Genomic DNA, 142,551 nt, shown 5'->3' with positions numbered 1-142,551 from the left:
GCACCTGCAAAGCAGCAGCTCAGGACCTGTCTTTGGGCTCGCTCAGGTTGCTCCTCTGTCTTGGGGACAGCCGCTGTTTCTATGCATTCTCCTCCGGTGCCATGCCAGCATCTTCTCCGAGCACTAGACAGAAAGGTGAGCAGTTGTAGGAACAGGGAGCAGGCAGAGAACCGCTGCAGGCTGAACTGCAGCTGGATGGCATAGCCTCTTCTTCCCGAGAACTTCCAAGGCTGGGCTGGGCTGTGCTATGCTGTGCTAGAGGTCCCTTGTGCCCAAGCCCATGACAGGGTGCCATGTGCAGCTAGTCAGCATGTGGCTGATTGGGTGGAGCCAAGAGCTTGGCCTGAACAGGGATCCAGCCTGCACCGCAAAGTGTCTCGGTGGCAGTGCTCTGTCAAGGAAGGACAGACTGTGTGGGCTGGAAAAGGGAGAGCCAAAGAGCGGAGGGATTCTTTTTCACCAGCCAAGACTTTGACATCCTCCACTGAAGAGCTGCTCTGGCAGGCAACAACTCCCCCTTGGATGTCAGGAATATCCCATTCAAGGCCACACTTAGAAACACGCTTCTGTCTCATGAGGGCAGTGAGAGCGAGCGAGCCGCTTTCCCCCAATGCTGCCGTCAGTGGAAGTATGGCCACTGCAGCAGGGGAAAGCATCCTCCCTCTTGGGAGATATTTACCAGGGGAGCTGCTTCTGGTCCTCTTGCTTCTGTCTTTTCCTCTCGGCAGCGTACTTGAATGTTTCCCGACAGGCTTTAAATGCCTGCAGGCTGTTCAGCACCTGAGCTGCTCGAGGGGAAAGGGGGCTGCAACAAGAGGGACAAATCTCTCACCCACTGGCTGGCATGCTTCCTGCCTCTCCCCTGCTGCAGCCTCGGCACCCAGCCCGTTCCAGGTGTACCCGTTGACCCTTTCAACCCGCAATGAGTTTTAGCAGATAGCTGTGGGCTGCAGAAAGGCCTCTGGGAGGAGGGAGGCAGTACCCCAGCTCATACTAGGCCTCAGCGACTTGCCTCCATAATACCTTGGTGGAGTCATGGCCCCTCAACTGCCCTGGGCTGTGCCTGGAGCTGGCACACACTTACTCAGGCTGGCTTCTCTGCAGCTTGGCCGCTGCTCTCTTCTGCTCCGGTGAAGGAGGGCTCTCAGCCTTCTCCCCTCTCAGCTTGTTCTGTTTTCTTCTGGGCTGAGAGGGAGGATGAGGAGCCCAAGTCTGCTCACTGGCCAACTCCTGCCAAGGAGGAGAGAGAGCTTGCAAACCAGAGGGCAAGAAGAGGAGCCGCTTCCCAGGGGACCACCGGCAATGAGCCTGCCACAGCAGCTGCACCCTACATGCTAAGTGCTGAGGAGGGAAGGCACATCCAACTGTAGTTCACTACTAGCAGGGTGGGCAACATAGGACTAAGCGGTAATTGGTGTTCCTTATAGGTGCATGTGCCCTTCAGCTAATCCTGGAATTGTTTTAGTGATGACTTCAGAGCGTCATGCTAAATCCATAAAGACTGCAGACTCTCCAAGCAGTGATGCCTCCAGCCTGCTGCCTCAGGGGAAGACTCGGAAGCATGAAGTAACAAGTAGCCAGAGTTCAAGGAAGGGGCCATCAGTCTCTGCTCTCATCATGGCAGATGGTCCATTGGCTTTGTCCCTTGCTTTTTCTTGGTAGCTTCTGCCTCACAGGGATGAGCAGGCAAACCCCCTGCCCGTCAACTGCACATCGATACTGCCCCCACGGCCTGGAGACCTTCCGCCCTCCTCTCCCAGGCGGAGAGGATCGCTCTTGCCCTGAAGAGTGTCAAATGGTGCCATACCTGGGCCGGCTCTCGCTCCTCCTCTGCAAGGCAGGCTTTCCAGGCAGCCCATTCTGCCTGTGCTTGTTTGTGTCGCTCCCTGTACAAGGAGTCCAGGCTCTGCTTTTGCTCCCACTGCGCAGACAGCTTCCACGTTTCCTGGAGGGACACAGAAACGCCACAGCACACAGCATTAATCTCAGCTCCCGGCAGGGCTTTCTGCAGCTCTTACCACACTCCTGCACTCCCTCTGCAGCCAGCCTGTCAGCAGGCTTTCACTCCTAAAAGCTTAGGAGGCCCCAGGTTATGCCAGGCTCCTCAGCTGATTATGTAGAACTGAGTGGTCGGTTATGAGCCATGATCTCAACTCTCCATGGTCTAGGAAAGACTTGTATCTTTCCCGTGGCCTCACAAGGTAGCAGTTCCTGAGGCTAGAGCAAACAATACCCCAGGGGAGTGTCTGTGGGTGTCTCCACAACGTACTGGAGGGAATGATACGCTGCAAAGGTAGAGCCTAACCACTGTCCTCTAAGAGGATCTGAAGGCCGTAACGGAAATGTTGAAGGGAGCACCTCTTCAGGCCTCTTTTCAAAAATGCTATGTGCACAGTGCAGCTTCTGTATGGTTTCACACAGCACAGTAATTGCAGCAACTCGTGGCACGTACCTGCAAGAGTCTCCTGCAGCCCTCAGGAACAGCGAGCGCAGCTGTGGACCTGGCTGGAGGCATTGATTTCTGCTTGCTGGCCTCCTTCGTCATGTGCACTAGCCTCCTCGAGCCCTCGGGAGCAGCGAATGCAGCTGTGGACGTGCCTGGAGGCATTGGTTTCTTCTTGCTGGCCTCCTTTGTCCTGGGGGAGCTGCCTGGACATGGCGGGAGCAGACTGCGAAGAGACAGCAGGAGGAGTCTGCATGAGTGCAGGGGAACTTTGTTCTCCATGCTGTGCCCTCAAGCTGGGCCCCTGCCTCTGCAGCGGAAGGCAGTTCTGCAAAAGAATTGGCTCTACTTGAGTAGTGGTGTTCACATCAGCAGAGACAGAGATGAGCCCAAGCTACAGCACTCAGCTGTGGCACAACGTGGCCTCAGGAATGCTCAGGCGGCCCTGGTCTAGGCCCCTCTTCATGGGAGAAGGCAAGGGGCAGGGTCTTGTGCAAGGACAGGCTGGGAGAGCTACTCTTCCAGACTGCCGGGCCATTGCTCTGTGCTCCACTGTTGAGTGTGATAGTTCAGAAAAGCAGTCCTGCCATTTCTGAATGCCTGGCCCTCTCTTGTGTCTTCCATACAAGACGGATGGGATTTTGTGGGAAAGTGGAGGCTTAAAGCAACTTCCTCAGTTGGTGTCAAGACTTGCCAGGCTTGCAGAAGAAGCAGGGCAGAAGGGGTCGTCTCCCATGGCAAGGTGGAGGGTGGCCACCCTCAGGGCCTGGGACGTTTGAGGGCCTTTGCCATGCCACGTTGGCTAGATGGACTGGAGAAGCAGCAGAGGACTGCACCGCACCCCTGAACATGATGCTGATGCCCACTTGCTCTCCTCCCTGCTACTCTCTGAGGTCATCCGCAAATGCCCCTCCATTGGCTCCAGAGCTCAGCCCAGCCTTTACTGGGGTTTGTGTCAGGAAGCCTGACAAGTCCCTGCGGCTGGCCTGGCCAAAGGGACGTCTCTGCTGCAGGGAGACAAGTGTTACCCTTCGTCCTTTGCCCTAGGGTCTCACCTGGCAGCAGTCTTCTTCTCTGTCTCTTCCTGCTTCGGGGCTGCCCCTGAGCCTGACAGCATGGGGAGAGCAAGCTCCTTGCGGCTCTGCAGGAGCTTGCCCGGATGCTGCTCTGTAAGGAGGAAAGGAAGGAGGGTGCTCTTCAGAGCAGCCGCTTGGGGAGTACATTGGTACCTGGCTGAAGTTACTAGGTGCAAAGGACAGGCAGTGGTCACACAAGCTGATCAGCAAGGAGCTTGTCCCTTACCTTTACTGCTCTGCAGCTCTCCTTTGGCTGCCTTCTCCTGCAGGGAGCTGCTGGCGACAGCCTTGGCCGTTGGTTTGCCTTCCACTACCAGCTGAAAGCTGGGAAACAAAGGACAACAGCAGTTAGAGGAAAGGCCATCATGTGTGCGGAGCAGCTTGTTGGCACTAATCCCCCTCATGATCAATGGTCATCTGAGACCCCACAGTCTCCGTGCATGGTCTTTGTGTCCGTGCACAGGTGTTTTGGCCAGTCTCCCCCAAAAGACAGACAACGTAGGCCGGAGTGCTGGCTGTGTGCAGTCTGTCCTCTCTGATGGGCCTGAGGGCAGGCTGGACATGAGAAAAGCAGCCACAGGTCCCACTCACTCCATCTCACAGGTCGGCAGACGCACGTAGCCCTAACTGGGCATTAGTTCAACGGGAACCAGGTACTGCAGGAGTTGTTCCCAACGCAGCGCTGAGCGTCGTGCGCTCCGGAGCAGGAGCTGGGAAAGCACCTGCTGCGCTGGCCAAGGGCTGCAGAGGAAATGTGCTCACCTTGGGAACACCTGCACAAAGCTAGCCAGGATGCCTGCAGTGGTGGTGTCTGCAGCGGAGAGAGCTGACTCGGCCATCCGCAGTCTCTGCAACATGACACAGACCTGTTGGGAGGTTTCTCAGGCAGTTTTCTCATCGTGCCCCAAAGCAGCCGCCTTTTCCCCTGCTCAGGGAGGACCCTGCTTCTCCAGACCCCTCTTCTAAAGCCTCTTGCACAAAGACTAGCCCCTCCCCCACGGTTCTGCTGTGCAGAAGCTGCACCGCAAAGAATCATGACTGGGCAATAACACTGCCAGGCTTTCTGCAGGAGCAAGGCTCCAGAAAGTCCACAGGTGCTGTCCTTGCTAAGGACAGTGAGTAGGGACAAGCCGTGGGGAGGGCATTCCATTAGCCCGCCACATCCAGAGGAGCCAACAGAGATCAGCTTGCTTGACCTTTGATAGGATTGCCAAAGAAGTCCAAGGAGCCCAGGATACCTGAGCAACTTACAGAGGCAGCGGCTGCAGGCGCGCATGCCTTCTTCACCAGCCTCTGCATGCACTCGGCAGAAAACTGCATGCACACTTCACCTTCTTCACAGACCAGAACGCCAATGTTCTTGAAGGTGAAGGCCACGGGCTCCTTGTTCGCCACGTGGGAAGAGAACAAGAGGATGGTTTCTTGCACACACTTCTCCACCGTGCGCCGTGGCAAGGATGTGGCTAGCAAGACCCGCTGGTAGTTGAGCGGTTTGATCTTGACATGGTCTGCCAGAAAGAGGAACAATGTCATTGTTGCAACCGGCCAAAAGTCTGTTGCTGGGCCGGGGAGCGATGGGGGTGGGCTGGAGCCACTTGTTAAGGGAGCTACGAGCAGGCCCAACTTCACACACTCTTCAGGAAACAGTGCTACAGGAAAGGTCGTGGAGAGAAAGAGTTCTTGGGGCAGAGGTTTGCCTAGCGGGAGAGGGGAGCTGAAGCTGTCTGCCCACCTTTGGAAAGAAGTCCCTACTTGTGCCAGACCCCTCCCAAGAGCAGCACCCACCCCCATCCATGGCAAGGGGACGAGGCGGTGGTCACTGCCTTCTCACCAGGGAGTGTCACTGAGGGGTGCTTGAGCCCCCACAGCCAGTCCACATCCCGGGCCAGCTGGAAGATGGGTTTTTCAACGGTCAGCACTGTGCCTCTTTGCCGCCGCAATTGCTCTTGGACCACACAGAAGGTCCCGAGCCCCGCTACCAGGACACCCTGCGCGCAGAAAAGACAAAGCAGCCCACAAATAACTCCTGGTGAGATGGAAGAAGCGATGACCGTCAGAGTGTGAGGGACACTGCTCTGTGCCCTCCACACTCCTGAGGCACAAGGGGCAGAAGGGCCACATTCTGTGCTGCCACAGCACTGCAGAAAGCATTGTTCCCTGGTGCCCAGGCCTCTCAGGAGGACAAAGCCTGCCAGGCATGGGGCACCGGGATGCCAGCCCACCTTGTCCAGCATCAGTTGCTTCATGATGTAATCGGAAACAGCATTCCAGACAGCGACAATCTCTGGAGAGCAAGGGAAGCACGTGTCAGGCCCCAGAGCAGCCAGCTCACAACCTCTCTGCAAGCTGCTACCCAAGGGAGGGACAGGGAAAGGTGTGTGCAAACCCTCCAGAAAGCCACTACCATGGCTGCAGAGATGGTCTTTGCCCCAGTTGCAGACAGCTGGCCTTACTCGTAGGCCGGGGAGGTCCCGAGCGGAACAAGGGACATGGAAAGGGTTTGAGGCAAGGGCTGTGGTCATGTGAACATGGCATCCCTGAGCCCAAAACACTCTCCACCAAGCTGGGCACATAAGAGGATCCCTGGGGAAGGATCCGCAGCTCTGCCAAACAGGTAGATGACTTGGGTTATTACAAGGTGGGCGATGCATTTGCAAGGGGGGGTGTTTGCAGCAGACTCTGGAGAGCCCCACGGGAGCTGCAGGACAAGCCTGCCTTTGGGACACAGGAACCCTCTGCTCTCCAAGCCCGATCCCAATCCCAGGGAAACCTGGCCATGGCTTTCCGCTGCCACCCCCATGGGGTCATGGAGCTGGCCCCACAGGAACCTTGAGGCACAGGGCAGCCCCAGCACCCAGGAGTCTTGGCTGCCACAGTTGTGCCCTCAGCTGCTTGGGACCTTCTTGCAGGCAAAGCTCCTGTGGCAGCCCCCAGCCCTGTCCAGCCACCCGCACAGCAGTTCTTGCAGTTAACAGTCTCGTCTCAGGGTGACACCTCGAGAAAGAGCTCCCCAAGTCCTTACCCTCAGCAGAGAGCCGAAGGAGCGTTGTGAACAAGGAACTGCGGTCTGGGCTGATGGCATCGGTCCAGCAGCCCTCCATCTTGCTTGCCCCTTTGCCCTCGGCATGCCTCTCCAGCCAAGGAGGAAAGACGCTCTTCCCCAAAACACCTCTCCGACGCGCCCCTGCTCCTCTGCCTGTCGATGAGGGGCCCCGGCACAGCTCCCGTCGTCCCTCCTTGCCACCGAGTGGCTCCGAAGGGTAGCAGTGGGGAGCATGTGGGCAGTGCCCAACAGCACCCGGGCCTCGCAGGGAAGTGAGGGCGCTCCTGACGCACTGCAGAGACCTCCCTGTGATGCGGCATGTGCCACTGTGACTTCAGCTCGTGTCACCTGCATGCTGTGTAGGTCACCACAAGGGAGCCAGCACAGCAAGGGAGAGAGCAGAGAGATTTCCCCTTGTGCCTTGGGAAGCAGTCACCTCCCTTTACGCCAGTAATTTTCAAAACTTGCTTATAAATCTTTCCAGAATGTCTGCAGACAGTGCCAAGGGCTGTGAAGTTTCTAGAACGGGGCACCGGAGAAGTCCTCTCAGCAGCCCTGCACTGAGAGGTCTCTGCTCTGGGCAGGCCTGTGTGGGAAGCTGGGCCTTGGGGGTTGGCATTTTTCAAAGCCTTCCTCCTGGAGGATCCAAAGGAGGCTGGTGCTGTTTAAAAGGCCCTCGGCAAGGCATCTCAGTCTGCGGTGCTGAACATAGTGATGACATGCCATAAGAGAGCCAACATGCCCTTCGCACACATCATCCAGAGGGCTTTGTCTGGGACCCTGGACCCTGCCAGGCTCCAGAGCCATGCGCCAGGCCAGGAAGCAGATGTGGGGAAGTTGTCCCATTCCCACAAGGAATGTGGTCAGCTTTCCTTCTGGCTGAGCCCGGGGAAAGGTGGTACTTCTCTTGCACCTTAGTGGGTCCTGGTGCTTTTCTGGGTCACCTCAGGGCACTGCTTCTCCCCTGGGTACAGTCCCTGCTCCCCTGCTCCCCCTAGGCATCCTGGCTCTCCAGTGGGAGTGCCGTGGGGCTCTCCAGCCCCGACACCCCACACCCCACACATTTGGACTCTGGGCACCTTGGCACATGGCCACATTCCGCAGGGCTGCTGGCTGGGCTCCAGTGCAGAGCCTCTGAGGTGGTGCCGTGCCATAGCACCTGCCTTTTGACTTCTGCAAAGTTTGTGAGATGACCAGCTCCCAGCTCGGCAGCTGCTGAAGCTTGAGAGCTTCCTTACAACCAGCCTGCCTGCTCTTCCGAGTCTGCACAGTGCTGCAGCAAATTCTGCACAAGGCAGACTCCACCCGCCTTGACCACTGTCACACAGGTGGCTGTCCGAGAGGCTGCCAAAGGAGACACTCGTTTACTCCTTTGGGCTGCTTATGCAGCCTGTGGCACCCCGTCCGTGATGCTGGGAGTGCAGCTCTGCACCCGGCATCTCTGGCCTTTCCCTCCCCTGCCTCCTGTGTGCCTGCCCAAAGCCGCCTCTGCACCCTTGGGGGCATGGGATGTCTTGCTTGATTCAGAGTGCTCACTTGAGGTGGCAACACCTTGTGGAGCTGCAGGCCTCATGGAGGCTACTCTGGGAGACAGCCGTGCCCCCACGTGCCCTCCTGCACCCAGCCCCAGGCTCCAGGAGGGTCTCCGTGGACAGCACTGGCTTTGGTGTGGCTGGGGTGGGTTTCCCTTGACATCCCTGTGTCCTGCATGACTTGCTCGCAGTACTCAGGAAAATCACTCTTCTCTAGGTGCTTGCATCCAGGCTTTGTTCCGACGTTTTTACAGAAATGCAGCCCAGCAGCCAAGTCATAAATCCTCTTTGTATCTAGCATTTCCTAGCTATCAGAAAGATTTCTAGTTAGGCTACCCGTTGTGGCAAGTGGACCTCCTTGGAAGGAGCTTGGACTTTGCACTTGAGGAACGTAATTATATAGTATGAAAATATACCATGCTTTTTCTTTTTTTTTTCTTTTGTGTGTGTGTCTGTGTGTGTGTGTGTGTGTGTGTGTGTGTTTGCAGTTAAAAACCAAAGCAAAAAGCTTCTGTATCTCTTTGCAGCTAGTTCTCTAAGAGAAGGAGGTGGGAAGGGGGGCATATGGGCTCTAACATTCTGTTGCAGACTTCAGGGGGAGAAGGGCAGCTTGTAGCAGGAGCCATGTACATGCCAGCGGCTGCTGAGAGAAATGGCAGAGATGGGGAGGAAGACTGTCCATGCAGTGTCTCATCTCCAGGACAGTGCTTTTTGGCGTGTCCTGACTTCACGAGGAGACACCCTGGATCCATACCAATTGGAGAATGTTGCTCTCCCTTATTCTACAAGCTGCAAAAGAAGCAGAAGCAGAAGTAGAAGAAGCAGCAGAAGCAGCAGAAGGAGAAGAAGAAGAAGAAAGAGCACTAGAAGCAGAAAGACGGGCATGTTAGGGAAGACTGTCTTTCAGCTACACTCCCCAAACCTCTGCAATTAGCTGTACAAGCCTTGGAGAAAATTATAGGGAGGGCAGTGGTTCGTCAAGGCTTTCTGCATTTAAATGAGCCCTATGGGGTTCTGCTGCTGAGTGCATGGACTCAGCTTCTGAGAGCAGATTGAACCAAATGGTCAAGAAGTCAAAGTCAGAAGCCCAGCCCAAAGGTTTGCAGAGCGTGAATGGATCCCCCTGAAGGCCATTAGCAACAACGGGGGCTGATGAGAGCAGAACATTGTGATCCCCAATCACAGGCAGGCAGAGGAGATGTGCAGGTGGCTCTGACACCACGTAACCCCTTCCTGTGTTTCATCAAGCAAAATGGCCAGGCATGGACACCCAGCCCCTGGGAAGGGAGGTCCTTTCTGTTGCACATTGCTCAGGGCTCTTCCTGGGGGCAGTGTGAGGGTGGGGGCGTGCAATGGCGAGTGCAGGGCAAGGACACAACACCTTGCAGGCTGCCCAGTGGGGCGAGAGAACGGCAAGGCCCCGGTGTCTCCTGGTCGGCCCTGGTGACAGACACAACAGCCCTAGCCGAGGGGAACAAGGCCTCAGTTCTGATAGAGGCCTTCAGCCTTGCCAGAGCCCTCTGCTGTCTCCAGCACAGGCTGCCTGCCCTATGCTGTCCCGCGCCTCTTGTGCGTGTGTCCCTGCACACCGCCAGCCTGCTTCCCCACCTTGCTCTCACCCTTGCATCTCCCTGCCTTCACTGATGTCTCTCCCCTCTTACTGGCTGCTCCTTGAAACACAAAGCCACGGGATGATGACACACTCACTGCCTCAGGGGGACCTCTTACACCAAAGCACCACCCTTCAGGTGACATTTCTTCATCCTCACAAACTACCTAAGCTGCACTTTATGGTTCTCCTCTTCTCATGCTGTTTCCCACTGCCAAGGAAAGCTCCTGGGAGCCCCCAAATCAGACACATAGTGCTGAGTCAAGGGGCACAGCAACTACCCTTGTCTGCACAGCCACCCTCCTCCCAGCACAGACTCGTGCATATCTGGCCTTATGCACTTGGAGTGGGCACCACAGGCTCCCACAGCACCCTTGTAACACCCAGGACCTTCTTGCCACTCCTTGGCCTGCCCTGACGCACAGCAGTCCTCATCCCACGACTTGCCCCTTCTGCTTGTAAAACCGCATGAAGGTGCCGCTGGCCGAATCCCCGGGCTTCTCAGGATTCTGCCAGACGGAAGCTCCTTGATGTCATCTGTTCATGTGTGCGCGCAGACAACTCACCCACACTTTGTGGTACCTCTGACAAGATAATAGCGGGCGGAACTAACTGCAGCACTGCACCACTACTAGCAGGCAGTGCTAGTGTAATGGTATTGCTGGCCAAGGTAGGAATTACCATCTCAAAGGCATCTCAAAAACACCAGAGGAGGGTTCAAGACAAGCAAAACCTTTCCCTGTGGGGAAAGGGCAAACAGAGATGGGCTGTTTGGAGGCAAGGCTATGTGGATGGCAAGAGGGAAGAACTTAGACTGGGGAAAAGAGCGAGAAAGAGATTAAGAGGTGAAGGAAAGCAGGACCCAGGGCAGATCGTGCTTGTGTCTGATGTACTTCCATGGTCCCACGGAACCTCAGTGCTTTCCCTAACATCAGCAAGAGAAGAGCCGGAGCGAAAGGAATCACAGGCTCGCTGAGGCAAGGCAGGACCTCCAGCGGCCTCTAGCCCAACCTCTGGCTCCCAGCAAGGTCAGCTATGGTGGCAGAGTAGGTTTCCCAGGCCCTGAGGTACTCTTGAAAGCTCTTCTCCAGGCTGAGCAAGCCCCCTTGCCTCACCCAGCAAGCACTTCCGATCCCCAGCCATCTTGGGAGCAGTCCATCGAACTCACTCACCCATTCCAGGTGCATCTGCTGACCCTTTCAACCCGCGATGAGTTTTAGCAGTTAGCTGTGGTCTGCAGAAAGGTCCCAGGGAGGAGGGAGGCAGTACCCCAGCTCATACTAGGCCTCAGCGACTTGTAGACCAGTTGGACAGGCATCAGTCTGCATGCTGAAGGAACTGGCTGTTGTCATGGCGATGCTGGAGCGATGCTGAGAGGAAACCCCTGCAAATAGTTAACACGACTCAAGGCCAAGGCAGAGAGAAAAACAGCATTGCAAGGGATAACCAGCTGCAGCGGAATGACCTTGCTGAAACCATAGCACTTGGAAGAATGTGAGAGGTAGGCAATTCAAAAACAGGGGTATAACCCACAAGTGACTGTCGGTTCATGAAGGCTTATTAACATGTTATCCTAGACACCTCTAAATGAATAATGAGATGGAAATGCTGTGATAATGATGTCACCGCCTCTTCTCCACTTCGTATGCTAATTAACAGGAAGATGAAAGCGCAAGCGCAGAGCAAATAATGAAATTGTAACCGGTAGGAAAATTGGTATGAAGTACTCCCTGAAATGCAAGTATAAAACTTTGGGAGGTTCCTGAGCTCTGGAAGAAAGCAAACATCACTCCTACCCGCAAGCACGGCAAGAAGGAGGATGCAGGCCTGCCAGCCTGTCTGCCTGTCAGCCTCAGCTTGATCCCTGAGAAGGTGATGGAGAAAATCCTCCCCGGAGCCCTCTCCACACATATTTTCCCCAGAAGGGGACTGGGAATACTCAGCATGGCATAAGAAACGTAATTCAGTTGTGACCACACAGAGCAGTCACAACTGGGTAGCTGCTAGACACCCAGGTTGGACGGCCAGCCAGGAGTCACTCCGCGTCCCCTAAAGGCCCCTTTCACAGAATGGGTAAGGTTGGAAGGGACCTCTGGAGATCTTCTAGTCCAACCCCCCTGCTCAAGCAGGGTCACCTACAGCAGGTTAGACAGGGGTGCATCTGGGCGTGCTTTGAATAGCTCCAGAGAAGGAGATTCCACAACCTCTGTGGGCAACGTGTTCCAGTGCTCTGTCACTCTCACAGTAGAGAACTCCCTCCTCATATTCAGGCAGAATTGCCTGTGTTTCGGGTTGTGCCCGTTGCCTCACATCCTGCCGCATGGCACTACTGACAAGAGTCCGGCCCCATCCCCTTGACACTCTCCCTTCAGATCCTTACACACATTGAGGAGAGTTACACACTTGGTCAGACTAGAGCTATTTCTTCATCTCGACTGTACCCAACTCAAGTCGCAACTGTCTGCAAAGCAGCTAGACATCGTTGACAAAGGGCAATATGCATGTCCGGCCCTGACTGGATTGGTCAGTGAGTAGAGAGCACCCTTTGAGGCTGCTCTCACGTGCTCTGCAAGTTCCCTGAGTCCTCACCAGATCTTCCACAGGTGCTCTTACTACACATGGCCACATCTGAATGCATGCAAAAAGAGCCAGTGTGGGAAAAGGAACATCACAGACAACATTGCTGCTGCTGCCTAGACCCTCATGAGGTTCTAACCTCTTCCTAATGCACCCCAGGATACCTGTGGCTGCCTTTGCCACAAGGGCACGTTGCTGGCTCATAATCAACTTGTCCACCAGCACTCCCAGGTCCTTCTCTGCAGAGCTGCTTTCTAGCAGATCAGCCCCCAGCTAGTACTGGTGCTCCCCTTCTGCTCAGCACTGGTGAGGCCACACCTGGAGTGCTGTGTCCAGCTCTAGGCCCTCTTCATAGAATGGTAAGGTTGGAAGGGACCTCTGCAGATCATCTAGTCCAACCCTCAGCATAGCCCATATGAGAACTGAACCCACGAACTTGGCATTAGCAGCACCATGCTCTAACCAACTGAGCTAAACCTGCTCTTGCACAAGAAAGACATGGACCTGTTGGAAAGAGTCCAGTAAAGGGCTGTAAAGATGTCTGGAGCATCTCTCAACCAAAGAGAGGCTGAGAGAGATGGGACTGTTTAGCCTGGAGGCAGGAACTGATGGCAGTGCATGGATTGCTATGAGCAAAGGAGTTGGCCTACATGGCAGCAGATACAAGAAGGTGTTCCACTCTCAGATGCGTTTCCCAAAGGAGGAAAAGGAAGTACAGGAGGTCTTGTATCTGGATGCACATCAGCAGAAATGCCAGGACTAAGGAAAGTGCAGAACAGACTCATGGACACCCCTTCTGCCCACTCCTGGTCTAGCACTAGTCTTTACTTCTTCACATCAGGAAACTGTTTTCCCAAAAGAAACTAAACAATCCCCCAATACCTACAGTACTTGCACCAGACCAAGCGAGCACCCCCAGCATTTGGTGCTCAGACCTCTGCTGAGCAGCTGCTTTTCCCAGGCTCTCTGACTCAGGAGAGAGAGTGAAATCCTCCCACAAGGGCAGCCCGAGCAACAAGCACATGGACAAATTCAGTTGCACAAAGTAGATGAGGTGGTTGCTGCATCCAGGCCCCTCTGCTGTAGTCCTTCAACCTCCTGTCAGCGGCATCACAGATGCCTCCATCCTGATATCCTGACTAGCGATTTCTTCTTCTTAATGCACATGGCATGAAAAGAACAGATCTGGAATTTAAACCCCTCTTTCTTTCCCTTCCACATCCACAAACACTGAAAACAACCGAGACAATCTAGTTGTTGCTAGCAACCCTCTGGCTTCTTCATTGTTTTCTCTGAACGGTTGTTTTGAGTGTGAGTTTTGTTGTTTTCACAGAATGACAAAATAGATGATATTGGCAGGGACCTCTGGAGATGCCCTGGTCTAACCCCCCTGACCAAGCAGGGGGGCTTAGAGCAGGTTGCCCAGGACTGGGTCAGGCAGGTTTGGAGTATCTCATCAAGCCAAGACTCCACAACTTCTCGGGGAACCTCTTCCAGCGCTTACCTACCCTCAGAGTGAAGAAGTGTTTTTCTGCCCTCAGGTGGAAAGTCATGATTTGCCATTTTGTGCCCAATGCCTCTCTTCCTCTTGCTGGGTACTACAGAGAACCACTCAGAGTCATGATCCCCATCTTCCTTACACCCTCCCGTCAGATATTTAGATACCTGGAAAGGATCCCCACCAGCAGTCTGCTTTACAGCAGAAACAGTCCCAGCTTTCTCAGTGTCTCCTCCTACGGGAGATGCTCCAACCCTTCAGTCATCTTTGTGATCCCACAGCACCAACATCTCTGACACTCACAGCGACAATAGACATGACTCAGGGAAATGAGGAGGGCAAACAGGGACAGGTTTGGAGCTACAGATACAGAACAAACCTCTTCTCAAGGACTGTTAGAAAGAGACAATCCACACAACCACAAGATCTCACAACCACAAACAGCAGCCATGGGCCTGGCACTGGCCCAACAGACACTACTGCAAAAATGACCTCACTGGCAGGCACTGACCTGTCAGACACTGCAGCATGAGGGACCTCACAAGCACAAACACCAGCCGTGTTACTAGTAGTGGCCTATCTGGGCCTCAGGCAGAAGTAACCAAACAGCCTGATAGAGCAGACACAGCCATAGCACTGGCCTGTCAGGGCCTCAGGCAGAAGTGACCGCACTGCCACAAACCGTAGCCATGCGCCTATAAGAAACCCATGAGGCACTCAGGAAGAGGCGACTTCACAAGCAGCCGTGGACCTAGCACGAGCCTCTGCGGCACGGAGGTCCAAGTGACCTCACAATCACAAGCAGCAGCCAGGGCCTAGCAGCGACCCATCTGGCACTGAGGAAGAAGTGACCCCAGAAACACAAAGAGCAGCCATGTGAGCAACGCTGGCCTAACAGACACACTGAGGCAGAAGTGACCTCACAGCTACAAACAGCAACCAGGGGCCTGCCAGTGACCCCTAACAGGGTCACTGCTGCACAAGCCACCTCACAACCACAGACAGCAGCCATGCGCCTATCACTGGCCTATGAGGGCCTGAGGCAGAAGGGGCCTCACAAGCACAAAGAGCAGCAATGGGCCTGCCAGGGCCCTGTCAGGCAGAGAGGCTGAACTGACCTCACAACCACAAAGAGTAATAATGTGTCTCCTTGTTGTCTGTCATTTACAGATGCAGAACCGTTTCAAATATGTATCAAAGGAATTTAATTGAAGCTTGCCTATCCCATTCTCAGGAAGTGGTGACTTCACAGTCTTCATCAAAGCCACCTGCTGGCATATCAGACAGCATGGCAATAGCGACCTCACAAGCAAAAGCAGCAGCTAGGTGCCTACCACTGGCCTCTCACATACTTAAACAAAAGTGTCCTCACACTCTGCATTGAAGCCATGCTCGTGCTGTGGCCTCTCATGGACAGAGGCACAAAAATCTCAGAAGCACAAACAGCACTAATCTCTGTACTGTGGCTCTACCAGGTACTCATGCAGAACCAGAACTCAGAACCAGAAACAGCAGCAATGGGTCTGCTGATGGCCTGTCAGATTCTTCAGCAACAATGACAACAGAATCTGCATCGAAGGCATGTGCTTCGATGCTGCTGGACTACCAGGCCCTAAGCACAAGGACAAAAGGAACCATGTGCTTGATTTTGTCTAATCAGGTACTGAAGCAAAAGTCACCTCACAAGTACAAAAAGAAGCATTTTGTTCACTAGTGGCCTAGCAGACACTGAAGCCAAATTTCTTTACCAATGCAAACATCAGCAATATGCATCAAGCGGGACTGCCAGCTCCTTAGGCTGAAGTGACATCACAGGCATCCATGGAGCCATAGATCTGCCTGGCCTATGAATGTTGATGAGGCCTTCTATAGGCAGCTGGGGGTAGCCTCACAATCACAGGCCCTGGTTCCATCCTGACATCTGCTGGAGGGACTACACAGCAAGGCACACAGTCCAGGTGGCTTCTGCAATGCACTGATGATAACTTCTTGTCACAAATGGTGGAGGAACCTACGAGGAAGGGTGTTCTACTGGACCTTGTCCTTACCAACTGAGAGGGACTGGTTAGAGATGTGAAGGTTGGGGGCAGCCTTGGCTTCAGTGACCATGAGATGGTGGAGTTGAGGATCCTGCAGGAAAGAACTAAGGCAACAAGCAGGACTGCAACCCTGGACTTCAGAAAAGTAGACTCCAGGCTCTTCAGAGACCTAATTGGTGGAGTCTCATGGGTTAAGGCCCTAGAAGGAAGCGGGGTCCAAGAGAGCTGGCTAGTATTCAAGCATCACTTCCTCCAAGCTCAAGTGCGGCATCCCAAGGAGAAAGAAGTCCAGCAGATGGGGCAGGACACTGGCATGGATAAGCAAAGAGCTCTTGGCCAAATTCAGACAGAAGAAGAAAGTACACAGAATGTGGAAGCAGGGAGAGGCTACTTGGGAGAATTATAGGAATGCTGTCAGAGAATGTAGAGATGCTACGAGGAAGGTAAGGCCCAGTTGGAATTGAGTCTGGCAAGGGATGTCAAGGACAATAGGAAGGGCTTCTTCCAATACATCAGCAGCAAGAGGAGGACTAGGGAAAATGTGGGCTCGCTACTGAATAGTGCAGGGGCCCCGGTGTCAAGGGATACAGAGAAGGCAGAATTACTGAATGCCTTCTTTGCTTCAGTCTTCGCTGCTAAGGGCAGCCCCCAGGAATCCTGCAGCCTGGATGTGAGGGAGAAAGTCCGGAGAAGGGAAGACTTTGCTTTGGTTGAGGAGGAAAGGATTAGAGACCTTCTGGGCAGGCTAGACATCCACAAATGCATAGACCCAGATGGGATGCAGCCACAGGTACTGAGGGAGCTGGCGGATATTGTTGCTAAGCCACTCTCCATCATTGTTGAAGGGTCCTGGAGAACTGGAGAGGTGCCAGGGAACTGGAATAAAGCCAATGTCACTCCAGTCTTCAAGAATGGCAAGAAGGAGGACCCAGGCAACTACAGATCAGTCAGCCTCACTTCTATCCCTGGAAAGGTGATGGAACAGCTCATTCTAGGTGTCATCTCTAGATAGCTGGAGGAAAAGAAGGTGATCAGGAGTAGTCAGCATGGATTCCCCAAGGGGAAATCCTGCTTAATCAATCTCATAGCCTTCTCTGATGGAGTGCCTGGCTGGGTAGATCAGGGGAGAGCAGTGGACGTTGTGTACCTTGACTTCAGCAAGGCTTTTGACAGTCTCCCATAACATCCTCCTAGAGAAGCTCTGGAAATGTGGGTTAGACGAGTGGACAGTGAGGTGGATTAAGAACTGGCTGAAAGGCATTGCTCAGAGGGTTGTCATCATTGGGGTGGAGTCTAGTTGGAGGCCTGTGGCTAGTGGTGTCCCCCAGGGCTCAGGACTTGGTCCCATCCTGTTCAATTTATTCATCAATGACTTGGATAACTGGACGGAGTGCCTCCTCAGCAAGTTTGCTTGTGATACCAAGCTGGGAGGAGTGGCTGACACAGTTGAGGGCTGTGCTGACATCCAGAGAGACCTGGCCAGACTGGGGAGTTGGGCAGAGGAACCTCCTGAGGTTCAACAAGGGCAAGTGCAGAGTGCTGCACTGAGGGAGAAATATCCCTAGGCACCAGTACTAGCTGGGGGCTGACCTTCTGCAGAGCAACTCTGCAGAGAATGAACTGGGAGTGCTGGTGGACGACAGGTTTACCACGAGCCAGTCTTGTGCCCTTGTGGGCAAGAAGGCCAATGGTCTCCTGGGGTGCATTACGAAGAGTGTTGCCAGCAGGTTGAGGGCGGTGATCCTGCCCCTCTCCTCAGCCCTGGGAAGGCCTCATCTCGAGTACTGTGTCCAGTTCTGGGCTCCCCGGCACAAGAGAGACATGGAGCTACCGAAAAGAGTCCAGTGCAGGGCTACGAAGATGATCAGAGGGCTGGAGCATCTGCCCTGTGAGGAACGTCTGCGAGAGCTGGGCCTCTTCAGCCTGGGGAAGAGAAGACTGAGGGGGGGGATCTTATCAATGTGTATAAGTACCCGAAGGGAGGGTGTCAAAGGGACAGGGAAAAATTCTTTTCAGTTGTCTCGTGTGACAGGACAAGAGGCAATGGGCAGAAACTGAAGCCACCTCCTTCTCTGGAGATATTCAAGGCCCGCCTGGATGCAACCCTGTCTAACATGCTGTAGGTGACCCTACTGGAGCAGGGAGGTTGGACTAGATGATCTCCAGAGGTCCCTTCCAACCTTATTGATTCTATGATTCTATAATTCTATGACTCTGGCACAATTGCCCTAAACAAGTACAAACAGCAGCAAGGGGCCTGCTCCCCATTCATGAAGCACTGAGACACAAGGGACCTCACCATCTGCACCAAAGCTAGCGGCATACTGTTGGCCTACCAGGTTCAGAGGCACAACTCACCTCGCAAGCGCAAAGGGCATCAAAGTGCCTGCTGCTGGTCTTTCTGGGACTGAGTCACAAGTGACCTGAAAAGTGCAAACCTTCATGGAGGAGAAGCTCACCTGCGCCACTCTTGTGGCCCTTCATTATGCTGTTACCACTCCAAACATAACAGTCCCCTGCAAACGTCTTTCATCTCCTGGCAAGGCTCTCTCCAGGACACGGCACATCTCCACTCTGTCACCCTGGGCACAGTCCATAACAGGGAACAATTGGACGTGCCTTTCCCTTAGTACCATCAAGTCTGAGCTGTGAGCCTTTGCCCTGGAGCACTTTGCTCACTGCCTTCCCTTGCCTCCTCCACCCAAATACACAGAAAATCTATTGCACTAACACCAAAGGTGGCCAAGGAACTCTGGACTCACAAGGCGTGTGCAAATGATCAGCACAAGATCAGCCACAGTGCTGGCTCCTTACATGATGCGGCTGTTTTCACTGGGCAGCATCCTGCTGTCTTTAGGCAGAGGAGGTTGCTGCTTTCCACCTCCCTCCCCTCAAGAACCTCCACCTAGGGCGGGGGGGAACAGGGGTTTTGTTTACTAATACAAAGTTAGAGATACAATGTAGAAACATAAGAGAGCCCTCAAGGCCTCCTGAGCCCAAAGTAACCTTGGTTCCTTTCCTTATTTTCCAGGACCGGGAGCCCCTGTGAAGGGAAAAAGAGTGCAGAGGCTTTGAAATGAGGCCCAAGCAAGCAGGCAGCCCCAGCCTGGAGGGCTGCTGAAATGCCAGCTCTCCTGGCTGCGCAGGCTCTGTAGCACAAGTCTGAGCTCCACAGCTGGGTTCACACAGCACTGGAGGCTGGGTTCTATGGGAAACCTGGCCCTGGCCATATCTTCAGGCCTCGCAGAGCCAGGAGCACAAAGAGCTCTGAGACTTCCTCAGTTCAAGCTACCAAGGCTTTGGGGCACTGACACAAAGGCACTCAGCAGATGCTGGCATTTGTTTTAAGGGTCTTTCACTTGTCCTAGAGGGCACCACAGCCTTCTAGGAAAAGGAGGCGGCACAATAGCGTTTGCTGAGAGGACTGGCTGTAACAACATTTGTGGGATGCGGATTGTGCAGCACAGCAGAGATCACCAGACTCCCCAAGCACCACTCTGCTCACTGCCTTCCTTGCCTCTTCTACCCAGATACACAGAGACTCTATTGCGCTAACACCAAAGGTGGCCAAGGAATTCTATTCCATATGAATAATCCAAGGTGGATTGAGAACTGGCTGAAAGGTAGAGCTCAGAGAGTTGTCATCAGTGGCACAGAGTCTAGCTGGAGGCCTGTGGCTAGTGTTGTTCCCCAGGGTTCAGGACTGGGTCTTATCCTTTTCAACTTGCTCATCAATGACCTGGATGAAGGGACAAGAGCGCCTAATAAGGGCAAGTGCAGAGTCCTGCGCCTTGGGAGAAATAGCTCCCTAGTTCTTTGAACAATATAGGAACACTATATGAACAATGAATCGAGTCCTACCTCTCTGTCCGACCCATGTGTCTGACCTGTGCCTCCCGCAGCCTCCCATTGGTGACCATTCTGTGTGGGTCCTGGGGCTTCCCATGAAGCTCTTAGCGCACATCCTTTTTCAAAGCTATCCTGTTTAACGCCTTACGAGCATAGTTTGGCTTACAAAGCTGAAGTTGTTTTATGCAAATAACTCTGTGAGCCTCTTCGGTATTATGGTCCTCATCTTTTCAGATACTCGCCTCTTACCTAAGGGAGTCATTTCTGACCTGGCAGTTCAGATGTCCATCTCAGCTGAGCATATTTTGCAATGTGTCACTAGGTTTTTGGAGGCCTGCAGTTTCTGCAATTCTTGCCAGAATGCTTACTAACCTCCCACTTTCAGCTGATCAAATACAAGTAACCTTCCCATCAACAGCCAAGCCATGTGGCTACTGCTGGTCTGTCAGCTGCTAAGGCAGGAGCGACCTCAAACACACATGCCTCAGCCATGAGTCTGCTGCTAACCTGTCCGAGGCTGAGGCAGACACAACTTCCCAAGCAAGAACATAAACCCTGTCTGTCATAGAAACTGCAAGGCCAGGAGCAACCACATATGGGTTTGGTAGGTGATTGTTAGGACATCTCTAGCTGAGCAGCTGACAGCTGCTCTGATGAGCCTTTGGCTCATGCCTGAGGTAATTGTTTGCAAGATCACTTCTGCCTAAGGACCTGGTAGGCCACCATGAGGCACAGGGTCAGGATGCTGATAGTGAGGTATTTAGAACTGAGTATTGGGCATACCAGAAACAGTTGCATGGCTCGGATGGTGACTGAGAGATCACTTCCACCTCAGCCTCTAAGAGGCCATCTGCAAGCACGTGGCTGAGGGGATGGTTATGGTGTAATTTCTGCCTGAGCACCTGACTGGATGGAAGCCAAGACCATGCTAAGGTCGTTTCCATAAGGGAAGGGGAAAGATCATCAGCAGGCCCATTGGCTTGGTAGGCGATTAGGAGGTCAGTTGCATCTGGTCAGCTGATGCAGCTCCTGGTCACCAGGAGACTGGTGGCTGGAGACGTTTTTATGAGATTTATTATTTCTCAGAAGCCCATAGGGCAGTAAGAGGCACACAGCCATGAAGGTGCCGGTGAGGTCACTTCTGTGTCTGCAGGTGACGGACCATGAGCAGGCACATAGGTGGGAAAGTGACTGTGACGTCACTTCTGTGGGTGAAGCTGATAGGCCAGCACTTCCCTCCTGTCTGGGATGAGTGGTTGTGAGGTCACGTCTGCCTGAGTACCTGATAGGCTGCCGTCAGGCACAGGGCTGGGATGTTGGGTTCTGTGGTCATTCCTTTCCGCGGTGTGCACGACTTACTCCGTACAGAGAGTGAGGAGTGGCATGGACAGCCCTGGGCAGGGAGTGTTTGGGGGCCACTGAGCTCTGCGCAAGACACACAAATATCTTTTTAATGGTGCAGGCGTGATTGTAAAAGAAAGGCTACTGGATCTTTTGAGGGCGATTTTTTTTTCTTTAAAGGAAAGTGATTTCCAGAATTGGGGTGGACTGCAGTCACAGGAATACAGGCAGCTGGTGCCATTGTAGGTGCCCTGTTCTCCTCTGCCCAGCCTCCATCTGCAGCTCCGAGGGGCTCCCACAGGTCCTCCATGAGAGCTGCCAGGCCCAAGCAGTTACCTCCGATACACTGGGGCCTCTCCAAGTGCCCCTGGGTGCCTGTGCTCAGACACCTGAGCTCTGCCTGGAAAGGTGAAGAATTGTTTTCAACGTTTAAAGAAAAGATAGGCGCACCTTTTCCTCAGCTGAAATGGCTGAATAGTTTTAATAAAATGTCAGCATTTTCCCATGAAAGCACACTGGAAATTTTAAGGAAAGATATTAGTCTCAGGAGAAGAAGTACTGCTCTGGCCCTTGCCTTGCATTACCACCGCTCGGGCTATTATGCTGTCGATGTAATCTCACTGATCTTTCACATATTTGCACCTGTCCTCATCAAAGTGGTCATGTGTAAAGTTCCCTTTATATCAGACTATCTGGACTATCTGGAAAACTTTCTGTAACTTTCCAGTTTTCCTCCTCCCCTTGCTCATTATCCATCAGATACCGCTCAGCTCTCCAGTTGCTGCTCTGAGCGTCAGGGAGCCTCAAACTTGCCTTGTCTTTTGAGGAGTTTGATTGTCTCCTTAGTCTACTCCGTAGCAGTGCTTCTGTCTATCCATTTCTACCTACCAGTCAAAAACAGTCCAAGGAAGGTAATTTCTTGTGGAAAGTGGCCCTCACTGGAGGCAGCTTGGACTTAACATACAGTAGAGGAGTGCATTTGACTTTGTATTAAACCGTATCTTATTTTATTTTTGTTTGCCATTAAGAAAAACCCTCCTATGTCTGCAGCCAATTCTCTAAGGAGGGCAGGTGGGAATTGGTGCGTAGGAGCCGCAACATTCAGCTACAGGTTCGAATGGAAACAGGCTAGGTTTTAACAGGAGTGATGTAAGTCTCCAGTGGCTGATGAGAGAAATGGCAGGGTTGGGAGGTGAGGAGGAAGGTTGTCTGTAACAGGTCACATATCGAAAATACTGCTTTTTCCTCATGTTCAGGTTTTATTGTGGTAGAGACAGTCTGCCCATTGCCTCTTGTCCTGTCGCATGGCAGCACTGAACAGAGCTCGGCCCCATCCCCTTGACACTTCCCCCACAGCCCCCTTAAGGTATTTGTGGACATTAATAACATCCCCTCTCAGCCTTCTCTTCTCCTGGCTAAACCCCCCCAAAACTGCCTGCCCGCTGCCCACAGCCCCTACCAGCCCGATTTGCCCCATGGCTGCCGCTGCCTCAGCTGCCTCAGGAGCCCCAGCCCCTGGCTGCCCCTGGGCATGGAGACTCCCCACCAGCTTCCCTATTTCAGACCTACACGGGGAATCCTTGGCTCAGAGGTGGCCCTTCACAGGTCGCCCTTGTGTAATTAGCTAATGAACAGCCCCCCACACCTCCTAGCCAGCCCCATGGAGGCCTCACTGCAGTGAGCTGCAGCAGAGACCGACCAGGGTGATGTCAGGGCCCTTTGTGACCTCCACTGTCCCCCCCACTGCGACTCCAATGGTCCCTCGTGGTGTCACGTAATGCCCCACAGCATCGCCTCAGTGTGAGGGGAGGGGGACGGCTAGGATCTCCCAGGGAGCTCCCTCAGCCATCCCACGGTGTGGCCCCATGGTCCTGTGAAGGCCCCCCTTTCACCACTGCTCCTTCGTGTCCCGCCTGAGCCCCAGAGCCGGCATGGCAGGGAGACACCCCAGCCGCCCTGCGGCAGTGTGGGGTGAGGATGAGGACCATCCCCCCAGCCACCCCATGGAGGCCTGGGTGAAGGAGGAGGCCAGACCCCCCAGATGCCCAAAAGAGGCTTGGGTTGATGATATGGAGAGACGCCCTGGTGTCTCCATGAGAACTGGGGTCAAGGAGGAGGATGGACCCCCAAGCTGCCCCATGGAGGCCTGTGAGGAGGCTGAGCAGGCAGATGTGGTCCTTATGGCCATCGAGGGCATGAAGGACAGCAGCGCCTACAACATCTCAGCGGCAACACACATGCTCGAGGATATGATGGGACACTGCGCTGCCAAGCCAGAACATGTAAGCCTCCAGCCCACTGGTGATGACCCCCAAGCACGGGGCTCTAGAGCACAATTTGTCTGGCAAAGGGGTTTCCTGTGGCAGCAGGCTGGTGCCAAACCGTGTTTCTTCCAGTTGCAGCTGACTGTGGCACATATCTATGAGCACCTGCCAGGCATCAGTGAGGCCGCAGCCCGGGACATGCTCAAGACCTTCGTTCTCCGCCTGACATGCCACTACCCCAGCGAGGTGGTCACTGGCCTGCTGAGCTGCTCCCCGACCTGTGACAGGTACACTTCCCCTGTTGCCAGCCTGAGTGCAGCAGCCGCAGGGCTGCAGCTGTGCTCCCTCCAGGCCTCACGGATCCGCCGGGTGGGCCAGCGCTGGATGCCACAATGCTGACCTGACCCTTTCTGGCTGCAGTGCCCTGATCTGTGCGCGGCAGATGACGAGGTGGCACTGAGCCTCTGCCAGGAGCAGCTGGGCAACGAGCGTCGAGTCATGTGCTGGCTGGCGCTCCGCGGCCTCCTCTTCCTCTCTGAGAGACCCGCCACAGTGAGTGAGCGCTTGCTGCCTATGCCTCTGTACAGAGCATTTCCACCATCAGTGGTCTGAGGAAAATGCTGCATGTCTCGCTGCAGGCAAGGAAGATGCAGAAGCTGATCCCAGACGTGGTGAAGCAGCAGAAGGACGCTGATGGGGAGATAGATGCCAAAGCGCTGGTGGTGCTGAGTAACGTGCTGCACCACATCACCCCATCGCAAAGCAGCCACTTCGCTGTGCAGCTGGCTCATGACCTTCTGTCCCTCTTCTCCAGTGTGAGGATGGCGGCAGGGAGCTGGTAGGGAGCCTTTTCCGGTTACTTCCCATCGCCGCAGCTGACATTGCCGTGTTTGCCCCAACAGGAGGTCAGAGTGGTGCGGGAGCTGGCCGTGCGGCTCTTTGGGGAGCTGCTGAGCCGGGCAGCAGGCAGCGAGAGGCAGCAGATGAAGCAGGTGGCATGCCAGGGACTGCTGCCCCTCTTCCTGCATCTGAGTGACCCACACCCCGGGGTGACACAGGTACAGGGCACTGTGGCAGGCCGTACGGCCACCCAGGGGACACTCGGGGCGGTGGCTGTGGGGTGTCCCTGGCCTGGCCGTGGTGCCATCACCCGTCTCCCCACTCCTCCCAAGGTGGCCCAGGCAGCCCTCGTGGACGCTGCAAAGCTCCTACGCTGGAAGCAGCTCCGGAAGCTGGCTGAGAGAGCACAGATCTGGTGTATTGGCGAGTACCTGGTAAGGAAGCCCCAGCAGCGCCAGGCCTGTCCCGGAGGTGCTGGCCCCTGTCCCGCTGTTGCCAGCACCTCTCCTGGGAGCCAGCCCCTGTCCCAGCAGTGCCAGCAGCTGTCCTGCAGGTGCCAGCCCTTGTCCTGGAGGTTGCTTCTCCTGGGACAATTTGCAATCTGACTGGTTGCAAAGCCAGTGCCAATCCCTGTCCCAGCAGTGCCAGCATCTTCCCTGGAGGTGCCGGCCCCTACTGAAGCAGGGCTAGCTCCTTTCCCAGAGGTGCCAACCACTGCCCCAAAGGGGCCAGCATCTCTCCTGGCAGTCCCTAGCCCCTGTCCTGGCGGTGCCAGCCACTGGCCCTTCTCTGCCAACATCTTTTCCATCAGTGCCAACAGCTGTCCCGGCCGTGCCAGCCCCTGTCTTGGTTGTGCCCTCACCTGTCCTGGGAGGGGGGATGGACCCAGTGTTGCCAATGCCTCTCCTAGAGAGGGGATAGCTGTCCCACAGAGGGGAGCAGGCTCGGCGGTGCCAGCACCTTTACTGGGGGTCCCTGCAGGTGCGGAATGCCGGGCCGGTAGCCAGCGAGTATGTGAGCTGCAGCTGCCGGTACCTGGAGGATCCCCGGACCCCCCTGCGTGAGCAGGCGGCATACTTCCTTGGTGAGACCCCCCCTCCCCCCCAGGCACCCGCGACCCTCTCTCCAGCCCCAAGATCCTTCTCCTCAGCCCTTTTCCAAGAGCCTGTGTTCCCCTCCTCAATGCCCGTGACCCTCTCCCCAGCAGTGGGTTCCTCTCCACACGCCTCACCCCTGAATGCCGAGGTCCCTCTCTCCAGCACATGGGACCCACTTCCCAATCCCTAGGTCCTTCTCCATAACACCTGGGTGCTTCTCCCCAGCCCTCCTGGCCCTCTCCCAAGAGCCCATGTCCCTCTCCTCAGCGTCTGCGACCCTCTCCCCAGCACCAGGTCCCTCTCCCAAGCCCCTGGATCCCCCTCCCCAGCCCCACAACCCCCTCCTTAATGCCTGGGTCCCTCTCCCCAGCACCTGAGACCCTCTGACCAGTCCTTTGGTCTTTCTCCATAATGCCTGGGCCCATCTGCCCAGACCCCAAGTCCCTCTCCCCAGCCCCTAGGTCCCTCTCCCCAGCACTAGATCTCTGCCCTAAGTCCACGTCCCTCTACTCAGCCCCAGATCCTTCTCTCCTGGCCTGGCTCTCACCTTGTGATGGGTTGTGTGTGCTTAGGGCTTGCTGGGCAGCTCCTGGACTGGCACGGGGAGAACCTGGAGGAGATGTGCAGCTGTACATAGGGCACGCAGGGCTGGCAGGGGTTGGTGAGAGGAGCCTAGGCCTGGAGATGCAGGGAATTTCTGGGGCATTTGAGGGCCAATGCTTTTGGCCAGGCAGAGAGCACCCGTGCCCTGCACAAGGCTGGAGGGCTCTTGCCTACCTTCCTGAAGGGAATTTGGGGAACATTTGGAGTATCACTGAGCACAGGAAGGTTTCCTGGTGCCTGGCTCCCCCTTGGCCCTCCCTCAAGGAAGGGCCTGGGGGCTCTGCTGATACAGGGCATGATCACCACTCTTTCCTCCCATCACAGTACTTCAGCGCTTGGAGCATGACAGCAGTCCCACAGTCCGCTTCCTGGCAATGTACACAACCTTTGCCCTCCAAGAGCCCAGGAAAGCATCCCCGTCAGGCTTCACCATCCAAGCCCTGCTCACTCACCTGCGGAGAGCCTGGCAGTGGTGGCACCAAGGCTGAAGTACCAGTGTGGGATGAGCTTCCCATAATTCAGCATCCCTGAATTGCCAGTCCGCCTCCAGTGCAGAGCACATTCAGCTATGCAGGTAGCTCCAGGCCACGTCTCATTGGACTTCCACAAGCAAGAAGATGCCACAACTTGCCTGGGAAGCCCTGTTTCTGCATTTGCCCATGCCCATATTAAAACAAGGCTTTTTCTTGTGTACATTTGGAAAGCTGGGACTGGTGGGACTGGTGGGGGCTGCAGGTGAGTGTGGGAGGAGGAGTGCGGATGCCATGGAGAGGAGGTGGATGCAGCTGGAGAGCAGGAGGTGATGGAGGGCATGGGAGCGTGTGTGCCTTGTCGGGCCCTGTGGCTAATTCAAGGGTAAAGGAAGCAAGCTGGTGCACTCACAGCAACCTCTGGGGCATCTGAGGGTGTATGTGATCTGCCCTGCAGCCCAATTAGGACACATCCATGTACCTTTCAGTGCACCTCAGGGCCTTCTGTGGGCCCTTGAGTGCACCCCAGGGCTCTCTGTGCGCCTTTCTGCATGCCCTATGCCCCTCCATGCAGCTTTTGGAAAACCCCAGTAGCCTCCATGTGCCTTTCTGTACACCCCTGGCCCTTCTGTGCACACCTCTGTGCAGCTCAGGCCTCTCTGAGTAGCCCTTTGGTGCTCCTCAGTACCCTGAGGACAGATGTACGAACCCTCACAGAGCCTCCCCAAGCCCTGCTCCCCCTGTACAGCTGCCCCTGAGCCACAGGCTCTGCAATCCTGCACGAGTCCCACGTCACCTCCAGCATCTCCCCAGACACCCATGTGCTGCACGGGGCTCTGGATGTCTCCCGCAGCACGACATCAGCCTGATTTTTCCACTCCTCTGGGGTGTGGGTGTCCCCCACAGCTCTTCTGGGATGAGGGTCTTGACGAGGTCAGTGCTTCCACAATGCCTCTTCTGGTGTCCCCCACAAGTTGCTCCGTGCCTCCTCCTCTTCGGTTCGGCTCTTCCTTGCATGCCCAGAACCATGTGCAGCATCAGCATCCAGATGTATGCAGCACCCCTTGGGTACGGACCTCCTCCTCCTTCTCAGCAGGGCCTGCTGAGGGCCTGAACATGCCCTCTAGCCCCTAAATGCCTCCAAACTTTGCTCCAGCACCCTCACCAACTCCAGAGCCTCCCTGAAGCCTATCCCAGGGCCTTAAACACCCCCAAAGCTGCCCCCAACCCCTGCCCCAACAGCAGCAAGCTAGCCCTTCACTATGCTTTATTCTCAATAGACAGATATCACTGGAATGAAATAGGGCAAAGAGCAGGGACCAGCCCGGCAGCTCCACCTCCTGCTTGTCTCTGACAATGGCATGGCTGGATGCCAACACACCTCCGGTTGACCTCACACTGCTCTAGGATCCTCCTTGCTCCCCAAGCAGGGACGGGAGGTGAGAAGAGGGAAGAGAGGCCTGGGAGCGCTGCAGGATGAGCAAGCAGACTGGACTGATCAGGAAGGGTCTGTACAGGTGGAGGAGCTGGAGGAAAACCCTCCTTGTGCATGACCTGGGTCAGACGTAGCCTTAGGAGACTCTTCACAGACAGAGATGAAGGAGACAGAGATGTGCTACCAGAAGGCCCCGTTCGCCTGACATCAAGGCCAGAGATGTTGCGAGGGAGGCAGCCAGCGACACGGAGAGCATGCCTCTCGACCCAGCAAAGCCCAGAGGAGCCAAGCCAGTGACATCTTCTTTGGCCAATGGCTTTCAGGATGCAGGGGACAGCATGTCCCTTGCCTCATCAGCAAGCACAGGAACAAAGCCAGAGGCCTCCCCTGCAGCCAGAGGGCCTCAGGAAACAGGGGGAAATGTGACTCCCTCTCCAACAGTTCCTGCAGAAGCTCTGCCAGAGGCCTCTCCCTTGACCGGAGGCACTTGGGATAAGAGCTACAGCCTGCCTTGAAGCACCATTGCTCATGGAAGTAAAACCATCAGCTTGTCCCTTGGCTGGAGGCTGTCCTCATCAGGTCAGCAAGGAGCACATCACCAGCACCCACCATCAAAGGGAGCTGCTGTGCGAGTTGTGCCTGCGGTGTGCAGCGTGAGTGCGGAGAGCTGCCCCATTGCGTGGGACCCTCCTGCCCATGGTGCCAAGCGGTGACCCCCAGCCATTTACCCTCTCCTATATCTCCCGTGGGGGAGATGCCTGGTCCTTTCTGTTTCCAAGTGCCAAAGGCTCAGGGCTGACCTCTCCTCCGCCTGCTGTACCGCCTTCAGCCCTGGGGCATGGAGGCTGAGCAAGGAGGGAAGGGGTGGCCCCAGCAGCAGCCCCCTCCCACACCCAGTGGGCAACCCATGTACCCTTTCTGCCATGTACCCGGCTGCCTCCATTCCTCCCTGCCTGTTGTGGCCCCCAGCCCAGCCCTGCTGCTACAGCCCCACAGCAAGCCTTGTCCCATTGCTGTGCCAGCTGCAGGTCCCATCCCTTGGGGCTCGCAGCCATTGGCAGCATCCCCCCACCCCAAACCCTTTCCCCTCATACATCCCAGGGCACCAAGATCCTGAGCAGCACCAGCTGATGGCACACGGGTGTACATTCTTGCTCTCCCCAGGCAGGTTGCCTCTGAGCCCAAAGATGAGGAGAAGTCATCCTCTTCCTTCAGGCACACACCAGAGGCTGAACCAGGAACGTATGCAAATTGAGAGCTCTTCTGGGACTGACGGCCTTGACCCGGCACAGCAAGCAGCAGTGAAACGGGCAGCAGTAAGCGCTCTGGAGTTGGCTGTGCCGAGGCCACAACCCCTTGGGTAAGCCCTTGGTGGCAGGGGACAGGCAGCTGCTTGCCCTGTGCAGCCTCCTGCCCACTACTCTCCTTCCCCCACCGGCATCACCTCCCTCAGGGACACCTCAGCCCCCAGGCAATGGCCCTCGGTGCTCAGGACTCTGAGCTTTGGGCTCTGCACAGAGCTTTCTGCAGCTGTTGTGTCACAGGGCAGCGAGAGGAACAGCGTGGATGCAAGTGCCACACAGGTCCCCTGAGACTGGGGCTGGTGCAGAGCAAAGAGGCAGAGTGATGGAGGCTGTGTCCTGGGTGCGAAAGAAATGCATCGTGTCCCATAGTACCCATGTGCCCACACAAACTCTAGTCAGCAACAGCCATTTTCTGCTTCAGATAAAACCCTCGGAAGCTTTTTCTCCTCATGCTACTTGGTGTCAGGCAGATCTCCAGAGACAGGCTAGTGCAGGCAGTGCCAATGAAGCCAGTGGGGCCTGGCAAGAAAGCCACTCAACCAGCCACAGAGCAGTTGGGGTGGGAAGGGGCTTCTGGAGGTCTCTGCTCCAACCTCCTGCTGCAAGCGGAGGCCATCAGAGGGAGTTTCCCAGGGCCTGGCAGGGTCGAGCTCTGACTGTCTCTGTCAGACCACCCGTAGGCTTCAAAGGCTTTTCGCACTCTCTGTAGGGAATTTTCCCTGCTGCTACTTGTGTCATTGGCCTCACCTCACACATCCTGTGCTCCAGCTCTCAAACAGCTCAGGGGCTTCACTTGGGCTCACACCGGTGTGCCCCATCAGTCTGAAGCTTGGGACTCTAAACTGGACTCCATGTCCAGATGTGGTCTCTCCTGTGCCCTCTTACCTTATTCGAGTCTCCAAATCCCACAGGACACTCAAATGCCCAACTACCTGAAATATACCAGTAGTTCATATGCTGAGACTTCCGATCCTCCAAAAAATGAGGAAGAAATGTTCTTAACAGTGGAGTGCCCAAGTTCTGCTAACATTTTGAAACAACCAGACAAGAAAGGCATTTCTGCCCGTTGCCAAGTGGCTAGAGCCGGATGTACCTGGACTTGCTCCAGGGCGAGAGCTCCACGAAACATCTTTTTTATTCTATCTCAGATAGCGTGGCCAGGATTATGATTTTTTAGTGATAGAACATGTATTTGCAAGTTTAACTTGTTCATTAAAGCATTAGAACAAATGCTCAAGCACACCAAAGGAGGGAAAAAAAAAAACACCCTACGAAAATGACTCTTTCCATTGGCTTCAGTGGCTCTGGGGTGAAGCTTGAGTTTGGTTTGAAAGAGAAAAGAGTAAGGCCGGATGACCTGCGAGTGACTATAATCTGCTTGATGCCTTCTGTGCTTTTCAGGGATATTTTTTCTGATTGCTCCTCAGCCTACAATGCACTCTATTTTTTCCTTCGTGTAATAGACGTGTGGAGAAAGAAATGAATCAAGGGAAACAACATGCAAATAATCTGGGCAACCTGGGGAGCCCACTGAAAGAGAAAATGTGCGCAACAGCTCACAGCAAAAGCCTGGAAAAACCAATTGCCGTGGGACTGGATACAGCTCATGACACAGGCTCGTGACACACCTCACAGAGTCAAATAAACTTCTGGGGGAAATGGGAAGAAGAAAGTAGAAAGGGATCAAAAGGGAGAACGAGGGCCAGGAGTCCCATCACTCTCCAAATAGGGGTGGATTTTCCCTCCTCCCTGGCAAGGCTGTTTCTTCCATGAGCAGCAGCAGCTGGGGGCAGGGGGGTCTATTCCTGACACCCTTCATGGGATGGAGGGCAGCAGGATTGGTGAGACCCTTTCCAGACAAGGGGGAGTTGCTGGGCACTCCAAGCAAGACTTCAATCTCGGATCTTAAAAGTCCTGGTTGGCTGAAGACTACAAGATGCCGCTAATGTTTGGCTCTCCCTTTTTTAGCCAGAGAGTCTCGTTGCTCTCTCAGAGCACCCAAACTGAGATGCCTTTCCACTGGGAATTGGTACCTGCTCAGCCCAAGGTTTCAGCCCTATGGGACTCAGCCCCAGGCTGAAAAGCTGCACACGGGGCTGCACAACTGCCCTGAGCACAAGGACCGGAGTCACATCACAGCAACCATAGAAATGCCCCCAGAAGTTGATCCTGCGACATCTGACCTGAATGAGACCTCCTGTATTTCTCTGTCCATCTAAAATGTTCTTTCTAGCTCCTTAGCCCTGGGGAGAAGTCTCACTCCTGCTTCCAGTGGGGAAGGCACCAGTACCTGCCGGTCCTATTGCTACACTCAGATTTTCATTCGGTTGAACTAAACCAAGTCCCCAAGTGACCAGCCCTGTGGTATAACTGCCCAGGTGTCCACACTTTTCTCCAGTGCAGAAAAATGGACTGCAGGTAGGAGGCAGCAAGCTCAGGGCAGGCCTTGATATGTCTCTGCTCACCAGCACCTGCCCTGGGGTCAGGGAGGAAAAGAGATGCTGGGGCCAGGGATCGCTGGCTACGTGTCTTTCTCTGCAGTTGTCTCCTTTTCAGTTCCAGGCTCTGGACACATGGAGTGGCAGAGCTATGGGAACAGTGGCCACATACCCCCTGAAGCCAGCTGGATGGGCACAGATGGGACCCGGCCCTTCCTGGCACGTGGAAAGCCCAGAGGACAGCACCAACTATCATTTATGTTCCATACATCCAAGGATGGTGGAAGGAGGCTGTTGGAGACTCCCCGGAAGCTCCGTTTACAACTTTCTTACAGACAGCTCCTTTCCATCGTTTCAGAGGAGGCTTCTGGCCAGAACACAGAAAAAACATGAAAGACAGAACTACCCTGCAGTGCCATCTTGAGCGTGAGTGATTTCTTCATTTTCTTCATCAGTTCTTTAAGTTTCTGTCTTGTTCTTTCCTCCTGGGGAGTTCCTATGCAGCTCATGATAAGAAACATCAAGGAGCAGTCATAAAAACACCGAGAATCTGACACACACACGCTTGCTGCATACACAGTAACTTTATGAAGGCTCTCCATATGCACAGAAGATTAGCATACAGTTGTCGTATTAGGCAGAAAGCAAGTAAGGATCACTGGAATGCCGCTACATAGTTGTCCTTGTCTTCAAAAGAGATACATTCTGGTTTTGGCCTGGATGCACGGATATAATGTACACAAGCAGAAGGCCTGTCCTTTGAAACATAGTTCACAGCCTACCTTGTCTCTCTCTATTAACATGTTGATCCATGGCCCAGGACACGTCTATAAAAAGGACACAAGACATCCAGAGAGAACACTGACGTGTACGAATCTATCTTTGCTCTTTATCCTAAAGCTCACCACATCACATAATGGTTGAGCATGGAAGGGACCTCTGGAGATCATCTAGTCCCACCTCCCTGCTCAAGCAGCGTCACCTAGAGCACGTATTGCCCAGGAACCTGTCCGCATGGCTTTGAATATCTCCAAGGGGACTCCACAACCTCTCTGGGAAACCTGTTCCAGTGCTCAGTCACCCACATAGGAAAGAACTTTTTTCCTCATGTTCAGATGGAAGTTCTGTGCTGCTGTTTGTGCCTGTTGCCTCTTATCATACCTCCGGGCACCACCAAAGAGAGCCTGGCCCCATCCTCTCTACCACCTCCCTTCAGGTACTTGCACACATTGATAAGATCCCCCATCAGCCTTCTCTTCTCCAGGATGAAGAGTCCCAGCTTGCTCAGCCTTGCCTCACATCAGACATGCTCCAGTCCCTTCAGCATCTCAGAAGGACCTCTGCTGCACTTGCTCCAGTAGCTCCCTGTCTCTCTTGTACTGGGCAGCCCAGAACTGCCCATGCTACTCCAGATGTGGCCACAAACAACAGGGCTGTGGTACCTGCAGGCAGCACCCGGCAGGACAGAACAGCAACTCCATTCTGGCACGCAGGATTAACCACAAGGATTTCTGCTCTAAATCAGGCTTCGGGAAATGTGGACGTTGCTGCGAATTCTTATCCAGATACACAACTGAGTACACCAGCTAACTACACAGTAGTGAGCCACAGCTAGAATCGTGAAGAAAGGAACAGTTTCCCATTCCCAGCAGATAGGGAAGTATTCCTCCTGGCACTTGAGGCATATCACATGAAATACTGCGGGTAATTCTGAATTCTCATTTGAAAAAAAAAAAAAAAACAGAGAGAGAGAGAGAAAGAAAAGAAAGAAAGAAAGAAAGGAACTGAGATTCCAACAAAAAGCTACAAAGGCAGCCTATGAAGATGCTCCTGAAATGAAGTGGCAGTCATTCAAAAGCGCACTAGGAGAATTCAATGTGACATAGCCAAACGAAGACAGAGGATGTAGGATTGTTACATACAATCAAAGCTGCTCTAGGGACAGAAAGCCAGTTACGCTCAGAGGCAATGCTGCCACAAGGACAAACACCCATAAAGACACCATCAGGAAATGCCATTTGGATTTGAAAAGGAAATTCTGCATGTGGCTCTCAGTCAAGGAAATCTCTCAGAAGGGAGCTTCAGTCAGTTCTTGGACGCTTCTGCCTATTACAGGTGATTGGGCTACAGGACCCAGGAGACTCTATGCAAGGGCATGAGAGGTCAAGGAAATACAGGCAAATAGGAACCCACACCTGAGTCACACAGACAGGCACAGGAAGCTAAGAAGTGCCCTTCTAGCCTGTAGCCTAACCCCACTGCCTGAGCACACATCATTCTTTTGTGCAAAAGGAACAACAAGATTTAGTATCTGAGGAGCAAATCACAAGAGATTAAAAGCTGGTTGTACCCAGGCGATGGAAGGCACCAGGCAATCTTCTTGCCTATTTCAACCCTAGCCATCATTTCAATAAGATTCAGAGTGGAGAAACAAGTCCCAAAGCAGCTGATGCTTAACCATGTCTGAAACAGTAGGTGAAAGATGGAATTTCCAACAGTATATAAGTTTTTCTAAAAGGTTTTTTTTTTTCTATCGTTACTATTTTTCAGCTGTCAGAAGAAGTGAAGTCAATGTTCTCCAATTGACATTGATCCAGCGTGTCTCCTAATGAAATCTGTATATGCAGGAAAAACTGTGTCCCAGAGGTCAGACACTATGGACAATCTTCCTCCCCATCTCCTCAGCCCTGCCATTTCTCTCATCAGTCACCTGCAGCTTACATCACTCCTGTTCCAAGCTACCCCTATTCCTCTGACGTCTTTGACTGAATGTTATGGCTCATATGCCCCAGTTCCCACTTGCTTTCCTTAGAGAACTAAAAGTAGACACAGAAAGATCCTTCTTAACTGCAAGCAAAAAAAAAAAAAAAAAAAAAAAAAAAGGAAAAGAAAAAAAAGAAAAAAAAAAGATTAAATAAAGCACATGATATAGACTTGAGGATGACAAGGGAAATCCATCCCACCCATACCAAACCCACTGTTCTCCCTGCAGACCTTCCTGGAATCTTGGGCTCTAAGTTGGAGAGGGTGTGGGGGCATGGTCATGTCCCAGACCAGCCTCATTCAGCTCTCCAACTCACCAAAGCCTTCAACAAAGGGTTTTCAACAGCTTTCCCCGGGCTCAGTTAGAAGGAAAGCTGGGCAAATTTCATGGGAAAGCTTCCCCAGATTTGCTACCTGGCCTGGCCTATGGCTTTGGAGACTGGCAGGGACCAGCGTCCTGGATAGAGCCCTCCAGAAGATGTGTGTTAAGGGCACATTTGTTCTTTTGTGGTGTATCATCTCTGCCTGAAGCACTGCAGACCAAGAAACCTTGCTAAGGACTTTTAAAGGCAAGGAGCCTCCTTTGGTGCCTAAAGGAGGAAGGCTACATCCTGTCCCTTATTCTCCTACACCCTACTTTAAAAAGAGCAACCCACAGCAAAAACCAGTTTTGAGGCTCACCAAAGCATCTGAGCCTGCAACCTTGCTTTGTGCTGTTTCATTCCATAGGCCTTTGATCTGGACTTTGAAAAATGCCACACCCCAAACCATCCCCCAAACCCTAGCTTCCTGCACAGATCTGCCAGCCCAGAGACCTGACAGTGCAGGGGTGCAGAAGTGACTGCTCCAGTGCCCCTTTTGAGATATTTCACTGCCTTTGGCACTGTCTGCAGAGGTTCCTGCAGGATTTATCAGAAATTTTTTGAAAATAATTGTGGTAAAGGGAGGTGACCATTTCCAGGATGTGAGAGGAAATCTCCCTGCTCTCTCCCTGGCTCTGCCACGGCCACAGCAACAATGTACTGAGCCCCCAGATGACACGAGCTGAGGTCATGGGGGACATGCTGCACCACAGGGAGGCCTCCCTGGTGTTGTGAGTGGGCGTCCTCACTTCCTTGTGAGGCCCAGTCACTGCCGGGCACTGCTTAGGCATTCCCCGCTGCTGTCCTTTACAGTGGCTCCATGGCAAGGAGTGGGGACAGGATGCAGTGGGGCTGCCCTGAGGCCCCTCGCCAGCAGGCAGAGAGGCAGGGTCACATTGTAAAGGAGTTTTGGGTGACAAAACGGGAAGAGTATCCCTCCTCCTCAGCTAGAGAGGCAAGCCAGGGACAAGCTGCAAGCAAGATGGAGGACTGATAGACTGGCACCATCAGTGCAGACAGCAATTCCTTGTTCCCAGTACTCCTGCTGCTCTCTGCTGAGGGCAAGGCCTTCAGGAGCTTCTTCTCGAGGTGTCACACAGAAACTCTCAACTGCAAAAACTGGGCTGTGGTGGTGGGTATAAAGGGCTGAGGGGTGCCGCAAGAACCCTGCCTGAGAATCTTGTCTGGCTCAGGAGACAATGTGGCAGCCAGGACTCCTTGTCCCAGGGCTGGAGCTGCCCTGATCCCCAAGGCTCCTCTGGGGATGGTGGAAATCCAGGGGCAGGTCTCCTTGTGAGGGGGACCCCTTTGGGATCTGGCTCTGAGAGGAAAGAGATCCTTCATCCCAGAGGCTGAGGTGGACTGCAGTTCCATGGGGCTCTCAAGAGCCTGCTGGAAATGCCTTTGCTGGAAATGGATCCTCCACTTTGTAATAACTCCAAGTGGTCTGCTTGTTTCGGAGAACTTCTGATCCTTCCCCCTGGATCCTCTTGTGCCTCCAGCTTGACAGAGCACAATCTGGGCTCAGAAATGCCATCTTCAGGTGGCCACTGCCCCTACGCCCCCTGCTCCCCCCCACAAACTGGGCTCAAACATCTATACCCAAAAGACAGCATGTTTGGGATGCAGCTTGTAAGCAGGTGAGGGGCGCCATCCCAAACAAGAAAGTCCTGGCTGACCCCAAAGATTTTTCTTATCTGTGGTGAGCAGTGCTGAAGTCAGCCCAACACAGCCATTTCTTCTAGCCCCATGCCAGACCTACAGCTCCACTCCCTGGCACTGGCAGGCTCTGAGCTGCTCTCCCCATTGCTGCCCCATGCCACCATGCGGCTCCTCAGCCCTCCGGAGCGACCCCCTGGGGCACAGCCCGGCCCCACATGGAGCAGCCCCTGCCCGGCCACGGTCCAGCCCTGCCAGGTGGAGCAGGAAGGCTGCCAAGCCCCAGGGCTGCTGTGGGGAGGGGATTGGGGCAGAAGAGGTGACAGCACACTGCCCTGCCCCGGGGGCAGCAGCACACTGCCTGTGGGCTTCAGCACCCCAGCTATCACCAGGGCCCCCACGCCAGCGTCAAGGCTGGTACCAGCACAGGTCCCAGAGCTGTCCCTCATGCCCAGCACAGCCCTAGGGCAGAGGGCAGCGAGGAGCCCCACGGGGCCCTTGCGGCAGAGCCCAGCCCCTGAAGAGCCCTGGCCGGGCCTCAGGGCCCCGCACTGCCTGGGCACCGGGCGCCGGGCTGCCCCACCGCCCCGCCCTGCTCCGGGACATGCACCACCGCCCACAAAATGGCGCCGTCTGGAGGAGGGAGGGAGGGGCAGAGCTGGGGGCAGGGACAAGAGGGCTCAGTGTTCCTAGGGCGTCACCCCAGGGCAGCCCTCCTATTGGCTGGCATGAGGAGGAGGGTGGGGATGGATGTGACTGATGGCTCTGTCAGGCAATCAGAGTCCGTCGTGTGGAAAGGAGAAGGAAAGAGAGACGCGCAAGAGGCGAGGGAGCAAAGCAGGTGGGGTGTGAGGGGGGAGCGGGTGTGCGTGGGCTTAGTGGGGGCTGTGGGTGCATTCAGGTGCTGGCAGGTGCCCTCACGCTGGGGCGGGGGCAGCGGTGCTGGCGACGGGGCTGCTTTCATGCAGGAGCTCCCGCAGGGGCTGGCGGGGCTGCGAGCACAGGGCACAGCGCCCCATCACCGAGGGGAACTGGCCTGCGAGCTGGACGTGCCGGCGTGCCACCGAGCAGCTGGGCCTGGGCGGCTTGGTGGGGTTTGGGTGCAGGAAGCTTTGCCCGTGTTGTGGGTCTGAGATGCATTTTCAAGGATTTCCTGGAGCTGCTGCTGTCCCCGCAGCCCCCAGGTGCTGCTCAGAGCTGCGCCTGGGAGCTGCTGGGCAGAGTGTGAGCAGGTTGCTGGTGTCCTCGGGAGGTGCCCTTCCCAACAGCTTCTTTTGTTGTGGAAACTGCATTTCAGGGTGTCTCTGAGAGAGACTGTCCCTGCATGTCATGTCTTGCCCTAGCCGTGTGTTTTGTTGCATGCCTCTTGCTTTGCCTTGAGACCTGTGACAAAAGAGCTCTCTGTAAGTGTGAGCTGTTTTGCTTTTCAGGGCCTTGAAAGCTGATGAAACGGCTAGTCCTTGCACTTGCTGTTGTTATTTCCATAGTTGTAGGCAAGGATGAGGAGTTGCTGAATTCTGTCTCTACTGGTTTCAGCTATGGGAACGTCCTGGCCAGAGTCCTTCCCCATGTCTCAAATTGTCAGAGCATAAAATAGGAAAATGCTTGTTGTGCTTGGTGTTTAGCAGGTTTGCTGGGTTTGTTCAGCATGGGGGAAGGAACTAGAGTTGTGAGCTGCGGGAAGGCTTCTCCCTCTGACTGGGACATGAGATCCTGCTGTCTTCGGTTTCACGGTAACTGCTCCCATACAATGCTCCCATTAGAAAACGTAGCTAATAGTGACTTGCAGACACTTTTCCAATTCATAAGTTTTATGGGCTAAGTATGGAGGTGACCGAGGCAAAAGTAATCCTGTTTTTGCAATAGTGACTGGTACATAATGAGCTTTTGCTGCACTGTGGCTGTTGTGAAGCCACAAACTGAATCAGGGAGGCTGTTCAGGGCCTGGCTTGGCCTTCTGGGGAAGGCGGGGGGAGCTACAGGTGTCAACAGCCGTGTGGTCAGTTAGGGGGAGTGAGGTCCCCAGTGTCAATGAGAGCTATGCCAGAAAATCACTGGTTTCAAATCAATTCTTTGTCAGTAGCTGATGGGCCAGCAGGAGGCACATGGCTCAGCTAGGGCTGATGAGGTCACTTCTGCCAGAGTATGTGACAGGCCAGCTGCAGGAACAAGGCATGCCAGTTGATTGTGAGGCCACTTCTGACTGCTGAACTGGTTGGATAGCAGCAGAGATGTGGCTGGAAAGCTAACTGTGACGTCACTTCTACCTGAGCAGTTGATAGGCCAGCATCAGGTCTGTGGCTGGGCTATGTGTTCTTGAGATCATTTCTGCCTGGGCAGCTGATAAGCCAGGATTTGGATCCCAGCTGAGGAAGTTGTAGTGAGGTAATTTTTGTCTTGCAGGCTTCTAGGCTGGTGACACAGACATGGCTGTGCAGGTGACTGTGAGGTCCTGTCTTTCTTCTTATCAGAGTCCCTGATAGGCCATCAGCAGGCAGTTGGGCATGGGCGTGAGGTCTCTTTTGTCAGAGGACCTGATAGGGCAGCAGTAGTTCATGGCTGGGGATGTCTTTGTTTGTTTGTTTGTTTGTTTATGCTTCTGTCTCTGAAGCTCATAAGCCAGTAGCACAGACATGTGGTAGGGATGTGTGCACTTGTGAGGTCCCGTGTATCTGAGCAGCTGATAGGTCAGGAGGAGAGACATGGCTTGAATGTTGGTGGTGAGGTGATGTCTGGGTTTGTTGCGTGTGCCCAGAGGAGGGATTGACCCCTGGAGCCATAGAGAAAGGCAACTAATTAAGCAAGCAGAAGTTGATATTCCACATCATCTGACACAAATTCTATTCCACTCTGTCATCCTGAGTTAGTGCTGCTACATTTAAAATGTGGATGATGTTCTCTGGTGAATATGGGCATGGAGTTTGACTTTCTGCTTCTTGCATTTTAGAAGCTTGCAGCCCACTCCTGGTCTTCTCGGAAGCCCAACCAGACGTTTTAGGCTGCTAAATTAATCTAGTACTGGTGTACTCAGTGGTGTTAGTTATCCCTTATTCCCAGGATGTCTATTCTTTTGAAGATCCCCCTGTCAAAACAGCAAGGAGCTTGTGAGATGTTCCCACCAGGTCTGAATGATGTGTCTATCTTTTAGATGCCCGCCTGCTTTTATGACACATTTGGAACTGTAACACGTTAGATGCCTCTGGTTTTCTGTCCTGGTATGCAGTCATTGGAGAATGGGTGTAAATGCTGTTGGAGGAGACAGAAGGAATGTCAACCCCAAACAGCTATGGGCCACATTTTCAAAGAGATTTCAATTTCAGGGAAGCTGAGGCACAAGCAAGAGGCACGAGGTAGGCTGATCAGCCCCTGTAAGAGCACTTGTTCTCTGCTTCCTGGAGGTGGTAAGTGAGCAGGCCGCAGGCTATGAGCTGATTTTGAGAGGAAGTGCATGTTGTAAGCACTGGAGGCCTAGAAAGGAACTGAAGGACTGGCAAGTTGGGCTTTCTGTGTTGTGGCGTGCTTGGGGGTGTCCTGTCTGCTGCCATGGATGTTGCCCTGTGTGTTGCTGATGCACAGGCACATATTGGCTGTTTGAGAGGTGCAGGTGTAGTGGCATGATACCTTGCTGGGTGGCTTGTAGTTGAGCAGGATCGTGTGCCCAGTGTTTCGGTGCTCAGCATGGGAGGAGGTTTCTGGAGAGAGCAGTGCTCTGCTCCCAGAGGCCAGCTTGCTGTCATCGTGTGCTTCTGGGAGACCTGGGTGAGGACTGCTGGTGACTGTGTTGCCCCATTTGAGCATCCTGGTGCGAGCCAGGGATGCTTGCAATTTGTTGGTTTCTGTCAGGTGAGGTTCAGGCTTGCAGTTTCTGAAGGTCTTGAGGCTTCCTGAGTCTTTGGGATTTTACTGACTCTGCTGGAAGAAGTGATCTCACTCCTTCCAGGCTTTCTGTTGAAGCTGTGATCCTCCTTGCATCTTCCCATCTCAGGCGCTAATCCATTCCAATCCATCTGAGAGCAGAAAGCAGTCGGAGCCATTTCTCCACTTGGTGCCCATGAAGACACTTGCAGACAGGGGAGATGCCACCTCACAAGAAGTCAGGTTTCTCAAGGTGATGTGCAGCTCTCCTTATACACCCCATGCTTCAGCCCCTGACCACCTTGGTGTCCTTGTGCTGGACTGCCTCCTGTGTGTTTGTGGCTTTCCAGAATTGGAGAGCCCAGATGGGACCCAGTATAAAAACATGGTCTCAGCTGTGCCAAAAAGAGGGGTAGGATGTCTTGGTGGTCCTGCTGGCTGTGCTGTCACAGATACAGCTCAGCACAGAGGGGAGACATTTGCCCCTGACTGTTCCGACTGTGGAAGGCCAGCAGGACTGACAGTAACACTCTGATTCTGTCTTTCTTTGTAGGTTGCTCGACTCATGTAGGTTCCCAATGCAGTCCTTGAGCTGCTGAGGATGGAGGCAGGGTGCCAGGGTTAGTCTCTGTATTGGTCAACATCTTTGCCAACATTGTGAAGCCTCCTATGAAAGCAGCTGCAAGTGAATGAGATGAGCCTATGTATGGATGCAAAGGCTTCCAAAAATGCACCTGGCTTCCAACGATGACCTGGAGTATAGGTTCACCTCTCGGGACCTCTGCTGTACTGCACAACTCGCATCCCACAAGTACTGTTACTGCCAGCCCTCTCAGCAAATGCTGTTGTCCCCTTCCTTTTCCTAGAAGGCTGTGGTGTCCTCTAGGACAAGTGAAAGACCCTTAAAATAAATGCCAGCATCTCCTGAGTGCCTTTGTGTGAGTGCCCCAAAGCTTTGGTAGCTTGAACTGAGGAAGTCTCAGAGCTCTTTGTGCTCCTGGCTCTGCGAGGCCTGAAGATATGGCCAAGGTCACATTGTCCATGGCACCAGCCCTCAGTGTTGTGTGAACCCAGGTGTGGAACCCAGACTTGTGCTACGGAGCCTGTGCAGCCAGGAAAGCTGGCATTTCAGCAGCCCTCCAGGCTGGGGCTGCCTGCTTGCTTGGGCCTCGTTTCAAAACCTCTACTCCCTTTTTTTCCTTCACAGGGGCTCCCTGTCCGAGGAAGTAAAGTAAAGGAACCAAGGTTACTTTGGGCTCAGGAGGCCTTGAGGGCTCTCTGATGTTTCTATATTGTATTTGTAACTTCTGTTTTACTAAACAAAACCCTGGTTCCCTCCACTTCCTAGGTGGAGGTTCTTGAGGGGATGGAGGTGGAAAGCAGCAACCTGCTCTGCCCAAAGAAAGCAGGATGCTGCCCTCTGAAAAGAGCTGCTTGATGCATGGAGCCATCTTTGTGCCTGATCTTGTGCTGATCTTCTGCACATGCCTTGTGAGCCTAGAGTGCTTTGGCCACTTTGTGGTGTTAGCACAAGAGCTTTCTTGTGTGTCTGTTTTGGAGGCAAGGGTAGGTAGTGAGCAGGGCAGTGCCAGGGGAGCCTACAAGTGGCGAGTGTCATGCCTCCACCTCTTCTTGTTGGTCCTTGGTTCTATCTAGCAGAAGAGCCAGCTGTGTGGGGCAGAGACAGTGTGTTTGTAGACTAGCTGGCGTAGAAGAGGTCTGGCATCAGGTTAATGGCTGTTGCAGTGTTGAGTTGATCTGTCTGTTGATTGTTCCTTTCTGCAGTTTGTGCCCAGGGTGACAGAGTGGAGATGTCCCATGTCTTGGAGAGAGCCTTGCCAGGAGGTGAAAGACGTTTGCAGGGGACTGTTATGTTTGGAGTGGTAACAGCATAATGAAGGGCCATGAGAGTGGTGCAGGTGAGCTTCTCCTCCATGAAGGTTTGCACTTTTCAGGTCACTTGTGACTCAGTCCCAGAAAGACCAGCAGCAGGCACCTTGATGCCCTTTGCGCTTGCGAGGTGAGTTATGCCTCTGAACCTGGTAGGCCAACAGCATGCCGCTAGCTTTGGTGCAGATGGTGAGGTCCCTTGTGTCTCAGTGCTTCATGAATGGGGAGCAGGCCCCTTGCTGCTGTTTGTGCTTTTGTGGTCAGTTGTGCATCTGAATGTGACTGGCAACCAGCATTCACGTTGCTGGTGTTTGTGCTTGGTTAGGTCAATTGTGCCTGAGTCCCTAACAGGCCAGGAGCACATCTATGGCTTTGTGGCTTCCTGTGATGTCACTTCAGCCTCAGTACCTGACAGTCCAGCTCGATGCATATTGCTGATGTTTGTGTTTGTGAAGGCATTGGGCCTTAGTATCTGCTAGGCCACCAGCAGTCCCATTGTTCTTTCTGTACTGGAGAGGTGACTCTTGTGTCAAACAATAGCATTAAGCGTATTTCTACTTTTGTGCTTGTGTATTCACTTGTGCCTCAGTGCCTCATAGGCCAGCAGCAAGCACATGGCTTCAATGCAGGTTCTGAGGTCATTGTTGCTGAAGAAACTGAGCGATTGCTGCTGTTTCTGGTTTGGAGCTCACTTCTTCGCGAGCACCTGATAGACCAGTAGTATGGAGATTGTTGCTGTTTGTGCTTCTGCTGTTCGTGTGCCTCAGCAGCAAGCACATGCAGACTTCAGTGCAGAGTGTGAGGCCACTTTTGTTTCAGCATGGGAGAGGCCAGTGGCTTCTGTTTTTGCTTGTGAGGACACTTGCCTTACTATGGGATAGGCCAGCAGGTGGCTCTGATGAAGACAGTGAAGTCACTACTTCCTGAGAACAGGATAGGCAAGTGTCAAGCAAGTTTGTTTGATACATATTGTAAATCCACCTGTTCCTCTGTAAATGCTGGGCAACAAGGAGACACATGACTGCTGTTTGTGCTTATGCTGGTCATGTCGTTGCTGTTTCTGGTTGGAGGTCCCTGGTGCCTCAGTGCCCGATAACGCAGTGCTGGAGACATGGCTGTTGTTTGTGCTCGTGAGGTCACTTGTGCCTGAGTCCCTGATAGGCCAGTGTCATGGCCGTGGCTACTGTTAGTGGATGTGAGCGCACTTGTACCTCAGTGCCTCATAGGCCAGCTGTGGTCACGTGGCTGCTGTTTGTGAGGTCACTGGTGCACCAGAGCCGTATAGGACAGTGCTGGTCATGTGACTGATGTTAACGGGAGTTTTGTGACTTGTGCAGCAGTGACTTACAGGAAAGTGCTAGGCCCTTGGGTGATGTTTGTGGTTCTGAGGTCAGTTCTGCCTCAGTCTGTGAAAGGGCAATGCCAGGCATACAGGTGTTGTTTGCGTTTGTGAGGTCCCTTCTGCCTGAGGCCCTCGTAGGCCAGTGGTAGGCCCTTGGCTGGGGTTCCTGGTTGTGAGGTGGCTTCTGCCTCAGCGCCTGATAAGCCAGTGCCTGGCATGTGTCTGTTGTTTGTGGTTGTGAGGTCACTTGTGCAGCAGTATTTTATAGCAATGTGCTAGGCCCATGGCTGCTGTTTGTGGTTGTGAGGTCACTTCTGGTTCAGTCTTTCACAGGACAATGCTAAGCCATGTTTTGCCAGCCTGAGTTTGACTTTCTGAAATAGCAGACCCTGCTGAATGAGAATGTATTTTTAGAGGCATAGATTTATGTTTAGCACCTAGCCCCAATGATTTCTGCTTGACTTGAGTAGTCTATTGACAGCAAGTATGTGAAAGGTGCAGGTAGGGATCTCAGCTGTGTTGTAGGAAGCTTTTGTGCACCTGACACAGAAGGGAGGTGGTCCTGCAGTGATGGTACCAGCTGGGTTTGGGAGCAAAGGTGTTGAAAAGAAGTGCTGTTGTTGAAGAAGGTTTGGAGAACCCATGCAGTGTTGCCTAGTCTTTTGGAAAGCAAGCAGAAGAAAACTTGGAAATGGCTTTCAGTCTGTGTTCCTGAAGTAGAACTGCTTGCAAGCCTCCATCTTTGAATCTGCTGACCAAATACTTCACCTGAGTATTGCCTTCCTCACTGCCAGATGAGGAAATGTGCAGCTGAGACCTCTTGCAAGACCCAGTTGCTGAGCCCTGCTTTAGCAGGACATTACCTAAGTGGGCCTGTGAGTTGCTTTTCTTTTTCTGGAGCTTTCAGAAGGTAGTGCTTTACATGTTTCCTTCTAATCTGAGCTGGCTTAGTAACCTTTAGTGTGTTGCCCTCCTTGAGGAAGGGAGCAAGCTTTACATCTAGGCCAGGGTAGTCTGTTGCTGTTAGTAACACCAGGAAGCTTGGGTGCTCAAAGGGGGTGTTACTAGGAGGCATGTGAGAAAGAGGCTGAAGTTGCTGTGGAGGTAGAAGTAGCTGTGTGTGAGCAGTCTGTTGCCTGGGTGAGGTGTGGAGTGTTGCTGAGATGCTGCGGTAGCGGCAGGAGCTGCTGCTGGGGGGACCTTCCTCTGTGTGGGAGCTGATCCGTGAGGTGCTTAGAGGGGGAAACTTTGGGACTGGAAGTCTAATGTTGGGAGTGTAGGCCCTGGCTGGGGCCCTGGGTCCCTGGAAGACTTCCCTGTGCCTGCCAAACCCTGTTCTGCCTGTTTTCTCCTCAGCATTGAAGCGTGTGTGGAGGACCCTGGCCAGACTCAGGGAGAGAAGTAAAAATCGGGAGTTATACACTGTTCAGGTTGTTGATGCGCCTTACTGCTTGTAGGTGTCGTGTTACCTTGGAAAACTCTGGATCTTCTCTGAAACCATTGTTACTGCAATTGTGTGTGTTTTTTTTTTTTTTTTTTCATCCATTCTTTTCCCTTTGTGACTGTCTGTGTGGCCAGGGGCCTGCAGAGGTGTCATGGGGCTAGCCCTAGGCGTAATATTGTCTGTGCTGAGTGAGTACAACAGGATATGCTATTTCTAGTGCCAGCAGGAGGGATCCAAAATCAGTAGAGTGACTTGGACAACATTGTTTGCTGGTTGTGTGCCTCTACACATGAGCAGCAGCAAGAACATTTCACCTGAAAGTGTTCAAATGTCTTGGTCGAAGAAGTCTAAACCAGCCAGAGCATTTGTGCTAATTTAGCTTCTGCTGCTAAATAAATGGTACAGAATAAAACAAGCTCCATCTGGAAAGGCGGGAGGAGGGGACAAATGGGAGAAAAGTAGCCCACCTGGCTGTTTATTGGCTGAAGTGGCTTTATCAGGATTTTATGAAAGGGAAAATGCATGTTGAAAGCACAAGAGAGGCCTGAGTGTGCTAGTGAGGTTTTTTAGGTGTAGACGGGACTCTGTTGTCATAGAGGTGACCTCTGCAGTGTCTGGCTGTTGTGCTAGATGATAAACTCTTTGTGCACCCTCAGGAGCCCTTTACTTCAATCAATGTAGAGTTTAGAATAGACTCTTGAATAATCTCTTTGTAACAGTTTGGTGTGTGTGTGTATGTCTTTTTACTCTTTTTGTTTGTTTGTGTGTTTGTTTTATGATGGCAGAGGTTCTTTGTGAAACTAAGGCTATTTCTAGGAGCTCTGTGGGTGTAAAAAAAAAAATCAAAAAAGCCAGGAAGGGGTTAATCCTTTCCCTGTAGACTAGCCTAAAGTATTAATTCTCTAATTATTTAATTTGCTAGTTTGCTGGCTGCTACTGGCTCCGCTTCAAAGGCTGTTTTAGGGGACCTGGTGTACTTGTACCTTCCAGCTGGGAAGTTTGGTCCCTGCTGTCCTTACTGGTCCTTTTGGTTACAGGGAAAGAACTTACTTAATTCCTAAGAGTTTCAGACTTCTCAGGTGTAAACAAGCAGTTGCTGAAAAAACCCCAGGGATAGCAGACCTCTTTTTTTTTTTTTTTTAGGTGTTCGTGTGGTGTACGTGTTTGCTCTCTCTGTAGCCTAATGGTGCTGCTCCAGCCTACCTCAGGCCGCAGCATGAGGCATGTGTTAGGCCCAAAGGCTGATGTGGAGTGAACAGTCATACCTCTGGTGACAGTGAAAGTACTCGTTTTGGGGGGAGTAGGGGCATGTACAGGGTCATCCCCAATGTCTGTGTATTTGCTTGGTATTAAGAGTCTGCATGGTTTTAATGATAGTCCTTTCCAAATGGAGAGAGTCGCCCTGCTGACTGGCCTCTAAAATGCAAGTGAGCATCTTGAGGACGTCCATTTGTAACTCAGCGTGCTGGTCTTTAGTTTGAGCAATCTAACTGTGCTTGGATGCCAGTGTGGCTGGAAGTGTTCCTGTTTTCCCTGGCAGGATAACATGCAGCTTTGCAGTCGTCCTCCCCAGTAGATCCCCAGGCACTTTACAGAGGAGGTGCTGGTGGTTTCCCCCTTTTCCAGCTAGTGAAACTGGCCCAGAGAAAGAGAAGGGCTCCTGGCAATGCGTTGAGGGTAGAAAGTGGGAAAGGACCAGAGCTTTTCTTTCCCTCCCACACTTGCTGCTCCAAAAGAGTAGTGCTGGAAGCTGCTGTGATGTTTTCCCTTGTTCATGCGTGCAAGGGAGGTTTTAGCCAGACTGAGCACAGCAAAAAGCCCTTCTGTAACCCACAGGTGGAATCATCAGAACAGAATGTGAACGACACTGAAACAGCTCATTTCTGTCTTTCTCCACTTCTCCCAGGCGTTACAGACCAGCAGAAAATACTCATGACTAGGGCAAACGAGTGAAGCAAGTCAGTGCAGAGGTAAGCTTGTGTTGCTTATCACTTCTTTTTTAGGGGATGGTGATTGAGTATATTCTGCCGTAACTGTTTGCACTCTTCCTTGTGTATTGTTGAGTAAAGAATGCTGTGCTGCCAGTAGTTTTTTCCTGGGGGAAGGGGGAGCACTCTTCAACAAAGGGCACTTTCCCAGGGGTTGCCTGCTGCTGCATATTTTGTTTCTGTGCCATTCTGAGCAGTCTGCACTGTGCTGTTTCCATCTTCCATGTCGGATAACCCTTCAAAGCCCACAGCGCATGGGCTTAGTTGACTGACAGTACAAGACTGGCATGTATTTTGTCTTTGCATACGTTTGTTGTGAGGTACGAGGTACATCTCGTTGACTTTCATCTCTGAGGATGACATCCGAAATAGCAAGTTACCCGTGGAAGTGAGAAGTAGGGATCTCAATCTCAGCTTAATAGCAATATGGGGAGTCTTTGCAGAGCTTCTTCATGCTTGTTGAAATCCATCCAACTTTGTCTCTCTAGCCTCTCTCTAACTGTGGAAGCAGTAGTACCTGGGGGCCCAGTTTGAAAGCGGCCATCCCTATAAAGGGCCTTGGAAGCTTGGAAAGGGAAGAATTGGTTGTGTGTCCAAAATATCCCTCTTGCACTTCTGTGTGTGAGGAAGACTTTTTGCACTGTGTGCTACTCAAATAGTCTTTCCTTGCTTACTAGCACTTGGCTTGGTAAAGGCTAGGAATTCAAGGGTTTACTGAAGCTTGCAGAGTTATCCTTCACCCTGAAAAAAAGGAAAACCCTCTTTTTTTTTTTTTGGTGAAGCCAGCCTCAGCCAAGAAGGAGATGCTATTGCAAATCCAGATGTTTTCTCGCAACAGGCCCATGGGCTGTTTGCCTGCCTTAAGTACGCTTGGTTGCAACATGGCTGTTGGCACCTGGTCAAACACACACCATGCACCATGTTGTTGCAACTGCGTGCCTGCAGTGTTGTCATCTGTTTCCACTTGTGTTGTCAGCTTGAGGCTTTAGCTCACCAGCCTCAAGTTCTTCCAGGTTCCTGTCTTCAGTGCCTTGGTGTGAGGAATGGCTGCTGTGGTTGGCTAAAAAATCCTCAGTGTTGTGAGGGCTGCAGCATCTGGTGGCACAAGAGGCGCTTGCTGAGCTTGTGTTCATTCCTGAGCTGCTCTCTTGTGCTTGCCAGTCCTGTTTTCTGTCAGCTTCCTCTCTTTCCCCTGTTCACTGCTGAAATGAGAACAGCCTGAAACAACCATGCCCCTCCAAGTTAGGAGTGTGAAACAAAGAACCAGGCTGCTGTTGCCACCTGAGTGGCAAGCTGAGGAAGCCTGTGATGTTTTGCTCTGAAACACTCTGACAGTTTCCAGGCTCTGACTGGACAGCCTTTTTAATGGGCCTTGTTTCAGCTGACTGGTGCGTCCAGGTTCTTATGCTCGATGCTTTCCCTTGTGAGCCCTTTTTGCTCTCACTGTGTCTTTTTAGTCCATGGTGAGAGAGGGGTCACTGCTGCACTGGAGGAAGGCAAGCCAGAGGAGATCATGAGCAGTGCTTTTAACCTCACTGCTACCCCCAAGGACATCCATACACGAAGGAACCTTTGCTAATTGAAGAATGAGGTAACATTTGCTGCAGTGCATTCTCATGCAGTGTATATGGAAAAGTCCCCCTTGACTGTGTATGAGCTTTCTTTTCCAAGGTCTTTGCTAACCCCGCCCCCCCACCACCACAGCTCTTGGAAATATCTTTGGGCTCTGATTTTCCACCTTGAAGGGCACGGCATTTCTGAAAGCAGCTGTACCTTTTGTCTGGTGCTTCTTCCCAGAGTTAGTCATACTTAAGTCCAAATTGCTTGGCAATAGGTGTTTCTAGGAAACGCTGTAGAAGTAGCCATGCACAGCAGTCTGGGTGCAAAAGCTGCGGCTGTCTTTCTCTCAGGCAGCTGCCTACCCCAGTTTTGCCAGGAGAGAAGTGTTTCAAAGCTTTTTTCACCCTTGCTTGTCTTTGCTCTCCCATGTGCCACTCTGTATTGGTTCTGCAGAAGGAGGAGGGACCTGGGGAAGGCTGTTAGCTGTAACTGATTTACTGCTGTCATGCGGTGCAAGTGAAGTACTGTTAAAATCTACCATAATTTCTTTCTAATATCTGACTGTGGTCTTTAGAATTTCTCTTTTTTTCCTGCAGCAGTGGATTTTTCACTGCATTCAGCAGGAGTGAAAAATGAACCTGAGTGCAGTGTGTGATTGCAAATTCTCCAACACCTGTTCTTAAATATTGATCAAGAGGACACAGTGCAAACCAGAACATGATGTAAAGACGATGAAAGATCTTGAGGTGTTCAGTGATGCAGAGAAAGTAAGTATTTATCTTCCTCTTTTTGTGTGAGTAATATATTTCACACAGCCAAATAATAGTGCTAATTTCACGGAAATAGCTTGTCCCAACGAGTGTGGCAATCTGAGAGAATTCTTTATTTTTCCTGTCTCATTCTAATACTCTACATACTGATAAGTATGACTGCACTAGATAGGTCCTCCCTGATTAGAGGATACATCTTCCTCAGAAAATGTGACATAGCAGTGAGAAGTTGGTATAGGCACTTTGTGCTGCATTCTCTGAATTGCCTTCTTGTGTTTTTTGTGAATGGACATGGTTAAGCATCAGCTGCTTTGGGACTTGTTTCTCCACTCTGAATCTTATTGAAATGATGGCTAGGGTTGAAATAGGCAAGAAGATTGCCTGGTGCCTTCCATCGCCTGGGTACAACCAGCTTTTAATCTCTTGTGATTTGCTCCTCAGATACTAAATCTTGTTGTTCCTTTTGCACAAAAGAATGATGTGTGCTCAGGCAGTGGGGTTAGGCTACAGGCTAGAAGGGCACTTCTTAGCTTCCTGTGCCTGTCTGTGTGACTCAGGTGTGGGTTCCTATTTGCCTGTATTTCCTTGACCTCTCATGCCCTTGCATAGAGTCTCCTGGGTCCTGTAGCCCAATCACCTGTAATAGGCAGAAGCGTCCAAGAACTGACTGAAGCTCCCTTCTGAGAGATTTCCTTGACTGAGAGCCACATGCAGAATTTCCTTTTCAAATCCAAATGGCATTTCCTGATGGTGTCTTTATGGGTGTTTGTCCTTGTGGCAGCATTGCCTCTGAGCGTAACTGGCTTTCTGTCCCTAGAGCAGCTTTGATTGTATGTAACAATCCTACATCCTCTGTCTTCGTTTGGCTATGTCACATTGAATTCTCCTAGTGCGCTTTTGAATGACTGCCACTTCATTTCAGGAGCATCTTCATAGGCTGCCTTTGTAGCTTTTTGTTGGAATCTCAGTTCCTTTCTTTCTTTCTTTCTTTTCTTTCTCTCTCTCTCTCTGTTTTTTTTTTTTTTTTTTTTCAAATGAGAATTCAGAATTACCCGCAGTATTTCATGTGATATGCCTCAAGTGCCAGGAGGAATACTTCCCTATCTGCTGGGAATGGGAAACTGTTCCTTTCTTCACGATTCTAGCTGTGGCTCACTACTGTGTAGTTAGCTGGTGTACTCAGTTGTGTATCTGGATAAGAATTCGCAGCAACGTCCACATTTCCCGAAGCCTGATTTAGAGCAGAAATCCTTGTGGTTAATCCTGCGTGCCAGAATGGAGTTGCTGTTCTGTCCTGCCGGGTGCTGCCTGCAGGTACCACAGCCCTGTTGTTTGTGGCCACATCTGGAGTAGCATGGGCAGTTCTGGGCTGCCCAGTACAAGAGAGACAGGGAGCTACTGGAGCAAGTGCAGCAGAGGTCCTTCTGAGATGCTGAAGGGACTGGAGCATGTCTGATGTGAGGCAAGGCTGAGCAAGCTGGGACTCTTCATCCTGGAGAAGAGAAGGCTGATGGGGGATCTTATCAATGTGTGCAAGTACCTGAAGGGAGGTGGTAGAGAGGATGGGGCCAGGCTCTCTTTGGTGGTGCCCGGAGGTATGATAAGAGGCAACAGGCACAAACAGCAGCACAGAACTTCCATCTGAACATGAGGAAAAAAGTTCTTTCCTATGTGGGTGACTGAGCACTGGAACAGGTTTCCCAGAGAGGTTGTGGAGTCCCCTTGGAGATATTCAAAGCCATGCGGACAGGTTCCTGGGCAATACGTGCTCTAGGTGACGCTGCTTGAGCAGGGAGGTGGGACTAGATGATCTCCAGAGGTCCCTTCCATGCTCAACCATTATGTGATGTGGTGAGCTTTAGGATAAAGAGCAAAGATAGATTCGTACACGTCAGTGTTCTCTCTGGATGTCTTGTGTCCTTTTTATAGACGTGTCCTGGGCCATGGATCAACATGTTAATAGAGAGAGACAAGGTAGGCTGTGAACTATGTTTCAAAGGACAGGCCTTCTGCTTGTGTACATTATATCCGTGCATCCAGGCCAAAACCAGAATGTATCTCTTTTGAAGACAAGGACAACTATGTAGCGGCATTCCAGTGATCCTTACTTGCTTTCTGCCTAATACGACAACTGTATGCTAATCTTCTGTGCATATGGAGAGCCTTCATAAAGTTACTGTGTATGCAGCAAGCGTGTGTGTGTCAGATTCTCGGTGTTTTTATGACTGCTCCTTGATGTTTCTTATCATGAGCTGCATAGGAACTCCCCAGGAGGAAAGAACAAGACAGAAACTTAAAGAACTGATGAAGAAAATGAAGAAATCACTCACGCTCAAGATGGCACTGCAGGGTAGTTCTGTCTTTCATGTTTTTTCTGTGTTCTGGCCAGAAGCCTCCTCTGAAACGATGGAAAGGAGCTGTCTGTAAGAAAGTTGTAAACGGAGCTTCCGGGGAGTCTCCAACAGCCTCCTTCCACCATCCTTGGATGTATGGAACATAAATGATAGTTGGTGCTGTCCTCTGGGCTTTCCACGTGCCAGGAAGGGCCGGGTCCCATCTGTGCCCATCCAGCTGGCTTCAGGGGGTATGTGGCCACTGTTCCCATAGCTCTGCCACTCCATGTGTCCAGAGCCTGGAACTGAAAAGGAGACAACTGCAGAGAAAGACACGTAGCCAGCGATCCCTGGCCCCAGCATCTCTTTTCCTCCCTGACCCCAGGGCAGGTGCTGGTGAGCAGAGACATATCAAGGCCTGCCCTGAGCTTGCTGCCTCCTACCTGCAGTCCATTTTTCTGCACTGGAGAAAAGTGTGGACACCTGGGCAGTTATACCACAGGGCTGGTCACTTGGGGACTTGGTTTAGTTCAACCGAATGAAAATCTGAGTGTAGCAATAGGACCGGCAGGTACTGGTGCCTTCCCCACTGGAAGCAGGAGTGAGACTTCTCCCCAGGGCTAAGGAGCTAGAAAGAACATTTTAGATGGACAGAGAAATACAGGAGGTCTCATTCAGGTCAGATGTCGCAGGATCAACTTCTGGGGGCATTTCTATGGTTGCTGTGATGTGACTCCGGTCCTTGTGCTCAGGGCAGTTGTGCAGCCCCGTGTGCAGCTTTTCAGCCTGGGGCTGAGTCCCATAGGGCTGAAACCTTGGGCTGAGCAGGTACCAATTCCCAGTGGAAAGGCATCTCAGTTTGGGTGCTCTGAGAGAGCAACGAGACTCTCTGGCTAAAAAAGGGAGAGCCAAACATTAGCGGCATCTTGTAGTCTTCAGCCAACCAGGACTTTTAAGATCCGAGATTGAAGTCTTGCTTGGAGTGCCCAGCAACTCCCCCTTGTCTGGAAAGGGTCTCACCAATCCTGCTGCCCTCCATCCCATGAAGGGTGTCAGGAATAGACCCCCCTGCCCCCAGCTGCTGCTGCTCATGGAAGAAACAGCCTTGCCAGGGAGGAGGGAAAATCCACCCCTATTTGGAGAGTGATGGGACTCCTGGCCCTCGTTCTCCCTTTTGATCCCTTTCTACTTTCTTCTTCCCATTTCCCCCAGAAGTTTATTTGACTCTGTGAGGTGTGTCACGAGCCTGTGTCATGAGCTGTATCCAGTCCCACGGCAATTGGTTTTTCCAGGCTTTTGCTGTGAGCTGTTGCGCACATTTTCTCTTTCAGTGGGCTCCCCAGGTTGCCCAGATTATTTGCATGTTGTTTCCCTTGATTCATTTCTTTCTCCACACGTCTATTACACGAAGGAAAAAATAGAGTGCATTGTAGGCTGAGGAGCAATCAGAAAAAATATCCCTGAAAAGCACAGAAGGCATCAAGCAGATTATAGTCACTCGCAGGTCATCCGGCCTTACTCTTTTCTCTTTCAAACCAAACTCAAGCTTCACCCCAGAGCCACTGAAGCCAATGGAAAGAGTCATTTTCGTAGGGTGTTTTTTTTTTTCCCTCCTTTGGTGTGCTTGAGCATTTGTTCTAATGCTTTAATGAACAAGTTAAACTTGCAAATACATGTTCTATCACTAAAAAATCATAATCCTGGCCACGCTATCTGAGATAGAATAAAAAAGATGTTTCGTGGAGCTCTCGCCCTGGAGCAAGTCCAGGTACATCCGGCTCTAGCCACTTGGCAACGGGCAGAAATGCCTTTCTTGTCTGGTTGTTTCAAAATGTTAGCAGAACTTGGGCACTCCACTGTTAAGAACATTTCTTCCTCATTTTTTGGAGGATCGGAAGTCTCAGCATATGAACTACTGGTATATTTCAGGTAGTTGGGCATTTGAGTGTCCTGTGGGATTTGGAGACTCGAATAAGGTAAGAGGGCACAGGAGAGACCACATCTGGACATGGAGTCCAGTTTAGAGTCCCAAGCTTCAGACTGATGGGGCACACCGGTGTGAGCCCAAGTGAAGCCCCTGAGCTGTTTGAGAGCTGGAGCACAGGATGTGTGAGGTGAGGCCAATGACACAAGTAGCAGCAGGGAAAATTCCCTACAGAGAGTGCGAAAAGCCTTTGAAGCCTACGGGTGGTCTGACAGAGACAGTCAGAGCTCGACCCTGCCAGGCCCTGGGAAACTCCCTCTGATGGCCTCCGCTTGCAGCAGGAGGTTGGAGCAGAGACCTCCAGAAGCCCCTTCCCACCCCAACTGCTCTGTGGCTGGTTGAGTGGCTTTCTTGCCAGGCCCCACTGGCTTCATTGGCACTGCCTGCACTAGCCTGTCTCTGGAGATCTGCCTGACACCAAGTAGCATGAGGAGAAAAAGCTTCCGAGGGTTTTATCTGAAGCAGAAAATGGCTGTTGCTGACTAGAGTTTGTGTGGGCACATGGGTACTATGGGACACGATGCATTTCTTTCGCACCCAGGACACAGCCTCCATCACTCTGCCTCTTTGCTCTGCACCAGCCCCAGTCTCAGGGGACCTGTGTGGCACTTGCATCCACGCTGTTCCTCTCGCTGCCCTGTGACACAACAGCTGCAGAAAGCTCTGTGCAGAGCCCAAAGCTCAGAGTCCTGAGCACCGAGGGCCATTGCCTGGGGGCTGAGGTGTCCCTGAGGGAGGTGATGCCGGTGGGGGAAGGAGAGTAGTGGGCAGGAGGCTGCACAGGGCAAGCAGCTGCCTGTCCCCTGCCACCAAGGGCTTACCCAAGGGGTTGTGGCCTCGGCACAGCCAACTCCAGAGCGCTTACTGCTGCCCGTTTCACTGCTGCTTGCTGTGCCGGGTCAAGGCCGTCAGTCCCAGAAGAGCTCTCAATTTGCATACGTTCCTGGTTCAGCCTCTGGTGTGTGCCTGAAGGAAGAGGATGACTTCTCCTCATCTTTGGGCTCAGAGGCAACCTGCCTGGGGAGAGCAAGAATGTACACCCGTGTGCCATCAGCTGGTGCTGCTCAGGATCTTGGTGCCCTGGGATGTATGAGGGGAAAGGGTTTGGGGTGGGGGGATGCTGCCAATGGCTGCGAGCCCCAAGGGATGGGACCTGCAGCTGGCACAGCAATGGGACAAGGCTTGCTGTGGGGCTGTAGCAGCAGGGCTGGGCTGGGGGCCACAACAGGCAGGGAGGAATGGAGGCAGCCGGGTACATGGCAGAAAGGGTACATGGGTTGCCCACTGGGTGTGGGAGGGGGCTGCTGCTGGGGCCACCCCTTCCCTCCTTGCTCAGCCTCCATGCCCCAGGGCTGAAGGCGGTACAGCAGGCGGAGGAGAGGTCAGCCCTGAGCCTTTGGCACTTGGAAACAGAAAGGACCAGGCATCTCCCCCACGGGAGATATAGGAGAGGGTAAATGGCTGGGGGTCACCGCTTGGCACCATGGGCAGGAGGGTCCCACGCAATGGGGCAGCTCTCCGCACTCACGCTGCACACCGCAGGCACAACTCGCACAGCAGCTCCCTTTGATGGTGGGTGCTGGTGATGTGCTCCTTGCTGACCTGATGAGGACAGCCTCCAGCCAAGGGACAAGCTGATGGTTTTACTTCCATGAGCAATGGTGCTTCAAGGCAGGCTGTAGCTCTTATCCCAAGTGCCTCCGGTCAAGGGAGAGGCCTCTGGCAGAGCTTCTGCAGGAACTGTTGGAGAGGGAGTCACATTTCCCCCTGTTTCCTGAGGCCCTCTGGCTGCAGGGGAGGCCTCTGGCTTTGTTCCTGTGCTTGCTGATGAGGCAAGGGACATGCTGTCCCCTGCATCCTGAAAGCCATTGGCCAAAGAAGATGTCACTGGCTTGGCTCCTCTGGGCTTTGCTGGGTCGAGAGGCATGCTCTCCGTGTCGCTGGCTGCCTCCCTCGCAACATCTCTGGCCTTGATGTCAGGCGAACGGGGCCTTCTGGTAGCACATCTCTGTCTCCTTCATCTCTGTCTGTGAAGAGTCTCCTAAGGCTACGTCTGACCCAGGTCATGCACAAGGAGGGTTTTCCTCCAGCTCCTCCACCTGTACAGACCCTTCCTGATCAGTCCAGTCTGCTTGCTCATCCTGCAGCGCTCCCAGGCCTCTCTTCCCTCTTCTCACCTCCCGTCCCTGCTTGGGGAGCAAGGAGGATCCTAGAGCAGTGTGAGGTCAACCGGAGGTGTGTTGGCATCCAGCCATGCCATTGTCAGAGACAAGCAGGAGGTGGAGCTGCCGGGCTGGTCCCTGCTCTTTGCCCTATTTCATTCCAGTGATATCTGTCTATTGAGAATAAAGCATAGTGAAGGGCTAGCTTGCTGCTGTTGGGGCAGGGTTTGGGGGCAGCTTTGGGGGTGTTTAAGGCCCTGGGATAGGCTTCAGGGAGGCTCTGGAGTTGGTGAGGGTGCTGGAGCAAAGTTTGGAGGCATTTAGGGGCTAGAGGGCATGTTCAGGCCCTCAGCAGGCCCTGCTGAGAAGGAGGAGGAGGTCCGTACCCAAGGGGTGCTGCATACATCTGGATGCTGATGCTGCACATGGTTCTGGGCATGCAAGGAAGAGCCGAACCGAAGAGGAGGAGGCACGGAGCAACTTGTGGGGGACACCAGAAGAGGCATTGTGGAAGCACTGACCTCGTCAAGACCCTCATCCCAGAAGAGCTGTGGGGGACACCCACACCCCAGAGGAGTGGAAAAATCAGGCTGATGTCGTGCTGCGGGAGACATCCAGAGCCCCGTGCAGCACATGGGTGTCTGGGGAGATGCTGGAGGTGACGTGGGACTCGTGCAGGATTGCAGAGCCTGTGGCTCAGGGGCAGCTGTACAGGGGGAGCAGGGCTTGGGGAGGCTCTGTGAGGGTTCGTACATCTGTCCTCAGGGTACTGAGGAGCACCAAAGGGCTACTCAGAGAGGCCTGAGCTGCACAGAGGTGTGCACAGAAGGGCCAGGGGTGTACAGAAAGGCACATGGAGGCTACTGGGGTTTTCCAAAAGCTGCATGGAGGGGCATAGGGCATGCAGAAAGGCGCACAGAGAGCCCTGGGGTGCACTCAAGGGCCCACAGAAGGCCCTGAGGTGCACTGAAAGGTACATGGATGTGTCCTAATTGGGCTGCAGGGCAGATCACATACACCCTCAGATGCCCCAGAGGTTGCTGTGAGTGCACCAGCTTGCTTCCTTTACCCTTGAATTAGCCACAGGGCCCGACAAGGCACACACGCTCCCATGCCCTCCATCACCTCCTGCTCTCCAGCTGCATCCACCTCCTCTCCATGGCATCCGCACTCCTCCTCCCACACTCACCTGCAGCCCCCACCAGTCCCACCAGTCCCAGCTTTCCAAATGTACACAAGAAAAAGCCTTGTTTTAATATGGGCATGGGCAAATGCAGAAACAGGGCTTCCCAGGCAAGTTGTGGCATCTTCTTGCTTGTGGAAGTCCAATGAGACGTGGCCTGGAGCTACCTGCATAGCTGAATGTGCTCTGCACTGGAGGCGGACTGGCAATTCAGGGATGCTGAATTATGGGAAGCTCATCCCACACTGGTACTTCAGCCTTGGTGCCACCACTGCCAGGCTCTCCGCAGGTGAGTGAGCAGGGCTTGGATGGTGAAGCCTGACGGGGATGCTTTCCTGGGCTCTTGGAGGGCAAAGGTTGTGTACATTGCCAGGAAGCGGACTGTGGGACTGCTGTCATGCTCCAAGCGCTGAAGTACTGTGATGGGAGGAAAGAGTGGTGATCATGCCCTGTATCAGCAGAGCCCCCAGGCCCTTCCTTGAGGGAGGGCCAAGGGGGAGCCAGGCACCAGGAAACCTTCCTGTGCTCAGTGATACTCCAAATGTTCCCCAAATTCCCTTCAGGAAGGTAGGCAAGAGCCCTCCAGCCTTGTGCAGGGCACGGGTGCTCTCTGCCTGGCCAAAAGCATTGGCCCTCAAATGCCCCAGAAATTCCCTGCATCTCCAGGCCTAGGCTCCTCTCACCAACCCCTGCCAGCCCTGCGTGCCCTATGTACAGCTGCACATCTCCTCCAGGTTCTCCCCGTGCCAGTCCAGGAGCTGCCCAGCAAGCCCTAAGCACACACAACCCATCACAAGGTGAGAGCCAGGCCAGGAGAGAAGGATCTGGGGCTGAGTAGAGGGACGTGGACTTAGGGCAGAGATCTAGTGCTGGGGAGAGGGACCTAGGGGCTGGGGAGAGGGACTTGGGGTCTGGGCAGATGGGCCCAGGCATTATGGAGAAAGACCAAAGGACTGGTCAGAGGGTCTCAGGTGCTGGGGAGAGGGACCCAGGCATTAAGGAGGGGGTTGTGGGGCTGGGGAGGGGGATCCAGGGGCTTGGGAGAGGGACCTGGTGCTGGGGAGAGGGTCGCAGACGCTGAGGAGAGGGACATGGGCTCTTGGGAGAGGGCCAGGAGGGCTGGGGAGAAGCACCCAGGTGTTATGGAGAAGGACCTAGGGATTGGGAAGTGGGTCCCATGTGCTGGAGAGAGGGACCTCGGCATTCAGGGGTGAGGCGTGTGGAGAGGAACCCACTGCTGGGGAGAGGGTCACGGGCATTGAGGAGGGGAACACAGGCTCTTGGAAAAGGGCTGAGGAGAAGGATCTTGGGGCTGGAGAGAGGGTCGCGGGTGCCTGGGGGGGAGGGGGGGTCTCACCAAGGAAGTATGCCGCCTGCTCACGCAGGGGGGTCCGGGGATCCTCCAGGTACCGGCAGCTGCAGCTCACATACTCGCTGGCTACCGGCCCGGCATTCCGCACCTGCAGGGACCCCCAGTAAAGGTGCTGGCACCGCCGAGCCTGCTCCCCTCTGTGGGACAGCTATCCCCTCTCTAGGAGAGGCATTGGCAACACTGGGTCCATCCCCCCTCCCAGGACAGGTGAGGGCACAACCAAGACAGGGGCTGGCACGGCCGGGACAGCTGTTGGCACTGATGGAAAAGATGTTGGCAGAGAAGGGCCAGTGGCTGGCACCGCCAGGACAGGGGCTAGGGACTGCCAGGAGAGATGCTGGCCCCTTTGGGGCAGTGGTTGGCACCTCTGGGAAAGGAGCTAGCCCTGCTTCAGTAGGGGCCGGCACCTCCAGGGAAGATGCTGGCACTGCTGGGACAGGGATTGGCACTGGCTTTGCAACCAGTCAGATTGCAAATTGTCCCAGGAGAAGCAACCTCCAGGACAAGGGCTGGCACCTGCAGGACAGCTGCTGGCACTGCTGGGACAGGGGCTGGCTCCCAGGAGAGGTGCTGGCAACAGCGGGACAGGGGCCAGCACCTCCGGGACAGGCCTGGCGCTGCTGGGGCTTCCTTACCAGGTACTCGCCAATACACCAGATCTGTGCTCTCTCAGCCAGCTTCCGGAGCTGCTTCCAGCGTAGGAGCTTTGCAGCGTCCACGAGGGCTGCCTGGGCCACCTTGGGAGGAGTGGGGAGACGGGTGATGGCACCACGGCCAGGCCAGGGACACCCCACAGCCACCGCCCCGAGTGTCCCCTGGGTGGCCGTACGGCCTGCCACAGTGCCCTGTACCTGTGTCACCCCGGGGTGTGGGTCACTCAGATGCAGGAAGAGGGGCAGCAGTCCCTGGCATGCCACCTGCTTCATCTGCTGCCTCTCGCTGCCTGCTGCCCGGCTCAGCAGCTCCCCAAAGAGCCGCACGGCCAGCTCCCGCACCACTCTGACCTCCTGTTGGGGCAAACACGGCAATGTCAGCTGCGGCGATGGGAAGTAACCGGAAAAGGCTCCCTACCAGCTCCCTGCCGCCATCCTCACACTGGAGAAGAGGGACAGAAGGTCATGAGCCAGCTGCACAGCGAAGTGGCTGCTTTGCGATGGGGTGATGTGGTGCAGCACGTTACTCAGCACCACCAGCGCTTTGGCATCTATCTCCCCATCAGCGTCCTTCTGCTGCTTCACCACGTCTGGGATCAGCTTCTGCATCTTCCTTGCCTGCAGCGAGACATGCAGCATTTTCCTCAGACCACTGATGGTGGAAATGCTCTGTACAGAGGCATAGGCAGCAAGCGCTCACTCACTGTGGCGGGTCTCTCAGAGAGGAAGAGGAGGCCGCGGAGCGCCAGCCAGCACATGACTCGACGCTCGTTGCCCAGCTGCTCCTGGCAGAGGCTCAGTGCCACCTCGTCATCTGCCGCGCACAGATCAGGGCACTGCAGCCAGAAAGGGTCAGGTCAGCATTGTGGCATCCAGCGCTGGCCCACCCGGCGGATCCGTGAGGCCTGGAGGGAGCACAGCTGCAGCCCTGCGGCTGCTGCACTCAGGCTGGCAACAGGGGAAGTGTACCTGTCACAGGTCGGGGAGCAGCTCAGCAGGCCAGTGACCACCTCGCTGGGGTAGTGGCATGTCAGGCGGAGAACGAAGGTCTTGAGCATGTCCCGGGCTGCGGCCTCACTGATGCCTGGCAGGTGCTCATAGATATGTGCCACAGTCAGCTGCAACTGGAAGAAACACGGTTTGGCACCAGCCTGCTGCCACAGGAAACCCCTTTGCCAGACAAATTGTGCTCTAGAGCCCCGTGCTTGGGGGTCATCACCAGTGGGCTGGAGGCTTACGTGTTCTGGCTTGGCAGCGCAGTGTCCCATCATATCCTCGAGCATGTGTGTTGCCGCTGAGATGTTGTAGGCACTGCTGTCCTTCATGCCCTCGATGGCCATAAGGACCACATCTGCCTGCTCAGCCTCCTCACAGGCCTCCATGGGGCAGCTTGGGGGTCCATCCTCCTCCTTGACCCCAGTTCTCATGGAGACACCAGGGCGTCTCTCCATATCATCAACCCAAGCCTCTTTTGGGCATCTGGGGGGTCTGGCCTCCTCCTTCACCCAGGCCTCCATGGGGTGGCTGGGGGGATGGTCCTCATCCTCACCCCACACTGCCGCAGGGCGGCTGGGGTGTCTCCCTGCCATGCCGGCTCTGGGGCTCAGGCGGGACACGAAGGAGCAGTGGTGAAAGGGGGGCCTTCACAGGACCATGGGGCCACACCGTGGGATGGCTGAGGGAGCTCCCTGGGAGATCCTAGCCGTCCCCCTCCCCTCACACTGAGGCGATGCTGTGGGGCATTACGTGACACCACGAGGGACCATTGGAGTCGCAGTGGGGGGGACAGTGGAGGTCACAAAGGGCCCTGACATCACCCTGGTCGGTCTCTGCTGCAGCTCACTGCAGTTAGGCCTCCATGGGGCTGGCTAGGAGGTGTGGGGGGCTGTTCATTAGCTAATTACACAAGGGTGACCTGTGAAGGGCCACCTCTGAGCCAAGGATTCCCCGTGTAGGTCTGAAATAGGGAAGCTGGTGGGGAGTCTCCATGCCCAGGGGCAGCCAGGGGCTGGGGCTCCTGAGGCAGCTGAGGCAGCGGCAGCCATGGGGCAAATCGGGCTGGTAGGGGCTGTGGGCAGCGGGCAGGCAGTTTTGGGGGGGTTTAGCCAGGAGAAGAGAAGGCTGAGAGGGGATGTTATTAATGTCCACAAATACCTTAAGGGGGCTGTGGGGGAAGTGTCAAGGGGATGGGGCCAAGCTCTGTTCAGTGCTGCCATGCGACAGGACAAGAGGCAATGGGCAGACTGTCTCTACCACAATAAAACCTGAACATGAGGAAAAAGCAGTATTTTCGATATGTGACCTGTTACAGACAACCTTCCTCCTCACCTCCCAACCCTGCCATTTCTCTCATCAGCCACTGGAGACTTACATCACTCCTGTTAAAACCTAGCCTGTTTCCATTCGAACCTGTAGCTGAATGTTGCGGCTCCTACGCACCAATTCCCACCTGCCCTCCTTAGAGAATTGGCTGCAGACATAGGAGGGTTTTTCTTAATGGCAAACAAAAATAAAATAAGATACGGTTTAATACAAAGTCAAATGCACTCCTCTACTGTATGTTAAGTCCAAGCTGCCTCCAGTGAGGGCCACTTTCCACAAGAAATTACCTTCCTTGGACTGTTTTTGACTGGTAGGTAGAAATGGATAGACAGAAGCACTGCTACGGAGTAGACTAAGGAGACAATCAAACTCCTCAAAAGACAAGGCAAGTTTGAGGCTCCCTGACGCTCAGAGCAGCAACTGGAGAGCTGAGCGGTATCTGATGGATAATGAGCAAGGGGAGGAGGAAAACTGGAAAGTTACAGAAAGTTTTCCAGATAGTCCAGATAGTCTGATATAAAGGGAACTTTACACATGACCACTTTGATGAGGACAGGTGCAAATATGTGAAAGATCAGTGAGATTACATCGACAGCATAATAGCCCGAGCGGTGGTAATGCAAGGCAAGGGCCAGAGCAGTACTTCTTCTCCTGAGACTAATATCTTTCCTTAAAATTTCCAGTGTGCTTTCATGGGAAAATGCTGACATTTTATTAAAACTATTCAGCCATTTCAGCTGAGGAAAAGGTGCGCCTATCTTTTCTTTAAACGTTGAAAACAATTCTTCACCTTTCCAGGCAGAGCTCAGGTGTCTGAGCACAGGCACCCAGGGGCACTTGGAGAGGCCCCAGTGTATCGGAGGTAACTGCTTGGGCCTGGTAGCTCTCATGGAGGACCTGTGGGAGCCCCTCGGAGCTGCAGATGGAGGCTGGGCAGAGGAGAACAGGGCACCTACAATGGCACCAGCTGCCTGTATTCCTGTGACTGCAGTCCACCCCAATTCTGGAAATCACTTTCCTTTAAAGAAAAAAAAATCGCCCTCAAAAGATCCAGTAGCCTTTCTTTTACAATCACGCCTGCACCATTAAAAAGATATTTGTGTGTCTTGCGCAGAGCTCAGTGGCCCCCAAACACTCCCTGCCCAGGGCTGTCCATGCCACTCCTCACTCTCTGTACGGAGTAAGTCGTGCACACCGCGGAAAGGAATGACCACAGAACCCAACATCCCAGCCCTGTGCCTGACGGCAGCCTATCAGGTACTCAGGCAGACGTGACCTCACAACCACTCATCCCAGACAGGAGGGAAGTGCTGGCCTATCAGCTTCACCCACAGAAGTGACGTCACAGTCACTTTCCCACCTATGTGCCTGCTCATGGTCCGTCACCTGCAGACACAGAAGTGACCTCACCGGCACCTTCATGGCTGTGTGCCTCTTACTGCCCTATGGGCTTCTGAGAAATAATAAATCTCATAAAAACGTCTCCAGCCACCAGTCTCCTGGTGACCAGGAGCTGCATCAGCTGACCAGATGCAACTGACCTCCTAATCGCCTACCAAGCCAATGGGCCTGCTGATGATCTTTCCCCTTCCCTTATGGAAACGACCTTAGCATGGTCTTGGCTTCCATCCAGTCAGGTGCTCAGGCAGAAATTACACCATAACCATCCCCTCAGCCACGTGCTTGCAGATGGCCTCTTAGAGGCTGAGGTGGAAGTGATCTCTCAGTCACCATCCGAGCCATGCAACTGTTTCTGGTATGCCCAATACTCAGTTCTAAATACCTCACTATCAGCATCCTGACCCTGTGCCTCATGGTGGCCTACCAGGTCCTTAGGCAGAAGTGATCTTGCAAACAATTACCTCAGGCATGAGCCAAAGGCTCATCAGAGCAGCTGTCAGCTGCTCAGCTAGAGATGTCCTAACAATCACCTACCAAACCCATATGTGGTTGCTCCTGGCCTTGCAGTTTCTATGACAGACAGGGTTTATGTTCTTGCTTGGGAAGTTGTGTCTGCCTCAGCCTCGGACAGGTTAGCAGCAGACTCATGGCTGAGGCATGTGTGTTTGAGGTCGCTCCTGCCTTAGCAGCTGACAGACCAGCAGTAGCCACATGGCTTGGCTGTTGATGGGAAGGTTACTTGTATTTGATCAGCTGAAAGTGGGAGGTTAGTAAGCATTCTGGCAAGAATTGCAGAAACTGCAGGCCTCCAAAAACCTAGTGACACATTGCAAAATATGCTCAGCTGAGATGGACATCTGAACTGCCAGGTCAGAAATGACTCCCTTAGGTAAGAGGCGAGTATCTGAAAAGATGAGGACCATAATACCGAAGAGGCTCACAGAGTTATTTGCATAAAACAACTTCAGCTTTGTAAGCCAAACTATGCTCGTAAGGCGTTAAACAGGATAGCTTTGAAAAAGGATGTGCGCTAAGAGCTTCATGGGAAGCCCCAGGACCCACACAGAATGGTCACCAATGGGAGGCTGCGGGAGGCACAGGTCAGACACATGGGTCGGACAGAGAGGTAGGACTCGATTCATTGTTCATATAGTGTTCCTATATTGTTCAAAGAACTAGGGAGCTATTTCTCCCAAGGCGCAGGACTCTGCACTTGCCCTTATTAGGCGCTCTTGTCCCTTCATCCAGGTCATTGATGAGCAAGTTGAAAAGGATAAGACCCAGTCCTGAACCCTGGGGAACAACACTAGCCACAGGCCTCCAGCTAGACTCTGTGCCACTGATGACAACTCTCTGAGCTCTACCTTTCAGCCAGTTCTCAATCCACCTTGGATTATTCATATGGAATAGAATTCCTTGGCCACCTTTGGTGTTAGCGCAATAGAGTCTCTGTGTATCTGGGTAGAAGAGGCAAGGAAGGCAGTGAGCAGAGTGGTGCTTGGGGAGTCTGGTGATCTCTGCTGTGCTGCACAATCCGCATCCCACAAATGTTGTTACAGCCAGTCCTCTCAGCAAACGCTATTGTGCCGCCTCCTTTTCCTAGAAGGCTGTGGTGCCCTCTAGGACAAGTGAAAGACCCTTAAAACAAATGCCAGCATCTGCTGAGTGTCTTTGTGTCAGTGCCCCAAAGCCTTGGTAGCTTGAACTGAGGAAGTCTCAGAGCTCTTTGTGCTCCTGGCTCTGCGAGGCCTGAAGATATGGCCAGGGCCAGGTTTCCCATAGAACCCAGCCTCCAGTGCTGTGTGAACCCAGCTGTGGAGCTCAGACTTGTGCTACAGAGCCTGCGCAGCCAGGAGAGCTGGCATTTCAGCAGCCCTCCAGGCTGGGGCTGCCTGCTTGCTTGGGCCTCATTTCAAAGCCTCTGCACTCTTTTTCCCTTCACAGGGGCTCCCGGTCCTGGAAAATAAGGAAAGGAACCAAGGTTACTTTGGGCTCAGGAGGCCTTGAGGGCTCTCTTATGTTTCTACATTGTATCTCTAACTTTGTATTAGTAAACAAAACCCCTGTTCCCCCCCGCCCTAGGTGGAGGTTCTTGAGGGGAGGGAGGTGGAAAGCAGCAACCTCCTCTGCCTAAAGACAGCAGGATGCTGCCCAGTGAAAACAGCCGCATCATGTAAGGAGCCAGCACTGTGGCTGATCTTGTGCTGATCATTTGCACGTGCCTTGTGAGCCCAGAGTTCCTTGGAGAACTGTCAGAGGCGGGCTTGCGGAATCATAAGAAGACTCAATATGAGCTAGCAATATGATTCGTTTATTTCAGCAACTTAACCTGCTTATATAGCATCGTATGCTGTTCACACGCTCAAGCATCCAGCTGGCTATATCTAATTGGCTTACTACTATAGTTCAGGCCACAAAGCTCTGTGCTATTGGCTATCCACATATTCACTGTCCCGTCTCGCCAACCCCTTCATCCTGTTTTTACATAGCATTCATTCTTACTCCCTCATTACTTGTCCTTCAAGGTGTCTCCAAGGTTACTCCATATCAGCAAGTCAGGGTTGCTTATTTGCACGGCCTGATATCCATGCTCGTCCAGCCAATTCTCTACAGACAACTTTGGTGTTAGCGCAATAGATTCTCTGTGTATTTGGGTGGAGGAGGCAAGGGAAGGCAGTGAGCAATGTGTAAGTGCTCCAGGGCAAAGGCTCACAGCTCAGACTTGATGGTAATAAAGGAAAGGCATGTCCAATTGTTCCCTTTTACGGATTGTGCCCAGGGTGACAGAGTGGAGATGTCTCGTGTCCTGGAGAGAGCCTTGCCAGGAGATGAAAGACGTTTGCAGGGGACTGTTATGTTTGGAGTGGTAACAGCATAATGAAGGGCCATGAGAGTGGCTCAGATGAGCTTCTCCTCCATGAAGGTTTGCACTTTTCAGGTCACTTGTGACTCAGTCCCAGAAAGACCAGCAGCAGGCACCTTGATGCCCTTTGCGCTTGCAAGGTGAGCTGTGCCTCTGAACCTGGTAGGCCAACAGCATGCCGCTAGCTTTGGTGCAGATGGTGAGGTCCCTTGTGTCTCAGTGCTTCATGAATGGGGAGCAGGCCCCTTGCTGCTGTTTGTACTTGTTTAGGGCAGTTGTGCCTGAGTCATAGAATTATAGAATCATAGAATCAATAAGATTGGAAGGGACCTCTGGAGATCATCTAGTCCAACCTCTCTGCTCAGCAGGGTCACCTACAGCATGTTAGACAGGGTTGCATCCAGGCAGGCCTTGAATATCTCCAGACAAGGAGACTCTACGACCTCTCTGGGCAGCCTGTTCCAGTGCTCCGTCACTTCACAGTGAAGAAATTCTCCCTCACGTTCTGGTGGAACTTCCTGTGCCTCAATTTCTGCCCATTGCCTCTTGTCCTGTCACACGAGACAACTGAAAAGAGTTTGTCCCCGTCCCCTTGACACCCTCCCTTCGGGTACTTATACACATTGATAAGATCCCCCCCCTAAGTCTTCTCTTCCCCAGGCTGAAGAGGTCCAGCTCTCGCAGACGTTCCTCATAGGGCAGATGCTCCAGCCCTCTAATCATCTTCGTAGCCCTATGCTGGACTCTCTTCAGTAGCTCCATGTCTCTCTTATGCTGGGGAGCCCAGAACTGGACACAGTACTTGAGATGAGGCCTCCCCAGGGCTGAGGAGAGGGGCAGGATCACCTCCCTCGACCTGCTGACAACACTCTTCGTAATGCACCCCAGGATGCATTATGCACCATCAATGCACCACCATTGGCCTTCTTGCCCACAAGGGCACAAGGCTGGTTCATGGTCAGCTTGTTGTCCACCACCACTCACACGTCCTTCTCTGCAGAGCTGCTCGGCAGAAGGTCAGCCCCCAGCTAGTACTGGTGCCTAGGGTTATTTCTCCCTAGATGCAGCACTCTGCACTTGCCCTTGTTGAAGCTCAGGAGGTTCAGGTGCTCAGGCAGAAATTACACCATAACCATCCCCTGAGCCACGTGCTTGCAGCTGGCCTCTTAGAGGCTGAGGTGGAAGTGGAGTTTAGGGCAATTGTGCCTGAGTCCCTAACAGGCCAGGCAGATCTATGGCTCCATGGATGCCTGTGACGTCACTTCAGCCTCAGGAGCTGGCAGTCCCGCTTGATGCATATTGCTGATGTTTGTGTTGGCCTCAGTGTCTGCTAGGCCACTAGTGGACACAGTGCTCCTTTTTGTACTTGTGGGGTGACTTTTGCTTCAGTACCTGATTAGACAACATCAAGCACATGGTTCCTTTTGCCCTTGTGCTTAGGGCCTGGTAGTCCAGCAACATCGAAGCACATTCCTTCAATGCAGATTCTGTTGTCCTTTGTATCTGTACTAGGTGATAGTTGGTGGGAAAGGTCCATGTTGTAACTTTTGTATCTATACTACCTGATACTTGGTGAGAATGGTCTAGTATTGTAACTTTTTAGTGCCTAGAATAGTACCGCTGTGTTAAGCAGAATACAAATAAGTAACTAACAAGGTCTTGGAAATCTGTGAGAAAGAACAGCGGTTGGTTACATATAGATTCAGTGGCTTCGAGCCACAGAATAACCCTGAGAAGCAGTCAACATGAAGGTCTCAAGTTGAAGAGTAATGAAATAGTGACCCCCAAAGTCAATGTGGCCCCCAAAATAAGTCTGCACGTGTGCGCAGTATCATAGCCTGGTTACACAACCAGGGCAGAGTTGGGCTGGACTCCCTGCACTTGTTGGCCCCAGGTGCCGGGACTCCCGCCTACTGCCAACAATCATAAATACCGGAATTTTTCCAGAGGAGAGAGAGGCTGCTACACAGCAGAGGGCCACGTTGCCTCCTCAGGGATGCCTGAAAAGATTGTGCCTGCCGACTCTCTCTCTCATCATGCAGATGATCGGGGCAAGCATTGGAGTGGTCCTTCTCGAGACTACCATCGAGTCCGTCTCTTTGTAAGTATCTACTAATAAACTGCTTGCTGCTGAAGAGTGTTTGTGTGTGAGAGAGAGTTTGTGCTGGCTTGCCAAACAGGACATTTGGCCCCCGGGAATCTAACTAGAGCATCATTGTTGCTGAAGAATCTGACAGGCCATCAGCAGACCCATTGCTGCTGTTTCTAGTTCTGAGTTCTGGTTCTGCATGAGTACCTGGTAGAGCCGCGGTACAGAAATTAGTGCTGTTTGTGCTTCTGAGACTTTTGTGCCTCTGTCCATGAGAGGCCACAGCACGAGCATGGCTTCAATGCAGAGTGTGAGGACACTTTTGTTTAAGTATGTGAGAGGCCAGTGGTAGGCACCTAGCTGCTGCTTTTGCTTGTGAGGTCGCTATTGCCATGCTGTCCGATATGCCAGCAGGTGGCTTTGATGAAGACTGTGAAGTCACCACTTCCTGAGAATGGGATAGGCAAGCTTCAATTAAATTCCTTTGATACATATTTGAAATGGTTCTGCATCTGTAAATGACAGACAACAAGGAGACACATTATCACTCTTTGTGGTTGTGAGGTCAGTTCAGCCTCTCTGCCTGACAGGGCCCTGGCAGGCCCATGGTTGCTCTTTAGCTTGTGAGGCCCCTTCTGCCTCAGGCCCTCATAGGCCAGTGATAGGCGCATGGCTGCTGTCTGTGGTTGTGAGGTGGCTTGTGCAGCAGTGACCCTGTTAGGGGTCACTGGCAGGCCCCTGGTTGCTGTTTGTAGCTGTGAGGTCACTTCTGCCTCAGTGTGTCTGTTAGGCCAGCGTTGCTCACATGGCTGCTCTTTGTGTTTCTGGGGTCACTTCTTCCTCAGTGCCAGATGGGTCGCTGCTAGGCCCTGGCTGCTGCTTGTGATTGTGAGGTCGCTTTTACCTCCGTGCCACAGAGGCTCATGCTAGGTCCACAGCTGCTTGTGAGGCCGCCTCTTCCTGAGTGCCTCATGGGTTTCTTATAGGTGCATGGCTACGGTTTGTGGCAGTGCGGTCACTTCTGCCTGAGGCCCTGACAGGCCAGTGCTATGGCTGTGTCTGCTCTATCAGGCTGTTTGGTTACTTCTGCCTGAGGCCCAGATCACTGCTAGTGACTGCTAGGTCACTGCTAGTAACACGGCTGGTGTTTGTGCTTGTGAGGTCCCTTATGCTGCAGAGTCCGACAGGTCAGTGCCTGCCAGTGAGGTCATTTTTGCAGTAGTTTCTGTTGGCCAGTGCCAAGCCCATGGCTGCTGTTTGTGGTTGTAAGATGATTTCTTGTGGTTGTGTGGATTGTCTCTTTCTAACAGTCCTTGAGGAGAGGTTTGTTCTGTATCTGTAGCTCCAAACCTGTCCCTGTTTGCCCTCCTCATTTCCCTGGGTCATGTCTATTGTTGCTGTGAGTGTCAGAGATGTTGGTGCTGTGGGGTCACAAAGATGACTGAAGGGTTGGAGCATCTCCCGTAGGAGGAGACACTGAGAAAGCTGGGACTGTTTCTGCTGTAAAGCAGATTGCTGGTGGGGATCCTTTCCAGGTATCTAAATATCTGACGGGAGGGTGTAAGGAAGATGGAGATCATGACTCTGAGTGGTTCTCTAGCACCCAGCAAGAGGAAGAGAGGCATTGGGCACAAAATGGCAAATCATGACTTTCCACCTGAGGGCAGAAAAACACTTTTTCACTCTGAGGGTAGGTAAGTGCTGGAAGAGGTTCCTCGAGAAGTTGTGGAGTCTTGGCTTGATGAGATACTCCAAACCTGCCTGACCCAGTCCTGGGCAACCTGCTCTAAGCCCCCCTGCTTGGTCAGGGGGGTTAGACCAGGGCATCTCCAGAGGTCCCTGCCAATATCATCTATTTTGTCATTCTGTGAAAACAACAAAACTCACACTCAAAACAACCGTTCAGAGAAAACAATGAAGAAGCCAGAGGGTTGCTAGCAACAACTAGATTGTCTCGGTTGTTTTCAGTGTTTGTGGATGTGGAAGGGAAAGAAAGAGGGGTTTAAATTCCAGATCTGTTCTTTTCATGCCATGTGCATTAAGAAGAAGAAATCGCTAGTCAGGATATCAGGATGGAGGCATCTGTGATGCCGCTGACAGGAGGTTGAAGGACTACAGCAGAGGGGCCTGGATGCTGCAACCACCTCATCTACTTTGTGCAACTGAATTTGTCCATGTGCTTGTTGCTCGGGCTGCCCTTGTGGGAGGATTTCACTCTCTCTCCTGAGTCAGAGAGCCTGGGAAAAGCAGCTGCTCAGCAGAGGTCTGAGCACCAAATGCTGGGGGTGCTCGCTTGGTCTGGTGCAAGTACTGTAGGTATTGGGGGATTGTTTAGTTTCTTTTGGGAAAACAGTTTCCTGATGTGAAGAAGTAAAGACTAGTGCTAGACCAGGAGTGGGCAGAAGGGGTGTCCATGAGTCTGTTCTGCACTTTCCTTAGTCCTGGCATTTCTGTTGATGTGCATCCAGATACAAGACCCCTTGCACTTCCTTTTCCTCACAACAGCCACACTGTCGGCCGTCTTTTTCACACAGACGTGTTGCTTGCTCATGGCCAACTTGCCCACCCAGATCCCTGGGTCCTTCTCTGGAAAGCTGCTCCTCAGCTGGTCAGTCCCCAACGTGTCCTGATGCCTGGGGATTTTTCTTCTCATGTGCAGGACTTGGCATTTCCCATTGCCAAACTTCATGAGGTTCCTCTCTGCCCCTTTCTCCAGCCTGTCAATGGCCCTCTGCATGGTGCCACAACCTGCCTGGTTGTGCAGTAAATGTGGACCAGGCAGCACTCGTGTGTGCCTGTTGTGGGTAATGGGCTACAGAGGGCTGTGGGAAAGGAAGTGCAAAGGCCAGAGGGGTAAATGCAGATCTGTGGATTTATACAAGTGCTGTGCAGTGCTGGTGTGTCCACATGAGCAGAGCTGCTCAGCCAAGGGCTCCGCGGGCATGAACCTCTTTTTTGTAGTTATAGGGGCAGAAAGGATTGCTTGTTGGAGGTATCACAAGGTAACTGCAGGCACCGCTTCTGTGCTCACAGCTCCTGCCCAACCTTTAAAAAGGTTACTTCATTTTGAAGTAGAATATCCCCTTTCAGGACTTTTTTTTTTTCCTTTTAATTTCCTTGGAGCTTAGGTACTAGATTTGTTCCTTGATGATTAACAATCATGGATAAGTTTTCAATGCCCAGTTAGCTAGTAGAGGCAAGAGAGACAAAATTTGGAGTGGATTTTTTTTTTTTTTTGTAGTTGTTTTTTAATTCAGCTATTAATCCTCTGGCGTCCAAACAAGAAAGCAGGTGAAGGTATTCTCTAATTACAATTTGGCTAACTGCATTTTTTAAGCAAAAAGGTGTTCCTTGGGAAGCACAAACCCATGTGAAACTTGTAACAGCTCCCCATCCCTGCGCAGGGAACAGCCTAGGACAGCATCTCCCATGGCATGGACTGGAACAGTGGTTGAATGGTGCCCCCCCACACACACACAGGGTGCAGATAGAGCAGAGCCAGGACCAAGGCTGGGCACCATTGAGAAGGGGTTCTGCCCATTTTTGAGGCTAGTCACCTCTGGGAGCCTCTGTCCTGTACCTGAGGGGATGCGCTGGGTCCCCCAGCCCAGATGCAATCCCATCTAACGTGCTGTAGGTGACCTTGCTTGTGCAGGCTGGTTCAACTAGAGGATCTCCAGTGGTCCCTTCCAACCTCAACGATTCTGTGATTCTTCCTTTGCCTTTGGTGTGCCAAAATCCTCTTGTCTTTTTCAGCATAGATGCTCCCCAGCCTGTCTGCTCCCAGCCTGAGGCTTTGAAGAGTGTTGGGCTGTGCCGGCTGGTTGCGCTGAACTTGAGAACTCATCATTTGTTAAGGAGAAGAATTTCTTGGAGCATAGCGGTTCTACACCTATGACAGATGCTGGAGAACACTAAACACGCCAGAGGTATAGGAAAACTAAAAGGTTTGTAAAGCTCGAAATGTAATGGAGCTGATAATACAGAGTCATGGTGGGATAGCTCACATGACTGGAATGCGGTTGTGGATGGCTACGTGCGTTTTAGGAAAGACAGGCCAGGAAGGCAAGGTGGTGAGTTCCTCTTTATGTGAGAGAGCAATTGGAATGCCTCGAGTTCTGCATAGGAGTGGAGGAGGAGGCAGTCGAGAGCTTATGGGTGAAGATCAAAGGGCAGGCTAGCATGGGGACCCCATTATGGATGTCTAAGACAAGTCACCTGACCAAGAAGATGAAGTCAATGAGGCCTTCCACAGACAGCTGGAAGTAGCCTCCCAATCACAGGCCCTGGTTCCCATGGGAGACTTCAACCACCCTGACATCTGCTGGAAGGACAGCACAGCTAGGCACAAACAGTCCAGGAGGCTCCTGCAGTACATTGATGATAACTTCTTGACACAGGTGGTGGTGGAGCCTACGAGGAAGGTTTTCCTGCTGGACCTTGTCTTAAGCAACAAAGAAGGACTGGTTGTAGATATGAAGGTTGGGGGCAGCCTTGGCTTCAGTGACCATGAGGTGGTGGAGTTGAGGATCCTGCAGGTAAGAACTAGGGCAACAAGCAGACTTGCAGGGTTGCAGTCCTGCAACCCTGGACTTCAGAAAAGTGGACTTCAGGCTCTTCAGAGACCTAATTGGTAGAGTCTCATGGGTTAAGGCCCTAGAAGGAAGCGGGGTCCAAGAGAGCTGGCTAGTATTCAAGCATCACTTCCTCCAAGCTCGAGTGGGGCATCCCAAGGAGAAAGAAGTCCAGCAGATGGGGCAGGACACCAGCATGGATAAGCAAAGAGCTCTTGGCCAAATTCAGACAGAAGAAGAAAGTACACAGAATGTGGAAGCAGGAAGAGGCTACTTGGGAGGATTATAGGAATGCTGTCAGAGTATGTAGAGATGCGACAAGGAAGCCTAAGGCCCAGCTGGAATTAAGTCCAGTGTGGGATGTTAAGGACAACAACAAGGGCTTCCTCCTATACATCAGCAGCAAGAGGAAGGCTGGGGAAAATGTGGTCCTGCTGCTGAATGGGGCAAAAGCCCTGGTAACGAAGGCTGCAGAGAAGGCAGAATTACTGAATGCCTTCTTTGCTTCAGTCTCCACTGCTAACAGCAGCCCTCAAGAATCCCAAAGGCTGTAGACAAGGGAGAAAGTCTGTAGAAAGGAAGACTTCCCTTGCTTCAGGAGGATCGGATTAGAGATCTTCTGGGCAAGCTTAATGTTCACAAACCCATGGGTCCTGATAGGATACACCCACGAGTACTGAGCTGCAGATGCTCTTGCCAGACCACTCTCCATCATCTTTGAAAGGTCCTGGAGAACAGGAGAGGTCCCTGAGGACTGGAAGAAAGCCAATGTCACTCCAGTCTTCAAAAGGGGCAAGAAAGAGGTCCCAGGTAAGTACAGGCCAGTCAGCCTCACCTCCATCCCTCGAAAGGTGATAGAACAGCTCATTCTGGATGCCATCTCCAAGCATATGGAGGAAAAGAGGGTGACCAGGAGTTGTCAGCATGGATTCACGAAGGAGAAAACATGCTTAAGGGGAAATCTGATAGCCTTCTATGATGGCATGACTGGCTGGGTAGATGAGAGAAGAGCAGTAGACATGGTGTACCTTGACTTCAGCAAGGCTTTCAACACTGTCTCCCGTAACATCCTCCCAGGCAAGCTCAGGAAGTGTGTGTTGGAAGAGTGGACTGTGAGGTTGATTGACGATTGAGAACTGGCTGAACGGCAGAGCTCAGACGGTTGTCGTCAGTTGTGCGGAGTCTAGTTGGAGGCCTGTGGCTAGTGGAGTTCCTCAGGGCTCAGGACTTGGTCCCATCCTGTTCAGCTTGCTCATCAATGACCTGGTTGAAGGGACAGAGTGCCTCCTCAGCGTGTTTGCTGATGATACCAAGCTAGGAGGAGTGGCTGATACAGCTGAGCGCTGTGCTGCCATTCATAGAGACCTGGCCAGGCTGGGGAGTGGGGCAGAGAAGAACATCCTGAGGTTTGACAAGGGCAAGTGTGGAGTGCTGCACCAAGGGAGGAATAAAGCTAGGCACCAGTACTAGCTGGGGGCTGATCTGCTAGAAAGCAGCTCTGCAGGGAAGGACCTGGGAGTGCTGGTGGATGACAAGTTGATTATGAGCCAGCAATGTGCCCCTGTGGCCAAGGTGGCCACAGGTATCCTGGGGTGCATTAGGAAGAGGTTAGAACCTCATGAGGGTCTAGGCAGCAGCAGCAATGTTGTCTGTGATGTTCCTTTTCCCGCACTGGCTCTTTTTGCATGCATTCAGATGTGCCCATGTGTAGTAAGAGCACCTGTGGAAGATCTGGTGAGGACTCAGGGAACTTGCAGAGCACGTGAGAGCAGCCTCAAAGGGTGCTCTCTACCCACTGACCAATCCAGTCAGGGCCGGACATGCATATTGCCCTTTGTCAACGATGTCTAGCTGCTTTGCAGCCGGTTGCCACTTGAGTTGGGTACAGTCGAGATGAAGAAATAGCTCTAGTCTGACCAAGTGTGTAACTCTCCTCAATGTGTATAAGGATCTGAAGGGAGAGTGTCAAGGGGATGGGGCCGGACTCTTGTCAGTAGTGCCATGCGGCAGGACGTGAGGCAACGAGCACAACCCGAAACACAGGCAGTTCTGCCTGAATATGAGGAGGGAGTTCTCTACTGTGAGAGTGACAGAGCACTGGAACACGTTGCCCACAGAGGTTGTGGAATCTCCTTCTCTGGAGCTATTCAAAGCACGCCCAGATGCACCCCTGTCTAACCTGCTGTAGGTGACCCTGCTTGAGCAGGGGGGTTGGACTAGAAGATCTCCAGAGGTCCCTTCCAACCTTACCCATTCTGTGAAAGGGGCCTTTAGGGGACGCGGAGTGACTCCGGGCTGGCCGTCCAACCTGGGTGTCTAGCAGCTACCCAGCTGTGACCGCTCTGTGTGGTTCCCGGGGCTCCCCGTGCATTTTGGAGTAGAAGTCATTCATTAAAGTGAGATCCCCCTGAATGGCTGCACAACTCTCTGGTGTATCAACCACTTACAAAAGCCCCATAAACAGCACCCGCTGCCTTACTGCCCTTATCCACTGAGCCCATCCATTCATTGTAGGATTACCTTTCCTATGCCATGCTGAGTATTCCCAGTCCCCTTCTGGGGAAAATATGTGTGGAGAGGGCTCCGGGGAGGATTTTCTCCATCACCTTCTCAGGGATCAAGCTGAGGCTGACAGGCAGACAGGCTGGCAGGCCTGCATCTGCCTTCTTGCCATGCTTGCGGGTAGGAGTGATGTCTGCTTTCTTCCAGAGCTCAGGAACCTCCCGAAGTTTTATACTTGCATTTCAGGGAGTACTTCATACCAATTTTCCTACCGGTTACAATTTCATTATTTGCTCTGCGCTTGCGCTTTCATCTTCCTGTTAATTAGCATACAAAGTGGAGAAGAGGCGGTGACATCATTATCACAGCATTTCCATCTCATTATTCATTTAGAGGTGTCTAGGATAACATGTTAATAAGCCTTCATGAACCGACAGTCACTTGTGGGTTATACCTCTGTTTTTGAATTGCCTACCTCTCACATTCTTTGACGTGCTGTGGTTTCAGCAAGGTCATTCCGCTGCAGCTGGTTATCCCTTGCAATGCTGTTTTTCTCTCTGCCTTGGCCTTGAGTCGTGTTAACTATTTGCAGGGGTTTCCTCTCAGCATCGCTCCAGCATCGCCATGACAACAGCCAGTTCCTTCAGCATGCAGACTGATGCCTGTCCAACTGGTCTACAAGTCGCTGAGGCCTAGTATGAGCTGGGGTACTGCCTCCCTCCTCCCTGGGACCTTTCTGCAGACCACAGCTAACTGCTAAAACTCATCGCGGGTTGAAAGGGTCAGCAGATGCACCTGGAATGGGTGAGTGAGTTCGATGGACTGCTCCCAAGATGGCTGGGGATCGGAAGTGCTTGCTGGGTGAGGCAAGGGAGCTTGCTCAGCCTGGAGAAGAGCTTTCAAGAGTACCTCAGGGCCTGGGAAACCTACTCTGCCACCATAGCTGACCCTGCTGGGAGACAGAGGTTGGGCAAGAGGCCGCCGGAGGTCCTGCCTTGCCTCAGCGAGCCTGTGATTCCTTTCGCTCCGGCTCTTCTCTTGCTGATGTTAGGGAAAGCACTGAGGTTCTGTGAGACCATGGAAGTACATCAGACACAAGCACTATCTGCCCTGGGTCCTGTTTTGCTTCAGCTCTTAGTCTCTTTCTCGCTCTTTTCCCCAGTCTAAGTTCTTCCCTCTTGCCATCCACATAGCCTTGCCTCCAAACAGCCCGTCTCTGTTTGCCCTTTCCCCACAGGGAAAGGTTTTGCTTGTCTTGAACCCTCCTCTGGTGTTTTTGAGATGCCTTTGAGATGGTAATTCCTACCTTGGCCAGCAATGCCATTCACTAGCACCGCCTGCTAGTAGTGGTGCTGTGCTGCAGTTAGTTCTGCCCACTGTTATCTTGTCAGAGGTACCACAAAGTGTGGGTGAGCCGTCTGCGCGCACACATGAACAGCTGACACCAAGGAGCTTCCGTCTGGCGGAATCCTGAGAAGCCCGGGGATTCGGCCAGCGGCACCTTCATGCGGTTTTACAAGCAGAAGGGGCAAGTCCTGGTCCCCTCGGCTAGGGCTGTTGTGTCTGTCACCAGGGCCGACCAGGAGACACCGGGGCCTTGCCGTTCTCTCGCCCCACTGGGCAGCCTGCAAGGTGTTGTGTCCTTGCCCTGCACTCGCCATTGCACGCCCCCACCCTCACACTGCCCCCAGGAAGAGCCCTGAGCAACGTGCAACAGAAAGGACCTCCCTTCCCAGGGGCTGGGTGTCCATGCCTGGCCATTTTGCTTGATGAAACACAGGAAGGGGCTACGTGGTGTCAGAGCCACCTGTGCTTTTCCTCTGCCTGCCTGTGATTGGGGATCACAATGTTCTGCTCTCATCAGCCCCCCTTGTTGCTAATGGCCTTCAGGGGGATCCATTCACGCTCTGCAAACCTTTGGGCTGGGCTTCTGACTTTGACTTCTTGACCATTTGGTTCAATCTGCTCTCAGAAGCTGAGTCCATGCACTCAGCAGCAGAACCCCATGGGGCTCATTAAAATGCAGAAAGCCCTGATGAACGACCACTCTCCCTATAATTTTCTTCAAGGCTTGTACGGCTAATTGCAGAGGTTTGGGGAGTGTAGCTGAAAGACAGTCTTCCCTAATACGCCCGTCTTTCTGCTTCTAGTGCGCTTTCTTCTTATTATTCTTCTGCTTCTGCAGCTTCTGCTGCTTCTGCTTCTTTTTCAGCTTGTAGAATAAGGGAGAGCAACATTCTCCAATTGGTATGGATCCAGGGTGTCTCCTCATGAAGTCAGGACATGCCAAAAAGCACTGTCCTGGAGATGAGACACTGTATGTGTTGTCCCAAATCTGGGTTCTGTTACCCGGTGTGCAAGCACCCAATAGACACACAGGGTCGAGATGTTTGTTTATTTCATTTCTGCAGAGATGGGTGCTAGGTGATAAATCCACAACGCTGGCACACTTTCTCCCCCTCTCATTCTTGATTTATACACACTTTTCAGGGAGTACTTTATACAAATCTTTCTATTGGTTACAGTTTCATTACATCAGGTAATCGTTCTGTGCTTGCACTTTCACATTCCTGTTAATTAGCATAGGAAGCGAAGAAGAGGTTGTAACATCATTATCTTGTCATTTCAATCTCATTATTCATTTAGGGGTGTCTAGTTTAATATGTTAATAAGCCTTAATGAACCTAAAGTGACTTCTGGGTTACTCTGATGTTTTTGTCTTACCTCCCCCTCGCATTCTTCAAAGTGCTGTGGTTTCATCAAGGTTATTTAGCCAGAGCTCGTTATCCTTTGCAGTACTGTTTTTCTTTCTGCCTTGTCCTTGAGTCCTGTTAACTATTTGCAAGGTTTTTTCACAGGATTTCTCCAACATTAGTGCTGACTTGCCAAAGCGGATACCAGGCCACTGGGAACCTAAATGGCAGAGCAGCAGGGGCGCGGGCGGCTTCTAGCCCTGCTTGTGCCGCAGGCACTGTGACTGCATTGCCGGGTCACACGGGGGCCCCGGGGCTGTGCTGCAGCCTCCCTGCCAGCCGTCTGCCGGCCCAGCATTGGCACAAGGCCCCGGGGCTGCCAGCCCTGCTGCAGCCCCTGTGCCCAGCACCACAGGGCACCTGCACCTCCCGCTGCAGGGCCGTGCTCGGTCCATGGCCCGGGACGCCTGCCAGCCCCTTGCTCTGTGTCCACATGCCCCACGCTGCCCCAAGCTTGCCCCAGGTCACTGCAGAAAGGGCAAGAGTCCGCTCCCATGCTGCCATTGGGAAGTGGCATCCCTGTGCCATGGCACCCCCTCCCTAGGCCAGGGCCTATTGCTGAAGGGGCCAAAACTCTCAAGAGCACCTTAGAGGTGTCCTGCCCAGAGCATCCCTTGGTGTCAAATGGGACCTTGAAGATGGGCCAGCCTTCTGGTGCCTGTTCCATCCTAGCAGAGAACTATCCTCCCCAGGGCCAGGACACATCCTTGGGGCCCGCACCCGACACTCACTTCCTCTGCTAGACACCAAGCCAGCATCTCACAGCTCTTCTCGGTGCCACCAGCACTGGGCACGCAGCGCCCTGTCTTCTGCCCTGGGAGGATGAACACACACCGCTGAACTTCCTGGCAAATGGGATCCTGCCCAGTGTGCAGTGCTGCACAGATCACTTGTCCCTGCACATGCCCAGCTCCCCGTGGCCCAACATGTCCATGTCGCCAGGGGTGCAGTCATGGTCGCAGTTGCATACAGCACTGCAAACTGTTAGCCCCTGCAGGGTCATGGGGGACATGATGAGAACAGGACATGCACCTGGTAGTCCTATGCTGTGGCTGCAGAGGGAACGGGATACCCCATGTGCTTCCCCATCTCTGCACAGGTGCCAGCCCTTGCAAGCTGCCTGGGATAAGCAGCTGTTAAGAGTGCCTGCGGTGGCCCTACTCTAGCATGGCTTTCCTTGGTGCGTCCTCCAGAGTAGACAATCAACCCTCTTCTCCATTTCCTTGCATGGGAACTGAGCCAGGGGCAGCTGTGCTCACTAGAATTCCCCAGGTCTCTGCATCAGCCAGCAAGCTCCGCTCAGTCTCCACACATCTCCCCTCCTGTGATCCCTCACTCAGCAGCCCCCAAAAGTGCCCAAGTCAAGGGATGCAGGCAGATCCCAGCCACAAAGTGGTAGCAGCAGAGGAGAGCGACAGGCACCAACATCACATCCATGTGCGTGCAGCTCCGCGCTGACTCTGTCCTGGGGTCCCTGCTGGCAGCTCCAGATATCTCCACGCATCTCTGTAACCCGCCATCCTCTCCATTCCTCTTTCTGGGCCCACCTCACCTCAGGGCAGGTCTCTATCGTCTGGGCAGGGCTGACCTCCACCCACGCAAGGATGCAGAAGGTGCTCCCACCCTAGGAAGCAACCAGGAGAGATCATGCTGTTTGTAGGAAGGGAGAGCTATGCTTTGACACAGGGTCACACAGGCGTATGCACATGGAGATGAGACCACATGCATTCTCATGAAGAGTCACGTGCAGCTGTGCACACATGCATTTGCACATGCATGCACACAGGGGACACACACACACACACACACACACACACACACACCCTGGGACAGTGCACACAGGTTCACACCTGTGCTCATACCACCACGTACGCATGCCTATTCACACAGGGACATGCAAGCCATGACTTTGCACTGCTGTGGAAAGCACCCCCTGGCAGCACTTTGCTCAATCTGGCGCTAGTTCTGCAGGCAGCACACAGGGCAGAGCTGCTGTCCCATGTACCCAACAGGCTTGAGTCAACCTTTGCTCTTTGGAAACAGCCAAATACTGACGAGAATGTCAGTGGCAGGGAAACACTCCAGCACTGTGTCCTCACACCAGGGTCACCACTATCCCCAAATCACCTGCCTCCTGAAAGCTCCGATCTGCTTCAGTGCAACAGCAAGAAGCATTTTGCCTTCAAAGTCATTTCTCCACGGCTTCTTGCTGCTTTTAATCACAGATTGCTGAAAGCCTGAGGTGGGCAGGAGGTTTGCAGGCCTCTAGTCCACCCCTCTGCTCTAGGCAGGGCTAACTCCACGCAAAGCAGGCTGCTCAGGACCTTGTCCAGCTATGTCTTGAACCTCTCCAAGGACACAGGGCTCCCACCTCTCTGGTGCCTCTCCCAGGGCTGCACCACTCTCAGGCACAAGAATAGCTTCCTTTCTACCAGTCCTAATTCCCCCAGGGGCACCTCTCGTGCCTTCACTGAGCACCTCTAGGAAGAGTCTGCCTCCATATCCTGCTCTGGATGCCAGATCACTGTCTTAGATGCCCCTTCATTATCCCTTCCTGAGACAGGACAAATGCAGCTCCTTCAGCCTTTTCTCCTACGTTGTGTTCTCCAGCCCTGACCATCTTCATGGGCTCTGCTGCACTTGCTCCAGCTTACTGGCAGCTCTCGTGGTCCCTGCACAGGGCACTGCATTCCAGATGTGGCCTCACTGTTGCCACCTAGGGGGGATTCATCTGGCTCAACATCTCTGTAAGAAGACTTCTGGGAATAGTGGAAGGCTCCAAGACTCTCTGTCTGAGAGAGGCCATCAGCCAGGTCTGACAAACTGGCCAGGTGATGCTGGGTGGCAGCTCCAAGCCTTGTCCACACTGGCAATGCTCGAGGCCAGCCCAAGCTCATCCACAGACCAGCTTGGTAATTTCAAAAGCACTTGGCCAAAACCACTGCAAACTCATCCTCTCTCTCATGTCACCCATTGAAAAAGCTAAGATCCTTCCCCAGGGCACCAGGCCATCTCCACTCTGGCCACGCAACAGGCCTGGGGCAGCTGCCACATCTGAAAGTGCCCCACCAAAGTCATGTGGTTGCCTTGAAAGATGAAAGGCTGAGAGAGTGCCTCTCCTCAACGACGGAGCCCAGCATCAAAGGCACATTCCTCTTCCCACTTCTCACTTGTAGAGTCTGGCAAGGTTCAATCTGTTTCCCGCAAGCTTTGGGGCAATACAAAGCTGATCTGCCCTCTGCTACAAATAGCTGCAGCTGGCAATAATGGCCCTGGCAAATAGTGAGGTGAATGTCAGAGCTTCCCCTGACCTGATCTGAGAGTGCCCTCTCCTGCCCTGAACATCCAAAACCACAGAGGCCTGACGCTGCTTGTCAGGGCAGGCAGACCATAGCGTGCCTGCCTGGCCAAGGCCATAGGGCCCTGCCTGGTGCTACGTGCCAAGCTCTGCTGAGCCTGCAGCACAGCACTGCAAAGGTGACCTAACATGCAGTCCCAATGTGGTTGGGACGGAGCTATGGTTGCCTCATCAGGAGCCAAGGACAGTGCTGGGCCTGGAGGAGGGAACACAGGAGTCCCCATGCAGGCAGCGTGGACCACCACACAGGACAGCTTCCTTTGCTTGGTCCATGTGGATGAAGGAGCAGTTGGGAAGCCCTTGCAGAAAGTCTGCTGCTCATCTACTGCTCCAAGAGACCACCCAAAGCAAGCAAGACAAGAGAAGAGAAGGGAGAAAGGAGGGTCGGAGCCTCACCTCGGCCGGGGCTGGGGGGGAGAGCAGATGCGGGGGAGGGGGTAGTGGGCGCTGTACACCCCAACATCCCACACCTTGCTTGGTGACTGTGTCACACCCTTGACTTTAGTGCTGACAGAGCTCTCCGGCTTTGTCTCCCATTCCTTGTAGCCCTTCTGAAGGATGAACACAGATGTATAGGGAAAGGACAGCAAAAGGAGCTCTCAGTGATCTCCTCGCCTCTGGGATCCAGAGTGCTGTATCCATACTAGGTGATACTTGGTGGGAATGGTTCCTGTTGCAACTTTTGTATCGGTACTACGTGATACTTGGTGGGAATGGTCCGTGCTGTATCTAGAACACTACCGCTGTGTTAAGCAGAATACAAATAAGTAACTAACAAGGTCTTGGAAATCTGTGAGAAAGAACAGCGGTTGGTTACATATAGATTCGGTGGCTCCCAGCCACAGAATAACCATGAGAAGCAGTCAACATGAAGGTCTCAAGTTGAAGAGTAATGAAATAGTGACCCCCAGAGTCAATGTGGCCCCCGAAATAAGTCTGCACACATGCGCAGTGTCATAGCCCGGTTATGCAACCGGGGAGGAGTTGGGCTAAACTCCCTGCACTTGCTGGGCCCACGTGCCGGGACTTCTGCCTACCATGAATAACCATAAGTACCAGAATTTTTCCAAAGGAGAGGGAGGCTGCTTCACAACAGAGGGCCACGTTGCCTCCTCGGGGACACCCAAAAGGATTGTGCCTGCCAGCTCTCTCTCTCTCATCATGCAGACGATCGGGACAAGCATTGGAGTGGTCCTTCTCAAGATTTCCCTCGGGTCGGTCTCTTTGTAAGTATTTACTAATAAACTGCTTGCTGCTGAAGAGTGCGTGTGTGTGTGTGTGTGTGTGTGTTAGTGCTGGCTTGCCAAAGCAGACACTTGGCCCCCAGGAACCTGAGTGGAACAAGTGCTCCCTAGCACCATCTGTGGGCACCAGCACATGGGGCTAGGAGACACAGGGCTCTGCTGCCATGTGAGGTATTTGAGGGCAGCAGGCAGGATGGGAAGGGCTCTGCTGGGCTGCTTTGTTCACCAGGCATGTATCATCCATCTCCTGCAGCTCTGGAAGTCCCTGGGATCTCGCACTGCAATGCTCCAGCTGCACCTCCTCTTTCCTATCCCTCTGCTCCACTTCAAATCACACTTCCAGGAGATCATGGTATGGGGCAAAATGTGGGCAAGGAGGTAATCTCAGAGCCACCAAAGGCCGGCAGAGTGGACAGACAACTAAGAGAGAGCTGCCACACTCGCCTTGCCCTGTACAGCAACACATGCCCACGGTCTCTGCTGTATCTTGCCCAGCCTGCAGGCATGGCCCCTCCGTTACCTGGTCCCAAGCAGCTTCTGGAGAGCATAGGCTCCAGCACAGCTGCTTTGTGGCACAGGAGAGGGTGGAGGTGGTGGGCGGGGAGTCGTGCCAGGGCAAGCACCAACACCCTGCTCTCTCTGGCTGCCAGCAGAACCTGCTAATCTGGGCTTTGCACAGCTCAGGAAAGGTGAAAGTATCCCAAAGGCAAGGATGGGATGAGGACAGCGTCAGGTCCTCGGTGCCACAGAGGAGCCACGGCAGCTACCTCAAACAGCCCTTGCCATGCTGATCTGCACAGGCAAGCAGAGCGCCCCAGCAGGGCAGTCTCAGGAGAGCCAGCCTCCCTGGACTGAGGTTTGCACCTCACGGCTACCTTGCCCGTGCAGGGCAGGCCTTTGCGGTTGGCAGAAAGCACAGGCAGAGCTCTGCCACCCACTTCCTTCAGCAGCCAAGCATTACCCATCTCCTGCAGATGTAGAAATCCCTGGGATCCAGCATTGCCACGCTGCAGCCGTGCTATCCACAGGTGTGCATGCCAGGAGAAGCTCTGCAAGCTGCTCAGGCAGGACTGGCTGGCTTGGGCATAAAGCAATGAATAAACAGCCAGAAAGCACAGAGAGATGAACTTGTGCCAGATGGGCCGAAAGGCACAAGTTATCACAGGGTTTTTCACTGGCTATTACAGGGAGCTGCTCGCAGGAGGCCGGACGTGGTGGCAGGATGCATACATACCGGGGAGGAAATGGTGAGGGCAAAATCTCCAGCACAGCTGCAGTACACAGGCCTAAGTGTCTCCTTCACACCATGACACTTCTTGCACACCTAGAGGCAAAGGGGTTTTAGCTGGGATAGCAGACAAGGCTGAGCAGCTCAGTCCTTTGACAGGGCTCTCTGGGGACACACCACTGACGCAAGGTCAATGGGTCAAGCCTCAGCCAGCCAGCAAAAGGCTGCAGCTATGTGCAGAGAAGAAGTGGAGAGCGCTCGAGCCAAACTCTCCTCATCATATCCCCACTGAATCACATCAGTCACAGAGGTAAGGTTGGGCTGCTCTGGTTCCAAGGAGCAGAGAGCAGCCTCAGCCCTCCTGCTGCAGCCTGCCACATCAAGGGCAGGCTCCTGCAGCGTGGCAGCCCAGCACTCACCAGGTCCTGCAGCCGGAAGGCCATTAGCTTCTTCTGCAGCGCTTCCACCAGTGCCATTTCAATGGAATCCAAGTCATACTGGGCCTGGCAGTTGGAGCATACCCAACTGGGCAGCACTGACCCATCCTAGGGGCAGAGAGAAAGGAGATGAACACAAGTGTGACTCTTCTCAAGAGAAAGCATGGTGCAGCCTCAGCCCTCGCAGCCTAACAAGAGCATTCAGAAAGCCCCGAATGCCAGGAAGCCATAACCAATTTCGGGAGGGGATAAAGCATCAGCCAAAGCACCAGCACATCTCAAACTGTCACAGGCAGCTAGGAAAGGGGATGAGCAGAAAATAACCCTGAAGGCAGGTTTATCACTGTCATGGAACCTTCAAAGCCAAAGGATTGAGAGAGAGAGAGAAAGACGGACAACGTGAGTTCACGACAGGCCAAGAGCACAACCATGCTAGGGCCTCTGGTGTCCCCAAGAGGGACTTCATGCATGCAGCCAGGGCAAAAGGGATTTCCTGGGAAAGGAAGGCTGTACCTGTGAGAGGGCAGGGTCCTTGCACAGGTCCAAGTCCCTGCAAAAATTGCAGTTCCTGCGGATGACTTCAGGGAGCACATAGGAGCGGCAAGGGACCCGAAACTGGGCTTGTTCTGAGAACTCACCTACCTCAATGAGGCGTAGCAGGTCCCAGCGCAGTTTGTTTACTTGGTTAGTTATTCTGGCATCCAGGGACAACACCTACAGGAGAAAGTGTTAGGTAAGGCCACCAGCAGAGAAGATGGTCCTAGACGAGTGCTAGCTGGGCAAAACAAACTGATTGCAGAATTGCAACAGTTTTTCTTTTTAAAAAAGAAAAAAAGAAAAAAAAAAAACACGGCCCACCCCACTAACCTTGCAGACGTATTTGATGAACTCTAGAGCTGGGTTGTTGAGTGGCAAGTAGGAGCCAGGTAGCACTGGGAACATGTCTGAGGGCTCAGTGGCATTATGGGAACCAGACATCTTCTTCTGGATCTTCTGAGTGATGGTGAAGAAGCTCTGCGTGAGCTCGTTGGCCACGTAATCCTGTGAGAAAGTGATCATGCCTGGAGAGGAGGAGCAGAGAGAGCTCTTGATCCATATGGAAGCATACGGGGACAGCAAGGAGGGCAGCTCTCTTCCTGCTGCAGGACTGGCCCAGCAGTGCTGCTCACAGCTCTCCCATGGCTAACTGTGGCTAACCGTACTCACCAGGCATAGCTCCCGTCTCTCCCAATGCCTCCTGGGACACCTGGCTCGTGGTCCTCCTCTTGATGGGAGCGCTCCCAGGGGCATTGCACCGCAGCTCCTCCTTCATGCTGTGGTACACAGCCACAATGTAGGCTGCAGAGACACACAAGAAAAGCTCCAGATGCAGTCCACGATGAGAGAGTGGCACAAGCACTACTGTGCTTGTCGACTCTCCTGGGGCACCAATGACTAATCAGGAACTAGTGACCTTCTTCCCCTCTCTGAGAGAGTTCACACTGGCGCTGAATCCACCCAAACAATGACATTTACAGACATGGAGGTGGTCCCTTCTGTACCACATCCAGCACAGTGCAGTCTTTGACTGTAAGGGGTTCTTGGGATCAACATCAGAACCTCCTCAGTAGCACAGAGAGCTTCAAGAAGCTGTGGGGAATGCTGTGCATATGGCTTGGGCAGCAGCAGGGTGGGGATAGCTCTAGTCACCAGAGGTAACATTCAAAGTAGAACCAGGTGAGCAGCAGACTGCACTCACCTGACACAATCATCAGGAAGCAGTTCTGACAGGAGGCAGCCTGGGGGAGAAACTGCACAATGTTCCAACTATTCCCTAGCAAGTCCTCCACATTTGCTTCTCCATCCTCCTCCTCTTCTTCCTTGTTCTCCTCTTCTTCCTCACTGTCCTCATCCAATACTTGACTCTTGCTAGTGTCCTGCTGGAATGGAGCACAAGCCATGCCCAGGTTTTGGGTTGGTGATGTCATAGCAGTTCCCTATATCCAAACCAATAGCTCCCTGCTCAACTCAACCCACAGCACCCCTGTCTCTGCAGGACTGAGCACTTCCCATCTCTTACCTCCCCAGAGTGGACGCTAGGAAGCACTCTTCCTTTGATACCTTCGTAATTTGCTGGATCCATGCAGAGCAGGAATCTCCAGCAGTGGCAGAAGGAAATAGGCAGAGTGGAAGATCTCCTTTGAGTGGATGCTGGAGGGAAGAGACTGCAGTCACACACAGTGTTGGCATCTTCCCTAGCTAATAATCTTCTCCATGGGAGGCAATGAGGAGCAGGTGATGTTAGTAAGAGAGCAGTTCACTTCTCACATCCAAACATGCTTCAGCGAATGGACTCAGTACAAAAGGCTGCAGAGCAGTCATTAGCAGAACTAAGGGCTGCAGAGGAATCATACCCAAGCTTCAACTGCCTCTTGTGTCAAGACGCCTGTCTTAGCAGCCCACACATCATAGCTGGGATGCTGAGAGCTACCAGAGTATAAGAGACTGGGCAGAGCGCAACTGCTCACATTCTCCTAAAGGTCTCTTTAGATTGAATCATACAGATATTTTCGGAATATTGCCCCATACAGCACAGTTAAGGGACAGATCCCTACTCTGGGCATGATGGCACAAGAACCAGGTGACCTTGTCCCCTTTCTTCCAAAGCTAACTTTGCAAGAAATGCAGTGCTGAGGACCAAGAAGAGGCAAGAATCAGCATCCTCCTTCCACACCTTGAGCCATGTCTTAGGTCAGCCTCCAGAAGATTTTCTCCAGGCCTGGCTTGCTGAGTGTACCCTTTGGCAGCCAAGTGTGCCCCACCTGTTGATGATGTACTCCATGTAGCCGATGGCATCCTCAATTCGCCATTTCTTGGTGCACAAGATGATCTGGTTGAAGTTGGCATAAACCACTGAAGAACCAAGACGCTTGAACTCAGCCACTAACGGTCAAGCAGAACACAGGATCTGGAGGCAGTAGGCTGGAGGAACTGCTGCTATTTAGCTGCCATTAAACAGGGAACAGCAAACCACAGCACAACATACAATTCAGGAAGGATGTGCTGCTCCAGCACAGCCAGTAGTCAAATGCCTAGGTCTCGCCATCTAAGGGAGCTCCAACCACAGTATGGCAGGCACTCCAACAAAAGTTGGACCAACTATGCATCTGCAAGTTACTGGGCCTTTCCAGAGGTTGTGCCACAGGTGCTCAAAAAGATGCAGCTATGGGTGCCAATAGAGTCCCACCCATGGCTATGTCCGTCTGCTCCACGCACAGGGCATGGCAAGCTCCATTTTCACTTACTGTAGGAAAAGCTTCTTCATCATGTTGTGCAGAGGGCGATGCAAAGCTGGGTTATAAAGCAGTGAGGAAGGAGAGCAGAGCCAGCGGTAAAAACGAATCACCTGGTTGTCTGCATAGATGTTGGGATACTGTGTGATCTCCTTCACCCAGCTCACCACCATGCTCTTCAGAATCCTGCCACGGAGCAGAGATGAGCATGACACCAGGCACATGAGCCCTTCCTCCTTTCACACACTGACATGTTTTCAGATAATGCTAGAGCAAGTGGCAACTCTGCCAAAGCAGAGATGCATTAGCTCTCAGCACATAAGCCACAGGGCAATTATGTGCCTCTATGACCTTGTGGAGATGAAAGAGAAACAGGAAAGGGCAAACTCTTCAAAAGCATCTCCTCACATATGCTGGCTGAGCCACTAGGTAGAGCTGATCCTCAAGCCTAAAAGGGAGGATGTCAACAGACAAAGCTGGGCTTCGCCTCCTTCCCTCTGCCAAGCCAGCTGCCTATTGTGCTTCAAGGCACCCCACAAACCACATGCTAGTAAGAATCTGGAGAGGCTAAAGCCAGCCAGTCAGCTGGGAAGGAGAGGCAGGACCCTGAGGGCATCAGGCAGGATGAAACAGATGCTCCATCTCATGCTGACCCTTACAGACATACCTGAAAGGGTTGGAGCACAGGGCACTCTCATCATAGCTGGCTGGAATGTTGGCACCTTGGTTCCCTGTCAGCATGTCTTCTAGAGATGCCTGCTGGATCACATCAAAACTGATACTCACACTGGAACCTTCTTCCATGTCATTGATGTGATCGGATTGTAACATTGCGTTTATAGCTAAGCTCTGAATATCCAGCTCCAGACAAACTGTGACCAAACACAACCTGTCAACAGGCAAACAGGGCAGACAATCAGCAAGGACACAATCCCCTCTCCAGGTATGATGAATGCACCCATTTGCCAGGACTTTTCACAAGTTATAAGAGCTCTTTACAGGTGTTGCTGCATCTACCGAGTGCAACATCAAGATATTCGTATCAGGAAATGGTGAAAGCCTGTATGGTACTGCAGCAGCATGGGAAACTGTGCTGCTCTCCAGACTGCCACACACCTTGTATTACAGGCCTTAAAGGACACTTTTGGCACATGGCCAGACCTCTCCCCTCTATGGCCGTGATGCTATGTACGGATGGCCCCATTCACTGCACAGCTAAACAGCAGAGCACCTTCCAACAAAACTTGGATCTACTTCCCCTCCAGGGGCCACCAGCTTTTTCTGGAAACTGCAGCAGAGGTGCTCATAACAACTATCAGTCAGCTTGTTTTGCATCACAGAAAGATTCATCCTAGCGACCACCAGAAGTGATCTTCTGAATGCTGCTATGAGAGGCCACAAACTAGAAAATAATCTGTACTTAAATGCCTGCATGCATTTTTCTATTGCATACAGGACTCTCTATCCCCAGGAGATGCCAATTGCATATATCCTGTCCAGATCATCGCTCAACTTCTGAAGCTGTCAGCAACTGCAGAACTGCTCAGATACTCTTCTGCCACTGCATCCATCCTTCTCCTGAGCTCATGGAAGAGCACTTGGCTCGGCTCCCACTCAGTGCTATCCTGCCTGTGGAGTAGCAGCCAGGGTTGTTTATCTCCACTGAGGCTCTCTCATCAAACTCCATAACTAAACGGTTGTCATCAGCCTCTTTACCCCCCAGCTCTGGGTGGGCCGTGGGTGAGAGCCACAGCAAATGGTTGTGGCGACAGAGGTGGTGGGAGAAAAACAGGTCAGAACCAAAGGTAGACATGTCATCAGGGAGATTCCCAATGGGGATGTGGTAATATCTGAGGAAAGGAAAGAGATACAGTCATCGAGGTAAACACATCAATAGAAGAACTGTGCCAGCATCATAGTTGCTTGTCCCAACAAGCACAAGAGCACAGAAGGTGACAGCATCTGGCCTCATCTTGGCCTCAGACTCCTGCAGTCTCCCTTTCCCACCCAACCAGGAACAAAGTAACCTCCCTAGGGGAATGTGGCCATGGCAGCAGGTGGGCCCAGGATCTCTCACCAGGACTGGGACAGTTCCAGATACTGGGACACCTGCTGGCTTTCCTCTGCCATAGGGAACTGCTTCCATTTATTTGCGACTGGAACCAATGGCTGAAGGGGCTTAGCAGCCCCCAAATCCTCTATGTCTCCAGTCTGGGAGCTGGGTGTTCCCCCCTGGTGCTGGTTAGCTAGGACCTGAGAGAAATGACAGCAGGAAGATTTGGGGGCTGAGGCCACAGTATCAGCAAGAGATGCCCATCAGCACAGCCAACTCCTTTCTCTCACTCTTATTACCTGTCTCTTGCCTTCAGAAGTGAAGAACTCATTAATTTTCTTTTGTTTGTACACATCATTCTTCTCTAGGAGTTTCTTGTGCAGCCAGTCAGGATGCCGGACCCATGTGACAGGATTCTTTACCTGAGGAATATTGTCAAATCACACATAAGCAGTCCTCAGAGCCAATGCCCTCTGCCTTTCCTCCCATCACCACAGACCTGCAGCCCTCCTGTCCTTTCCCACCTCCATACCTGCTGCAGTGCTGCAGCAAGAGTGATGATTTTCTGCATGGTGCTGCCTAGTCTCTCAATATAGTAGTCCCAGTCCAGAATCTGGGCAAGACGCACAATAGTAGACAGTGAAGTAGATGGAGTAGAAAAGTGCTGCTCTGCTGGGTGATGCAGGGACCAGCATTTCTCCTTGCTTGCAGCACTCTCCACAGCACTTCACTTTGTGACAACAAGTAACTGCTGCCCACATAGTGCCTCCTGAGGGAGGAGCTGGAGAATCAAAGGCTGTGCTGCTCCATAGGGGGGTTCAACTCACTGCCCGCATGCTGAAGTCCTGCAGTGAGGGGCTCTCCAGCCATTTCCGGAGGTAGTGCTTCCGTACACTGGGCTCTGCTTGGAAGACAGCAAGTGGGATGGCCCTGGAGAAGATAGGGAAGCACCAACCAGCAGCAAGGTCACTGGCAGCACAGCACCCCATCTTCCCAGCCTACACACACCTCTCTGGGCTTCTCCTCTCACCCCTCTGCTATGCCAACAAACAGCAGGCAATTGCACAGCATTACGCACCATTACAGTCTCTTTTATGGTCTAAACCAGTACACCAGCAATCCCTTGGTCATGCCACATCAATTCATCCTGCCATTCCATTCACATCCTGCCAAAAGTCCTGGCCCCTCAAGACAGGTTTACCTCTCTGTGACTGGAGACCCTTCTGCTTTCTTAGCAATGATAAACCGACAGCTTCGCCCTGCATCCTTCACCATCTGGGCTCCCAAGAATTCTGCCAGACGCTTGGCAGTGCTGATGCAAGTGGATTTCTGCTCCCCGGAGTCTTCTAGCTTGTGAGACACGGAACGGTTCTCTGAGATCAGCTCAAACAGCTCTCAATCAGGCATGTTGGCAGCCTGAAAAAAGTAGCAAGGAAAAAAAAAACACTATCAGGAACCTAATGATCAAACCTTATTGCTATTACATACATGGAACATTTAAACTGATTGTCACGGCTGTCTTTATGAGGAGTTTGTGAGCAATCTCTGCTCCAGTTGCCAACATGACCTATGGAATATAGAGATCACGGACATGAGGTCTGCATCAGAACTCCTGCTGTGAATGCAATGCTTTGAAATGATGTTGTATGGCAAACTCTTAGTGGGCCCAGCTCTGTAGTGCCAGATGCAAAATACAAAGGGGAAGTGCTCCCAATAAACTCCCAAGCAGAGCAGTCACTCCGGTTTCTCATCTCTCCTGCTCCCTAGTTTGAGGCTCTGTTTTCTGGCATTGTCTCTGCTCTTGCTGGTTATTTTAAAGCTAATCTCTTCTGGGCTCTTCAGAAAACATTCTGCAGGCAAATGGTTCTGCCATCCTCTGTCTCAGTGAGTGGCTCCAGAGAAAGTCCTTGGTGGAAGAGGACCACCAGGCTACCTCTGTGAAAGAGGTGACTGGAGGACAACGCTTACCCACAGTTAAGCGGTAACAGCTGAAAAAAGTGTTGTAATAACAGGTCTGGTGATAAAAGACCCTAAAGAGCAGCCCTAGAGAATCAAAGGGGTAGAAATTACAGGCAAACAGCCATCAGAGGTACAACGGACCAACCATTCTCTTCAGACAAAGTCCATCCTCCCTACAGTGTTGGGGCAGCTTTGACATCTCTTCTTTGGCCCCAGCCTGAGAAGACAAACATGCAGGGAATGCATATCCTGCAAACCCTACACTCACCTTGCTCTACAGTACATCCAACCAGTAATCAGCCACCTTGGCTACAGAGGCAGAGACCTCCTCCAGTGTGGTGCCTTTCAGAAAGGCCTCAAATACAGAAGACTGGAATATCTTCACCAACTGCAGCTCTCCCCGTCACTTCACCTCAAACCCTTTCAGTTCAGCCAATGATCCATCTTCACTGAAGACTGCATACCTAGGATATAGAGCTTGTGCAAAACCTGGTCTATGCCAAGGAATACATCACCCAGGATGCTACTTACTACCCTCCTGCCAAAGAACTTCTAGTATTGCCAAACTAGGCAGCCACCAGGTAAGTCCATCCAAGCTGTGGGGCTCTGTACTAGCATGATCTAGGCATATTTACACAGCTAGAGACAGTAACATCATGAACTACTTCACCTCCAGCTGCAAAAGCACACCAGCCTTTGCCCCCAACTTGCCAATACTAACTGGCAAAATGTTCTTAAATGCACACAAATAAAGGGCAAGAAGTGAGAGTCAGGGTGAGAGGAGTAGAGAAATGGAGTGAGGTACTAGGAAAAGCCTTATAGAGGAGAATCAAGCTTTGTTTGGAAAATAGGAGGGGATGCTGGCAAAATGGACTCAGAGGAAACTGGACATCGCTATTGAAACACCTATGACAACACACTATTGTGTTTTGTGGATTTCATATGCCTGCCAATTATTTGTATGGCTCAATATAACCATCACAGGAAGCTTCAGTGGAACAGAGGTGAGACTCAAGCGTACATTGCTTTGTCACCCCTCCTCGAGGCAGTCTTTTCTTCCTCAGCTGGCAGTGGTTCCTGCCAGCCAGCTCCACACTACTGCTCTTTCCACTTTGAGAGTGAGCAAGAAATAAGTGCACTTGCTGACATCCCTAAAATCACAGAAAAAATTCAAGGGCCCCGGAGATAAGACTCCCATGAGCAGAGTTCATTCAGTGCTTGACATCATCTTGACTTCTGCGACAGACTCCCTTGGCATGCAAAGGCACTCACAGTGGATGCTGAAGTTCATCCAACAGAGACATTCAAGCAGAAACAAACATAGTCTTGTAAGAGCAGGGAGTGCTAGAGGACAGTGACAGTATTTTTTGAACCCAGACCCAGGTCTGTGGGCAGTCCTCTCGTGATTGCTCGTGCTCGTATTTAAGGAGGCGGCAGAAGAAAGTCAGTGAAGTCAAGTGCAATTGCTTTTCTATAACATGACGGCAATGGCAAGATCCATTCCTTCCCCTAGATGGGGATTAAAGTGGAAACGTCTGGGAAAAGTATTACTAGAGGTCTGTAAATTTGAGAGAGGGACAGACAGATTAGTGAATTTAAAGAGAAAAGATAGAAAGAAAAATCAAAGTTTGCCTGTGCATCTCAGAACCAAACAGGGAGACCATGACTAATCAGGAAGTTTGAGAAGTGCTGTTTCACTGTTATCTTCAGAAATTTACTGTCAGAGTGTGTCAATTAAGGCCAGGGCATAGCTGGATTCAAAGACTAATCTCATGCAAGGAACTTGCTGTTTAAAGACTGCATGATCTCGGTGGTATGCAGCAACAAGCAAACCAAACATGTTGCCAGCTCCAGAGGACTGGCAACATGGGGCAAGGACTAACACACCTCAAATGTAGTCAAGGAAAAGGACCTCCAATCCCTTACCTTGGGGAAGTGGTGATTCTTCAAGCTTTGAACTCTTACCTTTTCTTCAGCTTCTTGCCCTCCTCCTTGGACGCTGGGAGGATCATGGCCAAGTAGGGCCCATCCACTTCAAAGAAGATGCTGTTCTCTGAGCGTGTGACGTAGGTGAGAGAGGCTGGGTCCTCCAGCTCCTGGTACTCATCATTTGTGAAGCCTTCCTGCCGGCACAGCCCCAACAGAATAGCCTCACTCAACAGTTTGGCTGATTATACGAGCAGATAGCCCCCAGATACATCATCCTGTCTGAAGGGATCACTGACGGCCTTTGTTCCTTCCGGATGATGGGAAAGATCAATCCCTGCTCTCCTGAGGGAACATACTTTATTCTCTGCTAAGATAGGGTAAGTTAGCTTGATCCCTTGTGACCAAGCAACTCCTTGGAAAGCTACAGAACAATTTAGCAGGTAGGACTCAAACATGTGACTTGAAGAAAAGTGCAGGAGACTCTGTAGTCACTTCTTTTGGCTTATAGCCATAAATGGCTGAGTAAGCAGAGCATGGGACCTTGTTCTTGTCTTGACTCCTACTGCTTCTGGCAGTCTATGCACAGAAGCACACACCAACCCTGGTCTCTTACACTATACCCTCCCTGCTATATCAGAGTCTCTCCTTCCACTCAAACGCCAGTTTGAGCTATGAGCTGTGCAGGGCAGAGAGTAGCTGTGTAGCAAGCAAAGCTGTCAGCCCCAACATCCTGCTCATTACACAGGGGACCAGAGTGTGGTAGGCGATACGGGGCGCTGCGGAAGATCACGGGATGTGACGTCCCGACGAGGCAGGGTTAAGACAGGAAAAGACAGTGCGAGCGCGTATATAAAGAATTATAACGACGCAATAAACGCCATTTGCCGCATCCTCCCTAGGGAGTCAGTGTGGTGTGGCCCAGGGGCGGGCGGGGTTGCGGGCTCCTGACCTCACCCTAACTCTGGGTATTGTTGCGACGGCAACAAAGTGGAGACCCCGACGTGATAGGGTGAGGGTGGTCGCCGGGGCGACGGGGGTGGCGCCAGACAGACGATGGAAGCAGTGATTAAGGTAATTCAAATGTGCGCGAAGGAATGGGGAACGTCTGTGAAGTCGAGCGCAATTTCGGCGTGTGTTGAACGCCTAATCCAGGAGGGTGCTGTGCAGCGCCCTGCTGACATTGTTATCTCATCAAATTGGCCTCGGTGCTCCGAGGTGTTAGCAGAGCGGACTATGTCCGGCCACTCGGGAAAAGACCTTAAGGCTTGGGGTGTCGTGCTTACCCTGCTTCGCCGAGCGCGGGAGGAGCAGGAGGCTTGGCAGGCAGCACGGGGCTTGCTGTATGACTCGCAGCCGCGGGGCACCCAAACGGGGGACCCCTCGGACTCGCCGGGGGTATCCAAATCGGTGACGCAAGCGACTGACAACGCCGATGAGAACCCTTTGTCCCCATTGGAGCCGCAAGTTCTGCCGGTGCAGCCCGTGTCGGCTGCAGCGCCGCAAACGCGTAATCCTACACCTCCTGGTTATCCTTGGGAGGAGTTGCGAGCCACCCATTACACTCCGGGCGACGGAGGATTGCCTCCTGTCCGGGAAGAGCCTGAGAGTGAGGCAGATGCCTCGCTTCCATCGGCTCAAGTCGACAGGCGTCCGGTGGTGCCTGCCGACGACTGGTTGCCGGGATGCTTGATTAAATCTAATTGGGGAGCCGAGGGAGCCCTGGGGGGAGAGAGGAGCAGGACAGAAGCTGATGCAGACATGCAGAAATTAACGGAGCAGTTGCAGCGTATGCACGGTCCATCAGCGGCTGCGCACTCGTCTGAGCGACAAGATGTGGGCACAACGAGGGCGGGGGGTGAAGGAGAATGGAAAGAACAACAGGACGTGGGGAGAGGTGGTAGTCAAGACAACCCAGACAGTCAAGGTCACTCAGAACTTAGCTCAGACTTGCGCAAGGTGCTCGAGGTGCTGCAACGATTGGAGGAAGAAGTTGGGAGGCAGAAACGTATAGTGCAGCAAGAGGGTGGGAAGCGAAGCAGTGACACAATCCAGCTGCCCAATTGGGACCTTGTTGCTAAAGATGTGTTGCTATCTGGTTTGGCCGTCCGCCCGGGAGCAGCGGTACAGATGTTCCCTGTGACTGTAACCGCAGCGGGGACGGAGTGGCGGCCTTGGGATGCTAAAGTGATTACACAATTGATTAAAACAAAGGCAGAACACGGCCTGAATCACCCGCTCACGCAGGCAATGCTTGATAACCTGTTGGGTGCAGGCCCGGCCACCCCGGCGGACTGTCGCCAATTAGCGCAGATGATTTTAACACCGACTGAGAATGTCCTGTGGAAAGAGCAGTGGGCGAGTAGGCTACATCAAACGTTGATACAGGCGACGCAAGATCCGCAGAGCCCCCTCAGGCACTCCACTTTGGGGCGCCCAAAAGGGTCTGATGCAGGGCTAACCGCCCAACAGCAAGCGGCCGGTGTACGGACTGCAGAATTGAACGCCACAGCACGGGCAGCCCGTGAAGCGTTCAATGATCTGCAGCGTTATGTGAAACCCCCCGAACCATGGACACAGGTGAAGCAAGGATTAACGGAAAATTTTGCCCATTTTTGCAACCGTTTGCAGGCCTCCCTAGAATCGGCAGCAACCTTGCCGGGGGAGGCCAAGAACGCAATTATGCTGGAGTGTATTCGTCAGCAGGGCAATGAGCAGACTAAGAGCGCACTGCTCACGGCGCCAAAAGGAGCGTCGATAGGGGCAACCATAAAGCATGTCTTGGAGCATGCCCAGAGTGTGCCGTCCGGAGTAACTTTTCCTCGCAAATGCATAGTGCATTTGTGCCCCACTCTAGTGTGCTAGCGGCCATGATAACGAAGATGCGGACGGCCGCTCTGCGTATGTTCGGTACCGAACCCTCCACTCTCTAGCTCCCGTATAAAACCCAGTGCTGGGAGGAGCAATTATGCAACCAGGAAAAAAAAATAGTGCTAGCTTTAGAGGGATACCCTGGGAAGATACGATGTGGGCCAACGCTCCAAGGTTGGACTCACTTGCGCATTATTCACCCATCCGCGTCAGTCCGAGTACTGACGCGACCTCAACCAGGCCTGACAGTCTTTACAGATGCCTCGTCACAAACGGGCCGAGCGGTAGTAGTATGGCAAGACAAGGGTGAATGGCAGTCTGTTTCTGCCCAAGATACCGCTCAATCAGTACAATTTTTGGAGGCAAAAGCCGTGTGCCTGGCTCTCGACTTACCGTATGAGGGCCATGTAAACATTGTCACAGATTCTATGTTTCTCTTTAAGCTCCTGGCCTCCATGGCCACGCCCGGCTGGACGGGCACGGATATTGCCTGTATGCTTGAGCGCCATCTACAGGAGCGCGGAAGTACTGTGTCCATATTACATGAAAAGAGCCATTCCAATGTCCCTGGATACTACCAAAGGGGTAACGCAGTGGCAGACCAAGCCGCGACGCGGGTGTACACCCTTCAGGACGTGCGCGCACTCCATGACCACTTTCACATAGGTGCACGTGGACTAGCCAAATCGTGCAACATTTCCATCTCAGACGCAAGAGCAGTGGTAACCACCTGCCCATACTGTCAACATAGCCCTTTGTGGGGGGCGGGAGTTAACCCTCGAGGTCTACAGCCTAACCAGATCTGGCAGACTGACTTTACCTGGCATGCGCCCTTCCAACCGCAAGCGTGGCTTGCCGTCACCATTGATACGGCCAGCACGTACCTTGTAGCTACCTGTCACCGTAAAGCAACCGCCAAAGCCGTACAATCTCATTGGGAAACAACAATCGCTGTCTTGGGACTTCCTGAGGTCATCAAAACAGACAATGGAGCTGCATTTGTTGCTCATAGTTCCCGGGAGTGGGCCAACAAATGGGGCATCCAATTAAAACAGGGAATTCCATATAACAGCCAAGGTCAGGCCATAGTCGAACGTACCCATCAAGTTCTGAAGCAACGCTTACGGGCGCTTGGGGAGGGGGACGGATTGGGCATAGGTGGGAAGCGTGTCCCCTTACCCCTCCAGGCCAACCTTTTAGCTCGCGCACTATTTGGCCTGAATCATTTTGTGCGCGGGGAAAATCGAAATGCTCCGGTCGACAAACATTGGGCCAAAGCAGCGATGGAAGACGGCCCTCCAGTCAGGGTTCGAGATCCTGAGTCAGGGGTCTGGGAGGATGGTTGGACCTTTATAACAGGAGGAAGAGGATACGCGGCGATCCGCAAGGGAGAGACAATATGCTGGGTACCAGCACGGTGGATACGTCCTGATGTCCATCAATAATACTCACCTTAGTTCTCAAGTGTCTTTTGCAGGTTCCGTGAGGAGGAAATACGTTCTTGTGACCGGCTGATATCACGAGAACAGCGTCGCGGGAAAGAGAATGATGCCGAGTTCACAAGGATTGGGAGTTGCTATGCACGCTTAGCTTTGCTTTAGGGCTTTCACACTGGCTTGAGAATTACAAGGCTGCAGCCCGCTTACAGCACTGGCATCCCTAGCTTTGCCGCATGTGTACGCAGCTTGCGGCGTACAATTAATGAGTTACGGCGTCCTCACTCTGGGTATCAACGTCTCCTGATGATTCAAGAAACAACGACTGTATTGTAGCATGGAGAGGGGGACTTGTGGTAGGCGATACGGGGCGCTGCGGAAGATCACGGGATGTGACGTCCCGACGAGGCAGGGTTAAGACAGGAAAAGACAGTGCGAGCGCGTATATAAAGAATTATAACGACGCAATAAACGCCATTTGCCGCATCCTCCCTAGGGAGTCAGTGTGGTGTGGCCCAGGGGCGGGCGGGGTTGCGGGCTCCTGACCTCACCCTAACTCTGGGTATTGTTGTGACGGCAACACAGAGACAAAAGACAGGCTGTCCTCTGGGCTGAAGCCAACTCCAAGAACAAAGATGCATACTCCGCTGCCAGTAGAGCTACTCCATTCACAAGAACGGCCTGATTGGCTTGCAGGCCTACAGAAGGCTAAAACATTTTCTTCCCTTTCACTGTTTTCACCAGACTGTACAGCTGGCTGGTACAGATGCCAGACTCACCTTTACAAGGATGTTCGGCATGGCACCTGGGTAGCAGATTGTCACCTTCGGCTTCTTTGCATTGGTTGACTTGATGACAAAGTTTTCTGGGAAGCTGTTGGGAAGGACACACCAAATCCCATCTCTATCCATTTCTAGAGGTCTCCTAAGAACGGAAGAAAAAAAGTCACCATCAGGAAGAGATTGGAAAATATGCCAAAGAACTGTTCTCTGTCCACAATTCAGGCAGAGGCAGTGTCCGTTCTGCAAAGGAACATAGTCATACAACAGCAGTTGCATTAATAAGCCGTGGCAATGTCAGAAATCTGCATCTCCAGAACACCAGAGCTTCCACTGATTAATCCCACATCTATCCCACTGCTCCTCTTCTCTGCCGGTCAAATTCTGCCCTTACCCATCTGCTCACACTACATACAGGAGAACCTTTCTTCCTCAGCTCAGCACATACTCACCCAATCTGCTCAATCAGCTCCCTAGCCTGTGTGATCATATTTGCTCCAGTGAAGCACACAATCCCAGCCATTTCTAGGGAGTACCAGCGAGCTCTGTGAATGGAGGAGGGACAGTCAAAAGGATGCAGTGTTACCTCTTAAGTACAGCTGCGGGGAAGCGCATCAGGTCGTACAGAAAATAAAGTCTCAGGGCAAAAAAGACAACCACAACAGCCTTCAGGAGATCATTTTCCTTTCCTTCCCTGTGATACTTCAGGAAACCGCACACCCTGAAGAATCACCTATAGACAAACCCTGCCACTCATTGCCAATGCTACAGGGCCTTGTTTAGCAAAAGTCCCTGCTAAGGGGATTAATAAATAAGAAGCCATTAGTAGGAACAAAAAAAAGTGTTACAGGGATCACCTATTGTCACGAAGAAAATGAGACATCACCACACATTCGATGTGAATGCTAGAGAATGTCCGACTTCATTGTGCAAGCAGTCATACTTATAAGCTGCAATCAAGCTGCAGAGTCTGTGTAAAATCACGTGAGAGCATATAACAGCATAGTTGGCAAGTACCCAGGGAGAGTACAACGGGAGCTCATTAAAAAGTCCACTAAAACAATTCAGAAGCCGCTTATCCTTCCAGAACTCCTCCATGTCCTGTCTCACATCTTGTTTTAGTTTCGCAAGAATGTCACCAGAAATTCTCATACTTGTACATTTCCATCACATCTGTCTTTATACCACAATCCTTCTGTTTCACTTGAGACAAGCAAATCCCACAACCTATCATCCCCCTTGTGCTTCGGAAGTAGGTTAAGAAGGTGACAGCCTCACTAGAACAGCTCTGGTTTACAACGCTCCTTGCTGGAGGACTCCAGCAATGACCGCAGGTGAGACTCACCCTTTACGCATGACATAGCCATAGAAAGAACTGAGGACACACTTGTGTGCCAGCTGCAGGGAGACATAGAGGATTTCCATATTCTTGCAGCACTTCACTTCAGAGGCATCACCTGTCTCCACAGCCGTGCACAGTTTTTTCTTCCACACCTGATGGCAAGAGGCAGAGTCAGGACAACCCTACATTCCACTACAGGCAGCATCAATAGTCAGATATTCCCCCCACGTCAATCCTAATATGACACTGTGATCTAGAACAGTATCAGTTATTAAGATAATTCCTCTTTCTTTTTGCTCCTTCTGCATTTGAGGGGGAAGCGTTGGGCATAGGCATCATGCTATATTAGGGAAGAGTCTTGCAGCATCAACTGTAACTCACACCCATAGTTAGAATTACCTAATCCCAGCAGAACTGCCATCCTACATCAATTCTGCCACACCATGTATTGTGCTGGCAAGAACTAAATGCTTGCAGCAAGAGATTATATTGAGACTAACAGCAGAACCATTTCAGCAGAAAAGGCCTCCCAGCCACCTCTGTTGTGATTCACAACAGAACTAGCAACAACTGCAAAGCAAATGTCTCTTTATGAAACTCTTCCAGAGACAGAGTCCCAGGGTCTTGTCATTTCTTTCAATATATTAGCAATTACATTTCAGTCTCCTTCCTCTGCCACAAGACTCCAAACATTTGAGAACTAGAACATGATGCTTCTTTCTCCTAGAATCAATCATTTCTTAACCTAAGATCAAGATTGTTTCTCTGCTTGTCTCATCCTTCTGTTTGAAAAGTATCCTACAGTGAACACAAACCAGATCACAAAATAGTTGAGCTGAGGATTTTCTAAATCCAGTAAAAGCCAAAAAACCCCTAGTTGTTTTGTTTCCTAGCACTGAAAGTGAGCTGTGACATCAGAGAGCTAGGAACCACTGTGGCAGCAGCTGTTTAGGATTCAGCAGGGGAAAAACCTGCACTTGCACCAGAGCTGTCAGGAAAGCTAATATTTCTTATTGACCATACAGATTGAGCAAAACGATCCTTTAGGGTTCAAGTTTTTAGTGAGAGGTGAGGACCTTCTAGCTTTGGCAGGACAAATAAAACAGAAATTCAAGCCCAGCACCTTATGCAGCCCCTTGAACTCACAGCAACGGTCTCTGAAAGCTCGTACACTGTCTACATAGAAAGAGTTCTCTTGCTGGCAGATGGTGGTGACACGCTCCTCCACCTTGGTGACGTGGATCTTCTCATAAGCCTTGCGGCAATAATCTAGTTAAGGGAATAAATAAAGCTTTCTCAGAGATCAGTGCCCCACTATGGATGGGAAGGATGAACACAATGGCATTGGGCAAACCACACAGATCCACAGATCTGAAGCTTTCAAGGCACCAGTCTGAGAAAAATTCCATCAATACAAATAAACACCATACCTAGGAAAGCAAGGAAGCAGACCTGCTATAGAGGCAAGGGGAGGAAGATACTAAAATGGGGAGAAACAGCACCTCTCTAGAGAGATGCAGAGGTGTGTGTGGAAAATAAATTGCCCATGAGGGCTCACCCACAAATTCAGCCTCTGCTTAGAACCCCCACTACCTAGATGCTTCTGCTGAGCAGTATCACTTTAGGAGCAAAAAGTGAAAGGATATTGATGCATGTGTTTCACTGACATGCTTTAATTAGCGCTCATTAAAGAACAACAACAAAAACAAAAACAAACAAAAACCACCTTTCATGTGTCTCAGCTCAAATACATGGCTCTCAGTGAGAAAAGAGAAACCCTGAGACAAAAAACAGCACTTGCCTCCTCCTCAAAAAACGTACAGGAATTGGTTGGGATCCTAGGGGAAAACTGTTGCAGCATAAAACTGAGATCAAATTCAGTCTGAGCCAGAATGAACTAAATAGCCCCAGACCTGAGAGAGAAGTAATTAATGATGTGTTTATAGTCTAGGCAGCAAAAACCTGCTCCAGATAACGCCATATATTTTTATCTGCCAGTCGTTTCTTCTCATACTTGGCCTGCTCTTCACGGGAAAGCTCATGAAACACCCAGGGTGCTCCATCTGAATACAGAGGAGGAAACTTCTCAGACTCCAGTTGTTGCTGGATGTGGTGATACTCGCTGCGGCTTGCAGGCACTGCAAAGGAACAGCAACTAGGAGCTTTCCAGGGGAGGAACAGGAAGTGGTCTCTGTGTCTTCAGCTCACACTGCAAGCTCTATCCATGCTGCAGTGCAACAGGGAACTTGACAAAGCAGACAGCAGAATTACACTTACTGAATTCTCCTCTCCACTGCCAAGTCATCCGGTGCTGATGATTAGCACCTGGCTTGTTGAAGTCACAGGCAGCACACGTGGCCTCATCCACCATTGCTGAGGGCTGGACACAGGTCAGGCACACCCATGTTAGAGAAAAAAGGACTGTCTCCAGTGACATATGCCAGAATGAACAGATGTTGGGTAGTAGAAGAACACAAATGTGAACATCACAGAGGTGATGTTCAGTAAGTTCTCCTTTCTAGAAGCTTTTTAGAACACAAGTTACAGCAAGAACAATGACTATTCTTTGGAAGAAGCCAGCTAAAGCTATTGCTCTACCTTGGACAGACCTTTTGGCTCTGTACACCTGACAACTGTAACAGCCCGACTGGATTTGAAACCAAGCCTTATTTTATCCCCCTGTCCAGGGCAGAAAGTTTACTGTTTGCCGCTAAGGGGATCAAATCGGAGGGACTACCTAGACCATCTGCAAGACAAAACAGAAGACACCTTCCTGACTGGACTGAGGTTACCCACCTGCAACCTGTTGGTCAGAATGTTGTTGGGGTACATGGCCCCTACATCTAAATGGTAGATAAGGGGGCATTCAATTCCGTTAGGAACATCCTTCAGGGAATTCAGCTTGACTTTGATTTCATCACAAACCTGCAGGGAGATGTAAAGAAGTAAAATTCAAACAAGAAGGAATTAATGATGCAGTCACATACGCACTATATTTGATCCTTTACTTCCGACATGCACAGAGACACCTGCCACTGATTCTGGGGAACAGAGGAAGAGTATGAAGAACTAAAGGAATAGGATTAAGAAGAGTGGCAGTGGCGAGTCTTCTTTAACCACCACTGTTTAAGGTTTTCTTTTGGACCTCCAAGGTAGGTTTATTCTACACTGCAAATGTCTACAGAGAAGTTTTTCCTGTCTCTCTCCATGGAGTATAAAATGAGTCTAAACAGGCATCTTTAACATGTGCTGTCTCACCAGACATATTCAGGACGAGAAAAATCAGCCTTGCCTCCAGCCTACGCCAGTTATTCATTAATATGAGAAATCAGGCATAGATGTACATGGAGCAGAACTCAAAGTTGAAGAAAGTTGTTATGCAACACCAACATATGTGCACAGGACCCAGGCTTGCCTAAAGAAACATGCTGCAACTCCATCCTCACAGTTCTGCTCTCCCTGGAAAGCCCAGTCATGCCTCTGGCCCTGCAGGCTGAGGCAGGACAACAGACCTCCTGGAAGTTGGTGACTTGATCCAATGGCAAACCTGCTTCCTCTTCGACAGCATGCTGGAGCGTCTTCTCCACATACTGCACCAGGAAGTCAAAGGCAGCAGGATTCTGCAAGGATACAGGAATGATACTGAGACCTCTTCTAGGCATGACACCCATCCTCGCACACCGTCCAGGGAAGAGGAGCAGGGGGTGACAGCTTCTGCAAGATTATTCATGCTCCAGTATAGCTTCGGGGATATTTGAAAACGGGCTCACCACTTAGCAGAGCATGTCTCAGTATGGGTAGAGAGCAGCTCATCTCATCTGAAGGGCAGATGTCTGAAACAGGTCAGGTGAATGGCATCTCGAAATGCCCCTTCATTCACTGATCAGCTCCGATGTGAGCAGGCAGATAATGTTGGCCAATTAGCTGGCCTGACCTCCATAGCCAACTTGAGCTCTCTAGAATTGAAGGAGGGTGGCTTTCTGCTAAGAACTCTACAACTCACAAAAGTCTACACCACTGGCACTAGGGCAAAACACAAAGCAGAGAAGAGATGGTGGCTGCTCCCCAGCCCTTGGAGTTCTCCTGCAAAGGAGGCTATATAGGGCAGCTAACAAGAAGAGAAGATTCCATGTATGTTCCACAGGGCAACACTTATGAGGCGGGGCTGACCCAGTAGTCAGCTGCTCACACATCTCACTGCTCTAAGGGGCCAAGGAGTTAGATTTAAGATCCTTTTAAATTCACAGTGCACATTCCCTTAAGATCATTTATGAGATTAAGGCCACTAAAATAAACAGCACTGAGGTGTGGTGTATCACACAGCAAAGAGAGAAGTTGCCTCTAAAACTTACAATCTAGACAGTAGTACTAATCAGAAACAGGTAAAAGAGGCCAAATGAAGAGGGCAAAAGAAGCTTGGCTTGAGTGGGAGAAGGACAAAGATATAATCCTGATGAGACAAAAACAGAGCCATCTCTGCCAACAACCACTGGCTCAAAGAAAACCAACCCCCCCCCCCCCAAAAAAAAACCCTTCAACCAACCAATAAACAAACCCACACAACAATGAACCACTCTCCTTGCTGTAACACTGTCTTTACCCAATAGCCAGCCTGAGGTCATGAGGAGCAACTTCTCCAACCCTTCCCACCTAAACTCTAAGCAGGTTCATGCACTCAAGCCATAAATTAGATATCAAAGTTTTATAATAGGTATTGCTATTGGGTATCCCCCAAAAGAACAGAGGATGGTAATTCCAGTTGGAGAGTTATTCCCTACTACCATGTTCTCCAGAAAGAAGAGCATCATTGCATTACCATATTAAAGCCTCTGTTGCAACACCTTGATTGTGTCCTTACCATTTTAAAGCAGCAAGGGATGTCACTGCGAAAAACCCCAGATTCCAGAGCTTCCACGTGGCTTCCTACATACGTCTCCGAGTCCAGCACATGGCCATCATCTGTAAGTTTGTTGAACTCCTGCTCCTGCTTGTTGCGGAAGATGATGTTGGCGGGATAGGCCTGAACCATCAGCAATGCCTCACACAGTGTCCCAGAACCTTTTCTTAACACCTGTAAAAGACAGACATCAAAAACTGGACTTAGAAAGAAGAGCTGTAAAGGGTGCTGCTGGAATTAGGCTGGCCTTATCACCGCATCATTGAACTTAAATCTTTGATTTGGTCAACAACACGATGTGTTTGTTCAGGCAGTATTGAAGCCCAAGGCAAGAAGGAGCACAGTAAGGAAACAAAACCAACTCCTTCACTTAGGCTACCCATAACTGGTCTAGGGAAAAACAATTATGACTGCAGTACTGCAGAAAGGAAGTGCATTTGGAGACTATTTTCCCTCCTTTCCTTCTGAAAAGCTATCCAAACAGCAGAAATCAGTTCTATTGCCAATGTGTCACTGATGCACAAAGGATGCAGCTCTTTGCCCAGAAAAGAAACTGTTTCAGGCATGCACTCACCTCATCAGGCTCCATGGGAATGATGGTGCACAACACAAAAATGAAAGGATGCACATACTTCATATACATGTAATAGGTAGCAGCTGCATCAGACACCGAACAGGTGGCCAGAGTCTGTTGAGGAGAAAGACAAATCAATCCCACTCACATTTAACAGCAGTTAACATGTACAACGGGAAACAATGAAAGGCTGAAATCAGCAGGAAGATGCAAAAGGTATATTTCTGCATACAAACATCCCAGCATGTAAAGAGTTATCAGTCGGCTTAAGACGACATTCTGTTTTAACCCTAATTACATAAGCCAGCTCCGAATTAGCAGAAATGGGGAAGATGAGCTCACTGCCACATATCTGCACAGATGCCACTCCTGAGAGGTCAGGAGGCCACTTTTGGCCTACAGAGATCTCCAGGGCTTCGGCAGAAACCTCATTGCTAGTGTCCAGGAGACATCTTAAAGTGCTGCTCCATTGCAATGCCACAAGTACTACCATTTTTCAGGAGTGTAAATAACACAAATATACAGTGCAATGCCAATGCCAGAAACACATCAAAGAAATTCTATTCTTCCCTAAGCTTAAGTTCTTTCAGGTGTCTGAAATTCAGCAAGATACACTGACAACTTCTCAAAGACACTGCATTAACTTAAAGGATTTCACAAAGCTCTAACTCAAAGGTTCACTAATATTGCAGATGCCCAGAGATACAGCACAGGGTGGGAATAGCTGAGGCTCCTCTGTAGCCATCCGGCACATCTCTTCAGCGTGCAGCTCCACCGCATCATAATCCAGTTTTGCTTTTGCTGCTGCTTTCAGGTTGTGACTTCCCACTGGGAGGTAACTCTCTCTCTCTTCACCCACCTAGACAGAATAATGAAAATGCCAGTCTATGAAGAGACAGCCCTGCACTTCAGAAAGGGCTGCTACGTACACGTACAAAAAAGATCTTGATTACTATAACAGGGAAAGGTGAGAGCAGAACATCCAAGTGCAGTGGAATAAGAAGCTGCACAGCTTTAGACAGTCTGCATATCTAAGCATGCTCTTAAATCCTGACTCGTACAAATTCTGCTATTCAAATCATTTCTATTGCTCAGATTTTTCTCAACCCTCAAACTTCAGAGACTTCAGAGATAAACATTTAAACACAGGAGGAGGTATCAGCAGGACTGCAAAGAGAGGCAGTTGTTTTCCAGAGTCTGGACACTGGTCTAATGTGAAAAAACATTCAAGTCACAACTGCCAAGACAGACAGCCCTCTCCTGCACACACACACGCATATGCACCCTTTCTTTTCCTCTCTGTGCTAGGCAGGCTGTTGGGTTAGAATATGGCCCTGTGCCCACTACAACGGTTTGGTCTTATCCTGTCCTTTTACCTGCTATCCAGGACAGTTCTCAAACCACCAATGACAGCCACCAGCAGACTGTATAAACAGAGTTAGTCGTTCAGGCTAGTGTGGATGAGACGTAACTTCTGTAGCTAATGGCACACAACGGAGTACCGAGTAGAAGCAGCACAACCAAAGATGAGGTTGCCCTTTCCTAATAAGATGAAACACATGATAGCAGTGCACAGAGACAGAAAAGGGACAGTATTCAAATACATCAACTGTAGGCATTTTATACAAATTTAACAGATAAAGATGCAGCTATACAGTACAGAGGCAGCACTCGGTACCTCAGACAATCCCTGTGGATGCACTGCGGTGCTTTGTACTCTCCCTGGTTGTCCTTCGGAAATCCAATCTCCTGATACATATTAATTCCATGAGCTGCTGCTCTTGCTTCCACAAAAGGCCTGAGGAGAAAGACAATGCAGAAGAGAAGAAACAAAGCAGTCCCTTTCCTCCACCCCATCCCTACCCCAAGGGTTTCAGAATTGCTTTCTTGTAAGCTACTTAATGAGGAATTTTTCTTGTGAAGTCTGCTTTGCTCCAGACCTTACCCATGAGAGCTGGCCATAGTGGAAACTCCGTGTAGGGCAGAGCTACTGCAAGAAGGAAGCTGCTTGCTTACATCCTATACCAGGAGGCAGAACATTATGATCGAGTTTCCCTTGCTCCCCAAAGGCTTGGCTGCTCTGGTCTCCCTATTGTTCTGCAGTTCTCTTTTGACACTTTGCCTGTTCTCCAGTTACTGAGGTCATCAGTATACAAACATTGCCAAATCAACAACGATTTAGAAGTAGCTCAGCAATCCCAGGACCAACTGATGGGACTCTATAGAAGTTCATATTTCAAAGCCAATAAACATAGCTCTGCTCAGGATAAAAAAAAGGAAAAAAAAAAGTTCTGAATTCCACCTCCCCCTCTTTGACAGTCCTCTGCAGGCTGGCGATCCAAGACTCGGCCCAGCACTCCAGATAAAGAGCACATAATCAGGATGTAAACAGGTTCCCAAACTGGTTGGATAGCCTGTGTAGATAAGAATGCATGGGGCCGCTATGTGACCCCCAGACAAAGGACATACAGGCTGGTATCCAATCTCACCTCATGGCCTAGACAACATTTCCTTTCAGAAACCAGGTCAGTTTTCATTCCCGATCTTACCAGTCAAAGAAGTCTCCATCGTATGTGACAATGATAGTAAGTTTGGTCTCCTGGACATGTTCAAACTGCCTCTACATTAAATGAGCCTAGTATGCAACAGAGGATTAAAAAAAAAACCCAAAACAAAAAACATTTCCCCCACAAACACTCAGCAAATTCACCTCCTGCAGGCAGGCACTGGATATAATACAATTGATGCAGTCCTTCCCCTCTGCTCTTGACCTAGCTAGAACCCGATCTGCCTCATCATCACACCATGAAATGAAAGCATCACCAGCACTGTGACTGTCCGCTGTGCTCCCCAAAGATACAGTCTATTGCATGATAAGCTCTCTTTGGCCTACAAGAGACCAAGGCAGATAAAAAGCAGCCTTATTTCCCAAGTAGAACCTACTTACCTCATCTGGTTCATTAGACACAGAATGGACGCTCACACTCCGGCTTGGGAGTAAATTCAAAGTCCTCAATATCCTCAGAGACAATCTCCTTGTTTGTGATCAGATAGCCCTAGAAAGTTGACAAAGGAAGAGTTACTGAGGACTCAGATCCCTGCTACACCAGGGACACGTTCCTGAACAACCAGAACACACTGCCTAAAGGATGAAATAGTCTTCCATCGATGCGATAATCCTTGCACAGCTTGATAGGTGGAGCTTTTGTCAAGTGGGAATGACTCTTTGGAGGTCACCTTCTGAACAATTGCTTACAATCAACTAAGGATGCCAAAAGGGAGACAACTTAAGGACTATACTCTCCGAATTACTACTGCCCCTCAAAGGGGCACCAGTAGCCTTAGCTGGGTTCTCCAACATACAAAACGAGGAAATCCTTATGCATAATTCAGACTAGACTTCAATTTTATTTCCACAGCCATTACATATAGACCAAGCAACTAGCAACAAAGCAAGCCAGGGACGAGACGGCCAAAGGTGACATGCTTGTTTGCTGTCTAGTATTTTGCTCCAAAGCATGAAGAAAAGGACTGTTGTTCCATTACCTGCCCATCAATCATGTAGGAGATCATCATGATCCAGTCTGTCTCTGCATCAGGAAACTTCAAAGGGAGTTTGGTAGTTTCAATGTCAAAGGCGAGAACAACCGGATCCTGAATATGACCAAACACATTAAACTCAAATCAGCTTTAGAATATGATTTAACGAGCAGTTCTCATTAGATTACCAACTAATTTACGTAAGTAGGTTTATGCACATCTCAGACCCAGCAAGCTTGACTGTAGGAGACAACGTAGCAACAGTGGTACCCACTGATAACCAAACAGCAAAATTCATTAACAGGAGAGAACGGAATAACAAAAGCTTCTCTTTAATGCAACAGCCCCCTTCGAGAAAGAGAGTCATCAGGATTGACAGCACGTGAGGAAACATTGCACAGGCAAAAAACACTTATTACCTCTATGCCTTTATAATAAAGATTTCTTATGGCACTGGATTTATAAAGCATAACAACGAGTTTAAGAATAGTTGGGCACCCCAGGAATCACCTGGAACAAACAATGTACACCTCTCAGTTGGGCAGGGAGTGCTCACTTCACTAGATTCCTCTTCCTTTGAAATGGTTCAACTGAAATCAGACATCAGGTGTAGGAAACCAAAGAGAAGATTGGAATTCTCATTTGTACTTTTTAGTCTGTGTGACTAGGGGAATCCTAATAAGCCCATGGGCCAACCATCCTAAGGAGACCTCTTTCCTTGACAGCATAGACGTATAGATATCGCTCGCCTGGTCTCACTCTCTGTTTTTCCTCACAGCAGAAGAGATCTCTTTCCGCACCTTCATCAAGTCATCCACCATGTGGAAGGATAACTTAATGTAGTTCTGCTTAAGACCCACCAAGTGATTTGGCTACAAAGCAACAAGACAGTGCCAGCTAAGGGTGGAAAAGTAATGAAGGAAAGGGGAAGACTGCTAACAGTAAGAAAGCGTTGGGAAGGCAAATTATACTGACACACATGGAAGAACTGGCCAAAGAAGAGGTAGTAATTGGATGGAAAGACTAGGAGTGAGAAGAGATGCTAGCAAGCACGTAAGCCAGCAAAGAACATATGAGCTAAGCCAGTTCACACCAAGGGCCATCTTGTCTTGTTGTCTGTTTCCAAGCGCAATCACCAGTACACACCCAAGAAAGAGTAAATGTATAGTATTTCCCTCTGCCACAACACTCTTAATCTCCAACCATTTCTAGCTCAGGAAGTTTCTTGAGCATCCTGTGAAAAAAGACTATGTGCTGGAGCAGAACATATATTTTATTTACTATTACTATAATAAGCAATTACTATCAATAAGCAATAATTAGCCTATTCATGATATGCAATGCAAACAGTGCTTGAAGATTAAAGGTAAGCATACTGCTTCCCTTTACTGCTTAGCCCCTTTCTACTCCACTTGAGCTCGAAAGAAAGAAAGAAAGAAAGAAAGAAAGAAAGATTAGGGTTATTCAATAGTACAGCAGGCAGAGGAATACTGACCAGATCCAAATCTTCTTTGGGGACAGTTTCCAGCTTTGAAATGTTCCCTTGAAACTTCTTGGAGAGGAAGGATGACCCTTCTCGTTCACAGCCCTGCAAAGAAACTGGAGAATGAGCAACAAAGCCAGACACTTTTCCAGAGAAGTTTTCCAGAAGCTCGCAAGAGGTTCTGGCACTAGTGTCCTGTTGCCGTCGCAACAATACCCAGAGTTAGGGTGAGGTCAGGAGCCCGCAACCCCGCCCGCCCCTGGGCCACACCACACTGACTCCCTAAGGAGGATGCGGCAAATGGCGTTTATTGCGTCGTTACAATTCCTTATATACGCGCTCGCACTGTCTTTTCCTGTCTTAGCCCTGCCTCGTCGTGACGTCACATCCCGTGATCTTCCGCAACGCCCCATTTCGCCTACCACAAGTCCCCCTCTCCATGCTACAATACAGTCGCTGTTTCTTGAATCATCATGAGACGTTGATACCCAGAGTGAGGACGCCGTAACTCATTAATTGTGCGCCGCAAGCTGCGTACACATGCGGCAAGGCCAGGGATGCCAATGCTGTAAGCGGGCTGCAGCCTTGTAATTCTCAAGCCAGGGTGAAAGCCCCAAAGCAAAGCTAAGCGTGCATAGCAACTCCCAATCCTTGTGAACTCAGCATCATTCTCTTTCCCGCGACGCTGTTCTCGTGATATCAGCCGGTCACAAGAACGTATTTCCTCCTCACGGAACCTGCAAAAGACACTTGAGAACTAAGGTGAGTATTATTGATGGACATCAGGACGTATCCACCGTGCTGGTACCCAGCATATTGTCTCTCCCTTGCGGATCGCCGCGTATCCTCTTCCTCCTGTTATAAAGGTCCAACCATCCTCCCAGACCCCTGATTCAGGATCTCGAACCCTGACTGGAGGGCCGTCTTCCACCGCTGCTTTGGCCCAATGTTTGTTGACCGGAGCATTTCGATTTTCCCCGCGCACAAAATGATTCAGGCCAAATAGTGTGAGAGCTAAAAGGTTGGCTTGGAGGGGTAAGGGGACACGTTTCCCACCTATGCCCAATCCGTCCCCCTCCCCAAGCGCCCGTAAGCGTTGCTTCAGAACTTGATGGGTACGTTCGACTATGGCCTGACCTTGGCTGTTATATGGAATTCCCTGTTTTAATTGGATGCCCCATTTGTTGGCCCACTCCCGAGTACTGTGAGCAACAAATGCAGCTCCATTGTCTGTTTTGATGACCTCAGGAAGTCCCAAGACAGCGATTGTTGTTTCCCAATGAGATTGTGCGGCCTTGGCGGTTGCTTTACGGTGACAGGTGGCCACGATATACGTGCTGGCTGTGTCAATGGTGACAGCAAGCCATGCGTGAGGTTGAAAAGGAGCATACCAAGTAAAGTCTGTCTGCCAGATTTGGTTAGGCTCCAGACCTCGGGGGTTAACACCCGCCCCCCACAAAGGACTATGTTGACAGTATGGACAGGTGGCTACCAATGCTCTTGCGTCTGAGATGGAAATGTTGCACGATTTGGCTAACCCGCGCACACCAATGTGAAGGTTGTCATGGAGCGTACGCGCTTCCTGCAGAGTGCATATCTGTGCAGCAGTCCGATCTGCCACTGCATTACCATATTGATAGTACCCGGGGATATTGGTATGGCTTTTTACATGCAATATTGACACAGTACTTCCGCGAGTCTGTAGATGGCGCTCAAGCATACAAGCGATGTCCGTGCCCGCCCAACTGGGCGTGGCCATGGAGGTCAGGAGCTTAAAGACAAACATAGAATCTGTGACAATGTTTAAATGGCCCTCATACGGTAAGTCGAGAGCCAGGCACATGGCTTTAGCCTCCAAAAATTGTACAGATTGAGCGGTATCCTGGGCAGAAACAGACTGCCATTCACCCTTGTCTTGCCATACTACTACCGCTCGGCCCGTCTGTGACGAGGCGTCTGTAAAGACTGTCAGGCCTGGTTGAGGTCGCGTCAGTACCCGGACTGACGCGGATGGGTGAATAATGCGCAAGTGAGTCCAACCTTGGAGCGTTGGCCCACATCGTATCTTCCCAGGGTATCCCTCTAAAGCTAGCACTATTTTTTCCTGGTTGCATAATTGCTCCTCCCAGCACTGGGTTTTATACGGGAGCCAGAGAGTGGAGGGTTCGGTACCGAACATACGCAGAGCGGCCGTCCGCATCTTCGTTATCATGGCCGCTAGCACACTAGAGTGGGGCACAAATGCACTATGCATTTGCGAGGAAAAGTTACTCCGGACGGCACACTCTGGGCATGCTCCAAGACATGCTTTATGGTTGCCCCTATCGACGCTCCTTTTGGCGCCGTGAGCAGTGCGCTCTTAGTCTGCTCATTGCCCTGCTGACAAATACACTCCAGCATAATTGCGTTCTTGGCCTCCCCCGGCAAGGTTGCTGCCGATTCTAGGGAGGCCTGCAAACGGTTGCAAAAATCGGCAAAATTTTCCGTTAATCCTTGCTTCACCTGTGTCCATGGTTCGGGGGGTTTCACATAACGCTGCAGATCATTGAACGCTTCACGGGCTGCCCGCGCTGTGGCGTTCAATTCTGCAGTCCGTAAACCGGCCGCTTGCTGTTGGGCGGTTAGCCCTGCATCAGACCCTTTTGGGCGCCCCAAAGTGGAGTACCTGAGGGGGCTCTGCGGATCTTGCGTCACCTGTATCAACATTTGATGTAGCCTACTCGCCCACTGCTCTTTCCACAGGACATTCTCAGTCGGTGTTAAAATCATCTGCGCTAATTGGCGACAGTCCGCCGGGGTGGCCGGGCCTGCACCCAACAGGTTATCAAGCATTGCCTGCGTGAGCGGGTGATTCAGGCCGTGTTCTGCCTTTGTTTTAATCAATTGTGTAATCACTTTAGCATCCCAAGGCCGCCACTCCGTCCCCACTGCGGTTACAGTCACAGGGAACATCTGTACCGCTGCTCCCGGGCGGACGGTCAAACCAGATAGCAACACATCTTTAGCAACAAGGTCCCAATTGGGCAACTGGATTGCGTCACTGCTTCGCTTCCCACCCCCTTGCTGCACTATACGTTTCTGCCTCCCAACTTCTTCCTCCAATCGTTGCAGCACCTCGAGCACCTTGCGCAAGTCTGAGCTAAGTTCTGAGTGGCCTTGACTGTCTGGGTTGTCTTGACTACCACCTCTCCTCACGTCCTGTTGTTCTTTCCATTCTCCTTCACCCCCCGCCCTCGTTGTGCCCACATCCTGTCGCTCAGACGAGTGCGCAGCCGCTGATGGACCGCGCATACGCCGCAACTGCTCCGTTAATTTCTGCATGTCTGCATCAGCTTCTGTCCTGCTCCTCTCTCCCCCCGGTGCTCCCTCGGCTCCCCAATTAGGTTTAATCAAGCACCCCGGTAGCCATTCGTCGGCAGGCACCACCGGACGCCTGTCGATGGGGGCCGATGGAAGCGAGGCGTCTGCCTCACTCTCAGGCTCTTCCCGGACAGGAGGCAATCCTCTGTCGCCCGGAGTGTAATGGGTGGCTCGCAACTCCTCCCAAGGATAACCAGGAGGTGTAGGATTACGCGTTTGCGGCGCTGCAGCCGACACGGGCTGCACCGGCAGAACTTGCGGCTCCAATGGGGACAAAGTGTTCTCATCGGCGTTGTCAGTCGCTTGCGTCACCGATTTGGATACCCCCGGCGAGTCCGAGGGGTCCCCCGTTTGGGTGCCCCGCAGCTGTGAGTCATACAGCAAGCCCCGTGCTGCCTGCCAAGTCTCCTGCTCCTCCCGCGCTCGGCGAAGCAGGGTAAGCACAACACCCCAAGCCTTAAGGTCTTTTCCCGAGTGGCCGGACATAGTCTACTCTGCTAACACCTCGGAGCACCGAGGCCAATTTGATGAGATAAGAATGTCCGCAGGGCGCTGCACGGCACCCTCCTGGATTAGGCGTTCAATTCACGCCGAAATTGCGCTCGACTTCACAGAAGTTCCCCATTCCTTCACGCACGTTTGAATTACCTTAATCACTGCTTCCATCGTCTGGCGCCACCCCCGGCGACCACCCTCACCCTATCACATCGGGGTCACCACTTTGTTGCCGTCGCAACAATACCCAGAGTTAGGGTGAGGTCAGAAGCCCGCAACCCTGCCTGCCCCTGGGCCACACCACACTGACTCCCTAAGGAGGATGCAGCAAATGGCGTTTATTGCGTCGTTACAATTCTTTATATAGGCGCTCGCACTGTCTTTTCCTGTCTTAGCCCTGCCTCGTCGTGACGTCACATCCCGTGATCTTCCGCAACGCCCCGTTTCGCCTACCACAGTGTCCTCAATTGTGAGGGGAGGACATGAGGCTCTCCTGAAATCCTGGCCGTCTGGAAATCTGTTCCTTCACACTGGGGCTGTCTTTGATCGTCAATTCACAGCACTGTCAGAACAAACCCAGTTTTGCAGCACAAGGAGGATCAAGACGAGATGAGAGGGGAAATTTACCCCTGTTTGGGCTTAGAAGAAGTGAAATAGGCTCCAGAGATCAATTTTAGGACAAAAAAAGAACAGGAAAAATATGACAGGTTCTTGAAGGGATAATTCATCACATAACAAACCAACCTCCCTCTAAGAAACCTTAGTGGAGCCACCATACTGATACAGCTGCTTCCCATCTCAGGTCTTCTCTAACAGCTCTGACAAAACCACCAACAGAAGCACTGGAGCTGTATCTTTCTCCTACCAACCCAAGAAGATGGTCGCTCACAAGGCCTCTCAGCTTACTGGGGGACCCTTCAAGTCAAACCTGCCCTTGCCTCTGGGACCTCGGCCACTAGTTTACTGTTATGACACACGACCCCCCCCGCCCCCTCCCACCCCAGTCCTACAGGGTGCCTGTTGGTGACACCTCCCCTCACACCCAGGTCCTACTGGGTGCCTGTCAGTGACACCTCCCCCTCTCGTCGGTGACATTTGCCCCCCGTCCTACAAGGTGCATGTCGGTGACCCCCCCCATTGTTGTCCCTCCTAGTCCTACCAGGTGCCTGTCGGTGACACCCCCCACCGGTGACATCCCCCCCCCGGCCCTGTCCTACTGGGTGCATGTTGATGAGCCAGCCCGTGCGCTCGCCAGGCTCCGTGGGCTGCTTGAAGACGAACAGTGCGTCCAGCCGCTCCGTGCGCTGCGAGCGCTCGAGGCACTTGAGGGCGGACAGCAAGGAGCCATCGTCCCTGCGGGACGCCGCGCCGCCAGCCACTGCCCAGTCCCCGCCACGAGCCGCAACCCACCCTCCCCACACACACCTCCCGCTGCCGCCCGGCCCCAGTGCTCGCCGCCTGCCCTCGCCGCCGCCGCCGCCGCCGCCTGGCTCCATGCGCCGCCCCGCAGCACCATCCCGCCGTGGCCGGAGCAGCTTCCCGCGCTGCCCCCACCTCCCGCGAGCAGGAAGCCTGCCAGCCCCGCCTCCCCAGGGAGAGCACCAATCAGAGAGCGGCACCGCAGCCAATGGTCGCTCTCTTCCCCGCCCTCCCCGCTGGCCACGCCCCTCGCGGCACCTCCCCGGGCAGGCCCTGCCCCCACCCCGGCCGCCGGTGCCGCGCACGCGCCTGCGCAGTGGCGCCGCGCCCGGCCCGGCCTGGCTCGCTGTGGGGCAGCAGCGCTGCGCGGGAGGCAGCTGCTGCTTCCGAAGCGGCGCCGTCGCGGGGGCAGTTGCGGAGCGGCGCTGCCATCTTGGCCGCCTCTCCAGGTAGCCCTCCAGTTGCGAGGTAGCTGGGAGCCGGCAGCGCCCCCGAGGAGCCCTGGTCAGCCTTGAGGCGCGTGCCGGACTCCCTGGGCTGGGCGAGTCTTCCTGCCTGGAGGCCGGACAGGCTGCGGGGAGCTGTCGGGGGCTGAGGCGCAGCGTGTGAGCTTCATCCTTGCTGCGCTTTGGCGGGGCGGGCTGAAGCCCTGGCGAGCTGCGTGGAGCAGGCCTGGCATGGGCTCAGCGAGCCTGACCCACCCTGTCTTGCTGAGGTGCCGTTGGGCTGTTCAGGGCACGGGAGGGAGCTGGCCGCTGAAGCTGGCTGATTTGCAATGAAACAGCAAGCAGCACTGCGGTCAGTCTGTGGAGTCACTGCCTGAGAGAAGAAAAGAGGGGCAGGTGCTCTGCAGGGACCCTAAAAAAAATCTCTCAGATGTCGGAAAACTGCACTGTGGAGGTAGTCCACAGGAAGCGCTTTCTGCACGGCTGTACGAACCATAAGTTTGGGGTTTTAAGCATATGCAATGTGAAAATTGGGAAGCTCCTGGGAACTTTCTTTCTGGGCCTCAGCCCGCTGTGGGCTGGCACTGCCAGCTTGAGCAGCCAGGATTGCTTTGTCCTTCCGTGGTGCTCGGGCGGTCTTGGGAGCACGTAGGAAGCACCGCTGCCTTTTGCCCAGGCTGTGCTCTATCAGCGGCCCCTTGGGCACAGCCCCCGCTACTAAAGCAAGCCTCTTCTGTGTTGGCCGTTGCTAAGGCTCTTGTAAATAAACTAGGAGGAGCACACTGTTTTTTTGAATTTCCTTGGTTGTATTCCAATGAACTTCTTGAACTGGATCCTTTTCTAATTACCCAATACTAGTATTATTTTAATAAGAGTGTAAATTACCAAAGTTGTTTTTTTTTCCAGATATGAATGTCATCATTATAAGATAGATGGGATGTACAGGGTTTGTGCTTCCTCATCATAGTTAAATAAGCAAATATTAAAATAAAGAAAAATGTGGGGAGAAAACAGGTAGTTAACATAAATCTGATTTTAACCAAAACTGTGACCATTGAGTTGCTGAGGACTTCTCAGTGGGGGATGTTTTGGAAGGAAGGGCACTTTCTTTCTCTCTCCCCAAACTGCACTGCCAGCCATCTGTTGATAATTATTGTCCAGTCTCTGCTGAGAACTTGTAATAGTTAATATTTCCTCACCACTTGAACAAATAAGCGATAATCACTGCAAGGTACTTGACCACAGGAGTAGAAAGATGAATAGCATGAAAGAGTCAGTGTATACCTTGGTTTGTGAAAACAGCTCAGTTTTCTATTAGTGATTATGACAAATTCAAGTTCTTGAGGACTTGGAGAATGAGTACATTGAGTTACATAGTATCTCTGGAAAAAATAAATTAAAAGATCAAAATTATCAGAAATCTTAACAATTCTCCATTCCTGTTTGTTTCGTATTATTTTTAATTTACATTATCCTTTCTCAGAGAAAATATTGAATGTTTATAGCTAAGCTGGGGATAGCTCACTTCATTGCAATGTTTATTCTCTTAAACTGTCAAATCTTTATAGTTTTATTGAGCCCTATGTAACAGCAGAGCAGAAATCATTAACTCTGGTTTAAAAATGGCCTCTGGAACTGTCCAAAATCATTGTTGTGATTTTGCTTTTCTTTTTTCAGTTATGTTAATAATACATAGGCTATGCCTTTAGTTCAAACACCTGTAGGTTTACAAATAACAGCTATTTCAACTTTGTAATACTCTTGATGTGATAGCTTCTAAGTTTGTCTGAGAGTGGTCTGGCAATCTTTTTGTTTTTGAGGCTTCACAGTTGGACTTTTTCTATCTCTGCAGTGACAATCTCTGTGAACCTCATTGCTCAGTTTTTTCCCAATACGTAAAACTCAAGATTTTTAAAACTTATTTCTGGAACCACAGAAGACTTAAGATCTTAGCTCTTTGAAAAACCACTCCCTTTCAAAATGCCACAGAGTATGTTTTGCTGATAGCAAGAAAAATGTGTGTTGCTATTGAAATGGCTTTCGGTAATTTGATCAAAATCTCATCAGGCCTGATCCATTTGGGTGTATATTTTATGCTTATTTTTTGCTTATTAATTTTCCTTTTCTTCATAGGATTCAGTAGGTACAAGTCCTTGACCGCTTCCAGCACCTTTTCCAGAGGAAATGAACTGGGCAGCGCTGGTGTGCCCCGGTGGGCGTGAGAAGCATCCCAGGGCTGGCCGGGAGGCAGGCCTTGCTCACATGCGCAGGGAACAGCCGATCACCAGCTTTGGGGTCAGGAAGGAATTTTCCCCCAGCACAGATTGGCAGCAGTGCCTGGGGGTTTTTCGCCTTCCTCTGCAGCACTGAGCACGGCCCACTCCCAGGGCTCCTTGGAGCCCTTTCAGGCCACTGATTGCCTGCTCTTGCAGCACCAAGACACCAGCTGTGCCCTGCAGCTCTCTTGCTCTCAGCCCTGGGGCAAGCTCAGGCACTTCCATGCATTACCTATGCACACAGTTGCCTGCAATGACTGCAAAGGTTGGCTCAAGCCTGTTGGGTATATGGGACAGCAGCTCTGCCCTGTGTGCTGCCTGCAGAACTAGCACCAGATTGAGCAAAGTGCTGCCAGGGGGTGCTTTCCACAGCAGTGCAAAGTCACAGCTTGCATGTCTCTGTGTGAATAGGCAGGTGTACGTGGTGGTATGAGCACAGGTGTGAACCTGTGTGCACTGTCCCAGTGTGTGTGTGTGTGTGTGTGTGTGTGTGCCCCCTCTGTGCATGCATGTTCAAATGCATGTGTGCACAGCTACACATGACTCTACATAAGAATGCATGTGGTCTCTTCTCCATGTGCATACGCTTGCATGTCCCTGTGTCAAAGCATAGCGCTGCCTTCCTACAAATAGCATCATCTCTGCTGGTTGCTTCCTAGGGCGGGAGCACCTTCCGCATCCTTGCATGGGTGGAGGTCAGCCCTGCCCAGACGATAGAGACCTGCCCTGAGGTGAGGTGGGCCCAGAAAGAGGAATGGAGAGGATGGCGGGTTACAGAGATGTGTGGAGCTGCCAGCAGAGACCCCAGGACAGTCAGTGCGGAGCTGCACGTGGACGTGATGTTGGTGCCTGTAGCTCTCCTCTGCTGCTACCATTTTGTGGCAGGGATCCCCTTGCCTGCCTTGGCTTGGGTACTGTTTGGGGGCTGCTGAGTGAGGGATCATGGGAGGGGAGATGTGTGGAGAGTGAGTGGAGCTTGCTGGCAGATGCAGAGACCTGGGGAATCCTACTGAGTACAGCTGCCCCTCACTCAGTTCCCATGCAAGGAAATAGAGAAGAGGGTTGACTGTCTACTCCGGAGGACACACCAAGGAAAGCCATGCTAGAGTAGGGCCACCACAGGCACTCTTAACAGCTGCTTACCCCAGGCAGCTTGCAAGGGCTGGCACTTATGCAGAGATGGGGAAGTACATGGGGTGCCCCATCCCCTCTGCAGCCACAGCGTAGGACTACCAGGTGCATGTCCTGTTCTCATCATGTCCCCCATGACCCTGCAGGGGCTAACAGTTTGCAGTGCTGTATGCAACTGCGACCATGACTGCACCCCTGGCGACATGGACATGTTGGGCCACGGGGAGCTGGGCATGTGCAGGGACAAGTGATCTGTGCAGCACTGCACACTGGGCAGGATCCCATTTGCCAGGAAGTTCAGCGGTGTGTGTTCGTCCTCCCAGGGCAGAAGACAGGGCGCTGCATGCCCAATGCTGGTGGCACCGAGAAGAGCTGTGAAATGCTGGCTTGGTGTCCAGCAGAGGAAGTGAGTGTCGGGTACGGGCCCCAAAATTGGTCGTGGCACTGGGGAGGATAGTTCTCTACTAGGATGGAACAGGCACCAAAAGGCTGGCCCATCTTCGAGGTCCCATTTGACACCAAGGGCTGCTCTGGGCGGGACACCTCTAAGGTGCTCTTGAGAGGTTTGGCCCCTTCAGCAATAGGCCCTGGCCTAGGGAGGGGGTGCCATGGCACAGGGATGCCACTTCCCAATGGCAGCATGGGAGCGGACTCTTGCCCTTTCTGCAGTGACCTGGGGCAAACCTGGGGCAGCGTGGGGCACATGGACACAGAGCAAGGGGCTGGCAGGCGTCCCGGGCCATGGCCCGAGCACGGCCCTGCAGTGGGAGGCGCAGGTGCTCTGTGGTGCTGGGCACAGGGGCTGCAGCAGGGCTGGCAGCCCCGGGGCCTTATGCCACGCCGACGCCGGGCCGGCAGACGGCTGGCAGGGAGGCTGCAGCGCGGCCCCGGGTCCCCCATGTCGCAGCACTGTGACCCGGCAACGCAGTCACAGTGCTTGTGGCACAAGCAGGGCTATAAGGCGCCCGCACCCCTGCCGCTCTGCCAGGCTCGGCAGCCGGCTCGCAGCTGGCTGCTGCCCAGGGCCGAGGCTCTCTGCATGCTGTCCTTGGGTGCAGGTGCACCCACCGCCACGAGGGCAGCAGGGCTCTCGACAGCCACCCAGCGCGATGTTGTCGCAGGACGTGCGGGGGCATGGCGGCCTGCACCTCAGGCTGCCAAACGATGGATGTGCTCAGCAGCTGCACCTCCCTTTGGTATGGAGACCTCTTTGTGGCCTTCCTCTGACCTTACTCCCAGCTCTTGCTTTGCACCTTCTCTGCCCTGCTTTGGTGCTCAGAGCACTCCCTGCCGTGCCTCGCACGCTTGGAAAGTGCCTGTGTCTGCTGCTTCACTCCCTAACACTGCCTCCTGTGACGGCTGCCTCTTCCCCAACACAAATAGCCACGATCAGCCCTTTCCTCCTGCAGCGCTTGACCCCTTCCAGCACGTGCTCTAAGACTGGCTCTTTGGCTTGCCTGAGCCTCAGAAAGACTGTGGATCCTCTTCCTCTTCCGCCTGGCACTCCTCCAAAGACACACAGAGCAATACCAAGTGACAGCAAGGTTTTCACAGTGTTTTCACCCTCAGGAGAGCAGAGGGAGGTCAGCATCTGCCAGCTCCAGGTCTCTTCTAAGCTGCCTCAGCTGAGCTGACGCAAAGGGGCCAAGGCAAGCAGGCTTTCTGCTTTTATTGCTGTACTCGTGTGGTGCTGCTGGGCACAGCTGGCCTGTGCATGCCTCCTGTGGGAAAGGAGTCTTTTGCGTGGCGTCACTCACCAGCATCCTGGCGACGGATCGCCTCTCGTTCCGTGCGGCCGGCAAAAAGGGGCGGTCCGTCGCTCCGTCTTTGCGTCGTGGCCGTTTGTGGCCGATTATCTCTGCTGCCGTCGTCGAGGCATCGTTGACCGCTCTCGTTTTGCATCTCTGTGGTGTCCTTTCAGGGTTTTCTTCCCTGCGTCGTCGCCACATCGGATCTTCCTCGCCGGCCTTTCTCGCGTCGATCTTTCTGGCTTTGCCGGAGCTCTCGCCATCAGAAGTGGTGGTGCTCCGTTGTTTTCCGGTCTTGTGCAGAGCATCAGAGCTGCGCGGTTCTGGTGGTGGTGAGCTTTCTAACCCACAGCATCTTAGGTGTGGGAGTAGTTCTTTTTGTGTAGGGCTTTTCTGTGGTTGTGTCTAATGCGGGCATTAGTCACTGTAGCGTGCAGAGCGTGTCAGTGACGGAGTGGCGATCGATCGGTCTCCTCGCGCTCATCTTTTTTTTTCTTTTTTTTTTCTTTGGCAGATGTGGAGTGGCATTCCCAGCAGGCTGGAGAGAGGTGGAGGAAGAAAGGGTTGTGCTATAAGAAGATGAGCTAGAGTTGTTTTTGGAAGGAGAGCGGTTAGGTCAATGGTTCCCTTGTTAATTTTTGCTTTGTTCTCCATGTAGGTGTGGAACAATGTGCAGCGAGGGTCCCTCTCACCCAGGAGGAGCGTGACGAGGCGAGTGTCAGTCCGAGAGAGGAAGCGGCGTGTAGTATAGAGCTGTCGTCTTGTTGGCGCCGTCCCCGTTGCCCACTGCTGTTCTGATTTTACAGGTGTGTGGCATGCCTCGGCACGGCAACCCGTAGCCTGGTGGTCAGGATGGGCGAGTGGAGCAGGTAAGTAAGTGTTATAGTGTGGTATGGTTGTGGATGGGGTGTGGTTTTTGGCATCACCCCCAGGTCTAGTCTTTTCTCTGGTTTTGCAGGAAGTTGTGGAGAGGAGAACGTGAGCGGCAACAAGAAGGCTGAGCAGGTGAGAGGGGGCACTTGTCAGGCTGGAGTTCCCCTGTCTGGTCAGGTAATGCCAGGCTGCTGGTCAGTAATTTCTTTTTTTCTCTTCTTTTTGAGATACTGTGTGGGCTTTTTCCAGGAACGTTTGAGTGTTTGAGGTGAGGTAGAATGGGTGAGTATAACGGTGTGTTGGTTCTAGGGCTAAATCGATGCTGCCTAGCAGAAGAGTACTTTTGTTGTCTCGGTTTTTCCAGGTGCCTGGGTGTTCTCACAGCCACGATGGAGCGTAGAATCGGTGCGGTGCAGGTGAGCAGAGCAATTATAACGGTTTCGGGGAGGGTGCCGCCGCAGAAGAGAGCGGAGCCGACCGGCACAGGGGTGACCGCTGGCGCTCCGGTTCGGCAAGCGACGAAGGCGAACGTGGCGACTGAAGGAAGATTGGAGAGGATGCAGCCGTTATCGAGGCTGACTCCTGAGGACAGATTGCAACTCGCAGCACTCCAAAAGCTAAGTTGAGGGGCAAAGAGTGCGTGTGGGGTGTATACGTGCACACTGACATTCAGTGTAGTGCGGAGGGTTCTTCTGGTGATTCCTGTGTGAGGCAAGTGCAGCAGAGGGTGTACTGGAGAAAGCGAGGGTGCACTAGGCAGGGCAGTTGCAGCTTGTGTCTGTGTAGTCTGTGTGTTGTGTGTAGCTCTGATACTCTTTTCTCAGGTCTTGATGTTGATCTTGTTCTTTGTGCTCGGGGAGCACGGCCCACACTGTGCAGCAGTAGAGCGATCGGCATCCGTTGTCCTTTGCCTGGCGCGACTCATCGACATCCTGCCAAGGGATCGCGTCTCATTCTGCGCGGCCAGCTAAAAGGGGCGGTCCGTCGCTCCAGCTCTGCATCGCGGCCGATCGTCTCGGAGGCCGTCGTCGCGGCCTCGCCGGCCGCTCATCTTCCGACTTTGCGTCCCGTTCATTTGCGGCCGATCGTTTCCGCGGTCGTCATCGAGGCCTTGTCGACTCTCCTCTTCTGGGACCGCTCTTGTTTTACATCTTACTGGCGCCCTTTCAGGGTTCCCTTCCCTGTACAGCCACAGCTTGGGGTCTTCCGTGGCTGGCTGCTTTGGCATCAACTCTCCTGCCTTTGTTGGCACCTTTGCATCATGGGTGGTGGTATTTGACTCTCTTGTGGACTTGTCCAGAGCATCAGAGCTGCACAGCTGTGGCATTGTAGGACTTTCTGGCTAACAAAGTCGTATGTGTGTGTGTTTCTTCTTGTGTAGGACTCTGCTTCATGTTTGTGTCTGTCCGTTTGGGGCTGGAGCTACCTTGCCTGTGGCTGTTAGGAATGGTAGGATGTAGAGTGTGGCAAGGATGGCTCGGAACATTGATCCGCCAGCCTGCTGTTTTGCAGACATGCTGCAGCGGCCCATGTGCCCGAGGGAGATGAAGCAAGCAAGAGGCATACCCTCTCTTAGGGTCAAGTGCAGAGCAGCATTCCCAGTGCGCTGAAGGGAGGCTGAGGAAGAAAGGGGCATGGTCTTAGAAGGTGAACTAGGGGTTTTGTTGTTGGAAACGGGGTGGTGTTGTGTTGTGATTCCTGGATCAATTCCAGCTTTGTGCTTGTAGATGAGGAGCAATGCGGAGAGCAGACTACGTGCACCAAGACAGAGCACAGCAAGGTGAATGTCGGTCCGAGAGATGGATCGGAGCCTATATAGGGCTGTCGTCTTGTTGGCGCCGTCCCTGTTGCACGCAGCTGTTCTGGTTTTACAGGCGGGCCTCGGCACTGTGACCGTAGCCTGGCAGCCAGCAGGGTAAAAATGGCAGTGGAGCAGGTAAAAGTGTGGGAGCAAATGCTTGGTGCAGGTGGGCTGTGGTCTTGCACAAGTCACCTCAGTGCATGATTGCTCTGTGCTTGAAGGTTTTGCAGGAAGCTGCGGAGAGAAGTTGAGTGCTGGTAAGAGCTGGAACGGGCAAGAGGGTAGCTTGCTGGTGTCAGGATGTTATTGTGTGGTGGGCAGTGTTGGGCTGTCCCTCGGTGATGTCTCTTGCTCTGCTTTTTTGCAGGTACTGTGGGAGCCTTTCTGAGGTGTGCCTGCGGATCGCAGGGGAGCGGCTTGGCGTCCGGCATCACGGGGCTGGCGAGCACTGTCTGGCTGAAGAGCAATTTTGTTTTTTTGTTTCTTCCAGATGCTGTGGGTGTCCCATCCAGCCGCAGTCCTGGAGTTTGGAAGTGTTGTAGTGCAGGTGAGCAGAGTGTGTATGGCTCTCTGGAGGGTGCTCTTGCGGATGAGGTAGGAGGTGACCGGCACGGAGGTGACCGCTCGTGCTCTGGTTTGGCAGGTGCCGTAGGCAAATGCCGTGATCGAAGGAAGATTGGAAAGGATGTGGCCACTGTTACAGCTGCCTCCGGAGGAGGGATGGTGACCCACAGCGACAGCATTCCAAAAGCTAAGCTGAAGGGCAAAGGGTGTTGGGGTGTGTTGGGCGTGTGTGTGTGTGCGCGCGCATGTGTGCTGACATCCATTGTAGTGTGGAGGGCTCCTTAGGATGAGTGCTGTGTCTGAGGTGGAGATGGTGGGATGTGTGTGGCAGAAAGTGAGGGGGTGCTAGGCAGGGCAGCTCCAGGCTGTAGTCTGTGTTCGGGTGTCATCTGTGTTCGGGTGTCGTCTCTGTGTTGTGTGTTGCGGCTGTGCTCTCTTTTGCTCAGGTCTTGACGTCGCTCTTGTTCTTTGTGCTCAGGGAGCACAGCCCACATTGTGCAGCAGTAGCGTGGTAGGCATCCATTGTCCTTTGCCTGACATGGGTCATCGACATCCTGCTGAGGGTTCTTGTCTCATTCCGTGCGCCTTACTAAAAGGGGCAGTCCATCACTCTGGCTCTGCATCGCAGCCGATCGTCTCGGAGGCCGCGGTCGTGGCCTCGCCAGCCGCTCGTCTTCCAAGGCCGCTCTCGTTCCGCATCTTTGCGGTGCCCTTTCAGGGTTGTCTTCCCTGCGTTGTCACGGGCTTGGGTCTTTCTCGCGAGCGTCTTCTTCCTTGGTGTTCCCGGCTTTGTCTGCTCCTTTCCATCGTGAGCGGTGGCCTTTCCCCCTCTTTTCTGGGCTTGTCCAGAGCATCCGAGCTGCACAACTGTGGCGTCATAGGTCTTATCAGCTGGCAACATTGTCTTTGCTGCACTTTTCCTATGCTAGGGTGTGTGTATGTGTCTGTATGTACGTTTGTGTCTTTGTTTGGAGCTGCCTTGCCTGTGGATGTAGTTACGGTAGTGGGCTGAACAGAGTAACATAGCTATCCTACTTATTGGGGGGGTGGTTAATAAGAGGTAGAAGTATTTATTTATTTTTTTATTATTAGTTAGGATTTCCAGTTTGGGAGGCTTCCTGGTCATTCCAATGGAGTGTTACCTTTAGGAAGGATGATAGCAGATAGTTACACTAACCGAAGGGATGGATGGCTGCAGCGAGTGTGAGTGGGCAGTTGTTTGGTAGTTGGATGGGTTTGGTATTGAATGTGTCTAATGTCGTATGCTTTTCTTTTTGCCTCTAGGTTGTAGTTAGCATTCTGAATTATTTTTGGTATTTTGAAGAAAAAAACCCAGCTGGGGGATTTTTTTTTTCCCCAGCTGGGTTTTTTTTTCCCGGTCCTGGCCACTCTGCGAGGCAACAATTGTCGCCTATGTCGACGCGGAGCTTTGCCTCGGGGCCAGGGTTTTCTAAGCAGGATTTTTTTTTTTTTTAGGTGCTTGGTAGCCCTGTTACTGAGAGCTACCTAACATAGGAGGTGCTTGCCTGATACTGCAGGAAGGTAGTATATGTGCCGGGTGATGTGAGTAGTGCAGACGGCACTGAACACAGCCAGATGCTCCTGTTCGTAACAGGTCCAGGGCGCATCACGGCAGCAGAAATAGTAAGTCTTAACTTTGGAGCTGATGACAAAAGGACAAGCAGACTAAAGAACACATTTTAGGCTGAAAAAAAGCCTCAAAACCGTCTTCAAATTTACATCTTAGCACAGAACCAAAGAAAGCACTGGTGACTAAAACAGAGCTGCAACTAGCAACAGCAGGAAAAGGATTTTGTCTGATTTCTTTCCTCCCCCAGCAGACAGGAGTTTCGGAGGGACCTCCTGCCTTGGCAGCATGCTCCCATGCAAGAGGGCACTGCAACTCCGTGCATCGGGGCACACGGCTGCGGCCCTGCGAGCTGCCTTTGCACAAGGCTCCCTTGAGTTGAGTCCTTGGCTTCTCATCTAGGCTGGTAGCAAATGCAGCAATCTGGACTGACAGTCGCTGTTTACCTCCATGCCCAGGTTGCTGAAGCCAAAGAAACTGTAACATCAGCAAGGAAAAGGAAAAAAAAATAAAATCCACCCCCCCCCCAATAAAACCTCTATCCCACCAAAAAGAGACATTTTATGACAGACAAGGCAAATTTTACAAGTCAATTTACTTCCTACTATATTCATCCTAGTCAGGAACATACAGATCTTAGAAAACCAAAAAATGATAATGGAAAGAGGCAGAAATAGGAAAGCTCCCCCTAAAATAGTAAAAACATCTGTTGCAGAGACAACTCTCCATGACTAACAGAGGTAGTAGATTCAACTCATTAATGCAGCAGAACACAATTGTCTTTTTCTCCTGGATTTGTTTTCTGCCAAGTCAGTAAATTGGCTCACAGAGAGATCTGATGAGCTTCACAGCTGGTCAAGGTAAGTAGCAGACCCACAAACCATGCATGTCAAGGACAAACTAAGGAGGGATGAGACCCTCTCTCCTTTCTCAGCACCCATAAGTTTGCCCTTCCACTTCAGGGGAGACACACCATAAGGCTTTAGGAGACGCGTGGGCCTGGCTGTTAACCCACATAGCTGCTCTAATAGAGGAGACCAAAGGCTTCAGTTGTTAGACAAAGGAATGCTTCTAAAAACTTTGACATCTAAACTGGCCACCAACCAAACTTCACCAACCAAGCGTTAGCAGTCATATGCTGTTGCTGAAATAGAGGAGACCAAAGGCTTCAGCTGTTAGACAAAGGAAAGAGAGTTCATCCACTTAGTCTCCATCAGGATTTTTTTAGGTGTGGCTACGGCCAATCTTTAAGCCTTTCTGTAGAGGGTTTACACTCCATACTTCAGTGACCTTTAAGTATTATGGGCAGCCATTAACACTTCTCGGCACAACAGGATTAACACCAGAGTGGAGAAGGAAGCAGATCAAATCTGATTGAAGTGAACAGGGCGGAGGGGCATGTGTTTCCATGTTTGCTGCTGCTTTGGCTCTCCGGGAGGCTCCTCTCATGCAAGATACTTTATCAGCAAGAAAAGGGATCTAGTCCTTTTATTTTCCTTTTTTTTCTTTTCCTTTTTTTTTTCTCTTCTTTTTCCCCTAAGACCCCAATCACTACGTGGGGTGCTATAACACCAGAAGGGCATTGCCTCTTCATGTTGTACCCTCTGTGCTCCCCTACAGGGACTGAGTACAACTCGGGGCAAAGGGAAGCACTGGCCATGAAACTATGTTTGCCACTTATTAAAAAACTCACAATCCAGTCAAGTAGAAATCAACTGTCATTCCACAGTTCAGTGCAATCTCATCAAAGGTTGTGGGGGTTGGTTTGTTTTGTGAGAGAGTTAAACGAAAAACAAGCTCCAAGAATAATGTCTGTCCCCTTTTTTCTTTTTTTCTTTTTTCTTTTTTTTTTTTTTTTTTTTTTTTTTTGGGGGGGTGCGGGGGACAGACTATTTCTTGTGCAATACAGCCAAATGCACCCCTTGTTCCTCTGGAAATACTCCACATCTGAAATGGAAAGTAGTCTGTCACTGAGTATGCCTCCTGCAGCCGCTGATTAAAGATGCTGCCCTGGAGCTCCCAATATTTCAGGCCATTTCCGTGGAGTTACATTTCCCTAAGGATTCTCACTCACGTGTGAACCCACATCACGATCAGACTTTTTCCAGGCTGAAACCGTATTCAAGCTATTACACAGATTCTGTTATGCTGCCCATCGATTAATGCCTTTTTCACCATAGCAAAAGCAAGGAGTGTGGGTTTTTTTAACACCTATGGGAATGACTTTCTCTTCCTGTGGCTGCAATCAGGAAAGCACTTGAGCTAACTGTCCCTTGTCGGAAGTAGCTGGGGATTTCCAGGTCCATCTGAAATACTTGCCCAGTTGTCCTCATCACCGCTTTTGAAGGTATAGCTATGCAAGCAAAGCAAGCGGGAGTGCGGATTTAGAGCACATCCTCTGTTTGACGGGAACTGCCAGTGTTTGCCTCTTGGCACCGCAATGGCAGATACACTGGTCTGCTCACTGAAGAGGAGTCAACTGTTGCACCAGCCATGGGGTAAACTATGCCACAGGCGGGTGCCCCATGGGCAGCTATTGCGCAGTACAGAAGCTGCTGTAGATCTATGCTTCACCCTGCTCCCATAGCAGTTTAAACCCTGTGATTGTAGCACTGTGGCTTCTCTGTCAGAAAGTTCTCTCATGCTCTTTTACAGATGGAGAGTTAAGACCAAGCTCCCTGAATGCTTCTGAAGACTTTGACATCTAAACTGGCCACCAACTGACTTCACCAACCAAGCGTTAGCAGTCATATGCTGTTGCTGTAAAAGAAAGGAAAAAAAAGAAAGAAATTGTACTATTTAAATTGACCAGCAGTCACTGCTATCCCTGGCAGGAATACACTGTTCATTCTTACTTTCTGGTCTTTCTTCTCAGTACCAGCACAAGCATTGCTGCAGCTGCACAATGAAATTAACTGATTTGTCTGAAAAAATAATCATATTCTTCACTTCCAGACCACTACCCTTACTCACTGGCTCATCCTGACAGTGGGCGTTTCCAGGAAAAGTTGTGTATTATGCACATATAACGTGTATTAAATTATACGCATACAACTTAAGCTGGTCTAGTATAGAAATACATTGCAGGCTTGAAACTGAGCTTTATGATGCAGATTTATCTGCTAAATTCAGAACATTTCTGGCTCAAACTTTTAGTTTTTCCCATAAGTAAAAACAAAATCATGGTAAAGCTATAGGTTTTGCCATGATATTTCTTCTTGATCAGACATTTTCATCTAAAAAAAAAAAAAGAAAAAACTTCATCTGATCATTCCCCTCAACTGATCCTACAAACTAGTTGAAATGTAAAGGTAGCAGAGCAGAATCCTGCTTTCACTGAAAGAAACAACAAAAGAGCTGAGTTAGCAGCAAGAAATCTCTTGCTGTACAGTAGACTAGTCATAAAACACAAAGCTGCTGGAAACTACTTTGCGCATAAACTGGAGACTAAGTTACGCAGGTGAGGCTTTGCTCGCCCTGTTTGGAGTAAGATATGGGATAAAGTGCACCTGCTGTTGCAAGTAGCTTCTGAACATTCTCAAGTTTGTGTTGTCATGTCCTCTGAAGAGCCTGTTTAGGAGCTCTCCTTGCCTAAATTGTGCGTTCCTTGGGGCAGGAATATCATTTTCTTACATTCTTACTCAGGATAGGACATAAGGAGAGGACTTAAAGGGGGAAAGAAAGGAGAGAATTTAAAAAATAGAATAAAACTTCTGCTATTGACAGTTAGACACTTTTGCTTCTCAGCACTAAGAACAAGTGAGCAGTAACACATAGCAAGTCAGTCAGGTTCTTGAGAACTCTCCGCCTGAGAACAGCCAGAGCGTTGCTACCAATTTATCGGAGGATAGAAGACCCTGAAAATACATTATTAAGTCCCTATGTAGTCCTGGACATTCAAACAAATAGCCCAGGTTAAAAATAAAGATGGATTGCTTTCTTCCTCAAAGGAGAATTGCGGCCATGTCAAGTGACTCACAAAGACTGTGTTTCTCTACGGACAGATGGGACTATAACTGTTACATGAAGTTTAAAAATTATGCCCTATCTCCACTGCAAAAATCTAACCAGTTCTGAGCAAAACAGGGAACAATCATGCCAGAAATGGCTTCTTTGGCCTCAGTATATACAGTCCAAGGACAGATTAACTCTCACCTAAAGTTTCATTAAAAAACTGCTAAAATGATACACGTTACAACCATCTTTTAAGTGCCTGCTTCAATAGTGATAGGGTTTTGTTGTTGTTTTTCGGGGTTTTTTATTTTATTTTTTATTTTATTACTACTATTATTATTATTTTATTTTACGAACTGTAGATCTCCAAAGCTTATGATGTCTGTGGAAGAGAACCTGGGCTTGTATCAGCCCTCTTTCTACAGATTTGTTAACTGACTTCCCGCTCCACAGATACGTTCTTCCCTTACTTAGGGCTATCATGCCCCACTGAAAGAGAACTGAACATCGTTTTGGGGGCCTTTTTTTTTTAGCACTGAGAACACTCCAGGGGAAGGGAACTTGCCTTGTTCTTTGCCTGATCTTGTTAATAAATAGTGTCTGACTTTTAGAGCTGAAAAAGCTCTAAAAATATTAGACCAAATTTTGGTCTGAGACATTGAAGGAAGCCTCGTTTTAAAGGCTGACAGGAGGAAGAAGATAGACAGGTTTTCCAGTAACAGCTGAGCTTTAAACATCATTGTATGAATTTGGGCGTTCATAGTTTGAATACATTTTAGCAATACAAGCTAAAAGGCAGTATGCATTAGGAAAATGTGTCTGGTTACTGCCTCCCCCCAAAAAGCAATGAAAAGTAGTCAGCCTGGCTTTAGTGCCATTACAGATAACACAGGTAGAGCCTTGTTCTGTTGGTCTTCTCAGATCATCTTTCTGGGGACGGTGATCAAAAATGGCTCAGTCCACCTATTACAGCAGCTAACCTATTTCTAGTGTGATCTGATCCCCCTCACCACATGAGGGGAAGAGGGAGACTGATGCCAGCCATCTCACCGTGCACTACTCAGTAGCATACTCACACTGGAAGCCAGCCTGAAATTGTGGTAGTGAGCCCTGGAGAGGAACCAGCTGGGGGAAAGGCAGGAAGAAAGAGAATCTATCTGCTGAAAAAAAAATATTATCAGCAAGAACCATTTCCCTACTGCAGATGGAAACTAAGGACATATAGAAGACTGAATTTTGCTCACAAGCCTGGAATTTAACCGGTGGTCAAAACCTGAGTGAAAAGAGAACTCTTCCTCTGGCCACATAAGCCTTCTGCACTTGATTAACACCACTCACACATGGAATCCCTCTGCAGGCAGCTACTTACCCATGTGAGTGAAGTTAGACCTCAATTCATCTGCAGGGCTCCAGTTCTATCTTCTTGCTCTCCAGCACTCAGTGTGTTAATTCAGTAGTTCAGGTAGGCGAGCCTCTCAGTACTCCATTTCCCCCTTTTTCTCTCTTGCTACATTTTATTTGGTTCTAAAATGAAAAGGGGGGAGAGCACAGGAGGTTAAAAGTCTGTAGAGGATTTCTCCTCCCCAGATCAGGATTTAATTGTATTCGTAGTGAGTCCCTTCTGGTTGCGCTTGGTCTTTCAGATGAATGTTTCATCAATATGATTGGGATCACATCCCTCAGTCTAGTCTATTTACACAATCTGTTGTGACAGCTCAGAGTATAGTACTCCCTAAAGGAAATATTAGATACCACCCTATCATTTTATTCAAATCATATTTTGAGCTCCACACTATCATTCTAATGTCATTCTCTCCTGGATTATGTATTTGTAGTACTCCCTAAAGGAAATATTAGATAACACCCTATCATTTTATTCAAATCATATTTTGTGCTCCACACCATCATTCTAATGTCATTCTCTCCTGGATTATGTATTTGTGATATCCAGCGAGCACTAAAATCCTTCCAGTAAGGATTAGATTAATATTTATGTTAGCCATCCTCATATTATTATAAACAGGGCCATGGATACTTCTGAGGAGAAAAAGAAGGGAATGTATGTACAAAAAAATAAAAAAGGGGGGCATGGGGGATATGTAGGGGGAAATAAAGGCAGAAAGAAAAAAAAACATGACCGCGAATACGCGTGGATCGCAGCAGCCTCCACACACGGGCGGTGCCGGGGCACCTCCCACCGCCCGGCCCGGACCCCGTGGTCGCCCCTACCCGGCCACCGGCGCCTCCCCCTGGCTGCCCCGCCACCCTTCCCAGCCTCCCCGAGCCGCGGCCCCGACGTACCTGCCGCTCCGCTCCGCTCCGCGCCACGCCGCGCCGCGCTGCCTGCCCAGCTGCCGCGCGGGGGGCACCAGCCGCCTCCACGCCCGCCCCCGGCGGTGCGCCCCGTCGAGGCCGTCCACAGCGGCAGGGAAGGCGCCACGGTTCCCGCCCTCCAGCGGCGAGGAATGCGGATGGGACCCGGAGCCGGCGGGAAACCTGGCCCCATTCTCGGTGGGGACGAGGCAGCATCGGTGTGTTTGCCCTGCGGGGAGCACGGCCTGCTTCGGCCTGTTTGCCGCTTCGGGGCGGGAGGGTGGCAGCGGCAGCGGCACTGGTCCGCGGCCGGGAAATAACTGGGTCCGGGACCCCCTCCGAGAAAGGCAGCGTTTTTCCTCAGAGAGGGGAGGAGGGTGGAAAATAGCCAGGGATGAAATGAACAGCCGCGCTACCACTTGCCTTGAGGAAGAGGAGAAACAAATTCAGACTGAAAGTAAACCCCCCGTTCAAGTATACTTGAAGATGTACGAAAAGAAAACAAAGAGCCCCCCACCCCCAAGCCTGGCTGCGTGTTGGGAAGTTGTGGAGAGGTGCTGCTCTGAGTGCTTTGGTTCTGCCATTAATTCACCGTTGAGGGCTGTGATTTGCCTTCCTCGCCAGCTTCATGGGAAGCGCATAAAATACCTGCTCCGCTCCCAGAGAAATGGGACTGCTGTCGCTGAACCGTGCACTTTTCCCGCATGACCCCACCATCGGGAAACGCCGATGGGAAGGGGCTGGCGGGTCATTTCATTGTTCTACATCGGTCTTTAATATCCATATGGAAGTTTGGGATTAGCGCCGAGGAATGAAGTTTCGTTAAAAAACCAAAAGGGAGTCCTGAAGTGTCAACGCCAAGAGAGTGTGCAGAAGAGGTCATCGGTTTTCAGAGAGAGTCTGTTAACGAGAAAAACAAAACAAAACAAAACAAAACAAAAAACAACGAAATCTTTTCTGAGGAGCCATTTGAAGCCGATCTCCTTTCGGGGAAGAGCCTGTCCCTGCTACAGTTACTTACCCGCCTAGAGTCGATGTATTAAAAATAAATACATGCGATGTGTGCAGCTGGAAGAACCTCTCCCTTCGGAAAAACGTGAAAATAACCGAGTTAGTTGTTAATTCAGAGGAAACGGATTCGAATGGTTAAAAATCCAGTTGACCCCTTTCACAGGGAATTTGGGTCTAGCCAATTGCAGGGGAAAATTTTTCTTGGGGAGCAGACTCTCTCACTTGGCCAGAGTAACTGGCGAGAAAGCAGACCATGCAGTTGCCTGAGAAGCAAGACAGTAGCGAGTGAATTCCGGTTAACATCCGAGGAAGTCCAAATTGTCTTTAACGGAGAACTAGATTTTGCAGCTTCACTGCAAAGACTGAAACAGTTTGCCTCTTATTGCGCAGTATCTCCTGCAATCGTGCAAGCTACTATTTTTTTTTCCTAGGCTGTGTTTTTACCTCAACTTACTCCTCTCCAGTACACCTCTGGTTTCACAGTTGCACGTAGTTTTAATGTAAGAACCGCTGAAATAATAGCAACGAGGCTGCCGTGGAGATTATTCTACAGCCTTTTCTGCCCGAAAGCTGCAAGACAGTGTAGTCAGACCCAGGCTGGGTACATCTAGCTTTCTGTTTGGGGAGGCTTTGCACGTTTTTTTAGCACATGCGCTCATTCCCTGTCGGTCTCTTGTGCAGCCACTTTGGAGGAAGTGGGAAAATCTTTGGGGTTGCCCCCTCCGTCTAAACCCGCGATAAAGGATCTGCAGAGGAGGGTCGGGTCTTTTTACCCACTGAGTACTGTTTGTCTCAGTAAATCACATTACGAAGCAAAGTGCAAGGGTAGTTAACTCTATCTTCTGTTAATGTAAACAAATAAGAAGCATCCAGTTCCTTGATCTTTATTTAAATATAGAGTTGTTTATCGGTGTCATCCTATGAAGATTAATTAGATACCTTTATTCACAATTTGGTGCCTGACACCCCATTTTTAGGAATGCATTATAATCACAAGGTGTTAATTGGGGCCAGCCAGGCACTTACGTTTCTATTAAACAGTGTGAGGACTTTTCACAAGTATTAAGTTCCTTTTTTTTTTTTTTTTTTCCTTTTCTTTTTTTTAATTGTGCAGTGAAAAATTACACAGCTTTTAATTACACCGTACTGCGGAATGGCGCTCTTAAGCGCCAGAGCAGGAGTATTTTGCAGCCCCAGAAGAGGTGCCGCCGGAATGCCATTACACCCCGCGGGGAAACGGGGGCATCCTGCCAGGGGGGCTTTTCCGGGACATATCTCTCACACCCCCCCCCAAAAAAAAAAAGGGGGGGGGGAGGAAGATCCGTCCCAAATAGCTTTTAAAAAAGCCCTTTAAGTCTTTTGTGGCTAGCAGCTGTGGCTGGCGGCTGCTCATCCAGCAGGCTGGCGGCTCAGGGACAGCTGCTGGGACATTGCCGACGATTTTTCACTTACAAATACATGGGGAGCGCCATAAAGGTGACGAGGCTTCAACAGCTCGTCGAAATCTGCGGGGAAAGGCGCTGCACTGCTTCCCCCGTGCCGCGGCCCATGCAAATGCCCCCTGATTGCATTAGCTCCTCGAGGAGCTTTGGTTTATTTTCCTTGCAAGGCGGGCATCGCTAACAGTTTAATCCCATTACTGCCTGCATTTCCTCAGGAAGGTCCAGCTGCACCGGGAGCCCGGCCCCAGTCACCCGGTGAGGAGAGGCTCTCCCCCACCTCCCCCTGGCCCCGATAAGCGTGCAGCCGCGTCCGGGAAAAGGAGGGGTGCGAGGGCGGCGGGCCCAGCCTGGCCCGTCCCGGCCCAGTGGCACCGGGCTGCCGCGGCGCCCCGGCCCGAGGGCGGTGGCGCCTGGGGAAGGAAGAGGCACCTTGGGCCTCGTGGAAAGCCACAACATGCCGGGGGAGGCAGCTCCAGCGTCCCAACCCCCTGCTCGGCGGGGATGCGCCTTCCCAGGGGGCTGCGGAGCTATACTTCTGCAAAAGCCCCAGACTTGTGCCCCTCCCCCCCATCTCTCTCCACATTAGGAAAGAAGAGGCAGAGGAGCACCTCCACTCTCATCCCTGGCACCACCACATTTATTAAAAATTGCTACTGTATACCCAGGGAGAGGGAAAAAAAACAAAAACAAAAGAACAAAAAACAAAAAACAGAACCAAGGCTCATTGGGAAAAGTTTGTGTGCCAGCGCTCTAGGGTTAATCAGTTTAAAATTGCAGAAACTGTAGCTAGACAAAGAAAGTGGGTAAGTTCCATTACTTTCAGTTTTGTATCGGGCAGCTGAAAAAGTCACTTTACCTACATGTAAATAGAAATCTGTTAATGTTTTTAGCAATGCATTTGCAACGCTCTGTAAACTAAGCTGGATTAATCAAAAAAAATGCCTTTAGAACTTCAAAGCATCACTGGAGGTCCTTCCAACTGAACTGCTATAGGTAGACTGTTTATATATTATTCCACAATATTCTGGAGTGTACCTAGACAAAACACAACTGTACACTTTGATTTTTTGGCCACCTCAACAGAGGTTAGGCGTTTGGGATGGAGGCATGTTTTTCCTTACACAAGTCCTCGACTGAGAAAAGTTGAATTTGGTCATTGTAACCCCATCAATAGCAACAAGAGCTTCAAGTCAAATCCTGCCTGGCATGCAGGCCTTATTCCAACCATCTTCTGCCAAGGTTAAGCCCTAGCTGAGCAATATCCAACTCAACCAGCTGTGCTGCAGCTCAGTCTAAAGCAGACTGTAGCATTTGTACACCCTCCACCCCCACCTAGCCCCTTTCCATCAAAAGGGCAGGCAAGGAAGAAAGGGGAATTTAGGATCTAAACTCCCCATTTCCTGCTCAAGAGTGCATAGGTTTCATCAGGCCTCTGAGCCAAGTCAAACTATACACTTTAGTGTCTCCAATAAATAAGCCGCACTGTAAAAGTCTAGGCTCCTGCTTACAGCTTCCATATGTTGTTCCTTCTAAAGTTAAGACTTCTGTTATAATTTGTTATCATCCTACTTGGTTACCTGCAACAGTCAAAAGCTTTGGCACCTTCTTTAGAATTGCACACAACAATTCAAGCTGGAAGGCAAGAGTCTTTTTGGCAATTGTAACGCAAAAAAAACAAGGCCACCCCGAAAAAAAAATTAGCCAATTTGAATAAAAGAATGCTTTAAGGACTGGTATAGAACGCGTAGCAGCCCATGCCTTTTGAAGTGTCTTTGCTATAGTCCTCAGCATTAATGTCCTCACATTTCATAGTTGGGGAATTTTCATTCCATTATGAAAATTATGAGCTGGTTATCCTTTGCAGTTCTGTTTTTCTCTCCTCCTTGTCCTTGAGTCTTGTTAACTATTTGCAAGGTTTTTCTCACAGTATTTCTCTAAAAGGGTTAGGGTTAGGTTAGGGTTAGGGATAGGGTTATAGTCAGGGTCAGGGTTACGGTCAGGGTCATGGTCAGAGGGGAAGTGACACAGGACCCCACGGGGGCAGTGGGGGAGGAGATAACATGGGACCCACGGGGGCAGTGGGGGGGGAGGAGATAACATGGGACCCACGGGGGCAGTGGGGTGTGGGGGAGGTGACATAGGACCCATGGGGGCAGTGGTGGGGGGGAGGTGACACGGGACCCATGGGGGCAGTTGGGGGGGGAGGTGACACAGGACCCCAGGGGGGCAGTGGGGGGGGAGAGGTGAGACGGGACCCCACGGGGGCAGTGAGGGGGGGGGAGGCGACACGGGACCCACGGGGGCAGTCGGGGGGGGAGGTGACACGGGACCCCACGGGGGCAGTAGGGGGGGGAGGTAACACGGGAGCCATGGGGGCAGTGGGGTGGGGGGGAGGTGACATGGGACCCATAGGGGCAGCGGGGAGGGGGGGAGGTGACACAGGACCCCATGGGGGCAGCGGGGAGGGGGGGAGGTGACACGGGACCCCATGGGGGCAGCGGTGGGGAGGAGGTGACACGGGACCCCACAGGGGCAGTGGCGGCGGGGAGGTGACACGGGACCCCATGGGGGCAGTGGTGGTGGGGGGAGGTGACACGGGGCCCCATGGGGGCAGTAGGGGGGGGAGGTGACACGGGACCCCACGGGGGCAGTGGGGTGCGAGGGAGGTGACACGGGACCCATAGGGGCAATGGGGAGGGGGGGAGGTGACATGGGACCCCACGGGGGCAGTGGTGGGGGGGAGGTGACACGGGACCCCACGGGGGCAGTGGCGGGGGGGAGGTGACACGGGACCCCACGGGGGCAGTGGGGGAGGAGATAACATGGGACACACGGGGGCAGTGGGGGAGGAGGAGATAACATGGGACCCACGGGGGCAGTGGGGTGTGGGGGAGGTAACACGGGACCCCTGGGGGCAGTGGGGAGGGGGGGAGGTGACACGGGACCCAACGGGGGAAGTGGGGGGGGGAGGTGAAACGGGACCCCAGGGGGGCAGTGGGGGGGGGGAGGTGACACGGGACCCCACGGGGGCAGTGGGGTGTGAGGGAGGTGACACGGGACCCATGGGGGCAGTGGGGGGGGGGGGAGGTGACACAGGACCCCACGGGGGCAGTGGGGGGGGGGAGGTAAAACGGGACCCCACGGGGGCAGTGTGTGGGGGGTGACACGGGACCCCACGGGGGCAGTGGCGGGGGGGAGGTGACATGGGACCCCACAGGGGCAGTGGGGGAGGAGATAGCATGGGACACACAGGGGCAGTGGGGGGGGAGGAGATAACATGGGACCCACGGGGGCAGTGGGGTGTGGGAGAGGTAACACGGGACCCAAGGGGGCAGTGGGGAAGGGGGGAGGTGACACGGGACCCCACGGGGGAAGTGGGGGGGGGAGGTGAAACGGGACCCATGGGGGGCAGTGGGGGGGGGGAGGTGACACGGGACCCCACGGGGGCAGTGGGGTGTGAGGGAGGTGACACGGGACCCATGGGGGCAGTGGTGGTGGGGGGAGGTGACACGGGACCCCACGGGGGCAGTGTGTGGGGGGAGGTAAAACGGGACCCCACGGGGGCAGTGTGTGGGGGGAGGTGACACGGGACCCCACGGGGGCAGTGGGGGGGGGAGGTGACACGGGACCCCACGGGGCCAGTGGGGGGGGGAGGTGACACTGCTATGAATTGTGTTTCAGGAAAAAGAAATGTTTGAGTCTTTGAAGAATCATTCAAATCTTCCACGCCATCTTCAGTCACTTCTACAATACGCAGCCGAGGTTGGTATCTGTGCAGAGACTGCAGTACTATCATCTAGAAGAAACCACACAAGAGGAGTTGCTCAGACAAATCACGTTTAATGTTAATACTTACAAGAAGGGTCAGGCTATTAGAACAGATCTTTTGACTCAGGAATGCAACAGTCCTAACTCTTAGCAGAAAAGAACTCACAAGCTGTAGATCTCACCTTAACTAGGTGATTAATATGCTAAACTCTGCAAATGCACAAAATCAAAAGGTATAGGCTAGACCCTCGCTTTTGCCTTACTCTGAAGAAAGGTTAGCTGAAGACAAGGAAATACACATCTGTTTCTGATGCTCTCTCTTCTTCTGAAGCCAGTTAGAAAATAAAAGGTTCACAATCCCTTCTGAGGGAGGGGGTGGGGGGGTGGGGAAAGGAGTCACAAACCCAAGGACGTGGCAGCCGGGTTAGCAAAGCCAGGGAAGCCATCCAGAGGCTGCTCCCAATTTACCTGTGCGTTGTTGTTGTTCTTGGCACCTTTGTCGTCTTCGTTGTTCGTCAGCTTCAGGTTCCTGAAAGAGATCTCCTGCCTCATCCAGTGAGCCCCGGTGTTGGGCGATTCCGGGTGAACATAAACCTTGTTGCCTGGGGGAAAAAGGCCCAAATTAGTAAGAGAAAACTGAGAAGCCGTCTGCAGAGGCTTTGGGGCGCCCCGGCGCAGCAAGGCGAGGGAAGCAAGCTGCAAGCAGCGCTCAAGCCCCGGCTGCCCCCGCGGCAGCATGCCGAGGCGGCGGGAGCGCTTTTCCGGGAGCTGCCACGGCCCGCACGTACCTCGCATGTCGTTGTCGGCTTTGCCGCAGGTCACCCACTTGCCCCCCTGGAAGTGCCAGTGGTTGGGGTCCGCCAGCACCACCTCCACAAGCACTTTGTAGTGAGCCGTGGGGTTGAGGCCAGTGATGTTGAAACTCAGGACAGGGAACATGAGCCTGCGGAGGGGAGAATAAAAGCACCTCGCACGCGAGCAGGGCCGGGGGCAGAGCTGCAGCCAGCCCTGCGCCTTGGCACCAAGCGCCCGCCCGGGGCACCCCGTCCGTGGACCCCCCTCCCGGGCCTCGCCTCCCACTCCGCCCGCTGCGGGGACACCGAGAGCCGCTTTCCGTGCCCGTTGGGACCCGGAGACGCCTCGTCCCCAGGGCCACAGCCGGGTGGGCTCGCACGCCGCAGGCCTCCCTCTCCCTGGCGGCCCGCCGCCCCGCTTACCGGCCCTGCTTGCTGATGATCATCTCCATCTGGTGCTGCTGAAACTTGAGCCAGAGGGGCAGGTTGCAGAGGAAAACCTGCGCCCGCAGCCCAGGCCGCGCTGCTGGCACCCCCAGCACCCGCAGCCCGCCGCAGGAGCCGGTCGCCACCGCCGGGTAGGGGACGAGGGAGCAGCCGCCCCCCAGGTCGGTGCCTGGCAGCCCTGGTGACTGCAGGTAGTAGCGCTCAGGGCTGAGGTCGTCCATGGAGTAGCGGGCGGCGGCGGGCAGCAGCTCCTCCTCGCCGCAGGGGGCGGCCGCGGGCTTCGGGGTGCTGAAGGGCAGCTCGCCCGCCTCCGCCTCGCCCAGCATGGCCGGCAACTTCTTAGGCGCCTTGTCGAGGTCCAGGCGGATAGAAGGGGGCGCCCAGCAGGGCCCCCGCCGCAGCCAGCAGCGGTTCGCCCAGCTGCATTGGCAGAGCCTCCGCAGCTTTACACTGCCACGCCCGGCTCCTTGGGCCGCCGGGGAGGGGCTTGCGCGGGGCCGCTTCCTCGCCGCCCCTCCACCCCCGCCGGCCCGTTGGCTGGGCAGCGTGGCTGGGCAGCGTGGCACTAATTTAATTAGACAGCTAGGGTTGGGCTTAGGGGTAGGGTTCATGGCCACGGCTCTTCTTCCTTCCGGGAACACTCGTCTTCGTCTAATATTTCCCCCACCCCCCCCATAGATTGTGAAAGACACACCTACCCTTCTTATAAAAATATGCTGCCTTGTCCCACTTCTGCCCAGCTTTGTAGAGAATGCTTTGTAGAGCATTCACAGAGATCAACACAGATTAAATAAAGGCACTTAAGCCTGCTACAGAACCATCATTTTTCATCTCCATGCAATAATCTTTCTAAAACTTGTAATTTCCTTGCAAATAAATACAGGCAACTTGGGTCTTCAGGACGCCCATTAGCAGGCAGAGCTTTGCCATTATCTTCTAGTTATATAATTTGTGTACTTAATGGTGGCAGAAATGCTGTCCAGTAAGTATGGAACAGAGTAACTGCATTGTTACATTTTCATGTTGTTGAGCAGAACTGGCACCTAATTAACAGGATCTGTAAACGAAAAAGACTAATATAAGGCAAATTCATGTTTAAAATGATTATTACTAGGGTGAATATCTTGCATTTGGATCATAAATGAAGCCTATCTCTGTTCAATGTAAGCAGTGAACAGGCTAGTTCTATGGCACACATTCCCCCTCCCACTTCAGTCAGACAGTCCTAGACTGAGTTGCTTGTCTCCGTAAGCGAGAGGACACTGTTTCCACGAACCTGGCTGAATCTCCTCTTGCTGTAGCTTAGGGGCTGGTGATGGCAAGTGCAGATACAAGCCTGGAGTCTAGTAAGGACCGATAAGCAAGAACCAGGAAGGAGAGATCGCAGAAGGGATGGGGCGCAGCAGCAGCACTGGAAGGTCAGAGCAGCACAGCACAGTAGGGGGTCAGCTTCTGCTCCCAGTCATCTTCTTACAGGTCCTCTGTCACGCCACACCTGTTCTCTGCTCGGGATACCCTCCTCTCCTTCCTTCCCACTGTTTCTCTGCTTTTCTTCTCTGCTTTTTTTCTCCGTTTAGTCTGCGTTTTGCCTTACCAGCTGCACCCTCATTTTTGTACCTCTCCCCCCGCCTCTCCTTTATGGACCGGCAATCAAATAAGGTTACAGTAGAACTGCCACAATTCAATACATCAGCAGAGGGTTAAAATAAGACGAGTTTCTTAATCTACATGCTAATTAGAGAGAAGCACGGTAGAAAAAAATAGACGAAACGCATTCAGTAGTCTGCTTTATCACTGACTGCAGAGAAGGTGCATGTTTCCTTCAGCCTTGGACTTCAGCTAAAGTGCTCAACAGTGTAAAACCTGTGCAAAGTCCTTCTACTACCACTTGCTTTTTCAACACGTAACGGAATGTTACATTATGCTTACAGCTTTTACAGTGCAATGTACTATATTGAAGAACCAGCTTTGGGTTCTGTTTTTGTTCTTTTTTTAGTATTATAACATTCTTGCTTACGCACTTCAGTTCTATCTTGGTAATAAAACAACAATTTTCTTGCTTAATTGTCACTTACAATCCCTATCAGTTTTGATATAAACTATATTCTCAAAAGGGTGGCAATAATTTTACAAGAATGACTGAAAGTTGTTTGATCAAATGAGTGGGATGGATTCCCTTTTTTTAATTATTTTTTTAATCTCATGGTTACACTTATTTGCAGAAGCAGGTATTTTTCTTGGCTTGCAGTAATCTCAAAACACTGTGGTCACAGCAGATTTTTGCTTTGCCATTTTCAAACGATAATGTGTCAAAAGCCTCCTGGGTCTGTCCTGCTCAGTTAGTTCCGATCAGCATGCCCTTTTTCCTTTGGACTTTTCCTCTTCTTTTTTTTTTCTTTTTTTCCCCAATCAAGATGTATTAACTCAATCTCTCTAATTTCAGAGACAGATAGAGTTCAGCAAACAAGTTTGGTAGTGGGAAGGAAGAAACTTCTCTTCATTCCTGCAAAGTGTAACTACATTTGGCCAATCTTTTTCCTGCACAACTTAAAACCTCAGAGCAAAGCAAGGGCCCTGCCTAAGGGTGCAGATGGCACTGAACGCAGCCAGATGCTCCTGTTCGTAACAGGTCCAGGGCGCATCACGGCAGCAGAAATAGTAAGTCTTAACTTTGGAGCTGATGACAAAAGGACAAGCAGACTAAAGAACACATTTTAGGCTGAAAAAAAGCCTCAAAACCGTCTTCAAATTTACATCTTAGCACAGAACCAAAGAAAGCACTGGTGACTAAAACAGAGCTGCAACTAGCAACAGCAGGAAAAGGATTTTGTCTGATTTCTTTCCTCCCCCAGCAGACAGGAGTTTCGGAGGGACCTCCTGCCTTGGCAGCATGCTCCCATGCAAGAGGGCACTGCAACTCCGTGCATCGGGGCACACGGCTGCGGCCCTGCGAGCTGCCTTTGCACAAGGCTCCCTTGAGTTGAGTCCTTGGCTTCTCATCTAGGCTGGTAGCAAATGCAGCAATCTGGACTGACAGTCGCTGTTTACCTCCATGCCCAGGTTGCTGAAGCCAAAGAAACTGTAACATCAGCAAGGAAAAGGAAAAAAAAATAAAATCCACCCCCCCCCCCAATAAAACCTCTATCCCACCAAAAAGAGACATTTTATGACAGACAAGGCAAATTTTACAAGTCAATTTACTTCCTACTATATTCATCCTAGTCAGGAACATACAGATCTTAGAAAACCAAAAAATGATAATGGAAAGAGGCAGAAATAGGAAAGCTCCCCCTAAAATAGTAAAAACATCTGTTGCAGAGACAACTCTCCATGACTAACAGAGGTAGTAGATTCAACTCATTAATGCAGCAGAACACAATTGTCTTTTTCTCCTGGATTTGTTTTCTGCCAAGTCAGTAAATTGGCTCACAGAGAGATCT

General features: G+C 52.0%; 1 long non-coding RNA gene and 1 pseudogene across 1 annotated transcript; one reads left to right on the top strand and one right to left on the bottom strand.

The window, feature by feature from the left end:
- Positions 1 to 71,898: 71,898 nt before the first annotated feature.
- LOC134149734 (DNA polymerase epsilon catalytic subunit A-like) lies at positions 71,899 to 113,527 on the bottom strand (annotated as a pseudogene).
- Positions 93,577 to 97,555, top strand: LOC134149769 (uncharacterized). Its single transcript, XR_009960491.1, has 2 exons — positions 93,577 to 93,833; positions 97,108 to 97,555. It is a non-coding gene; the product is annotated as an uncharacterized LOC134149769 (long non-coding RNA).
- Positions 113,528 to 142,551: the final 29,024 nt, after the last annotated feature.

Source organism: Rhea pennata, chromosome 21 (assembly GCF_028389875.1).
Source record: "Rhea pennata isolate bPtePen1 chromosome 21, bPtePen1.pri, whole genome shotgun sequence".
Classification (NCBI taxonomy): domain Eukaryota; kingdom Metazoa; phylum Chordata; class Aves; order Rheiformes; family Rheidae; genus Rhea; species Rhea pennata.
This window is presented reverse-complemented; position numbering and strand designations above follow the sequence as displayed.